The 144179-nt window shown below is 43.2% G+C and overlaps 1 protein-coding gene across 1 annotated transcript; it reads right to left on the reverse strand.

Annotated features, from left to right (window-relative positions):
* Positions 1–22177: 22177 nt before the first annotated feature.
* Positions 22178–119706, reverse strand: LOC116976495 (solute carrier family 46 member 3-like). The gene is made up of 7 exons (XM_033026386.1): positions 119572–119706; positions 98617–99352; positions 95755–95852; positions 74788–74926; positions 57026–57109; positions 53811–53967; positions 22178–22786 (listed from the first exon to the last, which is right to left on the reverse strand). Exons 1-7 carry the CDS (start codon positions 119671–119673, stop codon positions 22714–22716), a joined length of 1389 nt encoding a protein of 462 aa, XP_032882277.1. The 5' UTR covers positions 119674–119706; the 3' UTR covers positions 22178–22713.
* Between the last annotated feature and the right edge of the window lie 24473 nt (positions 119707–144179).

Consider the following 144179-nt stretch of genomic DNA (forward strand, 5'->3'; position numbering starts at 1 on the left):
CGTCCTCTATTCCAGCTTTCTTTTCCACCCACCCCTACAATCAGTTTGAAGAAGGTTTTTGACGCGAAGCGTCACCTATCTATATTTTCCAGAGATGCTGCCTGACCCGCTGAGTTACTCTTCTTTTGCAACCCAGCATCTGCAGTTCCTTGTGTCCAGCTTATAACAAAGATCTGGTTGCTACTGGACGATCTCAATATTTCTTTCATCTTATTTTTTTAATAATATGAATTCTTGAGTTGTTTTATTCAGATTAAAGTCATTATTGTTTTATTACTATGAGTGTCAAAGTAACATTGGCCTCCTGGGTAGTTCCTATCAAATGTAGAGGTGATCATGTTGTAATATCAGAATGTCATAACTATCAGATTTCATTGGAAACTAGTTTCTATCTAATTAGCACAAAAAAAACTCTGGCCTGTGGAATGTACGGTATAAATTTGAAAAGGTTGACAGTGCCTCAGGAGTATGAACTATCCAATATAGTGATTTTAAATGTCTGATGTTATCAATGCTCAAACTAAAGCCAACATTTGAATTAGAGAAGCAATGAAAGCTCAAGGAATAATTGTTTGATTTTGTACTCTTTTGTTTGATAGGACCAATTGTACAATATAAACACAAATCCATGAATCCTTGTTGCACCAAACAGTCATTAACAGACTTATTTAGCACATAATCTTCATTTACAGCAAGACTATACAGCACAGTATAAAGCAAACTGCATCTTTTTACCGGTGCAACAATTTTGGATGCCAGCTTCAAACATAATAATATCTCAGCAGGGGGATTAAGTATCTCAAACCAAATTGGAAATGTAAGGCTCTAAGTGCAGATTCTTACTGATGCACGAGCTGTTTCAAGTCTCAATTTGTATGGGAAATGTGCCATGAAAAAGGTTCAGAGGAACTAATCCAACAGCATGAATTTTTTGAATAGAATTTTATGGGCCCTTTTGACAATTTCATTGCTTGTGTAGATTTTTTCAATGTGATTCCTTTGGCCAGGTTTATTTTTGTGGTTAATCGAGGTGACGAATATTAGTTCCAAGTAATGAATGTTTTCGCAGATTAAGCTCCATGTGTCACCAACAGTTCATGTGACCGATTTCAAGAGAGGGTCTTCCTATATAGCTATTTTGAATTTTATTTTACATCCCTTAGTCTGGTAACATCGGACAATTCATGCTGGCCTGTAGCCAGTTTGTGCAGGGCCATTGCCTTGCAGGAAACAGAAGCTGAAAGCTAGCTTTGATCTGCTGAGAGACCCTTTTCTGCCCAATCCGTTTCTGAGCTGGAAACAAATCTGGACCCATGAGAAAAAGCAGTAGTTAGTTTACTTTAAATTTTTTTCACTACTTCAGATTACACTATAATCTTTGCACCATTCTGCTGTATTACACAGGTCATTCTATTTATTGGTGTATTCATCATTACCTGATTACTCATTGAGCTTCATTTGAGCGAGGAATTTCTTTGCACCCCGGTATGACAATAGATTAATCAGATCTGAATCAAATCAAGTATCTACTCTGACTTGTCAGATCATGAGATGATCAGGACAGAGGAACATGATAGCAAGGTAGCTTTCAAGATCTCCTTTGAAAACATCTAACACTCTGACTGATTCATGCAAATTCCTAACCCATAATCATTCAAAATGCAGCAGCACCATCCAGGAAAGTACAGAGAACATTGATTCTCCATGATGGACCACATCGCCTCCTGTGCTATCCTCACCCATCCATTCAAGGACTTCCTGCAAAACCTTTGCAATCCCCTGCTGATCCCACTTGGGCCTTGTCAACCAACTGAAAACACTAAGTAATCCTCTATCTTGATAAACTGCCCAAGACAAAAATCATTGAGAGGTGATGCTTATCATTTTACTGCTGAAATATAGGCAGAATACAGTAGGCAACTCTAAATGATATATTCCTGGACATTTCATCATAAGCCATCCTATTTTTGATAGACCTGCACAATTCAACATCCTTACTCTGAAAAAATACATCCATTCCACCAACATGTCCAAGTCAAAGAACATCAACTAGCTTAATATCTTCAAGTTTTCTTTTCTGCAGAATTGCTCACCACTGGATCCTGGATATTGCAAGGTAATCCTGGAGGATTAGCAACTCTATATAAGCAAGGTCAGGCTTCTTGAACGTTCCCCACTAACAAATGTCCTGATGATAGTGACTGAGAAAATGTACAGTGATCAACAGCCAGCAGTACCAAAAAGGAGATTAAGAAGGAGGAGTGGTAGGGATCTTGAAGAGCATTAAGGTGGATAAATCCCCAGGACTTGATGGGATTTATCCCAGGTTATTGAAGGAGGCATGAGAGGAAATTGTAGGAGCCTTGACGAAGATCTTTGCATCTTCTCTAGCCACAGGCGAGGTCCCGAAGAACTGGCGAGTAGCTAATGTGGTTCCTTTATTTAAGAAGGAAAGTAGAGAGAATACAGGAAATTACAGGCCAGTGAGTCTCACGTCAGTGGTAGGGAAGTTATTGGATAGGTGTCTTTGGGTAGAATTTACCCATTTGGAAGAGAATGGGTTAATTAGGAACATTCAGCACGACTTTGTACATGGTAGGTCATAACTTGATCATGTTTTTTGAGGAGGTGACAAAGGTGATCGAGGGGGGAAGGATGTTATCTACATGGATTTTAATGAGATGTTTGCTAAATTCCCCATGATCCATGATTGAGGGAGTGCAGCGTAGGTTTATAAGGTTAATTCCCGGGATGGCGGGACTGTCATATGCTGAGAGAATGGAGCAGCTGGGCTTGTACACTCTGGAGTTTAGAAGGATGAGGGGGATCTCATTGAAACATGTAAGATTGTTAAGGGCTTGGACACACTAGAGGCAGGAAACATGTTCCCGATGTTGGGGGAGTCCAGAACCAGGGGCCACAGTTTAAGAATAAGGAGTAAGCCATTTAGAACGGAGATGAGGAAACACTTTTTCTCACAGAGAGTGGTGAGTCTGTGGAATTCTCTGCCTCAGAGGGCGGTGGAGGCAGGTTCTCTGGATGCTTTCAAGAGAGAGCTAGATAGGGCTCTTAAAAATAGCGGAGTCAGGGGATATGGGGAGAAGGCAGGAACGGGGTACTGATTGGGGATGATCAGCCATGATCACATTGAATGGCGGTGCTGGCTCGAAGGGCCAAACGGCCTACTCCTGCACCTATTCTCTATTGTCTATTGTCTATATCCAGAAAATTACAATGCACAAAATTAACAGTGACTTGGTTGTAAGGATTCAGAAGTGATGTACTGATAAAGACAGAGGGATGTGGTGAAAGACAATTTTCAGGCTGGACGTCTGTGACTAGTCAGGTTCTGCAGGAGTCTGTGCCGGGACCGCTACTGTTTGTGATATCAATATAAATGACTTGGATGTAAATGTAGACGGGTTGTTTAGTAGATGTGCAGTTGACACCGAGATTGCTGGGGTCACGCACTGTGAGGAAGGCTGTCATAGTATACAGTGAGGGATAGATCCGCTACAGAAATGGGCGGAGAAATAGTAGATGAAGTTTAGTCCGAGCAAGTGGGAGGTGTTGCACTTTTGGAGATCAAATCTAAAGGGAAAATATGCAATTAATGGCATAACCCTTAAAGCCTTGATGTACAGGGGGATCTTGGGATCCAAGTCCATAACTCTCTGAAAGTGGCAACACAAGTAGATAGAATGATAAAGAAGACATATGGTATGCTTGCTTTCATTCGTTGGGACATTGAATATACAGTGCATTCAGAAAGTATTCAGACCCCTTCACTTTTTCCACAGTTTGTTACGTTACAGCTATATTTTAAAATGGATTCAAAAATATATTTTATCATCAATCTACACACTATACCTCAGAATGAAGAAGCAAAAACAGGTGTTTAGAAATGTTTGCAAAGTAATTAAAAAGAAATAACTGAAATATCACATTTGCATAAGTATTCAGACCCTTTGCTATGACGCTCAAAACTGAGCTTAGGTTCATCCTGTTTCCATTGATTATCCTTGAGATGTTTCTACAACTTGATTGGAGTCCACCAGTGGTAAACTAAATTGATTAGGAAAGGCACACACCTGTCTATATAAGGTCCCACAGTTGACAGTGCATGTCAGAGCAAAACCAAGCCATGAAGACGAAGGAGTTGGCTGTAGACATCTGAGACAGGATTGTGTCGAGACACAGACCTGAGGAATGGTATAAAATAATTTCTGCACCATTGCAGGTCCCAAAGAGCACAGTGGCCTCTGCCATTCTTAAATGGAAGAACTTTGGAACCACCAGGACTCTTCATAAAGCTGGCCACCCAGCCAAACTGAACAATCGGGGGAGTAGGGCCTTGTTCAGGGAGGTGATCAAGAATCCAATGGTCACTCTGACAGAGCTCCAGAGTTCCTCTGTGGAGATAGGAGAACCTTCCAGAAGGACAACTATATCTGCAGCACTCCACCAATCAGACCTTTATGGTAGAGTGGCCAGACGGAAGCCACTCCTCAGTAAAAGGCACATGACAGCCTGCTTGGAGTTTGCCAAAAGGCATGAGAAACAAGATTCTCTGGCCTAATGAAACCAAGATTGAACTCTTTGGCCTGAATGCCAAGCGTCACGTCTGGAGGAAACCAGGCACCGCTCATCACCTGGCCAATACCATACCTACGGTGAAGCATGGTGGTGGCAGCATCATTCTGTAGGGCTGTTTTTCAGCAGCTGGAACTGGGAGACTAGTCAGGATCGAGGGAAAGATGAATGGAGCAAAGTACAGAGAGATCCTTGATGAAAACCTGCTCCAGAGCATTCTGAACCTCAGACTGGGGCGGAGGTTCACCTTCCAACAGGACAACGGCCCTAAGCACACAGCCAAGACAACGCAAGAGTGGCTTTGGGACAAGTCTGTGAATGTCCTTGAGTGGCCCAGCCAGCCTGGACTTGAACCCGATCGAACATCTCTGGAGGGACCTGAAAATAGCTGTGCATCGACGCTCCCCATCCAACCTGACAGAGCTTGAGAGGATCTGCAGAGAAGAATGGGATAAATTACCCAAATACAGGTGTGCCAAGCTTGTAGCATCATACCTAAGAAGACTTGAGGCTGTAATCGCTGCCAAAGGTGCCTCGACAAAGTACTGAGTAAAGAGTCTGAATACATATGTAAATGTGATATTTCAGTTATTTACTTTGAATTACTTTGCAAACATTTCTAAACACCTGTTTTCACTTTTTATTATAGGGTATTGTGTGTAGATTGATGATTAAAATAAAAGAATTTAATCAATTTTAGAATAAGGCTGTAACTTAACAAAATGTGGAAAAAGTGAAGGGGTCTAAATACTTTCTGAATGCAGTCATGAAGTCATAATGATCTTTATAGGACTTTGACTGGGCTGCATTTGAAGTATTGCTTGCAGTTCTGGTTGTCCCATGAGAGGAAGGATGTGGAGTCTGGAAAGGGTGCATAGGAGGTTTACTAGTATGATGACGAGATTAGGGGCTACAGGGGGAGATTGAGCAAACTTCAATTGTTTTCTCTAAAATGCCAGAGGTTTTGGGGAGGCCTGATAGATTTATATAAAAATAGAAGAGCTATAGATATTGTAGACAGTTAGAACCGTTTTCCCAGCATGAAAAAAAATCAACTGCTTTAAGGTGAGATGGGCAAAGTTGGAAACATAGAAACATAGAAAATAGGTGCAGGAGTAGGCCATTCGGCCCTTCGAGCCTGCACCGCCATTCAATATGATCATGGCTGATCATCCAACTCAGTATCCTGTACCTGCTTTCTCTCCATACCCCCTGATTCCTTTAGCCATAAGGGCCACATCTAACTCCCTCTTAAATATAGCTAATGAACTGCCCTCAACTACATTCTGTGGCAGAGAATTCCAGAGATTCACCACTCTCTGTGTAAATGTGCAGGGATGTAATCACCACTCTCTGTGTAAATGTGAAGGAGATGTGCAGGGCAAGATTTTTAAACAGAGGGTGGAGAGTGCCTGGAATGCATTGCTGAGGGTGGTGGTTGGGGCAGATACAAAAGTGGCAATTAAGAGACTATTGAATAAACATATGGATATATGGGGAATGGAGGGATATGAATTATGTGCAGTTAGATAAGAGATCGTCTTGGCATCATGTTTGGCACAGACATTGTGGGCTGAAGGGCCTGTCCTCGTGCTGTCCTATTCTACGTTCTAAGAACATGGTCCATGGATATGTATCGGGCTACAAGAGAGAGAACAATAATTCAGAAATGTATTTTTCATTCCAATGGATTTGACTGGTGCGAATCATTTGACAGCTGTGACTCATGTATATGGAGATTGGCACAGGAAGTGCTACACTGGAGGTGAAAGGATGAGAACTTCAAATGTCTATGTTGGGATCATGGGGAAGTCCAGGGAAAATAGCAGAAGGAGCAGATCCATCCAATCAAGGATTTCCAGCCCGACCTTTGGCAGATCCATAGATCCCACGTTGACCTGTACATCACCACGGGATATGTAGAGTGCAATTAAGTCAATCTCTATCCTCTAAGAAGACTCCATGACACATATTGAGAAAGAGCAGGGAATTTTCTTCAGGGAATATTTCGCTTGGGCAACTTACATCTCAACGGTATGAACATTGACCTCTAACTTCAAGTAACCCTTGCTTTCCCTCCCCCTTCCCAGTTCTCCAAAGAGTCTGACTGTCCTGACTACATTTTATCTCTGTTTGCTTTGTTGTTACCTTCTCCCAGCTAACAATGATCTATTCTACATTTTCCTTGATCTGCATTCCTTTTGTCCTATTTTCACACCTTACACTTCCTTATCTGTGTATCTCCCTCTTCCTTGATATCAGTCTGAAGAAGGTTCTCAACCCAAAATATCACCCAGTCCATCTCTCCAGAGGCTGAACAATTGCACTGCCGACTGGAACCGTGTCACTCCACAGGCCTCCCAGGGGACTACGGAGAAGCCGGGCGGCAAGGCCTGTCTGAGACAAAGGAGCCTCAGCAGCAGCGGCGATGGGAGCCTCAGCGGCAGTGGGAGCCTCGGCGGCAGCAGGAGACTCAGCATAGGTGGCGGTGGGGCCTCGGTGGTAAGGGGAGCCTCAGCAGCATTGCGAGCCTTGGCATTGGTGGGGCCTTAGCGGCAAGGGGAGCCACAGCAGCAATGGGGGCCTCGGCGGCAGTGGTAGCCTCTGTGGCAACCGGAGCTTTGGCGGCAGAGGGGGCCTCGGCGACAGCAGGGACATCGGTGGCTGCTGGAGCCTCGTGATCGACCTGCATTCAGCGATCGATGAGCTTGAGGGAGGGAGGGGATGACAATGGAGAACCCGGCATGGGGGGACCGCCGTGAAGAACAATGCAGGACCCAGCGTTGGGGGATCGCCATGAAGAACAATGGGAATTCGACGTGGGGGGGCCGTAATGAGGGGCAGTGGGAGAATAAAGGGGGGCCCGATGTTGAGGAGAGGGGGTGCACTCTAATTTTAGAATCCTCTGCCCAAGGGATAAGCCTGTGTTAGTTTGTTTCTGGTTGTTCCTTCATTCCGGTTAAGGCGCTGTGCACACGGCAGCCAGCCAACAATCGCTTGTTTTTTACTTTTTCTTTAACTTTTAATTTCATGTTTTTGTGTACCTTGTTGCGTGCTGTGACTGTTGCTAGATCAATTTCCCTCCTGGGATGAATAAAGTTCTATCGTATCATATTGTGTCCTATGCTGCCTGTCCCACTGAGTTACTCCAACATTTTGTGTCTATATTCGGTTTAAACCAGCATCTGCAGTTCCTTCCTACACAGCTTAGTTAGACATCTTGGTTGGTGTGGAAAAATAGCCCAAAGGCCTGTTTCCACGTTGAATAACTCCCTGACTGAATCAATTTGACTTCCATGAAGTCTCTTCTCACCCCCCCCCCCCCCCCCCCCCCCCCCCACCCCCAATTTGAAGAGCTAATCTGAACATTAACTCATTACTGCCTGTTGCAAACTGACAGCTGTGCCACCTTACAAATAAGCCTAGTAATAAAGGTAATCATTGCCTTCAAATAGCATCCTGGGGTTGTGAATGGTGTAAGGTGTAAATGATTACTTCTTTTAAGGTGAAAGTAAATATTCAAACATTTTTCCTTACAACATAAAATGCCATTTGGTCAGTTCAACTATGCTGGTCCAAAGATCACTCCTGTTCTCTATTTACGTCCCTGTAAATTATTCCCTCTCACATGCCCATCAACTCCCTGCCCCCATTCTAGAACAAGGAGAACTGACTGTGGTCAATTCACCAACTGACCAGCACATCTTTGCAATGTGAGGGGAAACCGGAGTACCTGGGAGAAACCCATGCAATTACAGGGAGAATGAGCAAACTCCACAGAGACAGCATCTAAGCTTGGGAGCAAATGACGCTCACTGCAACAGTGTGGCAGCAGCACTATCTGTTGAGCCATCATGCCACCCTCAGTGTCTGTTGATTGAAGGAAGTGATAGTCCACATTCTGAGCATTTTTGTTATTAATGCTGAGGAGTATTTTGTAATTAAATTGTAATTAATTTATTAGCCAAGTATGTAAACATACAAGGAATTTGATTTGCCAACAGTCATACAAAAAAGCAACAAGATGCATAAGCACATAAAAATTAAACATAGACTTAAACAGCCACTACAATGGCGTGTGAGAATCCCCAGGGCACACAGCATAAGCGGAGACCCACAGCCATCAGTTCAATGTCCGGGCCACACACACACTCCTTCACCATGATGTGACCACAGTTGTACCGACCGCTGTCACTCTCTCTGCAGTCCCGGTCCGCCCGAACAGTCAGAAAGCCGTCCACACTCACACTAGACTCTGGGATGTCCTCATAGAGCCATGTTCCCACAAAACACGAGATCACTGCACTCATGGCACTCCCTCCGAGCCCTCACCAGTGCAGGCATCTTGCTTTTTTCGACAACCTCACATTCCCCACTGTGATGGAAGGCAAATAACTTGTACCTTCTTTCCTCCTTTTCCCCCCGCGGTCGGGACAGTCGAAGCTCCTGCAGTTGGAGCTCCCACAGTCGATCCCTAACAAAGGTGGAGATACAATGAAAAAGTTGCATCTCTGCCGAGGAAAGAGATAAAAAAGGTTTCCCCCCATTCCCCCCTCCCTCACCCTCACGTAATACAAAAACCAAAGATACACTAAAAACATACAAGTAAACAGAGGCCAAAACAGGAAATGAAGAAAAAGATGAGACAGGCTGTTGACAAGGCTACCATGTATGGCGCCAGCGCTGACCTGACCACAGTTTACCTGCATTAAGGAAACAGTTGGATGAGGGAAGTATGGCAGAGCACATGAAAGCTCTTGAGACATTATCAGAAGGGTAAAGATGTCAGTGGTATTTATTGAGATCACAGGAGTCTAGATTCAATAGCGACAAGATAATCCTAGGGCAAATCAAACTGCAAAAGAAACAGAACTCTTCAACAGAGTAATACATGGTCAAGGTTATATCCCTTGGTAGTGAATGGAATAAGCCAGTTTGCATGCTCTCCCCTTACAGGTCATCCAGCTGGGAGAGAAGCGTTTTAAATTCAAAGCACACAGATATGATTCATCCCCACTTTCCTACTCAACATCAAAGTTAAAATACATGAATATTTGCTTAATTATCCAACTTTGAATTTTCTTATTAAAGCTATCGTCATTGATCCTATTCAACACCACGGCAGAGGCAGATGGAAAGGCAGCCAATATTTTCAAAGATACACACTATCCTGGCCATTCTCTCTTCTTGCTGTTACCATCGGGAAGAAGGTACAGGAGTCTGAGAACCACTATCTCTAGGTTCAAGAACAGCTTCCTTCCATCAACCATCGTTCTTGAACCTGCACCATAACTCCACAACAGCATCAATCGACCATGGACTTCACAGTACTATGGTCGCTCTACCTACTTTGGTCATTGCACTATCATGGTCTAGTTTGCTTAGAATAACTGATAATTTGTTAATTGCATATTTATTTTTGTTGTAAAGTTGCAGCGTCAGAATTTCATTGTTCTGGTTCATATCTAGTGTATAATACAAATCCACATTCTTGACTCTTGATATTTGTACATCCAAGTAGTCGTGTACCTAACATTTCAGATATTTGTTAACGGAAAAGACAACACATCCAAGAATATGTTTCCATCCATTATATGAAGAGAACTCAAGTCTCCCATCCATTCCAACTTTTTAATTCCTGTCATTGTAACAAGAAATTGCTTTATGCTCCATTGATTTCATTATATTCAATTCAATATCACTCAGCCCACTTTGTTGATGGTGCTTAGATGGCGGGACAGAGATGCAGCTGGTAGAGCTGCTGCCTCACAATATCAGAGACCCGAGTTCGATACTAACCTTGTGCTGTCGGTGTGGAGTTCACACATTTGCCCTGTGACTGTGTGGATTTCAATAGACAATAGACAATAGACAGGTGCAGGACTGAATGGCCTACTCCCGCACCTATTTTCTATGTTTCTATGTTTCTATGAGTAGGCCATTCGGCCCTTCGAGCCAGCACCGCCATTTAATGTGATGATGGCTGATCATCTCCAATCAGTACCCCGTTCCATCCTTCTCCCCATATCCCCTGACTGCTATTTTTAAGAGCCCTATCTAGCTCTCTCTTGAAAGCATCCAGAGAACCTGCCTCCACCGCCCTGTGAGGCAGAGAATTCCACAGACTCACAACTCTCTGTGAGAAAAAGTGTTTCCTCGTCTTGTTCTAAATGGCTTACTCCTTATTCTTAAACTGTGGCCCCTGTTTCTGGACCCCCCCCCCCCCCCCCCCCCCCCCCCCCCCCCCCCCCCCCCCAACATCAGGAACATGTTTCCTGCCTCTAATGTGTCCAAACCCTGAACAATCTTATATGTTTCAATGAGATGCCCTCTCATCCTTCTAAACTCCAGAGTGTACAAGCCCAGCCGCACCATTCTCTCAGCATATGACAGTCCTGCCATCCTGGGAATTAACCTTGTAAACCTACGCTGCACTCCCTAAATAGCAAGAATGTCCTTCCTCAAATTAGGGCACCAAAACTGCACACAAAACTCCAGGTGTGGTCTCACTAGGGCTCTGTACAACTGCAGAAGGACCTCTTTGCTCCTATATTCGACTCCTCTTGTTATAAAGGCCAACATGCCATTCGCTTTCTTCACTGCCTGCTGTACCTGCATGCTTAATTTCATAGACTGATGAACAAGGAACCCCAGATCCCGTTTTTGCTACCAAAGTGGATAACCTCACATTTATCCGCATTAAACCTGATCTGCCATGCATCTGCCCACTCCCCCAACCTGTCCAAGTCACCCTGCATTCTCATAGCATCCTCCTCACAGTTCACACTGCCACCCAGCTTTGTGTCATCTGCATATTTGCTAATGTTACTTTGAATCCCTTCATCCAAATCATTGATGTATATTGTAAATAGCTGCGGTCCCAGCACCGAGCCTTGCAGTACCCCACTAGTCACTGCCTGCCATTCTGAAAGGGACCCGTTAATCCCTACTATTTGCTTGCTGTCTGCCAACCAATTTTTTATCCATGTCAGCACTCTATCCCCAATATCATGTGCCCTAATTTTGCCCACTAATCTCCTATGTGGGACCTTATCAAATGCTTTCTGAAAGTCCAGGTACACTACATCCACTGGCTCTCCATTGTCCATTTTCCTAGTTACATCTTCAAAAAATTCCAGAAGATTAGTCAAGCATGATTTCCCCTTCGTAAATCCATGCTGACTCGGACTGATCTTGTTACTTCTATCCAAATATGCGGCTATCTCATCTTTTATAATTGACTCCAGCATCGTCCCCACCACCGATGTTAGGCTAACTGGTCTATAATTCCCTGTTTTCTCTCTCCTGCCTTTCTTAAAAAGTGGGATAACATTTCCTCCGCATTTCTTCCAGATCCCAAAGACATGTGGGTCTGGATTAGAACAGGTGTCGAGGGAGATATGGGGAGAAGGCAGGAAAATATGATTAGGAGGCTATCAGCCATGATTGAATGGCGGGGTAGACACAATGGGCCGATTGGCCTAATTCTACTCCTATAACGTGAACTTGTGGTTTGCAGGTAATTAGCCTCTGTAAAAATGTTTCCCCTTGCTCTACTTTACTGTTTCCAGATGGATCCGAGAAAGATGGACTTGCTTAGTTCCATTGGTTCGAACCTTTTTTTTTTATTCAAGGGGTGTCAGCTTTGCTGGCTGAACAATCGTCCATCCCTGGCTGAGTTTGAGGTGGAGGTTGTGAGCAGTCTTTTTTGAACCGCTGCAGTCCATGACGTGTGGATATATCCACAATACAGTTCGGGCGAGAATTCCAGGTTTTGACCCAGCAAGAGTGGAGGAATGGCAACCTATTTCCCGGTCAGAATGATGTGTGGCTTGGAGGGCAACTTCCAGCAGGCGTGTTCCCAAGTTTTTGCTGCCTTCCAACTGGTAGAAGTTGTGAGTTTGGAAGGTGCTGAGGCAAACATTAACCAGCAGAGATTGACTCACACTTATTTTGATGGACATTTCATGCATTAAGTATTCAAAGGTCTCTGTGAACAATCTGCAAACACATCTTCAAATCCTATCAATGGCAGCTGTGGAATTCAAATTAATTTGGAACACAAAAAAAACTAGTCGTTAGTTGTGATCACCAAACTGCTGTGTTAACCTATCTGGTTTATTAATGTCATTAAGGAGAAGAAATCTACTGACTATACCTGGTCTGGCTTAAAGGTGATTCTAGACCCATCAATGCTGTTGACATTTAGATGCCTCATTTTGGTCTAGCAATCCACTGATGACAGTGAGGGATACACAATAAATATATCTTACCAGTGATACCCAGAAAGAATCATAGTCATAGATTTATACAGCGTGTAAACAGGCCCTTCAGCACAACTTGCCCATGCTAGTCCCATCTGTCTGCATTTGGTCCATATCTCTCCAAACCTGCCCTATTCACGTACAAGAAACAGTTAGACAGGTACATGGATAGGACAAGTTTTGAGGGATATGGACCAAACATAGACAGGTGGGACTAGTGTAACTGGGACATGCTGGTCACTGTGTGGGCAAGTTGGGCCAAAGGGCCTGTTTCTACACTGTATCTCTTTATGACTGTATGACCTGTCGAACTGTTTCTTAAATGTAGGAATAGTTCCTGCCTGAACTACCTCCTCTGGCAGCTCATTCCATACACCCAGCACCCTTTGTGTGAAAAAGCGACACCTCAGATTCCTATTAAATCTTTTCCCCTTCCTCAAATGTATGTCCTCTGGTCCTCGATTGCCCTACTCTGGACAAGAGACTGTGTGCAGCTACCCGGTCTATTACTCGCACTTTTTCAAGATTTCAAGATTTTCATTTTGTAAATTGAATGTATTTGTAAAGAATACACACATTGATACCAGGACTTTCTTTTCTTCCTCTCTCCAATCGTCCACCAATCAATTTCCAGATAACCAACAGCTTCTCAAAGGGAAATCACATTCCTCCTTGTTCAAAGGTATCAAAGGTATTTTATTGGTCACATTCACATACACCTAGGTGTAGTGAAGTGAAATGCTTCTTGCCATTTTGCAGCACATAAAGAAGGAATACAGACATAACATTAATAAGAGTTTTAAACATAAAGAACATCCCCCCACAATGGTTCCCATTATGAGGGAAGGCACAAAGTCCAGTCCCCAACCCCAGTTCACTCATAGTCGGGCCCATTGAGGCCTCCACAGTTGCCTCTACGGAGGCCCGATGTTCCAGGCCGTTCTCGCCGGGTGATGTTGCTCCGGCGTCGGGAGAGTCCTCTCAGCGGCTTGGGAACCCTGTTATGGCCGCTTCCGTACTGGAGGCCACGGCTTCCAAAGCCAACAAGGCCGCGCCGGTTGGAGCTCCACAACTGGCGATCTCATCTAGAGATCCCAGGCTCCCGGTGTAAAGTCAGCGCCGCCGCCCGCAGCTGGTCACTCCACAGTCCCGCAGCTCCGTGATGTTTTCCTCAGCGATCTTCAGCTCACCGGAGCTCCAGCGCGGCGACCCGGGCAAGGCACCGCCCGCTCCGCGATAGCGCTCCAGCGCTGTGCCGCCGCCGAAGCCGAGGTTCTGGGCGGTCCCCGACAGGAAACGCCGCTCCAGGCCCGCTGGTAGGCCGCGAGGATGGGTCGAAGCTGCAGCCCGGAGAAAAGCTGCCTCTCCGACCAGGTAGGGACCCTGAAAGGTAGTTTCCCCCTTGTTTGGCAAGAGTGCAGTAACATTGCAATTATGTGAAACTTTCAAAATCTCAGCACATCGCAAGTTGCTCTCCAGCTAATGAACTAGTTTCAATGTACAGCCACAGAGTAGATAAAGCAGACATTTTTCTGTGAGAAGAAGATTCTACAAAGAACTGAGATGAAGTATTAAATAATCAAATATATGATTAGGACAGAGAGTATACAGAAAGGATTCAGAAGGACTTTGCCTGGATTGGAAGATTTGGATTAATGAATAAATTGAGTTTATTTTCCCAAGAGCAAAAGATGCTGTAGGTATATAAAATTGTAAATAGCCAGAGTTTTTTTCCCCATGATATATATGTCTAAAGCTAGAGAGAATAGGTTTAAGATGAGAGGGAAGAGGTTTTTCACACAGATGGGCAGCACAATGTCGCAGCAGTAGAGTTGCTGTCTTGCAGCACCAGAGACCCGGGTTCGATCCTGACTACTATGGACGTTATCTGTATGGAGTTTGTACGTTCTCCATGTAATGGCATGGGTTTTCTCCAGGTGTTCCAGTTTCCACTCATACTCCAAAGGCATACAGGCTTGTTGGTTAATTAGCTTCTGTGAATTGTACATTGTCCTTAGTGGGTAGGATTGTGCTTGTGTACGAGGTGATCGCTGGTCAGTGTGGACGGTGGGCCAAAGGGCCTGTTTCCATGCTGTATCTCTAAAGTCTATAGCAAAGTATCTGAATGGACTGCCAGAGGACGTGGTGGAGGCAGGAACAGTAATAACATTTAAGAGGCATCTTGACATTACTTGAATGAGCAAGGCACAGAGGGATATGAAATTAATATAGGTAAGTGGTATTAGTATAGATAGGTATGACAGTCGCCATGGAGAGTGCCAAAGGGCCTGTTTCTGTGCTGTTCAACTCAATTAATCTATATTGACCCAGAAATTCCAGGCAAGTGTGCTAATTAAATGTACCAGCAGCATGCTATTTTTTATTTCTGTGTTAAGCACACTGCTGCAACCCTCAGAAAATGGCTTTGTAGCTTTAGATGGTTTAAGATATGCCAGCACAGGACTGGGGATGGGTTTGAAGTGGTTGGCAACTGGCCAAGGATCAGGATCAGGGACAGAGTTGGCAAGCAATTGAATATGGTAAGTGATGATCAATAGAAGGCTGGAGATCTGATTGATGGCATGAGAGGGAATGCAGAGACAATATCTTTGTTGGCACCAAAAGGTGGCAAAACTTATGTACGGCCTGGGTAAGGTATGCTACATTATTGGGTTGCACGCAAAACAAAGCATTTCACTGAACTTGGGTACAGGTGATAATAAAATATCAGAGTTATTGAATAATTGAATGTCGTCCATAATACGCTGATCTCAGATATTCAGACACAAGTTAAAGTAAAGTAAAGATCAGGGTCGGAGGGAGAGACTATTAACATCTGAGGGAGAGGGTGCTTGAAGGATGATTACATTTCAGTGGCCCCAGAGCAGTAATCTCCTGTGAGGATCCAGTTGTCCCGGAAGTTCTCAATAATGATCGCTCACAGGTGGTGGAGGTTAAATTATGACATCATAAAATACCTGTCAGATTCCCCAATCTCCGTCAAGGAAGGAAATCTGTCATCCTTACCTGTCCTGGCATTGAGGGGAGTGCATAGGCAATTAATGATTGTTGGTAATGTCCACATCCTGTGAAAAGAATACATGAAGAAAAAACTTTCCCCATAGTGTGTTGGGCACAACAACATCCCACGGAAATCCTGTCAGCCACACTGCAGTGAACCGCCCCTGGGAAAGTGCCATTGATTTTCAAGAGAGGTGCAGGACAACTTGAAACCTGTGTTTCCCTCTGGGTATAATCAATTTTAATCACAGAACATAAAAAAGCATTATGCGATCAAATTTCTAGGCCCATCTGTTTGATGAGTGATAATGGTCAGGATCAGCGTTTTTTTTAGACAAACAGGTGCGAGTATGCATATAACAATTCATGTGACAGTGGTTGGTGTACATAAATCTAGTTTTTAACTTTTTAGAGGTCAGTACACCGTACTATCACAAGAAAAAGCCCTAGTCAGGATACATAGAGAATTTACGTGCAAACATTTGTCATAAGGCCTTTTACATCCACATGGTAATTTAGTTTAGTTTAGAGATACAGCTCGGAAACAGGCCCTTTGGCCCACCTAGTCAACACCGACCAGCGATCCCCACACACTTAGACTACCCTATACACACTAGGGACAATTTCCAATTTTACCAAACCAATTAGCCTACAAACCTGTACATCTTTGGAGTGTGGGAGGAAACCAGAGTACCTGGAGAAAATACCCATGCAGGTCACGGGGGGAACTTACAAACTCCATTCAGACAGCACCCACAGTCAGGATCGAACCCAGATCTCTGGCGCTGTAAGGCAGCAACTCTACCGCTGCGCCCCCTTGCCGTGCCGACTGGGTCGGGCAGACAAGAGCTCTAACAATGCAACACTCCCTTAATACTCTGCTCACTGCAATTAGGTTTGAACCCATGAATCCTGGGCAGGAGCACAAAGGAAAGCACAAAACCTCTCGACAAACACTGAAAATAAAGGCAGAACCTGGAACATGCAGCAGCTTATTTGATTCACTGGTTTATTTAGTAAACTATATTTCAATTGATACATTTTTCACCCAGACAACATTTTGAAAACTCATGCTCCATTTAAAATGTCATCAACAGAAAACATTTTATTAAGGACTTTTTTCTTAATTTATTAAGGAATTGCCAGGGGCAACACATTACAGTCCTCAGTCCATCAGTTCATTTAACGCACATTAAGATGAAATGACACCCAATAAATCTACCAACAAAGTATCACAAAATGCAGAATGAGCAGTTTCAGACAGACATTCATCAGAAATCGTTGTCTGGGAGACCAGAAATTACAAACACACTTTTTAATAACTAATTGCTTTGAACAATCAAATACTGTATGTTAGTTATGTTCCTCGCAGGGCTTCTCATTTTGTCAATGGGATTAATTTTCCACTGCAACATACTAGTTAGTTCTCAGCTTGTGTTATGATTTGCAGTGATGCAAAACACCAGCTTGCAGAGTATTGCACCAAACAAACAGGCCACAGATTATGCTCCTCATGAGCCTTCTATCAGTATATTCCTGTCTCCCTTGTGTGTTTATTTGGCTTTCCCATAGGGAAATTGTGCGATTTACCCTAATCATCCACTACAATTAGTGTTTCACATTCTCTCATATTTACCTCATGACGTTAAATAGAATTTATAAATCCTAATCCCCCCTCAAGTGTTAAAGTATTCCCATAGATCCATGTGGAAGAATTTTGAGGATGAGATTTATCCCATGATCTCCCTGGTTTCCTCTCTTCCGAAAGCCATGACTCATACTGGGTGGTGCTGCAGTGCTGCAGAATCTCACCCCAGTGGCCATTCGACACACACACACACACAAGATGAAATAGCCAAATGTCAACAGTCTCTTCAGTCACAGGAAGCAGGGCTTCGGAGCCAACTCCATCTGCATATCACACGTGCACACTGTCCAGGAGGAATGATGAGAAACAGTTGGCCTGACTCCTTTCCCATTCTGAATATACAGAACATTTAGTTTAGTCATACATAGGCTAAAATTACAGTGCAGTCCTGGAGGAGCAACGAGGCAGCTGTCAGATCCAATACACATCATGTGGAAAAACTTCCCAAATTAGTTAAACAATGAGAGGGAACTTTTCTTCTGTAACCTGGGCAATTTTTATTCCTCAAGGTAAACAGAAGATTTGGCAATGTATTTGGTTATAGGTTCACTGACCTTATTGTGTGCTAATTGACCACCATTCTTCCCACCTTGGTGACCACACTAGGTAGGCAGATGCATTGGGTTATTCAAGCAAAATCACCACAGATGTGTATCTGAACTCTAGTTACACAAGAGTATTTTCATTATTCATAATATAGTTGCTGCACAAACCCCTTTATTTCAATTGTACATCTTGCATTAAATGTTGTACCCTTTATCCTTTATCTGTACACTGTAAATGGCTTGATTGTATTCCTGTGTAGTCTTTGAAAGCACCAAGTGGAGGGAATGAACATTTAGCCAGTCATGCACGAATGTTGCCCTGAACAACTTCTTCAGCATTATTGGAGCTCTGGTCATCCTAGCACGAGGAGAATATTCCATCACACTCTGAACTAGTGTTTTATTACTGACATAAAAGCTTTAATACTCATTAGATCTGACAGAACTTAATTTAAATCGCTCACCAAAAGAACATCAGCTCCAAGGCATTGTCTCATACTGTTCCAAAGTGCTAGTTAAGTTTCAATAAGGCTAAAATTGGAATTCACACACCACCGATCACGTATACTTCTCCAAACTGAGTCTAGCTGAAAGTATAACATCCTATACAGATGAAGTCAGATTATTAAGGTCAGTCTCCAATCTGTTGATGGGAAATATGCTCTGGAATTATTTAATACCCCAGTTTACAATCTGATTCAAGTGTGCTGAGTGATAGTGTTGAGCGAAAAAAGCATACTGAACATTACTTTTCCTATCTATAAAATCCAATATTTACTGAAATCCCTGGAGGAAATAATTACGTATTGCAATAAAATTATAAATGAACTTCCAAAGCATTTGAAATTTTAATGAGTTAAGAAAGGATAGCTTCTTCATAATTATCTGTTCCTGGCACATGATTGTTACAGTAATGTAAACCATTTGAACTCAAATATAAAACTAATATAAAATATTCTGCCCTTTGTGCTCTTGTGTTGGTTGCATGCAATATGCTTTATGGTGTGTACAAATCTCACTGACCTCACAGAATACACTTTAAATCTTTGTAGTGGCATCGAAAACAAATCGTGTTTTCATACTTCAGTTTGAGATCGAAACTTGCAATCTCATAAACTCAGGTTACATATTGCAGTATTTTCATATAAATTAGTTTACTGGCTAAGTAAATTACATAAAGAACATAATTTTCACAGATCAACTTCAATATGCTATTTCTGATTTAGATAATAATTGAAACATTATCAACATGTTCGAAAAAGAGAGGATGATGGGACTAAAATATAAAGATGGACACACATTCCATTTGTAGCAAAATACATGTAAAGTTCATTTTTATTTGGAGGAAATGACTAGAATCAAATGAGGCTCTTGGGCAGGGAGTGGAGAGGGATGCAGTATGTGGGGATACTTTTGGGCTCTGTTTGATGAAGAAGTGCCGTATCCTCTGTTCAGGTGGCCATGGCAAAGATAGGTGGGGCAAAGAAACTGGAGCCTTTAAAGCAGTGTGTAAGAAGGAACTGCAGATGCTGGTTTAAACCAAAGAGAGACACAAAAAGCTGGAGGATCTCAGCGGGACATGCAGCAGCTCTGGAGAGAAGGTAATGTTTCGGGTCGAGACCCTTCTTCAGAGCTGCTGCCTGTCCCGCTGAGTTACTCCAGCTTTTTGTGTCCATCTTCCCTTTAAAGCAGTGGAAGGCTTCAGAAGAGTCACAGACTTGGGTCAGAGAAGACCGGAGAAGAGGGTGAAAGAAAAGTGTTGAGATCAAAGGAAGTCAGTCGCTTAGGGCAAGAGCAAACTAAAATGATGGCTTTATAAATGTAATCCAGTTTATGGATCTTGGGAAGATTTAGTGTGCTTTGGTGAGGAATGATGAGGTTGGTGACTACAGAGCGAAGATTCCAAGAAACGATGGTTAGTGACAGTATAGGTTAATGTTCAGTGTAGTTTCTTAAGGGACTGTCCCACTTAGGCGACCTAATCTGCAAGTTTAAAAGAGTGTCTTCGACCTTCAAACTCGCAGCATGGTCGACACGTGGTCCTAGGAGGTCCTATGAGGTAGCTGGAACTCTCCTTCATGCTCGAGGGCAGTTCCCGAATACTCGTGGCCTCAGCTAGGTGGCGGAAAAAATTTCCGCAAGTAAATTTGGTCGGCATGGCTCTTTTCAACTTGTAGTGCAGTGCAGTGGGGTCGCTATTTAGTTACAGGCAGTTGAGGGCAGCCATAGGCAATCTCCTTCGCTGACCGGTCATTTTGATTGGCTCATTGGAGTTTTCAGGACCAAGGAAAACCTACCGGTAGGTTAAATGTCCGCTAAACTTTATTATACTTCTTAAAAGTGTCTCCACTCCACCTCCCCCCTCCCCCCACCTTCTCTCCCCTTTCCCCCCCTTCTCTCCCCTTCTCCCCCCCCTTATCTCCCCTACTCCCCTCTTCTCTTTCCTTCTCTCTCATTCTCTCCCTCCTTCTCCCCCCACTCCCTCCCTTCTCCCCTCCTTCTCTCCTCATCTCTCTCCTTCCCCCCCCCCCTTTCTCCCCCTTCTCTCCCCGTCTCTCTCCATCTCCCACCCCCCCCCTTCTCTCCCACCCCCCCCCCCCATCTCTCCCACCCCCCCCCCCCCCCCATCTCTCCCACCCCCCCCCCCCCTTCTCTCCCCCCCCCCTTCCGCGCTGTCTGAAGGACTTATCTTACACTGTGGCAGCCGTTTACCTTCTTCTTCATCGCGGGTGTGAATTGCAGCCAGCGCTCCCCCACTTTCCCTGGCCCCCACCTTTGCAAAGAGTGTGTGTGTGTGTGCACGCGCGTGCGTTTGTGTGTGTGTGTGTGTGCGCGTGTGTTTGTGTGTGTGTGTGTGTGCGCGTGTGTTTGTGTGTGTGTGTGTGTGTGTGTGTGTGTGTGTGCGCGTGTGATTGTGTGTGTGTGTGTGTGTGTGTGTGTGTGTGTGCGTGTGTGTGTGTGGTCAGTCGATCCAGCTCGCGGTTTCAATGCAGACAGTCGATTCAGCTCGAGGCTTTCCAGGCGAGTGCCCTCGAGCTTGAAGGTTGAAGACACTCTTCTTAACTCATGGATTAGGTCGCTGCAGTGCGACAGCCACTTTAGTAGACTCTTAGAAGGAAGTGTCAGAAGACAGCACTACCCTTTGTTAACATATTTACTTATCACTACAAATGGATTAAGAGAAATGAATGCTGCAAGAATAGAGGGGGAGTGATTAAAGGATCAATAAAAATGGAGATGGTGATGCAGTGCAGGAGTTTCCAATGAAAAGAAACTGAGATGATAGCAAGAGGATTCCAGGCAGACATAAAATCCTAATGACTCGAGAAAAGGTTTGCTTTGTATAGCTATAGTTGCAGACTGTTGGGAAGAGAGATAGGTCCAAGAAAAGGAAAACAGCTCAGTTCATGCAATTCTCTAATATTTAGAGATGAGTAGTCTGGGGCCTCAGCAGAGCACAGATCATCGCAGGCTAGAGGAGAAGGATGGTGAGGTTCAACTGAGGGTACAACAGATTTTCTATTTCAGGATAGCATTAAAAGGAATTTTTTGTGAAGATATTCAGGTGATAAAATGACTTTCTTCAGCTATCAAAGGACCCAGGTAAAAACAGGGAGCTCGACATAAAGGCAGTTTGATTATTCAACACATGCAAGGAATTGTTTATTTTCAGCCATGGATGCAATTAATAAATATCAATAGCTTTATCATTTTTTTTATTTTATTTATTTTATTTTACTTCAGCCCATCGAGTCCGCACCAATCAGCGATCCCCGCACATGAACACTATCCTCCACACATTAGGGACAATTTACACATACACTAAGCCAATTAACCTACATACCTGCACGTCTTTGGAGTGTGGGAGGAAACTGAAGATCTCGGGGAAAACCCACGCAGTCACAGGGAGACCGTACAAACTACGTTCAGACAGCACCCGTAGTCGGGATCGAACCCGGGTCTCTGCCGCTGCAAGCATTATAAGGCAACAACTCTATCGCTGTGCCACCATGGCTGCCCATGGCCACAATGTCAGTAGTGACCAGTTTTTTGTCCTCTTGACTTCATATTGCAACACTAAATTGCTAGTGCATACTGTAATTTATTACAATTAGCTTACTGGCTCATGCAATTGACTTACTTTGGTATGGCAGCTTTTATAGATGGGAGCAGGGATTCAAGATCATTTATCTTTCCGAATTATACATATCCCTATCCCTCTCTCATCCAAGTCACTTCTACATCAAAGATTAGCATCAATTAATTAGTAAATATTTGAAAACAATTTAGGATTTAACTACGCTATCATATTGCCACAATTACCTCCTTATAGAACTTAAAAAATCATGATTAAATACAATTACTTCAGATCCTAAATTAGAATTTGACAGGAATACACAATGGCCTGGATGCAGATAAAGGTATTCCTAAATTGTAATTCAGCAGCAAAAATAAGTCACAACAATCTCCAAAAGGGTTGTGTAGTTGCCAGCTCTTGGCATTTACAGTAGATCAAAGCTGCTGGCACAGACACAAAGGGCTGGAGGTCCCCTCCTGTGGTGTAGGGTTGCATTTTACGATGACCACTGGACCACTGTATGCATCGCAACCTCCAAAGAGGCAGGCATTCCACAGGCATTCTTCATTGTGTTATAGTATGACCATTCTCAGATTCTGTCAAAATATGATTTGACATTGGTATTTCACTAATCCACCTGGGAAGCAAAAGCAAAGAAAGTTTGTCAGAAAATGATCGACATCTATGTAAAGTGGAAGTATACTCCCCTTTGTGGTCTTATGATGATTTAAACACATGTTTTATGGAGAACATACCTTTATTTCACATGATAAATACCTAGTGTGGGTGTAGCAATGACATATTAAGACAGAATATCTCAGGCCTGGTGAATTCTGTGTCAAACAAGGCACAGAGAGAAAAGAGAAGATTGGAATAAGAAATAAGACCACACTACTATAACTCCATGAGAGGAAAAAGACACAGAAAAGTAACATATAACTTCCAAAAATCCTCATTAAAATAGAGCTGTGAAAGAATGAGAGTCAATAGTTATTGCTTGGGACCAGTGGGACTGGTGGCAATGATTAATCATTTTCACTTTGTATAGGGGGTACTTACAGCAATGGCTAGAATAAATATTTCCAGCAGCTTTAGTTTGCATCTATTGTGCAAATTTAACAACTTCACGACAATCAATACAAATAACTGACAAGGCAGAGATGTAATTTTTGTGAAGTAACAGAGCAACGCAACTTGGACTGCAACCTTTGGGTGCTTCATCCCACATCTGCTCTCCATCTGGACCAGCTATACCTCTTACTTGTGAATAATAACAAGTGCTGTCACCTTATTTCAACACCTAATTCTTGCCAATTGCAATTTCTCAAAGATGTACCATCTTGAAGCATTAAATTGCTACACCATTTTGCAAATTATCCTGATATTCCCACATGGAGACGATCCACTCAAGTCACTAATGGCTGGTGGGGTGTCAGATAGTAAGCAGGGTCCAACAGTTTTCTGGTTCCACATACAACCCATCTATCTCTCCAGCTTGCAGAGGTTCACGACCTCCGACCCGCATTCTAGCATCAGTGTATGAGAGTCAGTGAACTTTTGAAAAGGGTAAATTAATGTTACTGTTAAGTCACAGGTCAGTGACTAGCTACAGCTGACGCATGAGAGATGGATTGCAAAACTAGAGAATTGTGCATTCACTGTCCCCAATCTTTATAGCTGAAGCAACCCAATGAGGTTAAAACTTCTTCAGCAAACTACCTTTATATAACAACATAAGGATATAAGTAAGAGAAGCAGGAGTAGGCCATGCAGCCCTCTTTACTGCTTTTATCCCATTCCCTAATATTAGAGCTACCTTGTTTCCCACTCCAGGCAAAGTCAAATCAAGCTGAGCTAATTGTCATATGCACACACACAGCGAGGTACAGGTATAAGGGAAAATCTTGCTTGCAGCAGCATCACCTGTACATAGACTCAGGTGACATATAAAACATAAATTATAATCAAATGCTACAAGACAGTTAAAAGAAAAAGAAAAGGTGCAAAGACAAGGGTGTCACAGTGGCACAGCGGTGGAGTTGCTGCCTTAAGGCACCTGAGACCCGGGTTCGATCCTGACTACGGGTGCTGTCTGTATGGAGTTTGTGCGTTCTCCCCGTGACAGCGTGGGTTTTCTCCGGGTGCTCCGGTTTCCTCCCACATACCAATGTGAAAATTGTAAATTGTCCCTAGTGTGCAGGATAGTGCTAGTGTGCAGGGATCACCGGTTGGCGTGGACTCGGTGGTCCAAGGACCTGTCTCCTCGTTGTAAACTAAACTAAACAAGGCATTATTGCAAAACACAATGAGAAAACAATCCATGGTAATGCAAAATGTGACCCGCAGTGCTCTGTTGCTGAGATTACCAATGGGAAGTTCATTCAGGAACCTGATGATTGAAGTAAAGTTGTTGTTTCTGTACCTCCTGCCTGTTAGTAGCAGCGGGAAGAGGCCATGCATGGCCTGGATGATGCGGTTCATAATGGTAGATGTAGCCTACATGAGGTAAATCTCATGTAGGTGCTTCCGGTGGTGTGGATGACTGGGACCCATGAAGGACCAGGCTGTGTCCACCACTCTCTGCAACCTCTTGCATTCCTGTGCATTGGAATTGCCATTCCATTTTTTCTTCCTCTTCTAAAATTTAAGAAGTCTGGAATATTTAATTCCCAACCACAGTCATTTTGCAACCTTGGGGCTTTGTGCTGGAGATTAGATTGAACCCATTTCAATTTTTGTCATTAATTCACTTTCACCTTCTTTACTATAAATGGTGCATGGATTCTAATAGAACAGAGAACAGTATGCATAGCATAGGAATGGACCCTTTGACCCACAATGCTGGTGCCAAACATGTTGCCAAGTTAAATTGATCTCATCTGCCTGTACATGATCAATAATCCCTCTACTCCCTGCACTTCCGTGTGCCTATCTTAAAACCTCTTAAACACCACTATTGTGTCTGCCAGGCCACTACCCCTGGATGTGCATTGCTGTCCCCCACCAACCTCTGTGTAAAAAACCTGTCCTACATATGTCTAGTAAACTTACCCCCTCTCACCCTATAGTTATGCCCTCCTAGTGTTGGAGATTTCCAACCTGCGAAAAAGGTTCTGACTGTCTCCCCTATCTATGCCTCTCATAATTTTATATACTTTACTAAATCTCCTCTCAACCTCCGACATTTCAGGGAAAACACATCACTTCCTTCACCAGCCATTAAGCAGGCGGGGACAGGGAAATTGGGGGGAGTTCTGTCTAAAAAATTCACACAGTGCAAAGCCAAGGTGATACAAGCACACATCGTGATGAAAAGGAAGGTTGGTGCTGTAATTAAGAAGGCTAAGCGCAGTGTACGATTCGAGCCATCAACGCCATTCACTGTGATCATGGCTGATCATCCACAATCAGTACCCCGTTCCAGCCTTCTCCCCATATGCCTTTACTCCACTATAACCATATAATAACCATATAACAATTACAGCACGGAAACAGGCCATCTCGACCCCTCTAGTCCGTGCCGAACACATAATCTCCCCTAGTCCCATATACCTGCGCTCAGACCATAACCCTCCATTCCTTTCCCATCCATATTAACTATCTTTAAGAGCTCTATCTAACTCTCTTTTGAAAGCAGCCAGAGAATCTGTCTCCACTGCCTTCTGAAGCATAGAATTACACAGATTCACAACTCTCAGGGTGAAAAAGTTTTTCCTCATCTCCGTTCTAAATGGCCTAGCCCTTATTCTTAAAGTGTGGCCACTGGTTCTGCACTCCCCCAACATCGGGAACATGTTTCCTGCCTCTAGCATATCCAATCCCTTAATAATCTTATATGTTTCAATAAGATTCCCTCTAATCCTTCTAAATTCCAGGGTATACAAGCCCAGCCGCTCCATTCTTTCAACATATGGCAGTCCAGCCATCCCTGGAATTAACCTCGTGAACCTGCACTCCACCAATAGCAACAATGTCCTTCCTCAAATTTGGAGATCAAAACTGCACACAATACTCCAGGTGTGGTCTCACCAGGGCACTGTACAACTGCAGAAGGACCTCTTTGCTCCTATACTCAACTCCTCTTGTTATGGCCAACATGCCATTAGCTTACATGCCCGCTGTACCTGCAAGCTTACTTTCAGTGACTGATGTACAAGGACACCCAGAACTCGTTGTACTTCCCCTTTTACTAACTTGACACCCTTCAGATAACAATCTGCCTTCCTGTTCTTGTCACCAAAGTGGTTAACCTCACATTTATCCACATTAAACTGCATCCGCCATGCATCTGCTCACTCACTCAACTTGTCCAAGTCGCCCTGCATCCTCATAGCATCCTCCTCACAGTTCACACTGCCACCCAGCTTTGTGTCATCTGCAAATTTTCTAATATTACTTTTAAACCCTTCAACTAAATCATTGATGTATATTGTAAATAGCTGCGGTCCCAGCACCGAGCCTTGCGGTACCCCACTAGTCACTGCCTGCCATTCTAAAAGGGACCCGTTGATCCCTACTCTTTGTTTTCTGTCTGCCAACCACTTCTCTATCCATGTCAGTACCCTACCCCCAATACAATGTGTTTTGAATTTTGCCCACTAATCTCCCATGTGGGACCTTATCAAAGGTTTTCGGAAAGTCCAGGTACACTACATCCACTGGCTCTCACTTGTCCATTTTCCCTGTTACATCCTCAAAAAACTCCAGAAGATTAGTCAAGCATGATTTTACTTCGGAGTCACGTGAGTGACTACGTGAAGAACCCCGCCAGGACGCATGCGTGTCATATCGCTACACGCATTGCGAAACAGTCAGGCGGGGTGGAACTACGTTCCCCCGCAGCGGCAGTTTAAAAGCCGGAACCTGCAGGTGAGAGTACTCTGCGGTCTTTTTGTGTTTCCCCATACTGATTACAGGTGGGGAGCATGGACAAGTCGAAGAAAGCAATGAGGGCTGCGACAAAGCTGGTGGGGGAGGACCGCGGAGTAGCGGGCAGCCAGCAGCGGCCAGCGGCACTTGAATCACCTATAATGGGATCAGCTGTGCACGATGTCGCCTCCGCACCGGCCAGATCCACTCCGCGGCTGGGCGGTAAGGCAAAACAAAAAAACAACAAAGTCGTGGACTCAGATGAGTCCGACTTTGAGCAGCCGCTGGCGGCCAGCGACCGTGAGCGCTGGAGCCGGATGGAGCGGTGTGTGGAGCATTTGCTCCAACGTGACAGGCTCCGGGAGATGGAGTCGAGTCATTGTGGGCTCTATGTAAAACCCACAGCAACACCTCTTGTAGGGCTGCACAGTGCTTCTCCCTCGGCAGAGGGGAGTACTGGGGGTCAGTACTGGGCTGATCCTGAAGAGGGGTTTGCAGAAGAGAAATCAAGTGTGCAGGGGATGCAGGAACGTGAAAATCTACTGGACATGGTGTCCAACTTCATGCAGCCAGACCAGACCGGCCAAAGCCTGGAGCAAAAACTAGCTGCCAGTATAGATTATATGTCCTTTAACCAGCTACAAGAACAGGCTGCATTGGACACCACGTCAAGACACCTGGCACCGGGCAACTGTATTTCCCTGAATGTTCCTGTAGTAAATACTTGTATATGGAAACATATTGGAATAGGAGTTAGAGGCATGGATATCAAACTCCAAAAGGTATTAAAACTCCTAACAGCGGGGATAACAGCTTTCACCTGCACAGTGGATGAGAAGGACATGTCGCAGGACCAACAGCATCAGAAATAAACAGCATCAGGAAGAGTGCCATCTGACCTACTTTAAACCCGAAATTCGCGGGTCTGTGCAAACCTGGAAATGTAAAACCACCAATACTACTATTTGGAGGTAACCTATCGAAGCAAGTCAAGGAGCTCGATGAGGAAGCAAAAACCCTGGGACTCATAAAAGGGACTTCATCAAAAACCCTGGGACTCATAAAAGGGACTTCATCAAAAACCCTGGGACTCATAAAAGGGACTTCATCAAAAACCCACTACGGCCATAGACAGCACCCTTACGCACCCACCAGTAGAACAAGACTGACTGGTGAAAGCTCGAAGGTCCGGTACACCGAACATGAGTCTTTTTTTAGGCTATGGCCCAGGCCGGCCTTCTTGGAAGATACGCAAACCTCCAACATCAACCAAACCACAAACCCAGACACCGACGCCTCAACATCAACGAAGGATTTACAAAAAGAAGTAAACCTGCCACTGGTAACTATGGAGGTAGGTGGGTCTGGTTCCCTACAAATTGCAGGGAGCATGGAGGTTGGGGGGAGATTACACTCCTTTCTGGATGCATGGAGTATGTTAACTACCGACACTTATATTTTAAGCAGTATCCAGGGATATACCATAGAATTTATACACAAGTACAGCCCTCCAGTTCAACATATACCGAACCGAATGTTCGTACTTTCCGGTAAAGAAAAATCAGAAGCGCATGCTGAACTGGAGCGGCTTTACGCAAAAGGGGTAATTGAAAAATCCCAACACGAACCGCTAGAATTCGGGTCCAATATCTTTACCAAAAACAAAAAAGATATTGGTTGTCGCATCATCATAGATCTGACCAAATTGAATACATTTGTACAATATATTCATTTTAAAATGGAAACCTTTGTTACTGCAAAACAATTGATTTCCAAAGGTTACTTCATGGCTAGCATCGATTTAAAAGATGCTTACTATTCAGTGCCTATACGAGGTGACCACAGATGTTACTTAAAATTCAACTGGATGGGACAGCACTGACAGTATAGAGCGCTGCCAAATGGTTTAACATCAGCCCCAAGGCTGTTCACAAAAATTTTGAAACCAGCCCTAGCGTTTCTACGGAAACAAAAACACACGGTCATGGCATATCTAGATGACATACTTATTGTGGGCAAAACTTTGGAATTGGCCAAACAAACTGTAACAGCCACAAAACAGTTATTTGAAAAACTGGGGTTTATCATCCATCCAGTTAAATCTAAATTAACGCCTTCCACTACTATGGACTATTTGGGGTTCACCATTGACTCAGTTCACATGTCGGTGACTTTGCCAAAGGGAAAGGCTATAGACTTAATAGAGGCTTGCAATAACCTCATTGACATCAGTAAACCGTCCATCAGATTGGTAGCAAAAGTAATTGGCAAAATGGTGGCTGCTTTTCCAGCCACACAATTTGGACCTTTACATTACCAAAATTTACAGAGAGCAAAAATACAAGCACTCAAAATTAATGCTGGTCATTTTGACAGACCAATTAAGCTACCAATCAAAGCTATAATGGAACTAAAATGGTGGATAGATAGCATTCGGCTTTGTTTCAATCCAATCATTATCAGCAACCCTTCTATGGTGCTACAAACTGTGCCAGTGCACTTGGTTGGGGTGCCACCAATTCCATCTCCAGCTGTGGAGGTAGATGGACTGCTCAGGAGGCATCATTATTACTAACACTGGGCATAAACTACCTGGAAATGTTGGGTGCATTCTATGGCCTAAAGTCATATTGTACTGGGTCATATCACCAGCATGTTAGACTACAGATTGACAATACCACCGTGGTAGCATATATCAACCACATGGGTGGAAACAAATCGACATCATGTGACAATCTGGCTAATACAATTTGGCAATGGTGTATCCAGAGAGATATTTTGATATCAGCTACTTACCTACCAGGTAAACTAAATTTAGTGGCAGACACCAGGTCATGCAAATTTAATGAAAACACCGAATGGATGTTGAATAAAAAAGTATTTGCTGATATTACAGCACGGTATGGAACACCAGATATCGATCTATTCGCATCCAGGCTTAATCACCAGTTATCAAACTATGTTTCGTGGGAACCAGACCCTGGGGCAGCGGCGACAGATGCATTTTCGCTGCATTGGGGGAAATTGTTTATTTATGCATTCCCTCCTTTCTGCCTCATCAGTCGGGTATTAAGGGAAATACAGCAAGACTCTGCGTCTGGTATTTTGGTAGTACCCGATTGGCCTACTCAACCATGGTTCCCAGTGATACTGAACATGGTATTAGAACCGTGTATCACCATCCAGAATAGACCAGACTTATTGGTTCATCCCGTAACGAGGGATAGCCACCCATGCCATAACTATATGAATTTATTAATTTGTAGAGTCTAAAAATACCACTACTACAGCTGGGACTGACGGACTGAACAGTGAACATGATTTCGGCGGCCCACAGACAGTCCACCAAAAAACAGTACCTGGTCTATATCAGGAAGTGGGAGATGTAATGTCACAAAAACAGCATCACCTACAGAGAAATGATCATCCCGTCTGTTCTGGAATACCTGGCAGGCCTCCATTATGATGAGGGGCTCAGTTATAGTGCCATCAACTGCGCCAGAAGTGCCTTATCGACTTATCTATGGTAAGGAACAGAGCGTCACTCTGTTGGGACTCACCCACTGGTAACAAAACTTATGAGGGGAATTTTTAATACCAATCCCCCAAGAACCAGGTACTCCCAAATATGGGATGCGAGTATTGTCCTGAAGATGCTCAGGAATTGGTCTCCAGCAACAGCTCTGTCCCTACATAGACTGACATTAAAAACAGTCATGCTAATGGCTTTGGTCACAGCACAAAGGGTACAGTCATTACATAAATTAAAACTGGACAACATGACTTCTTCATCTGAAAATATTACATTTCATATTTATGAATTAGTTAAGCAGAACAGACAGGGATCAGCAGGCCTCAATATAGAATTTAGGTCTTACCCAACAGATGATCGTCTCTGTATAGTAAGACATTTGTCGTTATACATGGAGAACACGAAAATCATCAGAGGCAATGAGAAGGCACTTTTAGTCAGCCATAAGCAACCACACAAAAGAGTGACGGTCCAGGTCATCTCAAGATGGCTGAAACAGGCTCTAAATTTGTTTAAAAAGGAGTCTAAGAGTAAACCTAGCAATTATAGACCTATTAGTTTGACGTCAGTGGTGGGCAAATTAATGGAAAGAATACTTAGAGATAATATATATAAGCATCTGGATAAACAGGGTCTGATTAGGAACAGTCAACATGGATTTGTGCCTGGAAGGTCATGTTTAACTAATCTTCTTGAATTTTTTGAAGATGTTACTCGGGAAATTGATGAGGGTAAAGCAGTGGATGTTGTGTATATGGACTTCAGTAAGGCCTTTGACAAGGTTCCTCATGGAAGGTTGGTTAAGAAGGTTCAATGGTTGGGTATTAATGGTGGAGTAGCAAGATGGATTCAACAGTGGCTGAATGGGAGATGCCAGAGAGTAATGGTGGATGGTTGTTTGTCAGGTTGGAGGCCAGTGACGAGTGGGGTGCCACAGGGATCTGTGTTGGGTCCACTGTTGTTTGTCATGTACATCAATGATCTGGACGATGGTGTGGTAAATTGGATTAGTAAGTATGCAGATGATACCAAGATAGGTGGGGTTGCGGGTAATGAAGAAGAGTTTCAAAGTCTACAGAGAGATTTATGCCAGTTGGAAGAGTGGGCTGAAAGATGGCAGATGGAGTTTAATGCTGATAAGTGTGAGGTGCTACATCTTGGCAGGACAAATCAAAATAGGACGTACATGGTAAATGGTAGGGAATTGAAGAATGTAGGTGAACAGAGGGATCTGGGAATAACTGTGCACAGTTCCATGAAAGTGGAATCTCATGTAGATAGGGTGGTAAAGAAAGCTTTTGGTGTGCTGGCCTTTATAAATCAGAGCATTGAGTATAGAAGTTGGGATGTAATGTTAAAATTGTACAAGGCATTGGTGAGGCCAATTCTGGAGTATGGTGTACAATTTTGGTCGCCTAATTATAGGAAGGATGTCAACAAAATAGAGAGAGTACAGAGGAGATTTACTAGAATGTTGCCTGGGTTTCAGCAACTAAGTTACAGAGAAAGGTTGAACAAGTTAGGGCTTTATTCTTTGGAGCGCAGAAGGTTAAGGGGGGACTTGATAGAGGTTTTTAAAATGATGAGAGGGATAGACAGAGTTGACGTGGAAAAGCTTTTCCCACTGAGAGTAGGGAAGATTCAAACAAGGGGACATGACTTGAGAATTAAGGGACTGAAGTTTAGGGGTAACATGAGGGGGAACTTCTTTACTCAGAGAGTGGTAGCTGTGTGGAATGAGCTTCCAGTGAAGGTGGTGGAGGCAGGTTCGTTTTTATCATTTAAAAATAAATTGGATAGTTATATGGATGGGAAAGGAATGGAGGGTTATGGTCTGAGCGCAGGTATATGGGACTAGGGGAGACTATGTGTTCGGCACGGACTAGAGGGGTCGAGATGGCCTGTTTCCGTGCTGTAATTGTTATATTGTTAATACAGGCTGGGGTGGATACTAATATTTTTAAATCTCATTCCACCAGGGCTGCAGCTACATCGGCAGCTATGCAGTTGGATGTACCAATGGACCAAATCCTCAAGACAGCAGGATGGTCAAGGGAAAAAACATTCCAACTATTTTATCATAAACCAGTCATTAAACCTGGAAGGTACACAAAATTGCTGGGGAAACTCAGCGGGTGCAGCAGCATCTATGGAGCGAAGGAAATAGGCGACGTTTCGGGCCGAAACCCTTCTTCAGACCTGGAACGTTTGCAGAAACAATTTTAAGTTCTGTAATTTAATTTACCCCATAAATAGGGGCTATAATTTTGTGTTAATAAATTTCATGGATTTCAATGTCGGATTCATGTCAAAAATATGTTGACACAATTCTTCCTACAGTCATTAAGGCAGATGTGATGCATGGACTCGTTTCCACGGCATGAAATCACAGAGCTTTGAAATCTTCACGTAGTCACTCACGTGACTCCGAAGTAAAATAGTAAGATTAAACGAGAACTTACCAGTTCGAAGTTTGATCGTTATTTTATGAGGAGTACGTTGAGGGAATACGTGCCCTCCGCTCCCACCCATGATCATATACTCAACTGGTATTTCTTCTCTAATCTTACTATGTTTAAGTCATTACAGTTATTTGTGATTTCACACCGCTGCTTTGAAGAATGACACGCATGCGTCCTGGCGGGGTTCTTCACGTATTCCCTCAACGTACTCCTCATAAAATAACGATCAAACTTCGAACTGGTAAGTTCTCGTTTAATCTTACCATTTCCCCTTCGTAAATCCATGCTGACTCGGACCGATCCTGTTAATGGTATCCAAATGTGCTGCTATTTCATCTTTTATAATTGACTCCAGCATCTTCCCCACCACCGATGTCAAGCTAACTGGTCTATAATTCCCCGTCTACATTTACCCTTCCTATTCCTTTCATGATCTTTTACACCTCCATAAGATCATCCCTCATCCTCCTGCACTCCAATGAATAAAGTTCTAGCCTGCTCAACCTATCCCTATAGCTGAGGCCCAAGAATCCTGGCAACATCCTCCTAAATCATCTCTGTACCCTTTTCAACTAAACAGCATCTTTCATATAATAAGTTGACACAATGTCAGGCATCTGCAACTCCCTTCCTGAAGTAGTGTTGCAGGAAGAAACTCTCACCACTTTTAAACAATCTATGAATGTGTAAAACCATAGTCTCCAGGAGTAAGAACCTGGTGTTGAAAGGTGTTCCGGGATCGTTTATGACCGGAACAGACACAAAAGGCCGAATGCTCTCTTTCTGTGCAATACGTTTTCCACGATTCAAAAACGTGTGTAAACCAATTCAATATCCAACCAGTATCCAAACCAGTTTCACCAAGATGCAGGCTAGAACGTCACAGGAGACACTTCTTCCCTGTGGCTGTCAACATGTACAACTCCTCCCCCTTCTGTCATTGGGTAGACTGAGACTGACCCCACCCCCCCCACCTCCACCTCCCCATCAATATTTAAACATCCCCAATCCTTTCCACTTGTCACTTTAATTTCATGTTTCATGTATTTTATGTTTTTATGACTGTTGGCAGATCAATTTCCCTCCTGGGATAGTCTATAGTATCGTTTCGTATCGTAACAGCAGATTACATTGAATATAATTCTGCTTTTCATTTTTAGTAAGGGCCTTAAATGTTGAGATATTTGTTATAGGTAATGTGCTACAAATGTATAGTTCTGACCGGGCTATTTTGGGAGCACATATGACCCTCACTGATCAAGGAGTTCAAATCTAGGCAAAGACTGAAACGCATAGTTACAATGGTCCCCTCACAAATCTCAGGGAACTCATTGAAGTTATCAGAACTGTACTGCTTCCACTGATATTTTGATAATCTATAATTGGAAACAGCCTTCTTCATACCATAATGCTGTCTGTGTGACTCTGCTGAACACAAACTGGCAACATTACAACATTGAACACACCTCAAAGACATTTTAATGGCTAGGAAAAACTTACGGGCACCCTGAGGTTTTGAGGGCAATAAATAAATGTAGGCCTACATTACCTTACTAACCCAATACTTACTTCACACAAAGCAACAAGAGAAACAGGTAAAATGGAAAATAGAATTCCTTTCAAGAAGTATGATTAGGAAGTAAAGGAAGACTGTTGCTGATAATCTGGAACACATTTCTACAAACGATAATTATTAGTTTTGAATGCGAGTTCACTAGATTTATTATTCAATGCAATTACGGCAAAATGAAGAGAATAGACAGTTTGATTCAGTAAAGGGCATGTCCCACTTAGGCTATTTTTTAGACGACTTCAGGCGACTAGACTGTCACCACATGGTCGCCGGGGTGTTGCCTGTATGGTCGTGAGTAGTGTCCTCAGTCGCCCAATGAATCGTAGAGTCTTTCCGGTCGCCGCTGGATGTTCAACATGTTGCGACAGTGTGTTTGACGCCAAGAAGCGTAGCTTGACTTCTCCTGACGTATGTGCTGTCGTAGTTGTCGCCAGGTTAACATAGGTTGTCGCCAGATTAACATAGGTTGTCGCCAGATTAACGTAGGTTGTCGCCAGGTGACGTAAATTGTCGCCGGTGCTGACTTCGTTTTTTTATGTTGTTAAAGTAATGATTCTTTTTCAAATTTTATGTGAAAGGGGGGTCCAGTCGCTGGTTTTTCAGCGACCTGCTACAACTATGACAGTCGCGGCAGTCACCAAAAAATAGTCTAAGTGGGACAGGCCCTTTATGGATTGACTGTGACAGGATAGGTTAATGAAACTATTTTTCTTTCTGTTGCCACAAAACCAGCCATTTAAATCTGGCATGAGAATTTTGCCTTAGAATTGGTATAAGAGTTTCATTCACGACGTGAATAACTTTATTATGCATACAAACGCCATCCAATTGTTTTATTTCTCAAATACAAGTTTTGTAAAAGCATCGAGGTATATGGAAGATTAAGTGGGGCATGATTCACAGGCAGTCACAGAATCATAAAGAGGCCCTATGCCATCCATCAACCCATCGATTTATCCCAATATGATGTTAATCTCATTTTTTTATTCTCCCTATACTCTCCTTACCTAAACCTTCACCCTGCCAGATTCTACCACTCACCTACACAGTAGGGTAATTTACATTAGATATTTAACTACAAACTTGCACATCTCTAGAGGGTGAGGAGAATCCAGAACACCAGGTGAGAGCGACACAGTCACAGGGAGAACATGCAAACACCCCACAGAGAACACTGGAGGTCAGGATCAAACTCTAGTCAATAGCTGGGAAGGAGCAGCTCTACTACCTGCACCACTGGACCACCCTAACTTTGCTGTGTCCGTGGTGCAGTGTCTGTCCACCCACTAACAACCAGTACCATTGAAGGGAACAAAATGCTGCAGAAGTAAATAATTTTGACCACAAGCCATGCTCCTTCCATAAACAACACTTAAGTGCAGAGAAGATATGTACTCCCCATGCTACCAATACATGAATCAAGGTGTCAACTAAATAGAAAGGCATGACCCCTTCACTATTGCATGTTGTTGTACCTGAATCTGAAAAATTGTTTCTGAGTAGTCAACGCAACATATTGGAAGAAAATGCAATGTCAACGAAAAACTACAACTGCAGTACTGAAAATGAGAAAGATAAGTCATAGATTGAGGACCCCCGAGGATCCGAGGGACAGTGGATTGTGCACTGTGTATGAGTAGCTTTTGTTGTTGGGTTTTGTGGTTTTGTCAGATTGTATTAGATTTATAAAGAGACATTAATGGATTACATGATTGGGCAGGGTAGTAGCAAAAAAGATTCTCTCATCTAGGCAAATGTGGAGTCGTGAGAATCGATGTTTGTAGGATCCATATCCCACTGATTCAATTTCTGTAGATCTGTCACTGGTAAGAGTCAGTGTTTGATTCTGTATCACGGTGAGAGTCATTGTGTGGGAGACCCATACCGCACTAATTGTCAAGGGCTATGGGGCTGTTCCCCAGTGAAAATCAATGTATGCAATCCATCTCCCAGTGAGAGTCAGTGTTTTTGTGACTCATGCTATCCAAGGGGAATGGATGCATATCATTCTATGGGCACTTGGAACTGTGTGGTTCTGATGTTCTCTTATCCCACAAGAAGAATGGATGTGTATCTTTGTATAGGTTCATGGGGATTTGTGATTCCAACGCTCTCTTCATATTCCCTAAACTGAGTTTCACCCCAGTTATTATAGGATCACAGGGAGGCAGTAATATTCCCAGCAGAATATAACACCCCCATATTGATCAAAGTCCCACTGAACAAAGGATCAAGTTGGGGATTTGTTGTATACATTGTATCTGTGAGTTACAGCAATGGAGATCGAGCAAGAGTGGAGATAGAGGTTAGCATTGCGTTCAAAGTTCCACTCACTGATCTGAGAAGGAGAAGATCAAGGAGTCATAGAAATGATGCAAGAAAGTTAGAAATAATGCAAGGCAAAGGGAAAAGGGAGCAAGCAGATTAAAGAATAAATGAGTGCGTAGATCCAAGTTGTTATGCTCCAGCCCATCCCACATCGGCAATGTCTTTTCCAATAATATCTCTCCATCCACTCAAATGTTAATGTATAATTAGTGAATCTTGAAACTTCACAACACATTACAGCCAAGTGCCACTTCTCAAAGAGGGAATAATTTTCATGCTGTCATTGTTGTGGTTAATTACACATTTTGTGATTTTCAAATTTACCTGCTCTCAGAAATTTGTCTCTATCCTGTCTGCTGCATGATGGCGTTTAATCCATGATTTTAACTAAAGGGTTCTGAACAGATCCAACCTCGGTGAAGGCCAGCATCAAGCAAGGCAACAACATCACATCACCACTGCCTCCCTCCAGCATTCCCGTCATTTTCAACAAGTTTCCAAGAACAGAGTATCTAAATTAAAGGGCAAAGGGAACTGTTGAATTTCATTGAATTCACCCCAAGAAAGAAGATCAATCCAGCCTCAGTCTTGCAGTACACAATGCTTGTGTATGTGGGTACTGAGAGGACTCACTCCAAATCAGCATCAAGCTACTCACTGAAGCATCTGGGAAAATATTCTTTGTCCTAAATGTTTTCAAAGAATATCCTGGATCAACCTGCACCACCGCACAGTCCTACTCCAGTCAACGAAGATCGATAATAAGATCTAGAATATGCGCACCACCTCCTACATCTTGGATGCCACCTCTTTGCAAAGGCAGACATTGAGGATGAAATTCGCTGTTGTGATCGCAGTGCCAGCACAGCCTTTGGTCATCTGAAGAAAACAGTGGTTTGATTTGGAGATCATGATCTGAAATCTAGCACAAAGCTTATGATCTTTTGGGCAGGAGCGATCTTGTTTGCTTCTGAGATGAGGAATACCTTCAGTAGGTACCTCAAAGCACTGGAGAGATACCATCAGCACTTTCTCCATGGACTGTTCCATATTGACTGGCATCATGGGCAAGCCAACATCAGCATGTTTTTGACTTTTACCAGGCCACCGTCAAGGCAAGCGAGCTTCCTCAGGCCACATGACTCCCATGCCCAATAATGAATTTGGTCAACAGGAACTCTCGTTCAAACTACACCACATTAAGAGGTTACCAAAAGGACAGAGTAATATTCCTAAAGTTTCCATGAAACAGAGTATAACACCCCAACCAACTTAGTATGGCACAATGGTGCAGGTGATCAAGCCTCACAAGACTAGATACCTGGGTTCAATCCAGACCTTGGTTGTTGGCTGAATGGAGTTCAAAGGTTCCCTGTTAACATGTGGGTTTCCTCCAGTATTCCAGTTTCCTTCCACTTCCCAAACAGTTGGTTAATTGGTCATGCTAAACTGCCTGTGCTGTGTTGGTGAGTGGTAGGATCTGGGTTGAGCTAAAGAGAATGGGGATAAGAAAAATATATAGGTTCAGTGGAAATGCATGGTTGATTGTTGGCATGGATTTGATGGACTGAAGGGCCTCTTTCCATGCTGGACATTCTGACTCTAACCAATGACTGTTTACAATGAGAAAAGATCATCCAAGGCTGACCGTGAGAAACTTGAGTCTCTTCATTTGGAGTACAGGACAGAGGAGCCATGCTACCTCCCACACTACCCACCCACCTGTCCCATCAAGCATTTTCTGCCCCAACTGTGGCTGTGTCTGCATGGCCCACATTGGCCTCATCCACCACCTTGGAACACACAGAACTGAAATGGAAGCAAGTCATCCTCACTGCTGAGGAGGGGCCAAACAAGAAGTTACACAACAGTTTCACTTTGACCTTTTTTTATTACTGCTCCGTGGAATTAAAGGCATTTCTTCTGTCGGCTTCGAAAACAATTTAAGATTTATTGCCAGTTTAAAAGGGAGGTGCTACTAAGGCCAAAGCTAGAAAATGTTAGCTTTTTTAATTGCCTTTTAATTTGGAACATGAAAGCCAACAATACTGCACCCCAGTGAACAATAAATTTCATATTGCTTGACAACGCCAAGTCTTCTGCACTTCACATAATTTCTTTCATATTCAGGCAGTGTACCATATTGTCCTGCACACTGAAATACAGGCTGCTTTGGTATGAACAGTAATAACTCTCCTTAATCACATTTAACCACAAAAACTATAAGCCACTCATTAAGCCTAGTGATAGTTCTTTGCGACCATGTTTGTATGTGTCAGTTGGATTCCTGTCATATTTTGTCCACAATGTACTCCTGGGATGTATTCCCATGCTGGGGACAAGACCTATTTCCTCCTTTTCTGAAAATAATTCTATACATTGACTTTGGTATTATTGAGATGTATTCGCCATTTGTTTCTGCTGGTAAATTGATATAGATTCATAGAGTCATAGAGTGATACAAAGTGGAAACAAGCCCTTTGGCCCAACTTGCCCACACCGACCAACATGTCCCAGCTACATTAGTCCTACCTGCCTACATTTAGTCCATATCCCTCCAACTTGTCCTATCCATGTATCTGTCTAACTGTTTCTTAAACATTGGGATAGTCACCGCCTCAACTACATCCTCTGGCAGCTTGTTCCATACACCCACCACTCTTTGTGTGAAAAAGTTTCCCCTCAGATTCCTTCAACTTGAACCAACTGTATGTCCCCTGGTCCTTGACTCCCTACTCTGGGCAGCAGTTTCTGTGCATCTACACAATTTATTCCTCTCATGATTTTATACATTACTAGACAAAGTGGGACCCGTTGGGTCCCAGCATCACACGGGAGGGCTGGTCACCAACGCAATATTCCACCCCTCCACCAATTCCAATATTGCTCGCCAGTGGGGGGGGGGGCTTTCTGTTGCGCTAGTATGGGTGTTGCGGGCCGAAGGTACTGGTTTACAGAGGGCTAGTACAGACACAGTGGGCCGAATGGATTCTTGGGCTGGCATCCAACTGTTGCAACGATTTTAAAAGCCAAGCCAAGGCAAACAATTTGGCTGCAGCCACCCGACATCCAAAATTCATTTTGTGAACACAAACTTGTTTAAAAAGTTGAGGCAAACAATTGGGCTGCAGCCACCCGACAACCAAAATTCATTTTGTGAACACAAACCTTTAAAAAAGGCGAGGCAAGCAATTGGGCTGCAGCCACCCGACAACCAAAATTCATTTTGTGAACACAAACTTGTTAAAAAGGAGAGGCAAACAATTCGGCTGCAGACACCTGACAACCAAAATTCATTTTGTGAACACAAACTTGTTAAAAAGGAGAGGCAAACAATTGGGCTGCAGCCACCCGAAAACCAAAATTAATTTTGTGAACACAAACTTGTTAAAAAGGCAAGGCAAACAATTGGGCTGCAGCCACCCGACAACCAAAGTTCATTTTGTGAACACAAACTTGTTAAAAAAAAGGCGAGGCAAGCAATGGGGCTGCAGCCACCCAACAACCAAAATTCATTTTGTGAACAAACTTCTTAAAAAGGTGAGGCAAACAATTGGGCTGCAGCCATTTTAGAGCCGCATCGAGGGGACTCACCGTGGAGGAGACGTGCGTTCGGCGGGGGCAGCAGAGAGAATGGGGAATTTTTTAGAAACATTAATATCTCTCTGATTTTTCATCGATGGGAAAAATCCTCCGGTCCCGGAAGGCGGAGGGGGGCTCTGAGCGAGGTGGCCAAAATTGACGGCCGTAGGTGGCGGCGTTCTGTCGGAAATCGCAGCACAGTGGACCAAAAGCGGTCAAGATCAGAGTTTTAGTAATATAGATATAAGATCAAACTACATATGTCTTTCTTTCAGAATTAGGTCCAGTAACAGACTCACTGGAGTGTTAAAGGAAGCTTATGGAAATTTATCCATCTGCCCCAGCTTCTAAGCACATCCTCATAGAATCATAGAATCATAGAAAGTAGGTGCGAGAGTAGACCACCAGGTCCGTCGAGCCCGCACCGCCATTCACTCATGGCTGAACACTAAACAGACACACTTACCCACAAACAGTAGACACAAGACACAGAACACAAGACACTACCCTCCCCTCTATACCGCTATCACCCCTCTCCACCCCAAGAACCGCGTGATCTCCTGGGGGAGGCAAAAAACCGGATAAAAACCCAGGTCCAATTCGGGAAAAAAATCCGGGAAATTCCTCTCCGACCCCAATCCAGGCGATCGACACTTGTCCAGGAGATCACTCAGGTCTACTATACTAACCATACCTAGGTCCATATCCCTGCCCTCTCCCCGTAGCCCCTTATCCCCTTGGCAGCTAAAAAACCATCTATTTTTGACTTAAATATATTTAACGTTTCTGCTTCCACTGCTCCCTGGGGCAGTGAATTCCACAAACTAACCACCCTCTGGGTGAAGAAGTTCTTCCTCATCTCAGTTTTAAAAGAGCCCCCCCTCACTCTGCAACTATGTCCCCTAGTTCTAGCCTCCCCGATCATTGGGAACATCCTCGGTGCATCCACCCGATCAAGGCCCCTCACGATCTTATACGTTTCAATGAGATCGCCTCTCATTCTTCTAAACTCCAAAGAGTAGAGTCCCAGCTTACTTAACCTTTCCTCATATGTCAATCCCCTCATTGCAGGAATTAATCCTCCTGGGCCTATTATCTCACAAGGCCCCTCATTGGGGCAAATCAAAATCCTCTGCTTTTGCAATGCCCTCGCAAGGCTTTCACAACACCTCCCTATTACCTACAATGTTGTAACAAGAAAAATGAGAATGCCATAAACAGAGCAATGGAGGGAATGGACTGGCAATGTTTTGTGATGAGACCCTTATTCAGAAAGGGAATTGAAATTACAGATAAAACAAAGAGAATATTACTAATTGGGTAAGGCCTAATTAATCAAAGTGATTACAGTACCATCTGGTTAACAGGCTAATGAGGAGAGAAAGAAAACAAAGCACCTTGTAAAAGCTGTGAAGTGCAATTCAGAGCTGTTGCCAACACCTGAAACCAAACAACAATGCTGCAATTCACTAGTAGATCTGACGTAGTTGCAAGAAACTGCAGATGTTGGTTCACAAAAAAAGACACAAAGTGCTGGAGTAACTCAGCGGGTCAGGCAGCAACTTGGAGAACATGGATGGGTGACATTTCAGGTCAGGAACCTTCTACAGACTGAGTGTGGTGGGGGAAAGTGAAGGCTGCAGGTGAGAACGGGCAGGATATCCAAGTGAATTTGAGGCTAGGGTAGGGTAAAAGTTAGCGGTAAACTTAATGAGATCAACAAGTTTGGCACGGGTGCAGGAGGCAGCCCTAATTCAGTCGTCAATGCAGCAGAGGAAAAGTAGTCTAACATGCTGTGCTCTGGCTTAAAGCAATAATCTCTGCTGGTGTTTCCCATTGGGAATCAGGCATATACAGCAATGATGCAGCAATGATGCTGAAAACTGCCCTCATTATTTTTTATTGATTACTTTCCCTGTTATTCAATTTTCTAGTGTTCTTCATTCGGGTGATGGTGCTAAACATGGCACTTGCAATAAAAGCGAATGAGTTTCCAGGCAAACACAGACTATCTCTGTCTTCTGCAAAACATGGAACATGGGATGGTTTTGCTCTTCTAACGTTGAGGTCAAGATAACTTGTTTGTTGTGTAGGACAAACAGCCTATTATTAGGGAGGTGGTTCAGCAGTAGTGCACTCATTTCTGAACCAAACATCTCTTGGTCAAAACACACTGATGGATTTGTACATCTGATCTGATCTGGTCTTCAGTGCCATACTGAGGAGATGTTGCATGGCCGGAGGTGCCAGCTTTTCCTTGAAAAATGAAAAGACATCTTGTCTTCCCTCCTCAGACTTGACTTAATTGTCTCATCCAAAAACTAATTTACAAACTATTGCCTAATTACTTCAGTTTGTGTGTTGCATTGTTAGAGATGAAACTTTGCATGTTTTATTATAGTGCATTCCGCTCTCTGAAATTACTCAGACTGATCTGAACAGCTAAAGGTTGAATGAACCCAAAATTGTAGATTGATCTTTCTTTAATAGGGATGAAAAAAATTAATCCAGGTAAGGTTTTTTTTTTAAATTAAAAAAGCTTATTTTCAATAAAGCAAGCCAGAAAAGGAAAATAAAAGAATCAGTTCAGTAATGAGATTGTGTAACAACTTTTGGCTAGGACACCACTTTCCTAGTTGAATGAACAATGTGAGGCCTATAAAAAAAAAACTGCTAGCTGAATGGGCAGGCAGATGGCAGGTAAAATGTAACACAGAGAATTATGAAGTAATAAAGAAAGAATAAAAATGCAACATAATATATGGTGCAATCATAAAAGGTGCAGAAACAAATGGATCAGGTTGTATTCGAGTGCACTCTTTGCCAACAGCAGGCCTTGTCAATAGGGTGGCTTACGAGATGCTGAGATTCCTAAACAGATACGTGGAGTAGAACAGCCAGGAGTTGCGGTTAGGCACCAACATGTAGTTCTGCCTCCAGCTCTGGTCACCATACTCCAGGAAGGTATGTGAAAGTTTTAGAGAGGGTACCAGAAAAGATTTATGGGAATTGTTCCATGAATGAGGAATTTCAGCAAAATGGTTAAACTGGGGAACCTGAGATTGCAGCGACATTTGGACAAGGACCTGAGATTTAACATTTCAGGTAAAATATACCAGGGAAAAGTGAGGAAAATTGGTCCGACATGGAGTCTGGTCATGACTGAAAGTCTGCGTTTATAGGAGAGATGGTGATAAAATCAATGAGTGTTTGAAAGGGAACCTGATTGGCACGTGGCAGAATTATTTGCAGGGTTATGGGAAAAGATGAGGGGAATGGGAGTGACAAGCAGCAGAATAGACTTGATGAGCTGAATGGCTGAATCCTCTGAATCTTTGTGATGTTGGTAGGAATACAGACAGGTAATTAAGCAGATATCTCAGCTAAGGGACAGTGCCTCTGACCATATGGCACACCTTCAGAATTCCACTGAAGCCTGGAATTTTGATCTCAAGTCTTTGTTGTGGGGTTTGCACATGGATTTATTTGGGGATTAGAAACAAGAGTGCTAACTGCTGAACTGCAGCTGACACCTGCCGTGTTCAATTTCTCTACAATACTTTACACAATGCTTTGTCTTCCCTCAGCAAGCATGAAATGTTGGGATATATTATCAGTGATATGATTGTTCCAGTGGTCACTACTGAGCTACATGTCTCAGTGGCAGCTTTACAAGGTTTGTTTTCCTCTTTCTTCATGCCCGCCTTATGCCCTGAAGGTGGCAACTCCTTTCTGGAGCACATTTTAAAGGGATATCGGCAGTACCCCCATTATGTGCATGGTTTACCAGCGAGAACCAGTTCAAGTACAGATGATATTATGTCTGATCCTGATCCTAGTCTCACCCAACTTGGAGGTCAATTACTGCTCCCTCTCAGCCCTGGTAAAAGCCAATTAACTTTACCTAGGAAAAGCACTCAGCTGAGATCTCGTTGTGTTGAAGCTGCACACTGCTTAAACCTGAATTAGAATGAACTATTTAAACCGGGGCACCCAGGGAAGAATGTGTTAAGTGTAATTGGGTGAACAGGATGCAATATAGTCAAAATGGTAAAAGCACCAAGTTATAAAACAGCATTGTCAAAAGAATCACAACAATAACATAATTTTAAAATCTTTGTTGCATAGCCTGAAAAATCAGTAATTAGGTATTGCTGATGGAGCGATACCAATTTCAAATTTCACGCACATTTATGCTACATTAGCATTTCAGTTGTCACTATTCATTTTGCATACAGTACTCTTCCCTGAGTTTGTATCATTGCCCTAAACATATAAGTAAGGAATACAGATATTGGAGCTAGGGTAGCCTTTTCTATTTAACCAAATGGATGGAAGGCTAAGGTGGTGTTACAAATAGAATCAAAACATTACATTAAGATCACAAATGCGTGAGGATTTTAATACCAAGAGTTCAGTCCAGAATAATCACAACTGTCAAATTTTGGTTAATAACAAGTCGGTGAAATACCACTACAACAAAGGAAATGCTGCTGGTGATTCATGAATTTATGTCTTTTCAATCAGCAACCCGTGTAGATAAAGATATATCTCATAATTCATTCACAGCCAACCCCAGCATCGCCCACCCAATTTTAAATGGCCACTGCTGTTATTGAATGGAACAGTGTTCAGTTGAACAGCTCTATAGGACTTCAGTTAAGCTACATTTCGAGTATTGAGTGTAGTTCTGGTCGCCCCATTACAGGAAAGATGTGGAGGCTTTGGAGAGGGTGCAGAGGAGGTTTACCAGAATGCTGCCTCGGATAAAGGGTTTCAGCTACAGGATTGGATATACTTGGATTGTTTTGTCTAGAATGTCGGAGGTTGAGGGGAGATTTGATCAAAGTATATAAAATTATGAGAGGCATAGGTAACATAAATAATTAGAACCTTTCTCCCCTAGGTTGGAAATGTTCAATGCTAGAGGGCATAGCTATAAGGTGAGAGCGGAAAAGTTTAATGGGGATGTGCAGGGCACGATTTTGTACACAGAGAGTGTTGAGTAACTGGGATGTAGTGCCATGGTTGAGGCATATATTATTGTGGTGTTTAAGAGCCTTTGGATAGGCACATGGAAGTGCAGGGAATAGAGGGATATGCAGACGAGATCAGTTTAACTTAGCAGCATGTTCAACAAACATTGTGGACTGATGGGCTGGATCCTATGCTCCTGTGCTGTATTGTTCTATTGTTATTTAGTGCTACCCTCATACTCTTGACCACAAAGTGCTATCTCCAGCAAATAACTAGGAGAAATTCTAACACGTTTGGTATTGTGGAGACACAAGAAACTGCAGATGCTGGAAGTTTAAACAAAAGATAAAGTGCTGAAGGAACTCAGTGCATCTGGCGGCATCGATAGAGGGAATGGACAGCCAACATTTCGGGGAGGCCGTGGAAAGAGGGTGAAGTATTGAAATTGGAGATTTCAATGCTCATAGCATCAGATTGTAAGATATCCAAGTGGAATATGAGGCGTGTTCAATTTGTGTGTGGCCTCACTCTGGCAATGAAGGAAGACATGAAAAATGAGATCAAAATGGGAATGGGAAAGGGAATTAAAATGCATCGCAAAGAGAAGCTCCATCAAGCCTTGGCGGACAGAGTGCAAGTGTGAAGCAAAACCATTGCCTAATCTATGCTTGGTCTCGCCGATTGGAAAAGGTGCATGTGAACCCCTCTACCTAATGTGGAAGGAATGCTGGAGTTCCTCGATGGAAGTGAGAGAGCAAGTGAAGGGACCAGTGTTGCATCTTCTGCGGTTGCTGGCAGAAGTGCATGGGAAGGGGGCGGTTTGGGTAGGAAAGGATGAGTGAACCAAGGAGTCGCTGAGCGAGTGGTCTCTAAGGAAAGCCAAAAGGGGTGCAGATGGGAAGACAAGACTGGTGGTGGGTTCACGTAAGTGTGGCGGAAATGTCAGAGAATGGTGTGTTGGATGCGGAGGCTGGTGGGATGAAAGGTGAGGATCAGCGGAACCTTGTTCTGTCTGTGGTGGAAACGGGAGCAGACTGGAAGGTATAGGAGACATGGATGAAGACTGTATCCACAACAGCAGAGGGAAACCATAATTACTAAAGGAAGAGGACATTTTGGATTTCCTAGAATGAAAAACATCTTCTTGGGAGCAGATGTGGCGGAGACAGAGAAATTGAGAATAAGAAATGACGTTCTTGCAAGAGCCAGGCTGGAAGGAACCTTTGATCTTTTAAACCAAACTTTGCCACATTGGACCATATAGAATGTCATCCTGTTATTAGGCGTTCCTCTCTGGTTTAGTGGGTTCAGGTGTGTCCAATGTGAGAAGTAGAGACTCTTCCATAAAACGGAGCAGAAGGCACCTGACAGAGCAGGCAGCCGGGTGGTTAGTGAGGTGGTTTGCTCCTTCCACTACATAGACTGGGGCTCTGCGCTCTTTGTCCACGTTGAGTAGTTTGTGTTTCGTCTGTAGTGGAGGGGAGTGAGAGCAGAACTGTGGGTTTGTGAGTTTGGTGCCAGGTCTGGGGCATCGCCTCAGCGCAGAGGGAGAAGAGGGAAGAGACTGGAGACCTAAGACTTTTGCCTCCATCACAGTGAGGAGATGCTGGGTGGACTCACTGTGGTGGATGTTAATATGTGTTTATTGTTGCTTTTTATTGTATTGTATTGTATGTATGACTGCTTCAATTTCGTTCAGACTTCGGTCTGAATGACAATAAAGGCTATCTAATCTAATCTAATCTAATCTAAATCTTCAAACACCTTCTTCCAAAATTAACCAAATACATGCTGGCATATTGAAAGCATCTTATCATTGATGTTTATGTGGGATTTATTATAAAGTTTTGGTTAGGCTGCATTTGGAATATTGTGCACAGTTCTGATTGCCCCATTATAGGAACGATATGGAGACTTTGGAGAGGGTGCAGAGGAGGTTTACCAGAATGATGCCTGGATTAGGGTTTTTTTCCATGTCGCCTCCCCCGTGGCCTAACAGCAAGGAACGGCGGGGCCTTTCCCGGAGACGTGCCTGGGGCTTCAGCGGCGGGCGCAGCGTGGACTCTCGGTGTGGAGCGGGCGAGCCCTCGCTGGAGCTCGCCGGAGGGGTGCGCTCCGTTTCGCTGGCCCGAAGCAGCCGGCAGTCTGAAGTCGCGGTCTGCAGAGCTCAAACTGGCGCGGCGTCCGCAGCCTGGGATCCCTCGTGGGGGACCCGGGGGGAAGAAGAAGCTCCGAATGCCGGCCCGCGGCCTACTTCTATCGCGGGCGTGGCATGGACTTACCATCACCCCTGGAGGGGAGCTCCGACCGCCGGCCCTGCGGTCTGCGGTGCTTCTGGCTGCGGCGCGGCGGGGACTTTAAATCTTCGACCGCCGGCCTGCGGCCTACACCAACCTAAAGCCGCGGTCTCCGGTGGGGAAGAGCCGACTCTGGACTTACCTGGACTTTTACCTCCCTGCACATCTGGACGCCCGCAGCGATGGCTGCGGAGGGTTGAGGTCCCGACCACAGGGGAAAATGGAGGAGGACTGGCCAATTTTGTGCCTTCCACCACAGTGATGAATGCTGTGGTGGATGTTTGTGTTACATTTTTATTGTGTGTTCTTTATCATTGTACCGCTGCTGGCAAATTCATTTCACTTATGTACAATGTGACGAATAAAACCGTATTGTATTGTATTGTATTGTATTAGCTACAGGGAGATGATTGACAGACATGGATTGTTTTCCCTGGAACGGGGTTGCAGGTAGACCTGATAGAACTATATAAAAATTTGAGAGGCATAAATAAAGTAGATAGTCAGAATATTTTTCTCGGGATGGAATATATCAAATACTAGAGGGCATAGGCGAGAGCAGCAAAGTTTAAAAGAGATGTACGGGGCAGGTTTTTTCACACAGAGGGTGATGAATGCCTGGAACTTGCCGCAGGGGTTGGTGGTTGAAGCAAGGGTCAAAGTGACGCTGACCACTGCTAAAGTTAGTTGCCCAACTTTATTTAAGGAAATCTAAATAAAACATGTTGAATGATTATTCTCACTTGGATTAAGACTGTTGATATTTAATCTTTAGTAGTTTTTTTTATCTTTCATAATATCAAATATATCATCACTATAAACCATAATTAAATTCCAACCCTTTCTTTTCAGATACTAAGCAATTTTATTTTTAGAATAATTACCCATGGTAAATGGAAAGAATGGGTTTGATGAGTGAAGTGTTCTTTTTTTCATCCCATTCTTATCTTCGATGCACTCCCACACACTTACACCAGCAGCACGCATCATCAAAACCGCCCAACCAAAAACAATCCAAACGTTCGGATTTACAAATTAATCTGACAACTCTATATCTCATTAGTTAGTTAGTCGCACAGATCACAGGGCCAATTAATTTCATTATACAAATAAAAAATGAGTGCTACTATTTGCAAAAAGTTAATTAATCTTGAGAGAAATGACAAGCCATAGGCAAAAGTATAAGAAAATTAAACTGTGAAATATTGCTCCTTCGTAGTCTAATGAAAATGTCCAGGATCTTGCAATACAAGTTATTTTTCAACCAATTGTTCACGCAGATGAGATCTCAATAGCCTCAAATGCATGGAAATCATTATGTTTTTAATATTCATTTGTGGGAGAAAGGCTGCCTTTAGTTCAATGCAAACTGCTGTTTAAAGTTCAAGGGAGAAAAATGAGGCAAGTAGATACGGTACAATGCATGAAGAAAAAACAATCATTCAATTTTCATAACTGAAAAGATGATAGAACAGGAATGCATTTTTTATTTGTTCGAGAGGAAATGTTGGAAAGGGAAAGCACACACCATGAAATTATAGGATACTTTCAAACAAGAGAGGCTTCTTTTTGCAGCAATACATAGAAGTACCTACTAGAGAAGGAGCGGTGCTGGACCTCCTGTTAGGAAATGAGACGGGTCAGGTGGCAGAGGTATGCGTTGGGGAACAGTTCGGGACCAGTGATCACAATACCATTAGTTTCAATATAATTATGGAGAGGGTCAGAACCGGACCTAGGGTTGTGATTTTTGATTGGAGAAAGGCTAACTTTGAGGAGATGCGAAAGGAGTAAATTGGAACATTTTGTTTTATGGGAAAGATGTGGAAGAGAAATGGAGTACATTTAAAGGTGAAATTTTAAGAGTACAGAATCTTTATGTCCCTGTTCGATTGAAAGGAAATAGTAAAAATCGGAAAGAGCCATGGTTTTCAAGGGAAATTGGACACTTGGTTCGGAAAAAGAGGGAGATCTACAATAATTATAGGCAGCATGGAGTAAATGAGGTGCTTGAGGAGTATAAAGAATGTAAAAAGAATCTTAAGAAAGAAATTAGAAAAGCTAAAAGAAGATATGAGGATGCTTTGGCAAGTAAGGTGAAAGTAAACCCAAAGGGTTTCTACAGCTATATTAATAGCAAAAGGATAACGAGGGATAAAATTAGTCCATTAGAGAGTCAGAGTGGACAGCTATCTGCAGAGCCAAAAGAGATGGGGGAGATATTGAACAATTTATTTTCTTCGGTATTCACCAAGGAGAAGGATATTGAATTATGTGAGGTAAGGGAAACAAGTAGAGTAGCTATGGAAACTATGAGATTCAAAGAAGAGGAAGTGTTGACACTTTTGAGAAATATAAAAGTGGATAAGTCTCCAGGTCCGGACAGGATATTCCCTAGGACATTGAGGGAAGTTAGTGTAGAAATAGCAGGGGCTATGACAGAAATATTTCAAATGTCATTAGAAACGGGAATAGTGCCGGAGGATTGGCGTACTGCGCATGTTGTTCCATTGTTTAAAAAGGGGTCTAAGAGTAAACCTAGCAATTATTGTCAAGTCAAACTGAAATGAAATAACAGGTGCAGAGAAATGCTACAATTGAAATCACGAGACAGTGATTAAAGTGGGCGGAACCCCAGCCTGCCGAGTTCTGCCCGGGGGTCAAAAGGGCACAGAGCACCAGAAGCCAGTGAAGGAGAGACAAGAAACTTACGAGCAGAGAACTTGAACAGTAAATCAAAAAGACTGTCCAAAAAGACTGCCGCGAGAGCCAGAAAAGGCAAGCAGGACTGATTTTCTACAGACCCGATTGGCAGCCGGTAAGGACTGAACTCTAAATGGACTGAGTCGAAGACTGCAGCCCCAGAGACTCTGTTTAACCATTTAAAAGCTGAGAAACTTGTCTGGCTAACGTGTTGATATTGGTGGTGTTTGTTAACCAAGATGACAGGGTGATGATAATGTTTGTTGCCTATGTAAAGTGCATATGTTAAAGACCAAAACTGTTAAAGACCAAAACTGTTAAAGACCAAAGCTGTTAAAGACCAAAACTGTTAAAGACCAAAACTGTTAAAGACCAAAACTGTTAAAGACCAAAACTGATAAAGACCAAAAATGGTAAAGACTAAAACTGCTAAGGACTAATCTGCCAAAATAAAAGAAGGAGAAAATAAAAAAAAGGTGGAAAAGAAGTGTTTGGTCTGAGTGAATCCAGTTCATCATTTCGGGGTAGATAAATCAAATCCCTTTCAAGCGGGGAAACTGCAAAAACATTAGAAGACTTGACAATTATAGACCTGTTAGTTTGACGTCAGTGGTGGGCAAATTAATGGAAAGGATACTTAGAGATAATATATATAAGCATCTGGATAAACAGGGTCTGATTAGGAACAGTCAACATGGATTTGTGCCTGGAAGGTCATGTTTGACTAATCTTCTTGAATTTTTTGAAGAGGTTACTCGGGAAATTGATGAGGGTAAAGCAGTGGATGTTGTATATATGGACTTCAGTAAGGCCTTTGACAAGGTTTCTCATGGAAGGTTGGTTAAGAAGGTTCAATGGTTGGGTATTAATGGTGGAGTAGCAAGATGGATTCAACAGTGGCTGAATGAGAGATGCCAGAGAGTAATGGTGGATGGTTGGTTGTCAGGTTGGAGGCCAGTGACTAGTGGGGTGCCACAGGGATCTGTGTTGGGTCCACTGTTGTTTGTCATGTACATCAATGATCTGGATGATGGTGTGGTAAATTGGATTAGTAAGTATGCAGATGATACTAAGATAGGTGGGGTTGTGGATAATGAAGTAGATTTTCAAAGTCTACAGAGAGATTTATGCCAGTTGGAAGAGTGGGCTGAAAGATGGCAGATGGAGTTTAATGCTGATAAGTGTGAGGTGCTACATCTTGGCAGGACAAATCAAAATAGGACGTACATAATAAATGGTAGGGAATTGAAGAATGCAGGTGAACAGAGGGATCTGGGAATAACTGTGCACAGTTCCCTGAAAGTGGAATCTCATGTAGATAGGGTGGTAAAGAAAGATTTTGGTGTGCTGGCCTTTATAAATCAGAGCATTGAGTATAGAAGTTGGGATGTAATGTTAAAATTGTACAAGGCATTGGTGAGGCCAATTCTGGAGTATGGGGTACAATTTTGGTCGCCTAATTATTAGAAGGATGTCAACAAAATAGAGAGAGTACAGAGGAGATTTACTAGAATGTTGCCTGGGTTTCAGCAACTAAGTTACAGAGAAAGGTTGAACAAGTTAGGGCTTTATTCTTTGGAGCGCAGAAGGTTAAGGGGGGACTTGATAGAGGTCTTTAAAATGATGAGAGGGATAGACCGAGTTGACGTGGATAAGCTTTTCCCACTGAGAGTAGGGAAGATTCAAACAAGGGGACATGACTTGAGAATTAAGGGACAGAAGTTTAGGGGTAACATGAGGGGGAACTTCTTTACTCAGAGAGTGGTGGCTGTGTGGAATGAGCTTCCAGTGAAGGTGGTGGAGGCAGGTTCGTTTTTATCATTTAAAAATAAATTGGATAGTTATATGGACGGGAAAGGAATGGAGGGTTATGGTCTGAGCGCAGGCATATGGGACTAGGGGAGAATACGTGTTCGGCACGGACTAGAAGGGTCGAGATGGCCTGTTTCCGTGCTGTAATTGTTATATGGTTATATGGTTATATGGTTAAGATCCATTTTGGCTCAAGCTTCATAGATAGCTACTGTCTATGCAGAAAAGGTTGGAAATGCATAGACAGGAAACTAAAGTTACAGGACGCATCTAGAATCAATTATAGATAATCAACCAAGCAAGCAACATGCAGACACAAGAGACTGCAAATGCTGGAATCTTGAGCAAAAAACAAACTCCTGGAGGAACTCAGCTTGTCAGGCAGCACCTGAAAAGGAAATGGACAGACAATGTTTCAGGTTGGGTCCCGACTGAAAACATCATCTGCCCATTTCCTGCACAGATAATGCCAGACCCATTGAGTTCCTGCAGAAGTTTGTTGTTTGCTCAAACATAAAACATAATGGAGATGTAAAACAAAGATAATGAATTGTAAGAGTGAAAGAAGAAAAAAAATGCAGGGTACTCAAAAGGCAAGTAACAGGATTTGTAAACACAAACACGGATGACATCGATTTTGAGCTGGGTTAGGAGAAATTAGAGAGAAGATAAATCTTTCATGAAGGATGAAAGAAAAGTGTAGCTGATAAATTAGTAATTCGTATCTGTGTTCACAGAGATAGAGGAACATAATAGGTACAGGGTACATGAGAATAGAATGGCACTGCACAAATCAGAGGAGCAGGTAAATGTGGTTTACGGGCCTTCAGTATAACATTAAATGTGGACAAACGTACAGGTCACTTTAAGGTCAATATTACTCTTGGTAGAATCATTAATTATTAAGGATAGCCTGCATGGATTTGCAAAAGACATGCCATGAGTAATAGCATTCTTTCATCAAGGAAAATGGGATTGAGAAAGGAAATATGATGGATGCTACGAAATTAGAACTGATGCTGTTACTAAAATGAAGGTAGAGGGTATTAACGGGAAATATTGAATGGACCATGACAATAGGTGCAGGAGTAGGCCATTTTGCCCCATTGAGCCAGCACCACCATTCACTGTGATCATGGCTGATCATCCACAATCAGTACCCCGTTCCTGCCTTCTCCCCATATCCCTTGACTCCGCTATCTTTAAGAACTCTATCTAACTCTCTCTTGAAAGCATCCAGAGAATCGGCCTCCACTGCGTTCCACAGATTCACAACTCTCTGGGTGAAAATGATTTTCCTCATCTCCGTTCTAAATGGCCTACCCCTTATTCTTAAACTGTGGCCCCTGGTTCTGCACTCCCTCAAACATCGGGAACACGTTTCCTGCCTCTAGCGTGTCCAATCCCTTAATAATCTTATATGTTTCAATAAGATACCCTCTCATCCTTCTATTATTTATTGTCCATTATTTCACACACAAACATGGACACATACATAAGGAGGCCAAAAATAACGAGCCACTTACTGTACAAGGATCAATAGGATCACTTGGAAGCCTGCCATCACAATGAAGCTAAATCCAGGCAAAGTTGAGAGTGTTTGAGGATAAAGTGTATCAAATGCAGTTGCTCCAATTATAACACAGATTGTTTCGAGAGAAGCCAAACAAGAAAACATCGCACCTATTCATAAAAGAAAATAACTATGGTGACCAATATTAGATCACAATCAAAACTACCAGACAAACCCAGTTGCAGCTAAAATATCACAAATCTCTAACCTGTTTTACATTACTATTTGACCACCTAGCCCAATAAGTCCCATCCCCTTGTTTATTTCCTTGTAGCCTAGTTCCTCTCACTTGCCTGTCAACTTGCCCTGCAATGTGTCTTGCCACCCACCTACACTAGAGGCAGTTTACCGTGGCCAATTAATCTACCAGCAGGTGTTTGGGATGTGGGAGAAACCCAGAGGAAGTCATACATCCACTGGGAAAACATGCAAACCCCACACAGACAGTGCCCGACATTGGGACCGAACCTGGGTAAATACACTGAATCTGGGTTATTGAAGCTGAAAAACAGTAGCTCCGCTACACCACAGCCACTGCTACAGACCAAATGCACAAATATATTTGGAAGTTATAGGTAGAACAGAAGAATTGGAATACAAAATATTGACAAAAAAGAGACATTTTCTTTAACTTAACTTTTGATATCTAAATGATCATTGACCTATTTTTCAAGCCAAACAGCCTCAGCCTAAAAGGGAGCAAGGCTCCAGAGGAGTGGTGATTTTGGAGCAGCCATTTTGAGAGGGGCTGTTGTGAGATTGAAGTGCTGTTGGTAGATCCTGCTGCTAAAGTACAATATCAGAGTAACCAAATGAGGCAGCGGTAAGAATAAGAGCACTTGGCAGCACCATGGAGAATAGGGTGTGAAAGAGGTGATTGGTTCAGGAGTCAGACAGCAATGGGGAGGAAGCTGTTCATAAGACCGGATATCTGAGTTTAAGCTCCAGTATATCAATTTTGGCACACACATGGTGGACCAAAGGACCTGTTCCTGTGCTGTTCTGTTCCATGAAACCAGAGTACCTGGGAAAAACTAACTGTGGTCCCAGGGGGGAAATGTAAAGTTGACACAGAAAGCACTCAAGGTCAGGATTAAGCCCAGGTATCTGGCTCAGTTAGGCCGCAACTCTACCAGCTGCACCACAGTGGTGTCCACTTTCTCTTTTGTTTCAGATTTCTAGCATCTGCTGCTGTTTTCTTTCTTTTTTAAATGGATTAGATGCAGGAAATCAGAATATAAAGTAAAATTGCTGAAAAAATCTATGGAGAGAGAAATAGCATTGCAGCATAACAAATTTCCAGTTCGAAACCAAAGGCCTGTTTCTCTCTCCACAGCTGCAGCTGACCAGCTGAGTGTTTCAAGCAATTTTGCCCTTATTTTAGTGTCTGTTTCTAGTTTGGTGAAAAATAGTCCGTTAAATCTTTGGATAGAGTAACAAAACATCTTAGGATCTTTTCTTCATGAATTAGCAAACTCCCTAGAAAACAACCAACTTTTATGCTTTCCAGTTAAGTGCATTATTCCAAATAAATATATAGAACTGATGACTGGAAATCAAAGTGAAGCATCACTAACTCTCCATACAACTGACTAAGATACTGAGTATTTCCAGCATTTCCTGTTTTCATTTCAGAATGAAGCTCATCCCACTTTCACGACCTAATTCACGACCTTTGCCGAGATTGCCCTTGACTCATACTCGCAGCATGGTCGCCACAAGGTCGTAGGTAGGTCGTAGCAGGTTGTGATGCTAGTCGTAGGTACTCGTGACATCAAGTAGGTCGCCGTGTTTTTTCTAACCTGATAAAAAATGTCCACGAGTTAAAAAAAAGGTCGGCATGGAAAAAATCGATACTTTTTAGGTCGTAGGTAGGTCGTAGTAGGTCGTAATGCTGGTCGTAGGTTGTCGTAGGTGGTCGGAGGCAGTCGAAGGTAAGAGCTCCGGGGTGAAAAAAAGGTTGTTTAAACAGCAGAACGTCACCTCTGTCACTCCTAGGCATGTTCATTCATAGCTGGAGAGTTTTTTGGAGAGGAGTCTTGTGTTTTAGAGATGGCACCAAAAAGGCAACAGCGCAGGGGGAGGGCACAACACTAAAAACAAACGGCCATGCAGGTGTTGCCCACCCAAGAGGAGGAGTGGCAGGAGGTGATGCCACAGGAGGTGATAGTGCAGGAGGAGGTAGCCCTGCATGAGAGACCCCTGGAGGAGGAGACCAGGGTGGTAGTATATGTCCCCACCACCACCCCATCCTTCACTGCCTCATTTGAAGGCACCAAGCAGCCCTTTCTCCTGTGTCTGACACAGCATCAGAGGCAGATGCCCCATTAGTGGTGAGGGAGGGCTGGAGGAAGGTTGTGCCCTACACCTTCACCAGGCAGCAGGAGGGGGACCTTGAGGAATGGTTCCAGCAGAATGCCATCCTGTACGAAAAGGAAAATGAGGGGTACAGGGACAGGGACCAGAATGGCATGCTTGCCATCCACTGCCCCACATGTGTGCTTAAAGTTCCATCTTTTAGCAAAGCCCAGTGCCACTCTCTTCCAGTCATCTGGTGTACTGGGACAGTCCATCACATCATCTCCATTCACCCATTGAGACCTCTTCTTGTGCTTCCTCGTCACCCTTGCTCTTCCCCTTCTGCCTTTCTTAAAAGGCTGTTGAAGCAAAAGGGCTACTGCAAACAGCAGTAATACATACATGGTCGAAGCCAGTCTTCAACATAGTCGAAGGAGGTCGAAGGATGTCTTCTTCATTGTCGTGGGAGGTCTTCAACATAGTCGTAGGAGGCCGTAGATTTTTTTTAAAGTCGTTTAAAGTCGGCAGAGGTCACGGATTAGGTTGTGAAAGTGGGTTAGGGGCTTTACAGCATCTACAATTTTTGAAATGGTTTTACTTTATTTGTGTGCTCATAACAAGAGTGAGCAAACATGCCTGCAGTACCATTTATTCCTAGCATAACAGAAAGTAATCATCCATGTCTTTGTTAGAGTTGCTTTATAAGATTTATAAGAAAATATTGACCACTCGTCCAATTTTTAGTGTTATAATATTAAAGGAGTCAGATTAAGTTCACATTTCAAAACATTTGTAATGAAAGCAAATCAAATTGAATTATAATAAAATCATTAAACGTAATTATTTTGTAAGCAAAATTGCAATATTGACCTTGTTCATTTTGTTCCACAATACGTGATGCCACAGAATGAAGTACTGGTCCGGAGAATCCAGAGAGACTATTCATTATGGCACCTGAAAGATTAATATTTCAAAAACACAATCAATGTATTTTGTTCATTAAGAAATGCAGATTAATTTTGCTTCTTCCTATGCAGATGACTAGAGGAGGGTTGAGCAGTTTGAAATGTTAAAATATTGCATTTATATCACACTTTTAGACTTCATTTCTGCATTGCTGCAGTATTATGCACATACTTTTCAGTCAAAATTTCTGAAAGTGTAAAACATGAATCTGCGACAATACTGCACATTTAACATATGCCATTGAGGACTATATGTGACCTGTATGCTCTACTGTACAATAATGAAATGCAGCAGCCAACTTGTATGCAGCTAGATACGTTAATAGATTAACCAAATGATGTATTTTGTTGATACTGAAAGACAAATATTATCCAGGACATCATAGAAAAGTTTCCTGTTCTCCCTCCGTTTTGGCCTGGGGATCTTTTATGCAAAAGGCTCACAGTTGAATATTTCAATCAAAAGACAGATTTCCTGCTCAAAAGCACTCACTCAATATTGCACTGAAACGCTAAATCATCCTAAATTGTACAATGTTCCCTGATGGGGATTTGAACTGAGCTGTTTCTGATTCAAGAGGATTACCAAGGTAAGGCTCCTGTAAACTATCTAATCCAACTCTCACTTTGGGGTTCTTACCTATTGAAAGGGATTAACTGTAATCTATGTCATGGTTTTGATATTTTATAAGATTCCAAGAACGGCACAATGTTCGAACAACAATTTGATCTGTTTACAATCAAGATGGCAAGCAAGCCATCATTGCAGGTATCAGTTTGTTTACTTAGAGTCATACAATGTGGAAACAGGCCCTTCGGCCCAACTTGCCCACGCCGACCATCATGCCCCATCTACTCTAGTCCCACCTTCCCACACTTGCCACATAACCCTCTAAACCTGTCCTATCCGTGTACCTGTCCAAATGTCCCTTAAATGTTTTGACAGCACCTGCCTCAACTACCTCCCCCGCCAGCTGGTTCCATAGAACTTCTTTGTGTAAAATAAGTTACCACTCGGCTTCCTATTGTATCCTTTCCCCCTCGCTTTAAACCTATGTCCTCTGGTTCTCGACTCCTCTACTCTGGGCAAAAGACTCTGCATTTACCTGATCTATTCCTCTCATGATTTTGTACACCTTTATAAGTTCAGCCCTCATCCTCCTGCGCTCCAAGGAATAGAGTCCTAGCTGCCCAACTTTTCCCTGTCACTTAAGCCTTCGAGTCAGGGCAACATCCTTGTAAATCTTCTCTACACTCTTTCCCCCTAAAGTGGCCTCTACCGTATTGGAGGCCTTCAGACTATCTTTAATCGGACGTCACTGGACTTTATCTTGCACTCAACACTATTCCCCTCATCCTCTATCTGTAAACTGTGGACGGCTTGATCGTAATCATATATAGTCGTTCCACTGACTGGATAATACGCCACGAAAAAGCTTTTCACTGTACCTCGGTGCACGTGACAATAAACTGAACTAAACCAATGAATTATACAACTATAACATGACCACCCAACTTCAATATTCAATGCTCTGACTGATGAGGGCCAATGTGCGAAAAAAACTTTTTGACCACCCTATCTACAGAAGACGCCACTTTCAAGAAACCATGTAACTGCACATCACCTAGCACCACGCATGGATTATTCATTTGGCTCCAAAAGGACCCACTCTTTCCCTGGTGACTCCAAAAGAACTAAAATGAAAGAGCCATTTCTCCATTTTCACAAGAGTCCAGGGATTTCACCAGGGGGTTATCCAAGTGAAACCCTAAATACTGGAAATACTTGAGAAAGTCAGGCAGCGGGTGTGGAGAAAGAAATAGAGGTAACTAGACTAAGTGGAACCCATTGGGGCCCATGTTCACACGGGAGGGCTGGTCCCCCAATGCAATATTCCACCTCTCCACCAATTCCAATATCAGTGGCCAGTAGGGGGGGGGGGGGGGGGGGGGGGGAGCTTTCTTGAGTGCTAGTATGGGTGTTGTGGGCTGAAGGCACTTGTTTCCAGATGGCTAGTATGGACATTGTAGGCCAAATGGATTCTTGGGGTGGCAGCTCAGTCACTCAAGCCTGATGTGCTGGCAGCTCACTCATGGCTGGTGGGCTGGCAGTTGACTCATGGCTATTCCTTGAAATTCAATTTCAAGCAGGGTGCAAGGCCACCAAATTCAAATGCAGTTTCCTACCATTTCAAGCAGGGTGCAAGGCCACCAAATTCAAGTGCAGTTTCTTACCACTTCAACCAGGGTGCAAGGCCACCGAATTCAAATGCAGTTTCCGACCACTTCAAGCAGGGTGCAGGGCCACCGAATTCGAGTGCAGTTTCATACCACTTCAAGCAGGGTGCAAGGCCACCGAATTCAAGTGCAGTTTCATACCACTTCAAGTAGGGTGCAAGGCCACCAAATTCAAGTGATTTCATACCATTTCAAGCAGGGTGGAAGGCCACAAAATTCAAATGCAGTTTCATGCCATTTCATGCAGGGTGCAAGGCCACCAAATTCAAATTCAGTTTCATACCATTTCAAGCAGGGTGCAAGGCCACCACATTCAAATGCAGTTTCATACCATTTCAAGCAGGGTGAAACCACCATAAAACCACCATAAACCACAAAACACCACATAAACACCACACTCACAGTTCAGTAGACATTCAGTGTGTTCCGTTGATTCACAGCTCAGACAAAGTCGTGACCTCTCTCTCCCACATCTTGCAGAGACTGAGCCACACCCACACTTCCGGATTTTATAATCCCTCCCCCTCCAAGGGGCATGGCCTTCATGGCGTTATTGACAGGAGAGAGATTCTCAACATTTTTTAAACACTAATAACACTTATATTTTTCATTGATGGGAAGAATCCTCTGCACCTGATAAGCGGAGGGGGACTGAGTAAGATGGCCAAAAATCACAGCCGTAAGTGGTATATTTATCTAAAATCAACATACAGTGCAAACAGGAAGGTGTCATGTTTAGACTTTTAATAATTTGCTGTGCTTTATTTCAAACCAACCACATTTTCAAACCACATTAAGGGCACTCAAGGTCAGTAAAACCACACTCACAGTTTAGTAGACATGTGTTCAATGTTATTCACAGCTCAGACTGAGAGACGTGACCCTCTAGCTCCCCCATCTTGCAGAGACTGACTGAGGCACTCAACACTTACGGGTTTTATAGTCCCTCCGGAAGGGCGTGGCCTTCAGGAGAGAGAATCTCAACATTTTTTAAACACCAATAACTCTTTTATTTTTCATTGATGGGAAAAATCCTCTTGTCCTGCACAGTGGAGGGGAACTCCGAGTAAGATGGCCAAAAATCACAGCCATAAGTGGCAGCGTTCTTTCTAAAATCAATATACAGAACAACAGAAAGTGGTCAAGATCATGCTTTTAGTAATATAGATGTTTCTGGCTGATGACTTTTCATAGACAGTCCTCTTTCACAATGTTGATTAAATTAAATTAGTTGGTTAAATAGGTCATAGGCTGTGCAATATTATATTATCTAATACTTTACAGAAAAGATTTATGTTTTAACTGCACAACTGCGCCTCAGCCTAAATTCAGCGTCCCCACACTGTTAATCCAGGACAAGTTATTGTTATTATTCAGTGATGTGAGCTGGATATTGCTGCCAAGGCCAGCATTTATTATTCACTTGCATTGAACTTAGTTTGAGTGACTTGCTAAGACCTATTTTGAAGGGCAGTTAAATGCCAAGCAACTTGTTCTTTGCTTGAAGCCACAAACATCAGACTGGGTAAATGGAGGCAGATTCCCTTCTCCAAAGGTCATTAGTAAACCGATTGGATTTAGCAAACATTCCATGCTTTTCATGAACAACATAACATAAATTGCTACAACTTTTATTTCAGATTCCTTACATTCCCAGATACCGGGCAAGAAGATTGTCCTATTAACTGGAGGAAGCATGACTAATAAGAGTAATGCACAATTGTAAGCATGAGAGAACATCTACGAGGACAAAATTTATACCATCCAGTGTTTCGCAGCAATCTTAAGTGCATATCCTGCTGATCTAGGTGTAAAATGCTTGAAAGTAATTGCTTTTAACGGTCGATAGAGGAGAGACTGGTCATCTGCTCTAAAGTAATGTCAGATTTACATCAAGAATTTTTAGTTCATTAAGCACATGTCCCTGCATGACAATTCAAGTGTCTGCAACAAATTGGTGAAGCAAAAAGTCCATGCTACTCTGGCTGTACACTGCAGTGTAATCTTTTATTTTAAGGTTCCCCAGACAGGAATGGTGATTTACAAAAATTGCACATCGATAAGATTAGTCCTTCAGTTCATTTCAGGAAATACAATCACCATTTCCATATCATTTCTTCCATGTTCTGAAGGGGAGTCAAATATAAGCACCGTACCACATCTCTGAAAACCACAATCATTTTATTGGTTACCCAAGGAAATTATTCATAGATATTTCCTAGCCGCGATGCTTTATAACTTCATTCTTGGCCTCTATCAGCATACCTTAATGGTGTAACATTACATCTATCACTTGATCAGGTATCTGTCGATTTGCCTTCCCTGACTTTTAACTACTTCAAGTTAATTAAATGCATGAGATCAGGCTCTTAATGCATGTATTACAATACGAAGCTTAAATCGAAATAGGTTAATTATTAGGTTCTGACATATCCCACAGCGCACCATCCAGAACATTAGTGAACAATCAGCATTGCAGACGTAAATTGGATTTAACCAAGATAAATGCAGTATCAGTCTTCAGTTTCAACATCAAGTCCTCTTGGCACAGAATCTATTCCATGCAAAGCTACAGTAAGGAATTACACCTTTTGAAATCCCGGCATGCATCCCATTCTGGCTTTTAACACATTGTTGGTTTTACTTACGAATCTCTGTCTGTGTGTTGTCAGTTGCTGAATTCCCTCACTAAATCTCTCTCCCTTTCCTAAATGTAGGACTCTCCTACCCTTCTTTGACAAAGCTTTCAGTGAGTGACTCCAATATTGGCCTTACATCACCAGGGTTCGATCTTGACTACGGGTGCTGTCTGTACGGAGTTTGTAATTCTTCCCGAGGGCTCCAGTTTCCTCCCGCACTCCAAATACGTACAGGTTTGCACATTTATTTGCTTCGGTAAAGATTGTAACTTGTCCCTAGTGTGTAGTATAGTGCTAGTATATAGTGATCGCTGGTCGATGCGGACTCAGTGGGCTGAAGGGCCTGTTCCCATGCTGCATCTCTAAACTAAACTACATTTCCTTGCATGCTTTGGTATCAAATTGTGTTTGATAATATTCTTGTAAAGTATATATGAATGGTTCACTATGTTAAAGATTCTATAGTGGTGCATGTTGCTTGTTTTCAGAATATCTGCCCCAGATGGGATCCCTCCTAGATTGTTGAGGAAACAGTCGAGACCATAACCACAGATGTAGTTCTTGAAGATCAAAATTAAACAAAAAGACACAAAGCTGGGAATTATAATCCAGTAAAGCTCAAAGTTTACAATGGGTATATGTGGAGTATTATTATGCATATTCTCATCAGTGTTCATTTAAGGAGCGAGTGCCTGGTACTGTTTGTGGATTGAATGTTGACCATGACACCAAAATGCCCTGACCTTCTTCCAAAAGGAGAAAGGGCTTTTTCATGTCCACCAAAACGAGTAAACTGAACCGGGACCCTAATCACCTTCTCTGCAGCACTCCCTTAGTACCTCAGTGAAAGGTTAGCCAACAACATACGCTGAACGCAAAGACCCACAGGCTACCATTCAGCTGTACCAACATTGGACCATGGCTCAAATGAAGACATTTCTAGTTGCAAAAAATGAGTCATGGAATCAAGTGTCTTTGGGATGTGGGTGGAAACCGGAGGACTGAGAGGAAATCCATACATTTACAGGGAGACCCTGGAAACTACACACAGCCAGCATCTGAGGATAAGCTTGACCTGAGTCTCTGGTTCTGTAAATTAGTAGCCCTTGACGAATGATCCAGCCAGTCATCCACTGCTGTTCTCTATACCCCAGCTTCCCCATGCTGTTCAGGTTGCCACACTTACATATGGTAGCCTCCCACTGATAAGCTGAAGGATTGGCTGTCACAAATGTCCTGTGAGGAGATATCATCTGCAAGCAGCAGCTAGACCTCAATGACAGATCTAGTCTTCACAAAGAGGTGGTCAAAAGCATTCAAGCCTGCGATGAACAGATTTTGAGCCTACACAGAATTGAGAGTCATGAGAAATAAGTGGGTAGGTGGAGCAGAAACCAAGTTCAAATCAACCATATCATATTCAACATTGGAGCAGGCTCTTTGAACCCTATGGCCTTCTTTTCTGGGCCTTTACTCACAGGAGTTTAGAAGGATGAGGGGGTCCTCATTGAAGCTTACCAAATAGTGAAAGGTTTGGATAGAGTGAATGTGGAGAGGATGTTACCATTTGTGGGAAAGTCTTGGATCAGAAGCCATGGTTCAGAATAAAAGGACGTTCCTTTAAAAAGGAGAACAGGAGAAATTTCTTTATTCAGAGTGTGGTGCATCTGTGGAATTCATTGCCACAGGCAGCTGTGGAGGCCATGTCAAAAGATATTTTTAAGGTGGAGATTGACAGATTTGTACACCTAGACCAAGTAGAGATAGCAAATTTAGATCCTGGAAATCTCCATTGGTAAACCAGGAAGGCCATTTACAGGATTTATGCAGGATTTCTAAACTTGAGCTGCCAACAGTTCTGCCAAAGACTGCAAGAAATTGTGGATGCAGCTCAGTCCATCGCAGAAACCAGCCTGCTACTTGTCAACTCCACCTACACCTCACATTGCCCCAGGAAAGTAGCTAAGATAATCAACAAACTATCAACACCTAATAATATTCTCCACCTCTCTCCCATCTGCAGAAGATACAAAAGCTTAAAAGCATGTGTCTCCAGATTCAGTAACGGCTTCTTTCCTACTGTTATTAGGCTACACAATGGTCCTCCAGTAAACTTAGTAGCTCTCTTGTTCCCAATCTCTAAACCCACCTCATTGTAGTTCCAGCACTTTTTTTACATGTACTTTCTCTTTAACTGCAATACTGTAGCGCTGTGATGTTATATTCCGCACTCTAGTATTTGTATTTTTGCACTCTCTGTTGTACTTGTGTATGGCTAGATTGTACACATGCACCATATGATTTGACTGGATAGCATGCAAACAACATTTTTCACTGTAACTTGGTACACATGGCAAAAATAAACCAATACCATTACCAATTATTTTGCAACAATTCATTCATTTCATGATCACCATTACTGACACTAACCATTTTATTCCAGGATAGCTTTGTTATTTTTAATCCATTAAATTCATGTACAGTGTGGGAGATTCAGTATTAGTAATGCTGATCTTCTGGATACTAATCTGTAACTGGTTAATGTAGCAATGAGTGCAGTAGCTGTGGAGTGTGGAATTTCATGAATGTGGGAGATTTCAATTAGAGTATTTAATTATTCAATTTAACTGTTGAGTTCTATTGGACCATTTGTTTTTATTTCTGGTGTAAACAAGTGGTATAAAGCATCTTTGGTATAAAGTGGTACACAACTAGTGCTTAGATTGTGAGACTGATTAGGTAATGAGCTAGAACTGGTGAAGTGAAGTCAGCCGAGATAGTGTGAGGCCAGGGAATTTAAATCTGTAGTTTCGCTAAATTGCAGTTTGTTTTCATACAGTGCCCATTGAGAGCATTGCTACAGGATGTGATCTCTGCTTAAGGGGTTGTGGTGAAGTTATATATTTAAATAATTTAGTTTATTAAAGGAAGGTATGGCGGGGAATGTGTTGCAGCTGTTGTATGTGGGAGCTGATGAAGACCATTGTGATCCATGATAATCTCATCTGCATTAAATGTATTCCATCCCCTATTCTGTCATAGATGAGGTCCTCATACATGGCTCATCGGTTCCCAACAGCTCCACTCTTGCTCTCCTCCCCCCCCCCTCCCCCAGTCACAACAGGGATAGTCCCCCAAGTCCCCAATATTCACCCCATCAGCCGTCACATACACTTGATAATCCTCCAACATTTTCGCCACCTCCAACACTCTCAGTCTGAAGAAGGGTCTTGACCCAAAACGTCACCTATTCCTTTTCTCCAGAGATACTGCGTGACCCACGTGTTGTCGAGAATCAATCGATACCCACCCTATTTACCTTATATCAGATTTAAATCGGAATTGTTACTTTTTTGCATATTTTCATTCATTTATTCTATATCTCTCTACATCATCGTCTATATCCCTCATTTCCCTTTTCCGTGACTTTCAGTCTGAAGAAGGGTCTCGACATGAAACGTCACCCATTCCTTCTCTCCAGAGATGCTGCCTGTCCCACTGAGTTACTCCAGCATTTTGAGTCTATCTTCAGTTTAAACCAGCATCTGCAGTTCCTTCCTACCAGTGATGGAAATGGGTTTTAGGAACTAGAGGTACGCTAAGGTCCATGAGGCTGAGGTTGGGAAGGATGGGGGAGGGAAGTGTTTTTTATGTGCAGTCATACCCATGTAAGAGTGCAAGAATGCATAACTTGTTTATTGTCTATTTTTAATACAGTTTATTGTGTATTATATGTCATAGCTGTTTTCTTGCATCTCTCTCTATCTCTCTTTCTGTGTTGGCTCTAACCATCGTCTGCTTCGGTGAGGGAAGCAGGTTGGTGATTGGTCACAACGCCCCTTGGAGACTGTGTCTGAATGGCCACCGAGTGACCAACACATTATGTGATTGGACACAATGCCCTTGGAGACAGCGGCTGATTGGACGGGAGGAGACCGATTTGTTGATTGGACGGGAATTTTAAGGGAAGTTGGTCGGTGATTAGACACAACCCCCTTAGAGACAGCGGTTGATTGGTCACCAAATAATCTGGCACAAAAAATTGACAAATAGGAAAACAAAAAAAATCAGAATTCTGATTTAAATCTGATATAAGGTACATAGGGTGGGTATCGATTGATTCTAGACAACAGATTAAAAAAAATAATCTAACCCCATTAATTCACTCAAGGTGTATTATGATGTGTTCTACAGTATGAAGAGTACAGCAAAACTTGCACTTCCAGAGTGGTCTATCGTGTTGTTTCTTCAGCGGACCACGGATTAATTTTAAAAGCAAAACATAAAGTGCTGGAGAACTCAGCAGGTCAGGCTGGATCTATGGAGGGTCCGAAGAAGGGTATCGACCCAAAATGTCACCTATTCATTCTCTCCAGAGATGCTGCCTGTCCCGCTGAGTTACTCTAGCATTTTGTGTCTATCTATGGAGGGAATGGCTAGGCGACGTTTAGGGTCGGGTCCCTTCCTCGGGCATTTTTTAAGCGGTTGGGAAAGATCGAAAATTTCACGTATTTATATATGTTGTTAAGAATATAACTAGTCGCGTGGGAGAAAATTCCATGAACCATTATTGCCACATACATACCCAAAGTAGAAATGTAGAAAGTTACAGTGTAAAAAGTAGATATTACGAGCTTTGCAGTCTCCTTGTACCAATCAAACGCCAAATTCAAAATTCTATATTTTGAAAATGGGCAAAGCAAAAAGTAGCATGTTCTCTAGAAAGATTTATCCTAAAATAACTGATCGGAAGGGTGTGATTTTCAGTCAGGACGTCTGTATCATTCAGTCTGTGAGGTCCGTATCATTCAGTCTCACGGTCCCGAGCCCTTCTCTATTACCCCTCTACTTAAAAACAAAGTGTCAATATCTATTCAAGGTCTACTAATCCACCCGTAGCTTCAGTTGCACATATAGCTGAAGAGATTTGGCGCTCGGGCAACGCTATGAATTTATATGAATTTTAAAATCCTATACGTTTAAATCGTTCAAAAGCTGCAACCACAACGTGGTAAATAACACTAAATAAAACTGAAGCAAATAAAGGCAAACAGAAGAACTAAACTTGAAGGAGATAGAGAAAACACCATGCAGATTTTTTAATTTTTTATCACATAACATCCCTAAATGACGGGTACAAATTAATAAACAACGTGGGTGGACAAAAATGCTGGAGAAACTCAGTGGTTGAGATGCTGCCTCACCCGCTGAGTTTCTCCAGCATTTTTGTCTACCTTCGATTGTTCCAGCATTTGCAGTTCCTTCTTAAAATAAAGTGGGTGAATGACTATACCTGCACACCAGGAAGAAGCCTGTGCTCGCAGTCCGGAGCCCTTAATGACAGTAAGTTTTAAGAAATACTCCCGTGAATTTTATTCAAAGGAACGCTGCGTCATTAATACTTGGTCAAAACACAATTACATTTACTGAGAAATGTGGATCGATGTATTGATGACGCATTGTATAACTACGTGTTAACTACTGGTTGTTAACAAGTGCTAACAGTGGTAGTTAACAAATCGTTTTCGTCTCAAGGGCAGTGCAGCGGTGACTCGTAACAATTATCCATGATCGTTTTTCTTTTAAATCCGTATTTAAGATCTCTCCCTTCTACTACAGAAATTGGACATAAACTGGAAACTGAAAAGTAGGGGAACGCTGTCCCCCTGCGTATCCCCCCCTCCCCCATTTCCATCACTGCTTCCTACACAATATACACGTTTTGTTCTTGAGATGCTGCTTGACCAGCTGTGTTCTTCCAGCATTTTTGCTTTCTAATTCAGATTCCAGCATTTGTAGTCCCTTTTGTCTTTATATTAGAATGTTGAGAAATTCAGAAGGGAACTGGCTATTTTAGATTTATGAAGGGATGAATTGATGATCTGATAGAATCATTATCATCTTGTGATAGATATTTACATAAAGATTGCAAGTGACTTATTTAAATCTGAAACTAGAGTCATAAATCTAAATAAAGCGAACTGGAAGTGTGAGGCATCGATTATATATCGTGAATAGGGAAGCTACATTAAAGGCAAAGTTAACATTTTGTAGAAATGCATAATTTATCACACGGCGGAAATGCATATGGTGAAGAAGGCTGTCAAAGGGCACAGCAGGATGTGGGTCAGTTATGGGCAGGGAAACAGTGGAATTTAATCTGGGCAAAGGTGAAGTGTTAAACTCTCGGAGGTCAAATGTAAGAGGAAAATATACAGTTAGTGGCAGGACCTTTAACAACATTGTTGCACAGAAGGATCTTGGGGTCCAAATCTATAGATGCCTGAAAATGGCAATACAAGTAGATAATGTGATAAAGGAGGCATATGATATGCCTGCCTTAATTGGTTGCAGCATTGTGTATAAGAATCATGACATTACATTGGAGCTTCCTAATGTATGTGGTACTGTTTGCCCCATTACAGGGAGGATGTCCAGATTTTGGGGACAGTGTGGAAGATGTTTACCAGGACAGTGGCTGAACAAGAATGTATTAGCCACAGTACAGGGTGGATAAACTTGGATTGTTTTCTCTGCAGCGTCGGAGACCGAGGGGAGATCTAATAGAAGTATAACAAATTATAAGAGGCATAAATAGAGAGCAAGTCTTAAAGTAAGAAAGACTTGTGGCGCAAGTTTTTTTCAAAGTGGTAGGTGTTGGAATATGTGGGTGGTTGAAGTAGATATGATGGTGATGTTTAAGAAGCTTTTAGATGTGAATATGCAAGGAATGGATAGATATGGATCATGTGCAGGCATAATGGATTAGCTTAATTTGGCACCATGTTCGACACTGACATTGTGGATTAAAGAGCCTGTCCCTGATATATACTGTTCTATGTTCCATATCTCTTTACTGTCATGTTTTATTTGCTACAAAGTCATACAATGATGGTTAACAGGAGAAGTTTGAAATAGCATTGCATCAAAGAAACAGACTTTTTGAGGATGTAATAACTGCAACAAACCTCTTTTATGAGGATGTAACAACCAGAATAAATAAGACAGAAGCAGTGGATATGGTGAAATTGGACTTTCAGAAAGTCTTCAATAAAATGCCAACAAAATATTAGTAGACAAAATAGTACATGCATTGGGGTAATTGACATATGGGTTAATTTAAAAAAAACATAGTGCTGGAGTAACTTAGCAGGTCAGGCAACATCTCTGGAGGACATGGACAGACAATGCTTCTGGCTGGGACCCTTCCTCAGTGTTTGTATGATTAATGATGGTTAGCAGACAGTAAATGGAGAATAGGAATAACCCAGTCTTTTTTTTTACTTGAGGGGCTGTGACCAAAGGGGTACCCTGAATCTGTTCATAATATTTATCAATTTTTTGGATGGGGGGAAATGTGTAATATATTCACAGTGCTGATAAAACAAAGATGCGTGGCTTGCGAGTTGTGCAAAGGATGCAAGGAGGCTTTGAGTGACATGGCCAGGCTGAGATCAGGTGGGGACAAGGCAGGTGAAATATAACATGGAAAAATACAAGGTCCTTCCTGTTAGAAAGAAATTGAAAATCAGAGCTTTGTAAATAATGAAAGATTGAATTGTATTGATGATGTTCAAGAGGAGTTGGTGTCCTTGTACTTGAAAGGTACACTATACAAAAGGTATGTAGGCCATTGTTGAAAGATGATTTGAGTAAAAAAGACGTATTTCTGCCATTATACAGCTCCTGGAATATTATGGATATGTCTGATGCCGCTAACAAAAGGAAAGGTATACTTGTAGTAACAAGAGCACAATAAAGGTTCATCAGATTGGTTCCTGAGATGCAGATGGTTAGCCATTGAGTAGACCTCAGCAGACAGCGTCTGTGCCTTCCTGAGAGGTGAAACATACAAATCTTTCATGGAGTTTGCAGCGTAGATGTGGGTACTTACTCCCAGAGTATTGTGTCCAGAACCAGAAGTTAGAGTCTCAAAATAAGAGGGCAACTATTCATGATTAGGTTATATAGTTTATAGGGTCATGGGAACAGGCCCTTCAGCTCAATTAGTCAAGCCAACAAGATGCCCTATCTAAGCTAGTCCCATTTACCTGTGGTTTCCCTCTAGACCTTTCCTAACCATATACCTGTCCAAATGTATTTTAAATGTTGTCCAAATGTTTTTTTTATTGAACCTGTCTCAACTACTCCCTCTGGAATCTCGTTCCATATACCCACCACTCTGTGTGGATCTCAGCTTTCTATTAAATCTTTCCATTCTCATTCTAATTTTATGCACTCTAGGTCTTGATTCCCCGTCCCTGGGAAAAACAGTGTGTCTGTCTATTCCCCTCATGATTTGAAATGTGTCTATAAGATCTCCCCTCAGCCACCTACACCCCAAGGAACAAAGTCATAGCCTGTCAAATCTCTTCTTAAAGCCCAGCCCATTGAGTACTGGCAACATCCCCATAATTCTTCTCTGCACTCTTTCCAGCTTAATGGCATATTGCATCTCAATACATAATGTGTCTCAACATGGCCACCACCAAAAGCTGCTCCGCTAGTGCCTGCCTTCCTTTTATATACGAGATGAGAAGAAGATGACGAGACTGTGATGAGAAGTAATATCTTCAGCCATGGGCTGATGAATGTTTGGAAATTTCCTCCTGTAAGAATGGAGGCTCCGTTGTGGAGTATAGTCAACAGAAAGAGCAATAGCCTCTTGAATATTCAGGGAATAATGGGACATGGGTTTCATGTACAAAAATGGTGCTGAGGTCAAATTTCATCCAATATCCTCTTGAATGATGAAACAAGTGTGAGAGACCAAATGATCTTCTCCGGCTCAGATTATATTCTTATCCAGAGTGCTATTTCATCCAAACTTTAGGTGGTTTTGAATGGCGGAGAGGTGCAATCAATTGTGAAGAAGGGGGACAAATAATGTAATGAAATGAACCTAATAGAATGAGAATAGAAATGTCAGGTTGGGTTTGTACAGGGTCTTTAACTAAGCTAATTGTGATGGAAAATTGCAGACAGAAGTTGGATGCTTGATGGCAAGTGAACCAGGAACAGTTACCACTCTGTAGTTTATTAATAGAAGGAGAACCACAACTAGGATGGAAAACAATTACTCACAGTTAACCTGCATCAATAAAGTGCAATAGTAAGGTCCAGAACAAATCTGAAGTGGAAACTAATATTTAGAGTTCAAAGAAGTAAGGAAACAAGGTTTGCTTGAAATTATTTTTGTAAGAGTAAACTAATCAGGAAGCTGTAGCTGTGGCTAATTGTGAATATATACCTAAAGGTTTTCCAGTTTGTACAAACGATTCATTTGTTTCTAAAATTTCCTCCAATATTAAATAATTCTAAATATTTTTGTAAATGGAGGAAAAGTTGCAAATTGCTGAAATGTTTGTATGTATTGGGGAAATATCTGATTCGAACCCAAATAGGCCAGATCTAGGGTCGCTCTATCTACAGCAGCTGCCTACAACTACTGCCTACAGTGGGGGCAAAGTGAGAACTGGAGCAAACAAGTCTCCTACCTGCCCTCCCCTCCACCCAAACTTGCAATATGCCTGGCCCGAAAGAAGTGAAACTGCAGCTGCCCTGGAGACTTAACTCATAAAAATACATAACCGCTCATTCACTGACTGATTGCATGTTAATGCAATAACAAGACAAGCAAACAAGGGGAAGGAAAGCAACACAGGAGTGGAGAATGGAGGACGACAATTTCTACCTTTTCTCCTGTACGTCTCAAAACAATTCTACGAACCTCTGGACTCGTAAGATTCCTCTTGAGATTCCAGTGCACAGGTAGCCATATGGTATCTTGGTGCAGAGTACATTGCACTTATTGATTTACCCTCACAGTAGAGTAAGCAACATGTCAATATTTGTGTGTAGGAAGGTTCTCAACTTGAAACATCACCCATTCCTTCTCTCCAGGGTTGCTGCCTGTCCCGCAGAGTTACTCTATCATTTTATGTCTATCTTGTGTCAATATCAGTACTATTTCCACTTTTCCTTGCAACCTCAACGGCAAACCAAACTTTTCATCCTTTACGCATATTTAGTAAGTCAAATCTTTTCCGTGTCAAATCGCAGTATTCCCACTCCAGCAAACGTTCAAACCTTGTGGTTGCTCCACAAGAGGTCCAGTGCAATGATGCATTACAGAACCATGCTTGCTTTGCACCATGTGCCTGCTGCCTTAGCTGGCTTCAACTAGAATGCCAATAGGGAACCATAATTTCCCTTTATATACTCCAACTGGGGAAATTATAAATAAAATATGCCATAAACCACTCTAGCCTATTAAAATTGTTAGCATTGGGTACCAGCTATTTGGGTCCCATAGACCAATAACCCATAGAAGGCCTACATAAAGTTGCTCCATGTTTTCGGAGTGAACCCAAGAGTCGGGTGTCATCCTCAGAGGAATGGATAAAATGAAAAATAAAACAACCATAGGAGAAAATTGCTCTGTATTCAGAGGCCCAGACAACCCGTAGAATTCCAAATGGAACAAACAAGTGATATTATTGAGTCAATTTTCCTTTTTTTAGTCTCCCTTACTTAAGCATGATTACTTTACTGCTGACCTGATTTGTATACCTCAAATAGCAAGCACCCCATGCCAGCGATAATTACTAGGTTATCTCCTCCTTTACTGGTCCAGTGGCAATCACAACTATTTACCCTTTCTGTAATTTGATTGATGATTGTAGTGATTGATTTCTCTCCCCTTCCTTCATTCCTCATTCCCTAGATTATTGCTGTGCACATCCACATACATAGCACCCTTCCTGTTTGAAATGGTCAAGTTTGGTCCTCAATGTGCCTTGAATGCCCAGTTAACAGCCGTCATTCTTCATAATATAATGGACTGTACCTCGAAGGCAACATTCCAGAGTGAAGCTTGGTGAGAAGTGTCTCTGTTTGTCTGTAGTCATGACATTTTCTTCACGACTGCCTTCTATTCTCAGGAAGTGCAACAGTGTAATTTTTACTTCTCCCATGTAGTATTTTTACTTCACCAGTTAATTTCACACTCCAATGCATGCTTAAAAGCATCCCAAGCTATTTCTTATGGGAATCAATTTTGAACTGTGTAACAGAATTAAATTGTTAGTATCTCATGCAGTTCACCAAGATCATTGTCGAGGAACTATACTGAGAAAACATCGTCCTTAAGCATTCCTACAGCCATTCAACTGTTGATTTGTTTTTAATTAACAGAGCCTTCGTTTCTCAGTTGCTCGGAAGAGGTAATTTACCAGATACTTCAGGTCAGCACAGGCATTCAATGAGCTCTCACAACGTAGGTTCAATTCTGACCTGCAATGAGTTAGCACATTCTTCCTGTGACCACATGGGCTTCCTCTGCGTGCTCTGGTTTCCTCCCACATCCAAAAGATGTGGGTTGGTAGGTTAATTGGCCACTGAAATGTTCCCCTAATGCATAGATGTGTGATGGAATCTGAGGGGAATGTGGGGAGAATGAAGAATGGGACTAATGTAGGATTAATGTAAATGCATGCTTAATGGTCAATGTGAACTCAGTGGGCCTAAGGACCTGTTTTCATACTAATGCCTGTATGAAAATGAGAATCCTTTTTCTTCTTTCAAACTGGCATTCTTTTAGCTATTGCATTTTGCAAATGCATATTGACAGTCTGTTTGACCGAATATTATTCCAGAGCACTGCATCCAAGAATAATCCTCTCCTGTGGGTCAATTAAGGTTAATCTGCACTGATAAATGAATTAAATTTGAAGCAACCATGAGACAATTATTTCTTTCTTTCTTTCCCCTGTCAGAATTCCTCATTAGCTGGAGAATGTTACACAAGAAGCTAAACTTCAATTTATTCTTTGAAGCAAGTTCTCCCACCCCAGTTTCCAGTTACTGGAACAGACAGGCAAAGCCACCTTATCAATTAAATGGGGTGGGTCAGACACTAACATTTCCCATGGTCCACAAATGTTGCATCTTACCCAGGGATTGAACAAAGGAAAACTGCAGCATTCAAAAGCTTTTCTTTTTAATGCATGCCACTACATCAATAGCTAACACCTATTTGGTCTTCAATTTGCAGTGTCAAACTGGGGCTTTAACTTTTTTTTTTAAATCACATACGTAGAATAAGCTATTCCCCATTGTCCAACTATTTCTTTCACAGTGCTAAACCCTTCACTGCTGAATAAATCAAATTGCTGTTTGCTAATAGGGTTAAGGTTCAGACACGCTAAATGAATAATGGAAACATTTCCATTTTTATTTTTGTGTGCTTCTCAAGTGAAGTGTAGGATGACTAATACTACTCAATGGATCATCAAGGGGATCATCTCAATAAATAGACAACTAGCCTTGAATATGTGTTGGCATATATTTCCACTTGCATGTCAGATGCACATATACATTTAGACAAGTTTAGATAGCGGTGTTTCAGGTTCTGATGATGGATATTTCAAATTGCAATTTGAAATGATAATATACAAACAGATACATTTATGATAATCGTTGCTGGTTAAGAGCAAGCATAATTTATGAAATTACATATCCTAATCTGAATATAGCAATAAGGGATTTGGAATGGCATGAAAATTGTCTGCAATTAATTAAACTCCTTTGCCCATTACTTAAATTTTTTTTTTTAAACTAAATAACAGACAGATCTCCTATGTAAATGAGGGCTTGATGGTCAGCATGAACTGAAGGCACTGAATCTGTGCTGTATTTCTCTGTGACACTCTATAAATAGATACAAATGCTCAGACAAACACATTGCATAACATAATTTCCAGACCCTCTTTCTGAATAGTTGACTTACTCAGGAATGCCATCCAGGTGTTGGTGGAAAAGGCCAGCAGACTGAAAGACATCACTTTCACCAAAACCCCCAGTTTGGCCAGAGTCATTTCTTCAATGCATCGTAACATCATTGGAAAGAGTCCAATCAAAACAGCTCCCTATAGAGGAATAGTGTCATGAGTAGTGCTGATTTTTCAAAGCCTAATACACTTTAAAAAAATAAAGTAAGCATGGCATTTAAACCAAATTGAAAATATCACTATCCAAAAAATGGACCCCTTCTCATTGCATTTAAATTTTATCCATAATGCACAATACATCATAGAAACATAGAAAATAGGTGCAGGAGGAAGCCATTCGCACCTTCGAGCCAGCACCGCCATTCATTGTGATCATGGCTGATCGTCCACAATCAATAATGCGGGCCTGCCTTCTCCCCATATCCCTTGATTCCACTAGCCCCAAGAGCTCTATCTAACTCTCTCTTAAATCCATCGTGATTTGGCCTCCACTGCCTTCTGCGGGGCAGGGAATTCCACAAATTCACAACTCTCTGGGTGAAAAGGTTTTTTCTCACCTCAGTCTTAAATGGCCTCCCCTTTATTCTAAGACTGTGGCCCCTGGTTCTGGACTCGCCCAACATTGGGAACATTTTTCCTGCATCTAGCTTGCCCACTCCTTTTATAATTTTATATGTTTCTATAAGATTCCCCCTCATCCTTCTAAACTCCAGTGAATACAAGCCTAGTCTTTTCAATCTTTCTTCATATAACAGTCCCGCCATCCCAGGGATCAATCTCATAAACCTATGCTGCACTGCCTCAATCACAAGGATGAACAGTTGGGAGCTGGTGACCAGGCGGTGATAATTATATGAGAATTTGTAGCCATTTGAACTGCAGCCAAACTAGAGACTTCACTCAGGAGTGGGTCGCAGCTCCCCAGCCGATGGGACCTGTTCCTGCTTCTTTGAAGGAGGCGCCGCCCACCCCAGTGAGTGAGCAAACGCGGAGCCAACCCGTTATATGAGTGGGAGCATTTTCTCAGTCAGACTTTGTCGACTGTTGGGGGTGGGGGATCAGGGAGAGAGAGAGAGAGAGAGAGCTGGCGATGCCGCACAGACAGAACAGTTTAATAACGACCCATTAAAATCGGCCCTTCGGCCACTCGGCAACCTGGGTTGATCTGATCTGACAGCCCTCTCGCTAGCTCGCTGTGTGCCCGATCCTAATGCACACCCTCCACAAAAACGTTGGGCTTCGGGTAACACCTGCACAAAGAGCCTCCGCTAACAAGTGCTGGTGAACTGTGCTGGTCAACGTGCACTGGGCGAGATGGCTGGGGGAAACGCACCGCAACCACTGCAAACTTGGAACAGCACAGACCCCCCACTTAATCTAGCGAATACTAAAGGGCAGGCATTTCGCAGTTAAATGAATTATATCGGATTGGCGGCTCCTTGAGATAGATATATATATCTCAAACGCTGGTTTATTTTTCTGTTCACTGATAAAACTGTGACAGCAATAAAATGTCAATCTGGCAGAATTTCATTCATTTTCCTTTATGAATGCTGCATGTGGATTTCATATGCACACAGCGATAACTGACCAATTTGCCTACTTCAATTAAAATGATAAAAGACACTTCTGAACAATGTCACAAAAATAATGCCCTTCATCTAGGCCAGGGTGAACAAGGGGAAGTTTCTTTCCCTGAAGGATATTAATGACAAGCTATTATTAGCTTTTTGTTCCAATTTTATTTAATTATTATTTGCAAGACACCATGTGGCGTTCATACTCATTTTCCAGATCAATGTCTCAGACTTGTAGCTACAACAACAGTAACTTAACTACTGTCCTATTGTACTGACTGAAGCTGAAACACTCAAGAAAAAGTCCTACTAATAAAAAATCAATTTGTTCATACAATTGTCTGGAATATATTCTAAATGCTCAAACTTTCTTCGGTAAGCCAGAGATCTCCAACTAATAACACCGTTTAATATTTCATCAAGAATGAGAAGATTTCCAATGTAATTCCATTTTATACTGTGAAATCAATCGAACCCTAACCCAGAGGCAAGTATGAGCATCAAGTTTGTACATATCCTCAAACACATCACTGTAACCTGCCAAAGCTCCTGCCACTGTATCCATCAGAAACTCTTGGCATCGGTCATGAAACTGATTATCCATCTGATTGCCATCCTGTACTTCAATCAATTAGTGCAAACTTAACTCGATTAAAAGCTTCACTAAACTTTTATAACTTATGGGCAGGGCCTCAGATGGAGTAATGTGTCCAGTTCTTGGCATCATACTCTAGGAAAGCAGTACTAGGAAGAGTCTACAGAAGAGCTTTACATAAATTATACGAGAGAAGCAGTTCAGTTCCATAGAACTATACTGTAAGTAGTCATAAAGCCATGTAGCACAGAAGTAGTCGTATGGCCCACCGAGTCCATATTGACCATCAACCCCCATCCATACATATCTTATTCTGTTCTCCCCACACTCCTATCAACCACCATTCATCTATGCACTTAGAGCAATTTACTATGGCCAATTAACCTAGTCAACTGCATATCATTGAGGCTTTGTAGGAAACCCACGTGATTACGAGAAGAACGTGCGAACTCCACTCAGACAGCACCAGAGGTCAAGATTGAACCCAGATCACTGGAGCTGTGGGACAACAGCACTACCAGCTGTGCTTCGGTGTTGCCAAATAATTAAGGATCAAAGAGAGCTGAGTGGAGATTTAATATCATTTAAGGGCTTTGAGGGCAGATAGGAAAAACTGGTTGCACCAGCAGGTTGGACAATAACCAAAGTCATTAAAGCAAAATAGCAAAAGAATCAGGAGTATTGTGTTTTGAAAAGTGCAGAGCAAGTTTTAATCAAGAATTCACTCCCTCAAAGGACAATGAAAGTGGGTAGAATCGCAACTGTATAAAGAGAACTATCACACACTTTAAAGAAAACTGTCTGAAATGCTAAGTGTAAAGAAAAGGGATGTGTGATTAATTGGAGAGTACATTCAAAGAGGTGATACATGTATAATAGATTTAATAGTCACCTTCTGTGCTGTAAAAATCACAGAAGAATCTATTATAACCTCCAGGAAAGCCATTATCTGGAGAATGAATCAAGGCTCAGCCTACTTGTTGAGTGGGTTCACCTTCCTCATCATCCAGTGACACTCCTCCATTGTCCAGCTTCCCAGAGCTAGTTCCACATGAGATTAGTTTAGTTTAGTTTACAGATACAGTGCAGGAACAGGCCCTTCGGCCCACTGAGCCAGCACTAACCATCAATCACCTATATACTAGCTTTAACCTATACACTAGCGATTATTTACAGAAGCCTATTAATCTACAACCCCCCCCCCCTGCATGTCTTTGGAGCGTAGGAGGAAACCGGAGCGCCCGGAGAAAACCCATGTGACTTGGATAAGCTGGGTGAATGGGCAAATGCATGCCAGATGCAGTATAATGTGGATAAATGTGAGGTTATCCACTTTGGCGGCAAAAACAGGAAAGTGGACTATTACCTGAATGGTGGCCGATTAGGAAAAGGGGAGTTGCAACGAGACCTGGGTGTCATGGTACACCAGTCATTGAAAGTAGGCATGCAGGTGCAGCAGGCAGTGAAGAAAGCGAATGGTATGTTAGCATTCATAGCAAAAGGATTTGAGTATAGGAGCAGGGAGGTTCTACAGCAGTTGTACAGGGTCTTGGTGAGACCACACCTGGAGTATTGCGTACAGTTTTGGTCTCCAAATCTGAGGAAGGACATTCTTGCCATGGAGGGAGTACAGAGAAGGTTCACCAGACTGATTCCTGGGATGTCAGGACTTTCATATGAAGAAAGACTGGATAGACTCGGATTGTACTCGCTATAATTTAGAAGATTGAGGGGGGATCTTATAGAAACTTACAAAATTCTTAAGGGGTTGGACAGGCTAGATGCAGGAAGATTGTTCCCGATGTTGGGGAAGTCCAGAACAAGGGGTCACAGTTTAAGGATAAGGGGGAAATCTTTTAGGACTGAGATGAGAAAAACAATTTTTCTCAATTTTTACACAGAGAGTGGTGAATCTCTGGAAATCTCTGCCACAGAATATAGTTGAGGCCAGAATATAGTTTTCGGCACGGACTAGAGGGGTCGAGATGGCCTGTTTCCGTGCTGTACTTGTTATATGGTTATATAGTTCATTGGCTACATTTAAGAGGGAGTTAGATGTGGCCCTTGTGGCTAAAGGGATCGGGGGTATGGTGAGAAAGCAGGTACAGGATACTGAGTTGGATGGTCAGCCATGATCATATTGAATGGCGGTGCAGGCTCGAAGGGCCGAATGGCCTACTCCTGCACCTATTTTCCATGTTCCTATGTTTCTATGTGGTTACAAGGAGAACTTAAAAACTCCATACAGACAGCACCTGTAGTTAGGATCGAACCCGCTGCAAATGCTCCAAATCTGAAACAGAAACAGAAAATGCACTCAGAAGTTCAGGCAGCATCTGTGGAGAGAGAAACAGAGTCAATGATTTAGGTAAATGACTCTTCATCAGGACTACATCTTTCAATATTTTTGTAACATCGTATTATGTCTAGACTTTCTTGACTTTTCATCACATCAAAGAATCATGGAGTCATAGAGTCATAGAGTGATACAGTGTGGAAACAGGCTCTTCGGCCCAACTTGCCCACACCGGCCAACATGTCCTAGCTACATTAGTCCCACCTGCTTGCGTTTGATCCATATCCCTTCAAACCTGTCCTATCCACGTACCTGTCTTTTTAAAAAATGTTGGGATAGTCCCTGCCTCAACTACCTCCTCTGGCAGCTTGTTCCATACACCCACCACCCTTTGAGTGAAAAAAGTACCCCTCAGATTCTTATTAAATCTTTCCCCCTTCACCTTAAACCTATGCCCTCTGGTCCTCTATTCATCTACTCTGGGAAAGAGACTCTGTGCATCTACTCAATCTATTCCTCTCATGATTTTATACGCAATTAAAACATTTCTATAAAACTAGGACGAACAGTTTTGAAACTTGAGAGGAAAAGTAGAATCTTTAGAAATATTTTTCTCCCCCCCCCCCACTCAACCCTTTAAACCTCTATAAAAGTCATAATGTCTCCATGCAACTTAGTCCTTACTTCCAATTTGTTCTTTATCAATATGCTATTAAACTTTGACATACTATATACCCTTTAAAAATTAGGCAGATTAATGACTGGAACATTAGATTTTCAATCAATCGTTGAGCTGGCTGGAATCGATGAATTCACTTGCTCTGCTACTTTCTCATCAGAACGCAGGACACAGCAATTGTTAATCTATCGATAATTATTCATTCATAGTATCATGATCCTTACTTTTTTTTTTAAACTGCTGGTTCAACATATTTTAATTGCAAAGATCAGGTTAACACAACTCTTCTGCTCAAAAAGAAAAACCACTAGATTAGTGTCACAACACAAGTTCAGAGGGACACATTGCTGCCTGTACCTGTTCTATGGCAAAGCTATCCAGTCAGTCCTCTCTTTCCCCAAAGCCACATTTTTGTTTTCTTTCAAGTATTTACCGCTTTCCTTTCAAGCATTACCTTACCGATGGCAACAATTTGCTATGTAAAGTTCTGCTGCTTCCTATCATAGAGAGTCATAGAGTGATACAGAGTGGAAACAGGCCCTTCATCCCAACTTGCCCACACCGGCCAACAATGGCCCAGCTAGACTAGTCCCACTTGCCTGCACTTGGTCCATATCCCTCCAAACCTTCCTATCCATGTACCTGCCTAACTGTTTCTTAAACGATGGGGACAGTCCCAGCCTCAACTACCTCCTCTGGCAGCTTGTTCCACCACCCTTTGTGTGAAAAAGTTACCCCTCAGATTCCTATTAAATCTTTTCCCCTTCACCATGAACCTACAGTATGTTCTCTGGTCCTCGATTCCCCTACTCTGGGCAAGAGACTCTGTGCATCTACCCGATCTATTCCTCTCATGATTTTGTACACCTCTATAAGATCACCCCTCATCCTCCTGCGCTCCATAGAATAGAGACCCAGCTTACTCATCCTCATAAATCTTTTCTGAACCCTTTCAAGCTTGACAATATCTTTCCTATAACATGGTGCCCAGAACTGAACACAATATTCTAAATGCAGTCTCACCAATGTCTGATACAACTGCAACATGACCTCTGACTGATGAAGGCCAATGTGCCAAAAGCCTTTTTGACCACCTTATCCACCTGCGACTCGACCTTCAAGGAGTCATGCACCTGTACTCCTAGATCCCTCTGCTTTACAACACTACCCAGAGGCCTACCATTTACTGTGTGTCGGTCCTGCCCTTGTTCGACGTCCCAAAATGCAACACCTCACACTTCTCTGTATTAAATTCCATCAACCATTCCTCCACCCACCTGGCCAATCGATCCAGATCCCGCTGCAATGTTTCACAACATATTCACTATCTGCAAAACGATTCACTTTTGTATCCTGTCACAGTTTCCAATTCACTAATATCTTTGAGCAAAGGGAATCTGCCATCCTTATCCACTCCAACACACAAATCCAAGCCCGCCAATGTGCCAACTTCTCAAGTCAGGGGCCAATTAGCAATAAATACTGGCATTGCCTGCATCCCATGGACAAACCTGCAAGTATCAAGAACTTCTTATTTACCCGAAGCCTTCCGGTGGAATCGGGAAAAGCCAGTTCCACGCAACTGGACAAAAGACACGTGGAGTGACAATGGCCACATAATAACAAACACCCTTCTTTTTTTGGATTCGATGGAAAATATTTTTATGGGCAGATCTCATAAATTCTGCTGTTTTTTGTAAATCACAAAGAACAAGGCCACAACCCATCTGCCTGTACTATCTTAGTTTAGTTTAGTTTAATTTAGAGGCATAGTACAGAAACAGGCCCTTCGACGCATTGAGTCCGCACCGACCAGCGATCACATTAACACTATCTGACACTAGGGACATTTTTTTAACATTTACACCAAGCCAATTAATCTACAAACCTGTACGTCTTTGGAGAACTTGTGGAAGCCCACAATATACCTGGGAAGCATGCAAACTCAATAAAGACAGCATCCGAGGTCAGGATTGAACCAAGGTCTCTGGCACTGTGAGGCAGCGGTTTACCAGCTGTGACATTACGATATCCACCCAGCAAATCTGAAACCCTTTAGCTCTAGAAGCATTCCTATACATCTCACTCAAAGCCCAGTCACCATCTTTAAAGTGGGGTGCCCAAGACTATCTGTAATATTCCAAATGCGTAGTATAAAGTTTGGACTAACATCACAACATTTGGGTTAAGTGTGTGGTCGGCCAATGGTTGGCTGCTGGGAGTAAGGGAGAAGGCAAGTGACGTCAGACAAGTGTAACAGGCTTGCAGGGATGGGACAAGCTTACACAATGAGGAGATGAGAGAGGGAACAAAAAACACAGCTGATAAATAAATACGGGGGGGGCTGTTCAAACTGAGGCACCAGCACCAAGCTGGTATCAGTTGGGTGACGGGGTGGTGGGGATTCCTTTTCAGTTGCACAGAAGCAGGCTCATCAAGCATATTGAACGACAGGTTCTCCTATTGCGACCTCTGGCCAAGCAGATGGGACTGAACTCACTGCTCTGAGAACCAGCAATGAGTATGTGCCCATGCATCTAGTCTTCCATTAATAAATGCTAAATTGCCCACCTTTGCTGTAGAAGAAAATGTTTCAATGCATTGAGATATGCAAAGGAATAAAATAAGAAGAACTTAACTTAAAGGAATGTGTAACGTCAATGAATAAAGTGAAAAGAACAGACGAAACATAAGGAGCACATCTTTCTATGCTGTCTCTCTCTCTCTCTCTCTCTCTCACTCTCTCTCTCACTCTCTCTCTCACTCTCTCTCTCTCTCTCTCGCCATCTCCACCACGATTTCGCGATTTTCATTCACACTTTATTCTTCATGGAAAATGGATTGTGCAGTGCAGGAAAATGTCCTTATATGCAATCTACTTTCTGGGCTGACAATCCTCCATTAATAAAAACTTCAAACATCCCGTGTTTTTCTTTGGAAAATATTTATCCAGTCACAGAAAAAAGTGCAGCCAGACCCTCAAGCTCGTGCACAACTCAAAGCAAAATGGAGCATTTCACAAAATAACCCTTATTTCTCTGTTTTAAATAAACTTACCGTTGTTTGTTTTAAATTGTTGTGCAACCTGCAATGTTTACCAGGCTGTGTCAGTTCCCTGGCATTCCTGACGTTCAGCTGAACATGCGTACACCTGAACGCCTGAAAGAATTCCTGCTGCAGCAAACATGCCTCAGGAATCTAATTGGAAACGTGGACTATGAGTGGGAGTTTATTATTTTTGGATTAAACTTGACTAACTAGAGCTTGATATTCCAAACCAATTTGTGGACATTTCCTTTCCTTCTTTCCCCCCCCCCCGCCACATTTAATTCCACTGATGTTTGCAGATCATGGAGGCCCTAAAAAGGGTGGCTTCCTCCACAGGATGGAGCAATTCCACCCAGCTCTCGGGGTTGCTCCAGTGAGATACACAGAATGATAAATTAATAAACTGGGAAGCCTGCAGATCTTGGTCATTTAAGAAACTAATGCGGCTCTAAAGGAAACAAAGGTGAGCAAAGCTGTGGGTGAAGTGGAAGGGGAATGTTTTCATTTAGTTTTCTGAAACTGGTGCTTTTGCCATTCCTGAAGTATAGCATGGTTGGTCAACATCGGTCACACCATCCTCGCGTGTTCCTGCTTCCTGAAACTGGAATGTCTAACTATGAGATGTTGTAGGAACCATGAGATCTTCTCCTTATTGAAACCCAAATCTGAGGAGTTCAAATACGGTGTCCCCGGCCTGTACAGAAAATCTAGGCATGACCTTTGCAAAGCCATCAGGTACACCAAGAGACAATTCCAAATCCAGTTGGAGTCCCAGACCAAGCATATAGAAGCCCATCGATTTTGGCAAGACTCGCATGTTAGAATGGACTACAAAGTGAAATTGGGCAGAATCTCAGTCCCTCACTGATGAGATCAATGCATTCCCTGCTCATTTTCAACAGAAGGATGGTGGAATTGCATTATCCACTCTGACAGCCTTGCGTACACTTGTATCCATGGTCATTGTCGCAGATGTCTGATCAGCCTTCCTGACAGTGAATGCGTGGAAAGTGGCTGGCCTGGGTGAAGTCTCCAGCTATGTACTCAGAAATAGCAAGAACCAGCAGGCAGGAGCAGTCACAGGCATCTTTGAACTCTCACCACTCCAATCTGAGGTTGTCACCTGGTTTAAGAAGACCACTATTACCCAGGTCCAAAGAAAAGAAGGCAACATACTCAATGACTAGCATCCGGAGGCTCTGACATCCACTGTCTATGTCTACGCCGCATCTGCACCCAGGATGAGGTGTTCTAAACCAGGGCATCGGAGATTACCTCATTCTTTAGAGCCTGTCCCACTTTTACGAGGTAATTCACAAATTCTCCCGCGTTTTCCCCTGATTCAAACTTGCAGAATGCTCGTAACGAGTCCGTAGGAGGTCGTAGGAGTTCGTAGATATATCGTAGCGGCTCGTTATGCTAGCCGTAGGTACTCATGGCATCAGGTAAGTCGGGACGTTTTTTCCAGCCGGATAAAAAATGTCCACGAGTAAAAAAATGGTCGGGATGAAAGAATTAAGTCGTGAAAGTGGGACAGGCCCTTTTAGGGAACGGGGGTTCCCCTCTTCAACTATAGATTGTGTGCAGTTTTGGTCCCCTAATTTGAGGAAGGACATTCTTGCTATTGAGAGAGTGAAGCGTAGGTTCACGAGGTTAATTCCCGGGATGGCGGGACTGTCATATGCTGAGAGAATGGAGCATCTGGGCTTGTACACTCTGGAGTTTAGAAGGATGAGAGGATATCTTATTGAAACATATAAGATTAATAAGGGTTTGGACACGCTAGAGGCAGGAAACATGTTCCCGATGTTGGGGGAGTCCAGAACCAGGGGCCACAGTTTAAGAATAAGGGGTAAGCCATTTAGAATGGAGACGAGGAAACACTTTTTCACACAGAGTGTTGTGAGTCTGTGGAATTCTCTGCCTCAGAGGGCTGTGGACGCCAGTTCTCTGGATACTTTCAAGAAAGAGCTAGATAGGATTCTTAAAGATAGCGGACTCAGGGGATATGGGGAGAAGGCAGGAACGGGGTACTGATTGGGGATGATCAGCCATGATCACATTGAATGGCGGTGCTGGCTTGAAGGGCTGAATGGCCTACTCCTGCACCTATTGTCTATTGAGGCTCTCACCAGGGTCTCACCAGAGTTATATCCTGTAGCTCCGCTCTCACTCCCCATCTCCTCCAATCGTAACAAGGACAGAGTCCCCTTTGTCCTCACCTTCCACCTTTCACATACAACAAATAATCCTCCGACATTTTTGCCACCTCCAGCGGGATCCCACCTCTCCCCTTTCAGCTTTCCACAGAGACCGCTCCCTCCATAACTCCTTGGTCAATTCGGCCCTTCCCAACCAGAACCACCCCCTCCCCTGGTACTTTCCCTTGCAACCACAGGAAATTCTTCAATTGTCACTTTACCTCCCCCCTCGACTCCATCCAAGGTCCCAAGCAGTCTTTCCAGGTGAGGCAGAGGTTCACCTGCACCTCCTCCAACCTCATCTATTGCATCCGCTGCTCTAGGTGTCAACTTTTCTACATCGGTGAGACCAGGCTTGGCGATCGCTTCGCCCAACACCTCCGCACAGTTCGCATTAACCAACCTGATCTCCCGGTGGCTCAGCACTTCAACTCCCCCTCCCAATCCGATTCTGACCTTTCTGTCCTGGGCCTCCTCCATGGCCAGACTGAGTCCCACTGCAAATCGGAGGAGCAGCACCTCGTATTTCGCTTGGGTAGTTTACACCCCAGCGGTATGAACATTGACTTCTCCAATTTCAGATAGGCTCCCTGCCCTCCAAATGACATATTGACACTTCACACTGCTGCAGGGAGGCGGCCCACACAATCAGAAAGTACTCACGACCTGGTCATTCCCTCTTCTCCCACAACCTTCGGGCAGGAGATACAAAAGCTTGGAATCATGCACCACCCTATTCAAGAACAGCTTTTCCCCCATTGTTATCAGCCTCGTAGAGGGACCTGTCCATACACTAAAGATGTATTCCCATCCACCTCATTGTGGACCTTGGACTTTTTTAACTGCGCTTCCTCTGAAAATTAAATGCAATATTCTGCACTCTGTCTCTTGTTCTCTTTTGTACTACCTGCTGCACTGACATATGGTATAATTTGTCTGGAAAGTATGCAGAATAAGTTTTTTCACTGCACCTCAACATGTGACAATAATAAAAATTACCAGTACCTACATCTGGATGTACTGAGGACAACAAGCCCATATGCAAAGGGAAGGTGTTCAAAAGGGAACTGCAGATGCTGGAATATCGAAGGTACACAAAATTGCTGGGGAAACTCAGCGGGTGCAGCAGCATCTATGGAGCGAAGGAAATAGGCGACGTTTCGGGCCGAACCCCTTCTTCAGACTGATGGGGGGTGGGAGAAAGAAGGAAAAGGGGAGGAGGGGGAGGAGCCCGAGGGCGGGCGGATGGGAGGGTGGGAGGAGACAGCTAGAGGGTTAAGGAAGGGGAGGAGACAGCAAGGGCTAGCGAAATTGGGAGAATTCAATGTTAATGCCATACGGACGCAAGGTCCCAGACGGAATATGAGGTGCTGTTCCTCCAATTTCCGCTGTTGCGAACTCTGGCAATGGAGGAGACCCAGGACAGAGAGGTCGGATTGGGAATGGGAGGGGGAGTTGAAGTGCTGAGCCACCGGGAGTTCAGGTAGGTTATTGCGGACTGAGCGGAGGTGTTCGGCGAAACGATCGCCCAACCTACGCTTGGTCTCCCCGATGTAAATCAGCTGACATCTAGAGCAGCGGATGCAGTAGATGAGGTTGCAAAGGGAAGGTGACAGTTTGAGAAGGGGCACCACTAAATTTGCACAAAGACTGGTATAAGCTGTAAGGTGAGGCTACTGGAACCATCCACATCCCAAAAGCAAAGAAAACAAACGCATCTCCTCTGCTTCAAGTATAAACATGATATTGTACAGAAGGAAATCAACAACGCATGATTCCTGCACGCTAGAGCATTTTGGTACACCACTGTTCATTTACAATTCATTTTAAAATTATTTTCTTTAAAGGGATGCCGCAATTTCATAAAGCTTGAAATCATTCAGATTTTCACCAAATCTTGACCTCACATTCATTGCTGGGTTGCAATGGTTTGTGACAACATTATGATTGCTCTTTCTTCCTCCATTATCAAAATACTTTGTGTCTAACAAGGATCACATCTGAGCGCACGCTAGAAACAGAAAACTAACCTCATGTGCAACATGATCACACCAATGTGGGTATCTGCACGGTGTTCAGATTTGACACCCAAATCAAAAATATATCACATTAATAGAACTCAGCAGGTCATGCAGCATCTGTGGTGGCAAAAGGTGCAAGTCAAGAAATAGGAAAGCTCGCCAGCATATCGCATCACAAAAGGATTGAAAAAGCGGCTAGTTCCAACACCTGCTCCCCCTAACCTGGTACCCATCCCCTTCTGACTCCATCTGACACCGACTAGCCTCTGTTCCAACCCATCCCCATCCTGGTTCCATCTGCCCATTATCCCAATCCTACCACTCATCACTTACCATCCTCTAACCCACCTCCTTTGTACCATTATATACTGGCTATCTGTCCTATTCCCTTTCAATCCTGATCCATGTTCACTTGCACCTTCTGCCTCCACAGATGCTGCTTGGCCTGAAAAGTTCCTCCAGCACTCTTTTCTTTTAGTTCTGGAATTCCATCATCTGCAGTCTCTTTTGGCAGACATAGAACCCCCATCTTTGATCTTGTGACCCACAGATGTTCACCCTTGCCTCATACAGGATTAGTCTGACGAAAGATTCTTAATAATATGATCAACCAATTTTACAAGGAACTGAGGCAGAACCAGCAAGAGTTAAATGCATTATTACACTTTACATTTCATTTCCTCCACACACACCATCCGAGGGGGAAAGTAAGAATTCTAACTGACAACACTTCACTCAGTGGGGTAATTTTAGAACAGAAGCTCAGCTGATGAAAGTTAACCAGGGGCATCAGGAAATATTTCTTAAAAATCTAAGTTAGATTGGTGTGGAAAAAGCTTAAACCATGTACAGTGGACTATTTCACAACATTCTTCACTGCAAGAATGTGATTACTGAGATCCCTGTGCTTTCCTCTCTTCTGCATCCATTACATCTGCTGCAGTTCCCTTCATGTTATCTTCTTTACTCCAGAGAAAGGACATTAAACACTACCATAATTCAAACGCTTTCCAGCTGAGCTGCGAAGCCATCCATTTTATTCTGTGGGTAATTTCCTAAGACAGCATATGTAGATATATTATAACCAAACAATATGTGCTATTCCTCCCTTATCTCAGGCTCATTCTGCAGATAGCTTCCGTGGAACTAGTGGTGCAGGTTTGAGGTACTTTTATCTAAATCAAAAGATGAAAGGCTCTGGAAACACTCCAGGGATTTCAGAAGAGGTTAATAATATAGTGCAATGCTCAGGAGTGCTGGGCGGTCAGAGGTGCCATCATCCAGACAAGATATTAAACGGCCTGCTCTCTCAGGTTGACCTATGCAATGTCATGTCATTATCTAGGGACGAACACGTGAATCCTCCCGGAGTCCTGGCAGATATTTATTTGCCAGCCAGCAGGTCTTCTGGGCATTTGTCACGTCTCTAATTGTTGACTTTGCTTTGTGTAAACTGACTCCTGGGTTTATTCAAACTGCTGGAAATACCACACTTGAAAGGGAATTTAATTGACTGTAAAGCATGTTGGGATGTCCATAGATTGCGCAAGTTACTGCAATGCATGAATGTTACGCTCTTGATAATAAGTGGGTTTCTGTACCACACTTTTGCCAATTTTCTTGCCCTTTTCTCCCAATCACAATCATTTTAATTACTGCTGTGACAATTCCATGGGTGCAGTAGCCCATTGCTATCCTACCCACCATCCATTCATCCTGGAAGACTGGACAATGAGCACTAACCGGTCTCCTGACGATGAAAGGAAAGCAACAATTGTTGGGAAAGTTAACTAATCATGGAAGCACTGGATTTTCTTCAAGCTGAGATACTTCGCCAGTCTGACCTGTCCAGGTCTGCATGCTCTGATCAGCTTTCTGCAGATGTCCCTCAAATCCATTAGGAGAGGAAGTAAATATTGCCTAATATTAGACGCAACTTGGAAGAATACATGGATCCAACCATCACCCACCCATCTCACAATATGTTAACAGATAGCATTTAGAGATCAACATATCACTGGAATCATCAAAGCATAGAAGGTCACAGACCAATGCAAGTAAATGGGATTAATGTAGGTAGGCACACTGAGCAACAATCAATCAATCAATCAATCAATCAGTTTTATTCGTCACATTGCACATATAGTGCAAGTGAAATGAATTTTGTGTCCAACATGGGCACAATGGGTTAAAGGGCCCAATTCAGTGCTGTATAACTCTACCTTGTTTTCCCACCTTTGGTGACACTGGTCCCTACATATGTCGACTGAAGCCATGGTAGGGGATAACATCGACCACAATTGCAAATTGGACCGTCTGACCACTACAGCTTAACTATATTCAGAGTTTTCTGACAAATGATTAGGGGAATGAAAAAAGAAACACAAGATTCAACAGCAGGTCTTGCAGAACACCTATTCTAATCATACATCAGGTTTGTATCTTTCTATGTCTTGCCTATTTAAGTGCCTGTCTAAGTGTCTGTACAACATTGCGATAATATCTAATTCCACCACCTCCTCTGACAATGAATTCCAGATGTTAACCACTCTGAGCAAAAAATCTTGCCCCTCAGATTCCTTTAAAGCTAGCTATTTTAGTCCAGATTTATTTAATTGATTAAATTCAACAGCTGCCATAATAGGATTCGAATTCATGTAATTGAGTCAATTGCAAGTCTTTGGGCATTTAATCAAAATACAACTGCATTTACAAGAACGGGTTAACTGCTTTTCCACTATTCACATCATCTGTGAAAGGCAGTGTGAGATATCTAATAAGCATCCTTCAGAACATGCTCTCCTCTCTCCCTCTATTCAGATCATAGCGACTTGCTCCATCCCCTCCGTTCATTCAGAGTAAATCCTTTTACATGCACAAATTACCATTAGTACTTTGTAGCAAGGGACCTGACAAAGTGTTAACATGACAGCAGTTTGCTGCAACCTCTCTTTTTTCCATGAAAATACACAAAATCAGCCTTACTGCTGAATATTTATAGCAGCTAAAATAAGATCTGCTTGAATATCCTTATCTTTACCAGATTATGCATGCACATTACCTTGGGATCTATCGCAGAGCAACTTGAGATAACATGCACACTACTTTAATAGTTTGTACACTTGGATAAATAAAATAGGGTGAAGGCATTTTCATTTGATTTGCATAAACTAAATGCAATTGCTGGTCTCCACCTCACTCCAGAACCTCAGCTATAAAAGAATAACAAAGGACCAAGATGATTCACTTGCTTGCTCATACACAACGGCACAAGATGCTGCATCAGAGTGCCCAGTACCATCTAAACACAACCCGCAATGAGTCTGAGCTTGATCATCCAAATCAGAATGCAAGTTGTTATATTATAGTCCAAATATAATCAATTCAATGGAGAATTCTTACATCAGAAAAACACATTGTTCTTTTATCTAAAACAAATTGTTCTTCTAAGCCTCCTGAAAAGAGCAGAAATACTGTATCAATGCAGTAACATCACAAATAGAAATACATGAAGATAAATATAGATTGGTTCACTTGTTTCCCAAATCTTTCTCAAAACTAGGCATTGTTAGAATTAAATAAATAAGAAATTCATGTCTGTCAGGACAGCAAAGTGATACATATTTGACTTATTGTGAACTTTATCCAAATGGGGATTAATTTATCTAAGGACAATATTTACTGAAGCAATTCATAAAAATTGGTGATTCTCTATTCCTTTCATAGATTGTTCAGTATAGAACTGAAAGATTGAAGTGATATTGAATCTCAAAGTTAGTCCATTAGCCTCTGGAGAACTCAACGACCAAGTTATCCAAAATAGTTAGGGCAATGCAAGTGGGTTTTTTCTGGCCAACTACAACATTAATAATGGGGAAATCTCTACAATAGTGTTAGTTTAAAGAGGGCTCTCCAACTGTTAAAATAGCTATACTTAACTAACTTAACTTGAACCTTCTGTTGAATGTTATGGACATAGTGCACGGACATGTGGTACAGAGTACCAGATCGCTATTTTGTTCATCATCCCGGGGGCGATTACATTTTTACCTTTCAGGCATGTTCCCATGAAAGATGATCCCAGATGGAATTCATTATTCAAAAGTGCTGTGCCAATATTCAAACACATTGTTGCAATCAAGAAATGAATAACCTGCCCCACCAGGGATCATCGTTTGACTGGAAAACAATATTGGCCCAAAGTAAAAAACAAAACAAGATGTCAATATCGAGGCGATGAAAAATTAACTTCATGGTAGATTTTTCCATTATGTGATTTAACAATGCAAAGAAGGACATATTTTGAAGAGCAGGTTACATTGGAGGCTATTTCATTCTTTTACTCAACTATTAATCTACCAGTAACATATCAATCCAACGTATTGACCAAATGCAGGCAAATAGGACTAGCTTGGATAGACAGGCAGCAAATCATCTCCCTGAGTTACTCCAGCATTTTGTGTCTATCTTCAGTGTAAACCAGCATCTGCAGTTCCTTCCTACACAGCTTAGTTAGACATCTTGGTTGGTGTGGAAAAATAGCCCAAAGGCCTGTTTCCACGTTGAATAACTCCCTGACTGAATCAATTTGACTTCCATGAAGTCTCTTCTCACACTGGCACATTCAAGTGATATAGCTGACTAGTACATAAAATGAAGGTGCCAGTGAGCAATGTGACAAGAAACACAAAACCATTGTTTAGAATTATCTAAGAATTAGTACAATCTTGATGGAGAGTGGAAATCCATCACCTCTGTCATTGTTAAAATTGGATATTTGCACCTGAAGGGAAATTATTGCCACATACTGTAAACTCCAATCGCTGGAAAACATTTCTTAATTAGACCAAGATATACACGATGTAAAGAAAACAGGTGCTGGGGATTTTCAGCATCTGCAGTCTTTTTTTTGCTTTTCAGACTGTACACATTTGAATAAGAATTGAACTGTATCAGGATAACTGATTACAAACAAATACCAAAATGATCCATTAAACAATGACACCAAATGCTGCATTAAAAGTTGTGAAACCTCATGGTCATAGATATCCACTATGTCTTGCTTTCCAAGTTGGATTTCATTACCCATGACCAGTAATGACTGAGGGGAGCATATGAAATCCAGCAATCTTAAACAGCATTTTGTTAATTCTGTGTTGGTAACTATCTTATTAAATTGATCCATTAATGTGGGGAAACAGAAAATATTTTTCAGTTACCCATTGGAACTCAAATAAGTAAGATCTGGGCTTGGTAAAGTACCAAAGCATTGATCAATTCCTTACTGGGTCAACGAGGGGAAAGTATTCCAAAGATGAAAGAGATAGCTCAACGTGATTCAAAGACTGATGGCCCAGATAGTATTCTAGGAATAGTTTATTGGCCTGTCCACTGCTCATGGGTGGCCACAAACAGTTTCAGATCCCACCAAGACCAATCATCTAATTGCAATATCAACACATTCCCATCAGCCCATGGTAACCTCTCACTCACTTGTTTATTAACCATCTATCTGTGTCTGCCATAGAAATACTCAATGTTTCATTTCCATTGCCTTTTGAGAAAGAAAGTTCCAAAGACTCTCAGCCCTCAATGGAAAGTTTTTGCTTCATTTCTTTACCCCTTATATTAAACAGGGACTTCTTGTTCCACAGTCTCCAATAAGGGAAAGTATTCTCTTTATATCAACCCCACAAGATCTTTTCTGTTTCAATCAAGTCACTCCACCATCTTCTAAACTCCATCAGAACAAGAGTAGTCTGTCCAAACTTCTCTCATAAGGCAATCCAATCATTCAATGTAGCTTTTTATGCCTTCAATGTGTCTTTCTATTAGTTACATTGAACACTCCTTGCTCCAATCTACCCTGGTACCATTCTCCAACACTTTGTCTGCTGCATCGTTGACTGCCTCCTGCATCTATGTAGAACTGGATGATTTAATCAACTTCACTACCAACTTCCATCCTGCCTTCACATTCACTGAGAACAAAGTTGACACCTCCCTCCTCTTCCTTGAATTCTCTGACTCCATCACAGGAGACAGACTATCAACTGACATTTACTAGAAGCCCACTGAGTCTCAGAGTAACCTAGACTATATGTCCACCCACCTTGCCTCTTGGAAAGTATTGGAAGGAACTGCGGATGCTGGTTTAAACTTAAAGTAGACATAAAATGCCGGGGTAACTCAACAGGACATGCACCATCACTGGAGAGAAGGAATGGGTGACGTTTCGGATCGAGACCCTTCTTCAGATTGTGTCTCGACCCGAATGGAGTCGGGATGGGATGGAGAGAGAGGGAATGCAAGTACTTCGTAACCCCTAACTGCTAACAATGGCCTGTTTCCTTTATCATCATTACTTTTTTCCATATCTTTCATTCATTTGTTCTATATCTCTTTACTTCATCATCTGTATCTCTCATTTCTCTTTTCCCTGACACTAGCCTGAAGAAGGGTCTCAACTCCCCTCCAGTTTGCCTATCACCCCCACCGTTCTACAGAAGATGCCATCTCTATCACGCTGCACACAGTACTCACTCATCTGGAAAACAAAAATACCTACACCAGAATCCTGTACATCGACTTCAGCTCAGCGTTTAACACCATCTTCCCACAGAGACTTGGGGAGAAACTAACCCTGCTGGGCCTCAACACCACCCTGTGTCACTGGATCTTGGACTTTCTGACAGAGAGACCACAGTCAGTCTGTGTTGGCAAGAACACCTCAGGCTCGATCACGTTAGCACCAGCTCCCCTCAAGGCTGTGTGCTCAGCCCGCTGTTGTTCACATTGCTCACACATGACTGTGCTGCCAGATTCAGCGACAATAAGATCATAAAATTCGCGGATGACAGTGGTGGGACTCATCAGCGGAGATGACGAATCAATGTACAGGGAGGAAGTAAAACAACTAGTGGACTGGTGCGGCAACAACAATTTAGCATTAAATGTCGACAAAACAAAGGAGATGATTGTCGACTTCAGGAGGGCGCAGCCAAAACACACACCCCTCAACATCAGTGGCACAACAGTGGAGAGAGTGGAGAGCATAAAGTTCCTCGGTGTGCAAATTACAGACAGTCTCACCTGGTCCAGGAACAACACTGGGATTGTCAAACGGGCCCATCAGCGATTGCACTTCCTGAGGAAACTCAAACAGGCCTCACTCCCCACCAACATCCTCAGGACTTTTTACAGGGGCACGGTGGAGTCTGTACTCAAGTACTGCATAAACACGTGGTACTCCAACTGCAACTGCTCAGACAGGAAGGCTCTACAGAGAGTAGTGAGGGGAGCAGAGAGGATCATTGGCATCTCCCTACCCTCGGTACAAGAACTGTTCCAGAGCCGCTGTCTGAAAAAAGTTCTGAGAATAGCTAAGGACAAACTGCACCCCCTACACACACACCTGGATCTACAGCCATCAGGCAAGAGATACCGTAACATCAAAGCCCAGACTACCAGACTGTTAAACAGCTTCCTCCCACAGGCTGTGAGGCTGCTAAACAGTCACTCTGTACACAGTCACCTGATTCTGCAGCTTTGCACTGACATTTTAATAACTCTGGCACTGGCCAGTCCAAATCAGCTGCCCTGGACATTTTAATGATGGGTTTTACTGTATTTTAATGTTGCTGTTTTACCTGCTTTTAACTATTTATACAGTTTCATCAGGGACTGGATTGTTTTTACTGTTATTATGTGTAAAATGTTTTAAGTTTCATTGTGCGATGCTCCGGTATTCCCTGGGAAACGTCTTCCCATTTTGCACTGTACAACTGTTGCTTTGCAAGATGACAATAAAGGTTGATTGATTGATTGATTGATTGTCAACCATTTAATAATCTGTTCCAAGCCAAATTGCAAGATTTTAACCTAAATTGGATTGTTAACCATTGTCACTTTTTAAAATAAAACTTTGGGTACCATCGGCAAGTAAGCCGCATATTTTGATATGGAATCTTAAGAGAATGAAAAGCTTCTCAATTATATCCGTGTTCTGTGCATAATTAGGTTGCACTTCCAAATGTATTTAAACCAGAAGAAAAGAAAGACAAAAGAAGCAAGTCTCCTGCATTTGATTGCTGTCAGATACTCAATAGGAATGCTTGTGTGTGAAATCATCCAATGAAGTCAGAATTGGACTCTGCTACGATTCACTCTCATGTTACACGAAGCACCTTGAAGACAAGAAAGAACATAACAAGGAATGGGGATGGCAGCGGCATGGGGGGGATGGTGAACAAGTTCATCTTTAAATAATCAACAAGAAACAACAAAGCTAAATCTAAAAATCCAAGCATCAATGCTTTGGAATGCAAGGGCACATGAAACTATGCTTGAGTTACATTCTTCATGCAAGATTTGACAAGACAGAAACATGTAGGATTTACAGCACAAAAAATAGCCTATTCGCTCAATGAGATTATTTTGATGTTCTCCCCTCATGTAAAATACACTCATAAATCTAAACTGGCAATGAGAGTGTCCAACAAAACATGCAAGAGAGGTATGTGGCCTTTGCAGACCTGCCCAATACTTACACAAAGAAACATCTTAATTCCATTATACACGCCAAACAGTTCAGGTGAAAAATGTTGTGGTGGGTAGCTCAGAAATAAAATCAGAATAGACTGCTCACCTGTAAAATAAAAGTAATAAAACAAATGAGCACACAGAAATAGCAGGACATTTCATCTTTCTTTAGAACCAATTGTCCATGTGTGGGCAGGGCAATATTTTGAAAGGAATAAGAAACAAAGAGAACAAACAGATTCACAATGAAGGAAGTTCTTGGTAACATTAGACTTGAAATCTTTTAAGAACCATGAATGCCATAGTGGGAAACAAAGCAGCAACAATTACCTTTCTCATCAAATTAGACAATAGACAATAGGTGCCGGAGTAGACCATTCGGCCCTTCGAGCCAGCACCGCCATTCAATGTGATCATGGCTGATCATCCCCAATCAGTCCCCGTTCTTGCCTTCACCTCATATCCCCTGACTCCACTATCAATAAGAGCCCTATCTAGCTCTCTCTTGAACGTGTCCAGAGAACCGCCCTCCACCGCCCTATGAGGCAGAGAATTCCAAAGACTCACAACTCTCTGTGAGAAAAAGTGTTTCCTCGTCTCCGTTCTAAATGGCTTACCCCTTATTCTTAAACTGTGGCCCCTGGTTCTGGACTCCCCCAACATCGGGAACATGTTTCCTGCTTTGAGCGTGTCCAAACCCTTAATAATCTTATATGTTTCAATAAGACTCCCTCTCATCCTTCTAAACTCCAGAGTATACAAGCCCAGCCGCTCCATTCTCTCAGCTTATGACAGTCCCGCCATCCTGGGAATTAACCTTGTAAACCTATGCTGCATTTCCTCAATAGCAAGAATGTCCTTCCCCAAATTAGGGGACCAAAACTGCACACAATACTCCAGGTGTGGTCTCACTAGGGCCCAATACAACTGCAGAAGGACCTCTTTGCTCCAATACTCAACTCCTCTTGTTATAAAGGCCAACATGTCATTCGCTTTCTCCACTGCCTGCTGTACCTGCATGCTTACTTTCATTGACTGATGAACAAGGGCCCCCAGATCCCGATGTACTTTCCTTTTTCCGCAACTTGACACCATTTAGATAGTACTCTGCCTTCATATAACATCATAAATTGCATGATATAACAATAATTTTCCTTTGATTAGTGGTGTAACAAATTTCTCTGACATCATTAAACATGAGTGGCCATTCCAGGCTTGGCCATATCTACTTCAGCACAGTGGCACAGCAGTTAGTGCCATTGCCTCACAACAATTGGGGCTCAATCGAGAACTCCAGTGCTGTCTTTGTAGATCTACCACCACAACGGTTGACCATGCAAGTGTCCCATGTTCTGATCATGTGCTAGTAACTAATTAACCCTTGCTGTAATTAAGGTACAAAAGTCCCGAAGTGGAGTTTAGTTTAGACATACAGCGTGGAAACAGGCCCTTCAGTCCACCAAGTCCATGCCGACCAGTGATCACCTGTTCACTAGTTCTATCCTACACACAAGGGATAATTTACAGAAGCCAAATAACCTATAAACCTGCATGTCTTTGCAATGTGGGATGAAACCGGGCCACCCGGAGAAAACCAACATGTTCACAGGGAGAACATACAAACTACATACAAATAGCATCCATGGTCAGGATCGAACCAGGGTCTCCGACACTGTAAGGCATCAACTCTACTATTGTGCCACTGAGCCAAGCCTGGGGAACAGGGGAAGTTGACCAAGCAATGCAAGATGCAATTTAACTCAGACCAGTGCAAACACAAAGATGTTCAGCAGATGCAATTTAACTCAGACCAGTGTAAGGTGTTTCACTTTAGTTACACAAACCAGACCAGGAGTTATATATTAAATGGCAGGGCTGTGGAGAGTGTTGTAGAACAGAGAGACCTGCAAATGTGTATGCAATTCTAGTTGCTCAGCTGTAGGAAGGATGTCATTAAGCTGGAAAGAGTTTAGAAAAAAAATTACAAAGATGTTACTGGGATTGGAGGGCTTGAGATGATGAGACACTAAATAAGCTGCGATTTTCCCCCCAAGAGTATAGGAGGCTAAATGGTGACCTTTAAAACTATATAAAATCATAAGGGCCATGGATAATATGAAAAGTCAACAGGGGAAAGATATAAAAAGCACCCAAAGGGCCACTTTTCCACGTAGAAGTTGCTGCATATATGGAATGCAGCTGGAGCAAATGTAGAGGCAGGTACAATACAATGTTTAAAGACAATTAGACACAGGTACGTGGTCAGGAACGGATTAGAGGCACACGGGCTAAATGCAGGCAAATGCAACTAGGTCAGGTGGACAAGTTGGTCAGCATGGACAAATTGGGCTGAATTGCATGTTTCTGTGCTGTGTAACTCTATGCACATACTGCTAGGTCTGTCTGTTGTACACTACTCCTAAACTGGAGAGAAACTATGGGAATATGACTGATGGTATTGCTTTGATGGAACTGCATAGGATCAAATGGGCAGAATGGCATCCCTCGATTTCTTAATATGTAAATAAATAACATAATGCCAAATTATGCTTAATCTACAATTCTCTCACAAACATGCTGAGCTTCCTTGATATCTTTAACTTACCAACTTTACCACAAATCTACCCAATGCAGTCCATGCACATTAGAAGCAGAACAGAAGTCAACATTCATGTTTGGATTAACAAAAAATTAAGTCAGATAGGGAAACAAACTAATTAAAAAAACACGTGAGATAAACAAAAAATAAAATCAGCTACATTCTTAAGGATGAATAATATTGTGTCGGAAGACACATGAAATGACCCACAAAACCAGATTCATACTCCAGGACGCTAGATTGCTTCTTACAAAAAGAAATTGCAACTTACCAGCACTGCAAACATATATCAAGAAGATGCAAAGGAAAATGAGATACAGCTTCAATCGATCTTTCCCCTCTCGTGCCTTCGAGAAGGTTTGCCATGTTCTTGAGGCGTATAATAACAAGGCTCTTTTTCGGATGCCATCTGTGCCTGCCAGAGGTGTTTCTTCAGACAAATGGGTGCATTCAGCAGGATGTTTGGATTCCTGCAGCCACAGCAGTATGTAGCAAATAGACAGTAATTGGCAACCGCAATAAACACCAAAAACATGGGTAAAGGTAAAATTCTGAAGCAGCCATCCACTCAATAGAAATCCAACAGTTCCCCCAATATAAATCATTGCCTGCACGATGGCAATACGCTTAGTTCGATTCTCAGCAGTAGTAACATCAGCCATATAACTGAAGACACTGAGAGAAACAGCAGCATAATTCCCAAAGATTCCAATAAAAAACGCAGAAAAAATGCACCAGTAGACAGACATTTCTTTAACCTGCACCATCACTATTAAAATAGCCCCGCCAATTAATGCACCGACGCAGGGCAATATCATGCCAAGCTTCCGACCCGCTTGATCAGACCAAGCGCCAAGCAAGATTGATGTGGGTATGGACAAGCAGGTAAGGGTGATCACGTAGAGTAGCTGAACATAGGAAGCTATGCTTTGGATCACCAGTGACTCCTGTGGATGGTATGAGAGGTTGCTGCACACATCCTCTTTGTTATATCGTTCTTCACAAATCTGGAAAACAAAATCACCTCAATTATTCAACATCATGATGGGGTTGTTAAACAAAACTTAATTTTATGAAAGATAGAGAAAATGCTGGAGTAACTCAGCGGGTCAGGCAACATCTCTGGAGAAAAGAAATAGGTGACGGTTTGGGTTGAGACCCTTCTTCAGACCCTCTCTGTCTGAAGAAGGGTCTCAACCCGAAATGTCACCTATTCCTTTTCTCGAGAGATGTTGCCTGACCTGTTGAGTTACTCTAGCATTTTATGTCTATCTTCGGTGTAAACCAGCATCTGCAGTTCCTTCCAACACACTTAGTTTTATGGAACCGCAAAATGATAGAATCACAGAATTGTTGTAGTATAAAGGCCATTCAGCCCTTCTGGTTTATGGCAGCTTCTAGTGGAGCAATCCTATCAGTTCTATTTCCAGATTTTTTCTCGTCAATGAGGGAGTGCGATAAAGGTACACCAGACATCCCTGGGATGGTGGAACTGCTGTGTGGGGAGAGATTGAGTCAACTATACTTGCATTCACTGGGGCACAACAATAGGCGATCCAAAAGAAACTTACCAAACTGACTGTTTTAAGAAACTGACTGCGCTAGAGAAACTGAATGCGAGGAGGATGTTTCCCTTAGCTGAGTTGCCTAGAATAGGGGTCATGGTTTCAGGTCACAGGCCAAGAAATTAAGGATTGAGAGGAGGAAAAATCTCTTCACCCAGAGGGTTGCAAAGCTGTGGCATTTGCTACCACAAGGGGTTTACAGAGGCCAAGTCACTGGATAAGAAAAGGGCAGACAGATTCCTAAAACAGAAGGCATTGGGGCAAATGGGATGAATGTAGGAATATAGTATTAAGAAAGGTGAAAATCATGACAGCTATTGAATGAATGGCAGAGCAAATCTGCATTTTGATGTTGACATCAGTTTAACTTTATAGTAATAATAATACATTTTATTTATGGGCGCCTTTCAAGAGTCTCAAGGACACCTTACAAAATTTAGCAAATAGAGTAAAAACATGTAAGCGGAATGAAATAAATAGTAAAGACATCACCAGTACACAAATTAAAGACAGAATTCAATCCAAAGACAAAAATCAAAAACACAATATGAAGAGAGAGCAGCGGCAGCTAAAGCGCGCCAGCGTACACTCTCCCTTCCGGCAGCCATCTTGGACACAGAATAAAATAATCATTTACACACAAAAAAAACATCCCCCCACAATGGTTACCACTGTGGGGGAAGGCACAATGTCCAGTCCCCATCCCCAGTTCTCCCATAGTCAGGCCTATTGAGGCCTCCACAGTTGCCTCTACGGAGGCCTGATGTTCCTGGCCGTTCTCGCCGGGTGGTGTTGCTCCGGCGTCGGGAGAGTTCTCACAGCGGCTGGGACGGCTGGAACTGCCGATTCCCTACCGGAGTCCGTGGCATTCCGAAGCCGACAGGGCCGCGTCGGTTGGTGCTCCGAGGCTCCCGATGTTAAAGTCGGTGCCGCCGCCCGCGGCTGGCCGCTCCACAGTCCTGCAGCTCGATGGTGTTGATCACGGCGGTCTCAGCATACCGGAGCTCCAGCGCGGCGACCCAGCGCGGCGACCCAGGCAAGGCATCGCCCGCTCCGCTCCACGATAGCGCTCCAGCTCTGTGCCGCCACCGAAGCTGAAGGTGCTGGGCGGTCCCCGCCAGGAAAACGCCGCTCCACTCCCGCTGGTAGGCTGCAAGGACGGGTAGACGGTGCAGCCCGGGAAAAAAGCTGCCTCACCGACCAGGTAGGGACCTAGAAAATAGTTTCCCCCTTCCCCCCCCCACATAAAAAAGTCAAATTCCCCAACAAACATAGGACAAAATTCACTAAAAACTAATAAAAAAAGTGAATTGAACAGACAGCTGCTGATTAGCAGCCGTTCCCCAGGATGGCTCCTCCTCCTGATGAAGTGAAACCTCTCATCACCATAACCCTTTGTGTGAATCTTTTCTGCATCCTCTCCAGCACTTTCACATCCTCCAAAATCAGGTGAGCATAAAGAAATTTAATTTGTGGATTTCCAGAATGGAAAATAATAAAAACAAAGAAAAAACAGGCTATTTATCTGCATAATGTAATTTTTGCTGAACAAGTAATGGGTCAATAAAAGTGTGTTATCTCCATTCAATGCAACAGCAATTATGAGGCTTTTCAAAGCACTAAATCATCAGGTGCAAGAATAGAACAATTCTCATTATTTTGTTTCAAAAAATTACATTTTTTAATTGCTTTTCACAACAGGTTCTGTGAATAAAACAGTATTTCTGTGAGATGCGCTTTACAGATCTTTTTTTGATCTTTACTTTGCATTCATCCAAGGCCGTACATCATAAGGTTTAGGAGCAATAGTACAGCATTCCGCCCCGCCATTCAACAAGCAGATGGTTAATCTTTTATCTCAGCCCCACTTTCCTGCACTCGTCCCATATCCCCTCTTTCCTTTAATATCCCTGGTTCCGAATTGAGTGTGCATAGTCCTCTTGGATAGGGAGGTCCAAAGGTTCACTACCCTCAGGGTGAAGGTATCTCTTCTCCAGAATAGTCAACCTATTATAATGATGGTGTGACCATTGTCTATAGACAGCACACCTCATAGACACATCACCTCCAAGGCTTCCCTGTCAAATACCAGATGAATTTTGCATATTTCAATTAGATCACCGTAACTCAAATAAGCATAAGCGCTGTGTGCTTATTTCCTCTTCAAACATTAAATCTGGCATTTTAGTCATCAATGTGGTTAGCCTCCATAGCACTCAGGTTGAGGAACACATCTTACAAATATTCAAGTGTGCTCTCAACAGAAGGTGATGCCTACATGGAACAAGCTGCCAGATGATGTGATTGAGGCATCTACAATTATGACATTAAACAAAAATTAGATACATGGATAGGGAAGGTTTGAAGGGATATGGGCCAGGCATATATAAGAACAAGCTCAGTTCACCAGCCTAGTCAGCATGGATGAGTTGGACTGAAGGGCCTATTTTTGTTCTTTATAGATAGACAATTCTGTGATTCAATTGCTATTTTCTTTTCTAATTGCTTGCAGTTCATGCCTGCTAACTTTCAGAGATTAGTGCACAAGGACATCCAGTTCCCTCTAAATGCCAACACCTTCTGATTTCTCATAATAAAAAAACAATATTCCATTTCCCTATTTGAGTCACCAAGGTGGATGAGCTCACGTATCTCCTTGTCACATTCCATCTCTCAAGTCCTCATCCACCAGACATCATCCCCCTGAAACTTCCCTGCCTCCTCATCAGAACTTAGCTTTGTATCAGACTTGTAGCACACAATTTCCATCCCAAATTAATAATAAGTGGATTGATAATAGTCGTGGCCCCAGCATCAATCCCCACAGCACCCCATTAGTCATAGCTTCATGACCAGAACAGATTCCTCCCCCTATCCCATCTATTAAGCAAAACTCAACCCACACCACTATACTATTTCAATTCAATATATTTTCTCATGATTGTTCTGAATTACTGCAATTTGCTTTGCCCGTAACGATCTTTCAGATTATAAATAGTATCACTAGAAATGGGGCTGTGGGTACTTTCAGGAATTACAAATTAATGTTCACATTCCACCCATACCTTTCATTCTTTTCTCACCAGAGGTTACTTCAGTTCATGTTTTTGCTCATCCTCATGGACACCAGCTCCCCATACCAGCAGATTTCCATCCTTGCATTGAAACCAAAGAAAGGTTTCTGTAATGAGCCCAATTAAACTTGTTTAGTATTTGATTTAAACTGCTGAGATGTCTCATGCTTCCTGGAGACCTCATGGAAAGCGAATAAAGCCTCTCTGACCTTAATGAATAAATTGCTTCACATTTTCAACAAGTGAAAAATCGAACTGATGTATACATATTTTTTTCTTTTAGAGAGACACATGGAAGTGCAGGGAATAGGAATCTGTCCGTAATACAAAGAGCATCTGTGTTTTAAGGAATATCGGTCTCAAAGTAATCAAGCAGCCTTAAATTGCCCCCAGATTTGTCTTTTTTGTGTGAATAGTAATTAATTACTTAGAATATTTAAAAGGGAGACATCCATTAAAAACAAACTAAACTTCTATAACTGACTGGGTAATTTGGGGAATTCATATTAAATCTGATCCGTTTTCATTCCATTGTGTGTAGCTGTTTGCCCTGTGGATCTCCAAATATGACTGGATGTTGAAGTTTAGTCTTCCACCTAAATTAGTTTAAAGGCTGCAATACTGATTGTGCACGCATAAGTCATGGATGAGACATAGCAAGTGGCTGAATGACTCGAGCCACTAAATATCCTACTCTGCCCTTGAGCTGGTATCAGAGCAACGAAAAAGGCCATTTGGACGATCAAATTCATACTGGTACTCACTCCGCAAGAGCAATTCAGTTGGTCCCGTCCTTCCATCTTCTCCCCAAAGCTTTGATGTTTTTTAATCCTCAGCTATTTACCCAGCTCCCTTTCAAACATTACAATTGAATCTGTCTCCTCTGCTACTTCTGGATGTGTATTCCAGATCCTAACCACGCACACAAATTCATTGCCACAGACGGCTGTGGAGGCTGTCATTGGGTATTTTTAAAACAGAGATTGGCAGGTTCTTGATTAGTAAGGATCTCAAGTTACGGTGAGAAGGAGGGTGAGAGGGAAACATAGATCAGCCATAATTGAATGGCGTAGTAGACTCGATGAGCCAAAATGACTATTTCCGCTCCTATGTCATAGATTAATACAGTGTGGAAACAGGCCCTTCGGCCCAAATCACCCACACCGGCCAACAATGTCTCAGCTACCCTAGTCCCACTTGCCTGTGCTTGGTCCATAACCCTCCAAACCTGTCCTATCCATGTACTTGTCCAACTGCTTCTTAAACAATGGGATAGTCCTAGCCTCAACTATCTCCTCTGGCAGCTTGTTCCATACACCCACAACCCTCTGTGTGAAAAAGTTACCTCTCAGATTCCTTTTAAATCGTTTCCCCTTCACCTTTATCCTCTGGTCCTCAATTTCCCTACTCTGGGTAAAAGACTGTGCATCTATCCGATCTATTCCTCTCATGATTTTGTATACCTCTATAAGATTTCCCCTCATCCTCCTGCACTCCATGGAATAGAGACCCAGCCTACTCAACCTCTCCCTATAGCTCACACCCTCTAGTCCTGGCAACATCCTCATAAATCTTTTCTGAACCCTTTCAAGATTGACAATATCTTTCCTATAACATGGTGCCCAGATCTGAACACAATATTCTAAATGCGGTCTCACCGTCTTATACAACTGCAACATGATCTCCCAACTTCTATATTCAATACTCTGACTGATGAAGGCCAAAGTGCCAAAAGCCTTTTTGACCAACTTATCTACCTGCGACTCGACCTTCATAGAATCATGCACTTGCACTCCTAGATCTCGCTGCTCTACAACACTACCCAGAGGCCTACCATTTATTGTGTAGGTCCTGCTTTTGTTCGACGTCCCAAAATGCAACACCTCACACTTCTCTATATTAAATTCCATCAACCAATCCTCCGCCCACCTGGCCAATCGATCCAGATCCTGCTGCAATCGTTGACAACCATCTTCACTATCTGCAAAACCACTAACTTTTGTATCATCAGCAAACTTGCTAATCTTGCCCTGTATGTTCTCATCCAAACATTGATGTAGATAACAAACAGTAACGGGCCCAGCACCGAACCCTGTGGCACACCACTAGTTACAGACCTCCAGTCTGAGAAGCAACCTTCCACCACCTTCCAACTGCTTCCTTCTATGGTGCCAATTTGATATCCATTCAGCTATCTCTCCACGGATCCCATGAGATCTAACCTTCCAGAGCAGCCTACCATGTGGCACCTTGGCGAATGCCTTACTAAAGTCCATGTACACAACATCGACAGCTCTGCCCTCATCAACCTTTTTGGTCACGTCTTCAAATAAATCAATCGATCAATCACGACCTCACATGTACAAAACCATGCTGACCATCCCTAATCAACCCTTGCCCATCCAAATGCCTGTATATACTATCCCTCAGAATACTCTCCAGTAACTTACCAACTACAGATGTTAAGCTCACCGGCCTATAGTTCCCAGCATTTTCCCTGCAGCTCTTCTTGAAAAGAGGCACAACATTTGCCACCCTCCAATCCTCTGGCACGTCTCCTGTAAGGACGATTCATAAATTTCAACCAGGGCTCCTGCAATTCCCTCTCTAGTTTCCCCCAATGTCCTCGGATATGTCAGATCAGGCCCTGGAGATTTGTCTACGTTCAAACACCACAGTACCTTCAGTACTTCGTTGATGGTAACACTGACTGCTCTCATGACACTTCCAGCGACTGCTCCAATTTTCTCCGTCTTACTTTCTTTCTCCTCGGTAAATACACAGAAATACTCACCGAGGACCTTGCCCATCTCCTGTGGCTCCACACAGAGGTGACCGCTTTTATTCCTGAGAGGTCCCACTCTCTCTCAAGTTACCCTTTTCTCCCTAATGTATTTATAAAATCTTTTGGGATTGTCTTTTATGCTACCCGCCAGAACTATCTCCTGGCCCCTTTTTGCACTTCTGATCTCCTTTTTTTATTTTGCTCCTTAGTTCCCACATCTCCTCCAGGGATGCGCTTGATCCCAGCTGTCTATACATTTTAATCCTTAACCAATGCCTCTATATCCCTCGTCAGGCAAGCTTCCTTACATTTGCCTGCTTTGCCCTTCACTCTAACGGGGATGTACATATACTGAGCTCTCCTCAGAACACTTTTAAAAACATCCCACTTGGCCGATGTTCCTTTCCCCTCAAATAACTTGCTCCAGTCAACTTGAGCGAGACCTTCTCTCATACCCTCAAAGATGGCCTTACCCCAGTTGAGCATTTCAGCACGTGGACCCTCTCCATCCCGATCCATCATTATCTTAAACCTAATCGAACTGTGGTCACTGGTCCCAAAAGACTCCTCCACACACACTTCATTAACTTGCCCTTCCCAATTTCCCAATACTAGATCCAGCGTTGCCCTCTCACGTGTGGGGGCTGCCACACACTGCTTAAGAAAACTCTCCTGAACACCTTTGAAGAATTGCACCCCATCTAAACCCTTCACGCTATGATTTTCTCAGTCTAGATTGGGAAAGTTGAAATCCTCTACTACAACAACCTTAGTAGACCTGCAGCTGTCTGCAATCTCCCGGCACATTTACTTTTCTAATTCCCATTGACTATTTGGGGGTCTGTAGTACACCCCCAACAAGGTGATCATCCCTTTCTTGTTCCTCAGCTCCACCCATATAGCCTCACTAGACAAAGCGTCCGTAATATCACCTCTGAACACAGCCGTAACATCCTCCTCAACCAACAATGCAACTCCCCATCCTCTTTTGTCCTCACCCCTGCCTCTCCTGAAGCTCCTGTACCCCGGAAAATTGAGCTGCCAGTCCTGCCCCTCCCTTAACCAGGTTTCAGTCATTGCTACAACGTCCCAGTCGCTCGTACCTATCCACGCCCGAAACTCATCTGCCTTACCCGTCAAGCCCCTTGCATTAAAATACATGCAGTTTAAATCAACTCTCCTTCCTCGCTCTCCGGCTTTTTGCCTATTTTGTCCATTAACCTTTCCCACACCACCCTCCATACCAACTTCTAGCCTCTCCTGTGCCTCTGTCCTGCACGAGGTCCCACCCCCCTGCCAATCTAGTTTGAACCCTCCCATGTAGCATTTGCAAACCTTTCCACTAGGATATTTGTCCCCCTCCAGTTTAGGGGGGGACAAACCCTCCCGTCCCTTTTATATAGATCACCCCTGCCCCAGAAGCGATCCCAATGATCCAGAAATCTGAATCCCTGCCCCGTGCACCAACTCCTCATCCACACATTCATATCCTCTATCTTCCTATTCTTATCTTCACTAGCACGAAGTACTGGAAGCAATCCTGAGTTCACTACCCTGCAGGTCCTGCTTTTCAGTCTTCTGCCCAATTCCATAAAATCTTATTGCAGAACCTCCTTCCTCTTCCGACCTATATCATTCGTGCCAACATGCACAACAACCTCTGTCTGCTCCCCCTCATTCTTGAGGATGTCGTGCAGCCGCTCCGAGATGTCCTGGACCCTGGCACCAGGGAGGCAACACACCAGCCTGGAGTCTCGCCTGCTGCTGCAGAATCTCCGAACCACACCTCTGACGATGGCGTCTTCCACCACTATGGCTCTGCCTGACGTCACTCTTCCCCGTTGAGCCTCAGCACCAGGGTTGGAATCACAGCCCTGGCTACCACTCAATCTCGTCATCGTCCGCTTCCAAGAGGGTGTACCTGTTTTCAGTAGGTACAGCCACCGGGGTCTCCCGCACTACACGTTTACTCCTCTTTCTCACAGTCACCCACCTTCGCTCTTCCTGTATCCTTGGTGTGACAACCTCACCATAGGTCCTGTCCAGAAAATTCTTGTTTTCCCTGATGGCCCTGAGGTCATTCAACTGCTGCTCCAGTTCCCCAACATGTTTATTCAGGAGCTGCACCTGGACACAATTTCCGCAGGTGTGGTTTCCAGCAGTGTCCCTGACTTCCCACATCCTGCAGGAAACACACTGCACCAACTTGCCTGCCATTTCTTCAGTGGGCAAAAATCACAAATCACAAATCACGATCAAGTGTAGCCTCCTTGCCTCAGCCTCCTCGCCGAAGACTCTCGAGCCAAAGACTCACACTTTACTCACCAAGGCACTTCACCTCACCAAGGCCGCTCCGCTACAACTGCACTTGTTTTTAATCTCTTACATAATTAACTACTTTAGGGCTAATTAGTAAATTACCTGAACCTGGGTCTTGGCGCTCTTTTTAAACTGTATTTCCCTGTCACTCACCTTCTTTCTCATGGACTTTCAAACCAATAGTCTCTTCTCTCTGCTTCTGCTTGTTGCTTCTCCGAGCTCCACATAAGGAGCTTATGAATTTATGAACGGTTATGATAAAGGAACTGCAGTGGAAGTATGGACTTTCAAATAGTCTTCACTAAAGTACAACGTAGAGGATGGTTTGTACTAAAGTGAGCAAGTATGAATCAAAGAGTGATGCCACAGGAGAGGGTTGGGGTCCATAGGGTAATTGCCTTAAAGCAAACTTGTCCAATTGGGTTGCCGTAGTGGCCACAGGTTGGCTCAGAAATATCACCTTATCTGCGGCTGAAAAGTAACTTGTTTTCATTCTTTCCTGTCCTAATGAAAGGTTCCAGACTAAAATGGTAACTGTCTCACTTTCCATGGATGCTGCCTGACCTACTGGGTATTTCCATTCATTATAATTGCCTTCATGTTGAGCATATGGCTGGGTTTCGGAGGGTGGCACTCTTAACTAAAAGTCAGAATGTCATGTCTTCAGATTTCTCTTGCATCTGAGGTTGATCTAAGCACAAAAGACAAGTGTCACTATACTACGGTGTTGAAGGGCTACTCAGGAAGTGTTGCACTGTCAAAGGGGCCATCTTTTGGTTGAGACTTTTTTAATTTATTTTATTTTTTTAATTATTTATTTCGAACAGAATAAAAGAATAAAAAGCAGACAAAAAAACAAAACAAGAATATTTATAAAGTGTCATAAACAATATCTATAAATAAATGAAATCGTATGTGTCCGAAAAGGAGCAGGAAGAAGCCAAAGCTTATTAATTCCCACCCCTTATTCAACTGCTTGTAATTATCTTATACAAATTTAGCAGCTATATGTACACCATATGTACACCAGCCACTATATGTACACCAAATTATTTACATTTATACACTAATCAAATATTTACAAAGCCACACAAAAAAGAAAAAAAGAAAAAGAAAAGAAAAAACCCTTATACTACACAGTATCTTAGTCACATATACAACCCATCACTCTATAATCACCCTTCCCAATACAATCAGTATAACAAATATCCCACTCACAATCACCTATCCTCATCCCAATATCCTTTTAAACAAGTGTTTTTGTACATCTTTTTAAACTGAATTATGCTTGTGCTAAGTTTTATCTCCTGTTCCAGACCATTCCACAAATTCACACCACAGATTGCTATGCACATACTTTTAAGAGTTGTTCTGACATTGAGTTTCTTTTAATTATGTTCCCCTCTCAAATTATACTTTAAAACAAAGAATAAAAGATCGCCTTGACCTGAGTTGAAAAAAATCCAGTGTCCTGGTCAACATTTCACCCTGAACCTATGTTTCTGGTCACTACAAGTGAAAGTCTGCCATTTGCAAATTAGCCTCTTTCTTTCCTATATTAAAAACAATAACTGTTCTTCACACTACATCACCAACTTTGTGACACCCTGAAAGTGAAGTCATGCGTTTCGGGAAATTAAACCAACTCAGGACGTAAACAGTGAATGGCAGGGCGCGGAGGAGTGTTGGACAATAGGGAGACCCAGGAGTACAAGTACATAGTACCCTTAAAATGACAGTACGGATAAACTGGGTGGTGAAGATATTGTATGGCATGCTACCTTCAATGGTCAGGGCATTGGGTCCAAGAGTTAGGACATCCTGTTTCAGTTGTACAAAATATTGGTGAGACTGCAAATGAACTATTGGACTATCTCATTGCCTAGTTATAGGAAGGGTGTGAATAACCTAGAGAGGGTGCAGAAAAAGATTCACAAAGATGTTCCCAGCACTGGAAGACGAGTTATAAGAAGAGACTGGAGCAAAGGAGGCTGGGCGGTGACCTTATAAAGATTTATAAGGGACATACTTAGGGTAGATAATCACAGTTTATATTTACAAAGTAGGAGTGTCTAAAACTGGAGGGCATAAGTTTAAGATGAGAGAGGATCTCATCCTAAACTTATGTCCTCTAGTTCTTGATTCCCCAATCCTGTGAAAAGACTATCTATATTCACCGCACCTGTGTCCCTCATGATTTTATACACAGTTACAAGATCGCCCTTCATTCTCCTGTGCTCCAAGGAATAAATTCCCAACTGCCAAACTCCACCTACTGTATGACCTCTCCCTATAACTCAGTTCCTCAGTCATGCCAACAATCACCTAATTTTCTCTGCACCCCTCACAGCTTAATTTCATCTTTCTGATAGCAGGCTCACCTCAACTAAACACAAAACTCCAAGTGCAGCATCACCAACATCTTGTACAACAGTGACATAACATTACAACATCCTCAGTGCCTTTCACTAATGAAGGCAAGTCTGCCTATAACCACCTACACCACCCTGTCCAGCTGTGGTAGCACATTCAAGTAATCAGGCACTTATACGTCATGGTGTCTCTATTCTAACCCACTCCCCAGGGCCCTACCATTCACCATGAAAGTCCTACCCTGGTTTGTTTTCCCAAAATGCAGTACCTCGTATTTTTCTGAATTAAACACCATTTGCCATTCCTCGGCTCACCTACCCAGGTAATCAAATTCCCACTGTAATTCTTGACAATCTTCGTCACTGTGTACGATACCACCTATTTGAATGTAATTTGCAAATTTACTAACCCTTCCTTGTATGTTATCATTCAAATTGTTGATATTGAAGACGAATAACAATGCACCCAGTACCAACCTCTGAGGCACACCACTAGTCAAGCAAGGTATTACACAAGCTAGATTATGAGTTTGTAAACCTAGCGGTCTCCACACCTTTGGACCCAATTCCAGAAAGATAAAAGGATAACCTTAAAGCATTATAGAAAGCTCGTGGCTGCCAATAAAACAATAAATGGAGCAAATAGAAACAGCGATGGAACATGACAAAAAGGAAATCTTTTAGTGGTTGTCCTTGGAAATAGAAATATATTCAATACAATCAAACAGTAATTAATGAAGGAATTTTTGTTAAAAGAGTCATAGAGTCACACAGCATGGAAATCGGCCCTTCGGCCCAACTTCGGCCCATCCAGGACAAGGGGTCACAGCTTAAGGATAGAGGGAAAATCCTTTAGGACCGAGATGAGAAAAACTTTTTTCACACAGAGAGTGGTGAATCTCTGGAACTCTCTGCCACAGAAGGTAGTTGAGGCCAGTTCATTGGCTATATTTAAGAGGGAGTTAGATGTGGCCCTTGTGGCTAAAGGGATCAGGGGGTATGGAGAGAAGGCAGGTACAGGATACGGAGTTGGATGATCAGCCATGATCATATTGAATGGCGGTGCAGGCTCGAAGGGCCGAATGGCCTACTCCTGCACCGAGTTTCTATGTTTCGATGTTTCCAAGCCTGTGCCAACCTAGATGCCCCAACTAAGCCAGTCCAATGTGCCTGCATTCGGCCTCTACCACTCTAAACCTGTCCTACCCATGTACCTGTCCATGCCTCTTTTAAATGCTGTGTAGTTCCTGCTTCAACACCCTCCCCTGGCAGCTCATTCCATATATCCACCATATATCTGAGTGAGTTAGGATGTTTGAGGACCTCAAGTTTACTTCATTGTGTTTGTGAATTATTCAACAGCCAACAGCTAATAGTTCTGTGATGGCTTTGAATTTTTAATCAAACGTTACCAAAGCAATTAGCTAGAAGTGGGCTTGACTGATGGACCCTCACAGGTCCTAACATGCTCTTATCCTAAGGTCACTAAGATGATTAAAAAACACATGCACACAGAATGTTTTCTCTTTTTATAGTAGATATATAAGAGTAGGCAGGTTTTACTCTATTGCTAGCTAGGCCATAGATTGAGTACAGCCCCCACTATACCGGAACAACATGTCTGCACTTTGAAGACATGGATAGGAAAGGTTTAAAGGGATGCAAGTCAAACGCAGGCAACTGGGACTAACATAGGTTGGCACCTTAGCTAACCTGGAAGAAGGGCTTCCTTCTGTGTTGTATAACTATACGACTCTGCAACACTGGAGCTGAGGAGATTTATGAAGATTTTTGATGGGATTGGAAAATTGTAGCTAAACTAGGGCTGTAATTGTTGGAAAGGCTAAGGGGAGACTTAGTGGCATTATGAATGGTCTACTTACCTCTGAAGAAGAGCTTAAAATAAGCAGGCACTAATTTGAAAAAGAATCAACAGCCAAAAGAAAATGCTTGAAAAAAAAGTGGAATGAGGCAGAAATAACATTTTCTCAGTGCTGACAAAGTGCCATCAACCTGAAATGTTCAAAGTGTATAAGTAGGATCTGCAGATGCTGGTTTAAACTGAAGATAGACACAAAAAGCTGGAGTAACTCAGTGGGAGAAGCAGCGGGACAGGCTGAAGAAGGGTCTCGACCCGAAAACGCCACCCATTCCTTCTCTCCAGAAGGTGGCAGGTGTAATGTTCTCTGTAAGGCCTATTGTGAGTAGCACAGAGAATTCACGTCCGTCATCGTGTAAGATAAGTTTAATCTGCAATGACTGAAACTTCCAGAAGGTCACTTGACCTCAGTCACGAAGCACAGGTACATTTACCAGCTTCTGCTTTTGGCCTCAAGGGGCACTGGCATTTACATCAGATATTACATTACATATACATCACAAATTCCATTCTAATATATTCAATGATAGGACATTACAAATACATCACATCTCCCCCTTCACTTTAATTACATCACATCTCCCCCTAACTTTAATTACATCACATCTCCCCCTAATATCCACATAAGGAGTTACACTAGACTCAATTAAGAGTGCTGCTGTTTTTTCACTTTAACCTCAAACTCTAGAAACTCTTAACAAAGGGCCTGTCTCGTTGCCTTTTGCTGTGACTGGGAGACTGGCTCCTGCATCGTGTCTTCTGGCAACTTGCCCCTTCTGGGAGACTATTTCTGGCTTCTGGGAGACTGACTCCTCTGTCCAGGTTTCTCACCTCTGGGAGACTGGCTACAGGTGGTCTATCCACAGCTACTCAGGGGCCTATCCACAGCTACTCAGGGGTCTATCCACGGTTACACAGGGGTCTATCCACGGTTATAGGGCTCTATCCTGGGCTACAGGGCTCTATCCTGGACTAAATCTCTGCCTGGTCTCGTAGACTTGCTCCATCTAGGAGGCGGACTCCCCCTTCAAACAAAAAAACATAGTCAATACTAAACAGCCAATACAAACTATTTTTGTTCTTTCAATTTCTTTTGTATATAAAAAAGGATTTATTGAAACTGTTGAATTACAAAAAACAGACACAAAACTAAGTTTGGCTTCGCTGAGAGAAAAAAAAAACTGCGGCAATCTTTTGTACAGATGAAATATTGACTAGGAATATAGTCACCCAAGATATGAGAGTAAAAGTCTGTACATTCACTGACATTTCGTTTTCCCCAGCCCTAGTTAACTTCACTGACTTCTCCAAGGTAAGAAAACACAATTCTGCATTAATATTATGCCCTCAACTGTATGAAAACATGCACATTCAACACTACATGCTTTACTTATTCTTCTGGATAAGGATGCTTGTAAAAAAAGTCATCAAAGTGTACAGCACAAGGGGAAAAATAAATTGCAGCGTTTCTTCTCTGTGAAATTCAGAATATATATTACAGACCAAAAAGTAGCACTGGGTGCTGGCAAACCAGGGTTCAAACGTAGTTTTGTTTTATTACAACGTGTATTACACTACCAACCGATCAATTAGGACTACAAGTTATGGTTCGATTCGTGATATAGTTTAAAACAACTGCTTGAACCGAACATGGCGGCGGCCATTACTCCCTCTGGGAGAAGCCTCGGGTCATCACGGAAGGCTACCTTCTCTCCGTCTCCCGGTGCAGCGCATGTTGCTGTCTCCACAGCCCGCCTGGCTGCTGCTAGGCCCCGCTGTTCCGCCTGTCGAGACCGTGTCCCGCTGCTCGGCTCGTCGTTGGCTCCACGGCTCGTCTCTGCTGCTGGTCCCGCTGCTCGGCTCGTCGAGACTGTGCCCCGCTGTAGGGGGCTTTTAGACCTGCTGGGTGAGTTCGGCCGCCACCGTGCTGCCCCGGACCACCACCCAAGCCCAAAGATTGGAGCCAGCGGCCGCGCGGCCATTACGGCCGCCGGAAAAAAAAGTGACAGAGTCGGGAAACTGCAAAGGAGATGGGAAAGAAGCAGTAAAAGAAAAAGAAAACTTCCAGAAGGTCACTTGACCTCAGTCACGAGGCACAGGTACATTTGCCAGCTTCTGCTTTTGGCCTCAAGGGGCACTGGCATTTACATTAGATATTACATTACATATACGTCACAAATTCCATTCTAATACATTCAATGATGGTACATTACAAATACATCACAGCAGGGATCTGGAACTCTGCCTGAAAAGGAAGCAAAAGGTGAAACATCCATCACATTTATTCTAACAACTGAAAGAACCATGACCTAGGGAGTTGCTGACCAAGTGCTCAATAGTGGAACCCATAAGCCCGAGTCATAAATCTCCTTTCCTCCTACTTCGTGAAAGCCATTAACCTAGAACTGTCCCTTAGGTCTGACAGATCATTAGATTGGGGATAGGGTTATGTTTTGTTGTTTTGAAGTCCGTGTATAAAATAAAGAATTCTGCAGGATGGACGACTGGTTTCACTGCGGGATCTAGTGTAATGTGGAAATCGTAGACATCAAAGCAACCAATGTTGTCATCAAAGGAATCAGGATACATTGCCATGAGATCATCTGTGTTTCTGATTGGAAATTGCTCAGTTTTCATCAATTTGGTGAGAAGATGATGAAGTGTCATTGATCTCACAGTGTAGAGATACTCTATGACGTTTAAGTCCTGATAGGCATGCAGTCCCAGAATTGCTGATCAAACAGAGCATTGAAGAGGCACCATTATCCCACACTTACTCTTGAAGAAATAGCTTCTTGATTAGCTGGACCCAAGGTGTTCACCAAATAAATCAGCATCACTCACAAAGAAGGTACAGTTAGCTTGCCATGTGTGTAAGTGATCAAAATCATTGCTAGCCGCCTTATTTTTCTGCCTCCAGAACCAGTTAGGATTGTTTTGTTCTGCTGTAGAACATCTTGACTTGGCATCCCTCTCTTGTCCACTTTGTCAGGATTCATCTGTCTGAAGATGTGGCGAGGCAAGATGTTGCTCTGTGCGCTGGTGTCAAACTTGCATCTCAGGTTAATCTTTGTGTTGGAAGGAACGGCAGATGCTGTTTTACACCGAAGACAGACACAAACAGCTGGAGTAACTCAGCGGGACAGGCAGCATCTCTGGATAGAAGGAATGGGTGACGTTTCTGGTCGAGACCCTTCTTCAGTCTGAGCATCAGGAAGAGGGAGTTGCAGAGATTAGGGAAGTGTAAGAGATCAAAAGCGATAAAGATCAAGGAAGATGTATAATAGATCCTTGTTAGCTCGGGGAAGATGGCAACAAAGCAAACAGAGATACAATGTTATCAGGGGGGCCGTCAGACTGGTCGGATAACTGGGATGAGGGAGGGATGGAGAAAGAGGGAAAGCAAGGATTACTTGGTGTTTAAATCCTTGTGTTGTTCTTCTGAATGCAGACATAAAAACATAGAAAATAGGTGCAGGAGTAGGCCATTCGGCCCTTCGAGCCTGCACCGCCATTCAATATGAGCATGGCTGATCATCCAACTCAGTATCCTGTACCTGCCTTCTCTCCATACCCCCTGATCCCTTTAGCCACAAGGGCCACTTTTGACATTTGTGAAGATCGCTTCATGATGATACTTATCATCCAAGTTATGAATTTGAATGGCCCCAACATTGAGCACAAGGAACAGCTCATCATGTTGTTCTTGTGAGTGCACATTCTATTCCTTTTCTTTTGGTTTGCTGTGGTTTGTGTCCACTCCGCAGACTGACTGCCATTGGTTCTACTTTCAGAACTTCCTACAAAGGATTCCAAAGGCTGGGCAGTTGGTTTTATCACTGAACCCTCATTGGTTTTATCACTGAGCCCATGTGATCTGCCGCAATTCCTGCACATTTGCTATTTAGTTTTGGTTGGTGTTTGAGACATCTTCTCAGATCTTGAATATTTCGCTCTGTACTGTGTATAGGCCTTCACTGCATCTACTTTCCTGTCTGTAAGAGTCTTTAGAGACATTTTTGCCTATTTGTAGCTTCATGCCCTTGTGCTATGTCAATGGTATCTGGAGGGTCAATTGCTCATCCCTACTGATGAGAAACTTCTAGACATCTTTGTGGATTGTGCCCCATATGAATTGGTCCAGCAACCTGTCATTCACCTGTTGTGTATCTCTGAAATTACATTTCCAGGCACATTATTCAAGTTTGGTAGGTAGTCATCCACAAATTCATCATTAGCTTGAGTTAGCCCTCGAAAAGTGTAGCGATGTATGCGATGATGGATCTTCGATTCGAGGTATTTTCCAAACTTAGCGAAGAGAACTTTTGCCTTCGCTCTATACTACTCTTGCTGAAATGTCCAACAGTTGTGCAACTCTAGTCCATTCTGTCCTGTCCAGAGAAGCAGGTAGCTAGCTTTCTCTCTCACTGTCATTCTTTAATACACTGTTGAACATCAGGCCATGTTTTTGTCTAAATACAAGATGCATGATACAATATACAAATAATGTATTAGCCAAGTATGTAAGAGCATACAAGGAACTTGATTTGCTATACAGTCATATCAAATAAGCATCAAGCCACACAACTACATAAAAATTAACATAAACTTAAAGTATTATCTTCTTCCCTTCTTTTCTGCTGCGGTCGGGGCAGTCAAACCATCCGCAGTTGGGGCAATCGATGCTCCCGCAGCCAGCAATCTATGCTCCTGCGTCGGGGAGATCGAAGGTCCCGCGATCGGGGCGGTCAAAGCTCCTGCGGTTGGAGCTCCCGAAGTCGATCCCTGACAAAGGGACCACCAGCTCCAGGATGTTAGGCCGCCGTGCGGACGGAGATATGATAGGGAAAAAGTCGCATCTCCGTCGAGGAAAGTGATTTTAAAAGTTTCCCCCACCCCTCACCTCCCACATAATACAAAACTAAAGATACAATAAACCATACATTAACAGCAAACTAAAAACAACAAAAGAAGAAAACGACGAAACTTACTGTTGGTGAGGTTGCCATTGTGCGGCGGCACCCGAGAATCTGGTGATAGCACTCATTATATTAGCTGCCTCCCAGTCTATTAGCGCTCTAGAATGGGCGTGTTTATTGCAGCCATGTCTGTTGCGATGCGCACAGCTTTGCCGTTCCAAATGTACGTAACCAGCAAAGAACAGATTCAATTATATATATATATATATATATACACACACACACACGTTTAAGTCTATAGTATGTTTGCTCACTTGTTTTCACAGGCATCTAGCAACAAAACAGATGCGGGTGTCCGCCCTCCCATGGTACGAAGCTTTTGCATTTTTCAGCTTGAAATTGTGCAATCTGGTGCATACTGTAGAGTCTTTTAACTTACAATACAATTCAATTTATTGTCATTTGGACCCCTTGAGGTCCAAACGAAATGCCGTTTCTGCAGCCATACATTACAAACAAATAGACCCAAGACACAACATATTTTACATAAACATCCATCACATTGCTGTGATGGAAGGCCAAAAAAACTTTTCTCTCCACTGCACTCTCCCCCCCCATGTCAAAGTCAAAGCCCCCGGCGGGCGATGGCGAATTGTCCCGTGGCCATTTAAGCCACGCCGGGTGATGCAAGGTCGCACACCGGGTCTTGGTGTTAGAGCCCCCGGCGCGCGCTCGCAGAGACCCGCAGCCATTCCAAGCCGCGCGGGGCGGTGATGTAAGGCCCCGCTCCAGGAGCTCTTCAACCCCGCAACTCGGGCGGGAGAAGTCGCCGTTGCGGGAGCCCTGAAAAGCGGTCTCCCTCCAGGGACCCGCGGGCTCCCGGTGTTACCGTCCGCCAACCCGCAGTTGCAGCCACCGAATCTCCGGGGGTCGGGCCGCAGCAGCGTCCACCACAGCTCCACCCGCTCTGGACTCGGCCAGCTCCGCGACGGTGAGGTGAGTAGTCGGCACCATAGCTCCCGGTTTTCCTGTTGGAGGCCGCTCCTCGTTGCAGCCCCAACGACAACGGAGACCCGACAAAGAAAAGGTCGGGTCTCCCGTGCAGGGAGAGATTTAAAAGTTACCCCCAACCCCCCCCACACCACCCCCCCCCCCCCCCCCCACACACATACCCCAACAAAAATAACAAAAACTACATTAAAACATAGACATAAAATAATAAAAACGCAGACGGACTGCAGAGGCCGCTGCAGACGAGAGTCGCGCCGCCTACCGGATCAACTTACACTTGAATGTAATATTTGTGCTTTAAATTGGATTAGCTATGAATAAGGTTAGGCTAAATTACATTCCTAATTACATTCCACAGTAGATCCAGGCTCTGATCAACAGGTGCAGCACATGAATGATCTGAGTGTATTCATGTATGGAAATCAGATTGTAATCAAGCACTTGGCCCATGTTGACTAACCTGGGTCTCACTGCACACCTGGTACTACTCCTGACCCTGACTCCAGTTGCATCCTTCTCTCATTCCTAACCCTGATTCCAGCCTTACACCTGGCCCCCTATTCTACTCTGATCATAGTTGCTAACCTGCTTAGGTTCCCAGTGCTGAACACTCCCATTGTCCCAGCTTTGACAGCATACCTAGTACTATTCCAGACCTTGACTCTGGATGCACACTTGGCCTTGCTCCTAAACCCTCTGCATTGACAATATATCTGGCCCACATATAAAGCCCCATATCTGACTCCCTGGACTTAACCTATTACGTTCAAGTCCACAGGTGCTTATCTAATGCAGTAATCTTTCATGGGACACTTCTGTGTAGTTATTCCCAGAGTCCTGCGCATGCTTATTCTTCTTGCAGGATCTCGACTGGAAACGTTAACCATCATTCTGCCTCCGCAGATGCTGCCTGACCCGCTGAGTTCCTCCAGCAAATTGATTTTTGCTCAGTGCTTATTCCTCAGAAATATTCAGGCAAAAGAACAGATTTTGCTGGTTAAAACTACCATTTGCGGAACTGTTGCAAACTTGCTCCTATTCTACAAATTTGACTCCACTTTAATAAAAAAAACCTAACTGTCAGGCACTGCCAGGAAGAATATTTAAACCTACGTAGTTACAAGCCACGCCTAACCACCTAATAACCGGGGGACTTTAGGGGAAGTAGTTATGATTCTCGGTTTGCAGATGGCTGTCACTGGAGGAATAATGTGTTAGTTAAACTGGCAAATATTTCCAACAAAGAATAAGACTGACCTAACTCCAGCACACGGACCAAAAGAGCGGCAGCTTCTGACTCACCTTAACCAACACTAACTGTTGCATAGCGAATGTGTTGAGAAAGGTCGCCATCAGGTACAGAAACATCACGGGTTCCACTGTGATGATGGTCCTCAGATTCATTCCAACGCTTTAAAGTGTCCAAAGAGGGCGAAGGCAAGGTGGGTGTTGGAAGCCACCTGCAGCCAGTCCCTGCATCGGGCCACGGGTAAATGGAGCTGGGGGTGGGACAGGTGAGTGATAGGACACAGGTGAGTGATAGGGGACAGGTGACTGATAGGACACAGGTGAGTGATAGGGTGTTCAAATAGTGAGTGATAGGGGACGGGGTGACCCACTGTCCGGCCCGGGATGGACCGTCATCCGCTGCCCGGAGCACCAATAGCAAAGTTCACGGCACTTTTGCTGACAACTTCACAGCCTTAACTTCCCTGAATGCATGGAGGAGGTTTTACTCTGCGGGGTGTACGTAATGCCTAGCACCAGTGCATTTGCGAGTCATATACTTCCTCTTAGTTCGAAAAGGTTCCACGTATATGAGGGAACTCAGTAGTGCCTTTCTTTTCTCGTTACCCCGAGTCAGAATTCAGGAACCTGTGCATATGTGTAACAGCGGCGAAAGTCCAATGTCAGTTTTAGTACTGACATTAATGTTAGTTGAAAATTAATCCCTTTTGAATGCACACACTCCCTGTGAAAGGCGTTACTATCTGCCTTATCACTCCTTTCATCACCGTGTAATAGTGTGTGTAGACAGAATTTGCGAACGTCTCTGTATGAAATGTTTAGGGAGAAAATGTAGATGCTTGTTTAAACCGAAGACAGACATAAAAGGCTGGAGTAACTCAGCGAGACAGGCAGCATCACTGGAGAAAAGGAAGAGGTGACGTTTCGGGTCGAGACCCTGCTTCAGACTGAGATTCAGGGAAAAGAGGAAAGGGGGATACAGGTTCCCCTGCATCCGCAGGAGATACAACACCTGCTCTCTCGACTCTGTCCAGGGATCCTGACCGTCCTTTCAGGTGAGGCAGTTTTCCACATGGAAGGGAAGGCTGCTGGAAGTGGGTGGAGGCGTTGAGCAGGCAGACCAGTATAAACCACAACCACGTATGCAAACTTCAGAATACATTTTAGTTGTTTTCCCTGTCCACCCAGTTGTGCCACTCCTTGTCTGGTTAATTATTTGTCCCCTGTGTTGGTATTCCTCTCTGCTCCATCACCTATCATACTTGTATTATTAAAAGGAAGTGGGCCAAACAATGGCAGATGGAATTTATCTCTGATAAGTGTAAGATGATGCATTTTGATAAGTCAAACTACGGCAGGACTTACACTGGCAAGGCTCCGGGGAGTGTTGTAGACCAGAGAGACCTGAATGTATAGACACACCGTTCTCTGATAATGGTGACTCGGGTAGACATGGTGGCAGTGCCGGATTAATGTATAAACTAAACAAGCTATAGCTTAGGGCCCCCACTTTCTAGGGGGTCCCCCGAAAAAATTGATGGGCCTCGAGGTCTAGGGGGGCCTCCGGCCAAGGCAGAACACCTACCGTTCAACTCTGGGCGGCCCCCCTCTCTATCTCTCTCTCTCTCCATCTCCCCCCGCTATCCGTGTCCGGGCCGCCGGGCTCCGCTCGCTCCTCATCCGCCGGCACGGCAGGCCGCTTTGCACATGCGCACAACCACGGCCAGCACATCATCGGCCGCCCTGCGCATGCGCACTGCAACGGCAACTGGTCGGCGCTGGGCACTTTCTCCCTCGCTTTGAATTGTGGGAGATTTGGCCGCCATGGCTGTCCGGTCGTTGGGGGCCTCACAAGTGGAACAGCTTAGGGCCTCTCTTCATCTAAATCCGGCACTGCAGGGTGGTGAAGTAGGCATCTGGCACACTTCCTTTCACCAGTAAGAGTATGAGTACAGGAACTGGGATGGCATGCTACATCTGTTCAAATGTTGATAGAAACATAGAAATTAGGTGCAGGAGTAGGCCATTCGGCCCTTCGAGCCTGCACCGCCATTCAATATGATCATGGCTGATCATCCAACTCAGTATCCCGTACCTGCCTTCTCTCCATACCCTCTGATCCCCTTAGCCACAAGGGCCACATCTAACTCCCTCTTAAATATAGCCAATGAACTGGCCTCGACTACCCTCTGTGGCAGAGAGTTCCAGAGGTTCACCACTCTCTGTGTGAAAAAAGTTCTTCTCATCTCGGTTTTAAAGGATTTCCCCCTTATCCTTAAGCTGTGACCCCTTGTCCTGGACTTCCCCAACATCGGGAGCAATCTTCCTGCATCTAGCCTGTCCAACCCCTTAAGAATTTTGTAAGTTTCTATAAGATCCCCTCTCAATCTCCTAAATTCTAGAGCGTATAAACCAAGTCTATCCAGTCTTTCTTCATAAAACAGTCCTGACATCCCAGGAATCAGTCTGGTGAACCTTCTCTGCACTCCCTCTATGGCAATAATGTCCTTCCTCAGAGGGAGTGCAGAGAAGGTTCACCAGACTGATTCCTGGGATGTCAGGACTGTCTTATGAAGAAAGACTGGATAGACTTGATGAGATTACATTAGGAATATTGTGCACTTTTCTGGCTGCTTTGTAAAGGAATTATATCATTAGCTGGAAAGGTTGCAGAAAAAATGACCAGGATGTTACCAGAACTCGAGGGATTGATTTATAAGGAGTGGCTGAGTAAACTGGGACTTTAGAGTGTAAACGGGTAAGGGGTGACCTTACAGAGGTATACAAAATCATTAGTGGCATAGATAAAGTGAATGGTCACATCTGAGACTCTGTCCCCTCTTCCGTCTGAGGCGCCCAGTGACGACGAGACGGAGCTTTCCTCTGATGCTATGGAGGAGGATGCGGACATGGATGTCTCGGACGAATATTAGCCCTCCTCCGGTCCCCCTCCTCCCACCCAACTCTGCGTGGGATTGGGTTTATTTTCTTTATTGTTTTTTTGTTTTGGGACGTCAGGAGCCCTCCCTTGAGGGGGGGGTTCTGTCACAGTCTGCCCTCTCCTCATTCTCATCCACTTCACCTCCCAGTACTTTTCCACCGGTCCCTCCTTCTCCTCGCCTGCCTGCCTGCCACTCCCCTCTCATCAGCCCAACTCTCCTCACCTGTTACACTCAGTTGCCTCTGATCACCAATTAACCCGGTATATAGACTCTCCTCACCGTTCACACAGTGCCAGATTGTTCTCAGCATTCATGCAAGACTCTCCAGCGATTTCCCGACTTCCTGCCTGGCTTCGACTCTCCTTTTGTCTGTCCCTCGCTGGTTTGTTTGCATCGTGTGTTGGATCTCCTGGTTACCGGACCTTCCGCTACCCCGACTACGTCTCCTGCCTGCCCCTCTTCGGAACACTCGCTCAATCCTGAGCCTCTGTGTGAGTACGGTGTACCCATTCCTGTGTTACTACTCTGTGTTACAGTATCATAATAACGTTTGTTACCAACTATACCTGCCTGATTCTGTGCTGCTATTGGGTCCAAGCTATACCTGTTACAGTCTGTCATTCCACCAAATGTAATTTTGAAATGAACATGTGCCTACAGTATATTTATAATAAGACATATAACTTTTCTTCCATGCTTTGGAGAAAGAAATGGGGCTAAAGACTGAATATTGTTTTAATGTTTCTAGGAACCAGGGAAACAATGCTGCCCACTTTTAATATTGTGTTCAACTAAAGGAGCCATCATTCCATAGTGTCAGGGACCAGTTTCAATCCAGTCCTCAAATACAGTCTGCGTGGACTGTGTGTGTTCTCCCTGTGACCAATTGCAGTTTGTTCAGGTGCTCTGGTTTCTTCTCACATCCTGAAGAAGTGTAGGTTGGTAGGTTAATTGACCACTGTAAATAGCCCTGAGTGTATAGGTGAGTAATACAATTTTGGGGGTGTTTGGGGGGAATTTTAGGGAGAATCAAAAATGGGATTAATGTAAGATGAATGAAAATGGGTAGTTGATGGATAGTGCCCATTTCCTTGCTGTTTATTTCTATAATTGTATTACTGGAATTCTCTCCATGAATGTCTATCTTCTACCTTATTTTTCCCCTTGGGTGTAGTTGTACTTCTCCCACCAGGAAGGATAAGGGCAGTGGAAGCATGGGAACACAATTTCTTTCAGGCTGCCCTCCGAGGTACAAATTTGACTTAAAAATGTATCACCAGTCCTTCATCATAGTTGGGCCTAAATCCTGAAACTGTCCCCTTAATATTGTGCAAACGTGTTAAACTGGAAGACTCCAGTGGTTCAATAATGCTCACCATTACATTCGCAGGGGCAAATCTTCTTCTTGTGTATGGCGTGCACAGCCTAAAGTTGTAGGTCAACTTGTTCTATTTGATCTAATTATTTGTGCACATCGGGTTGATTGCATTAGTCGAAACAGGGTGGACCACATGAAGGTTGCAATCTCCAAATAAGGATTGGCAATAAATGCAGGCATAGCAGTGACAGTCAGACCCTGAAAATGTATTTTATAAATACAATCTGCACTTCTTTCTACAATCAGTTCCTTGATCTTGTTGACATTGAGAGCAAGGTTGCTATCCTGTTACAATTCAATGTGATTATCAATCTCCCTCATATACTCTGACTCATTACCCATAATTTATCCAACAACGGTGGTATCATCAGTGAATTTACACAGTCATGTCCATAGAGTGAGTAGAACAGGGGGTTTAGAGTCATAGAGTCAAAGAGCGATACAAAGTGGTAACAGGCCCTTCGGCTCAAGTCGCCCACACCGGCCAACAATGTCCTAACTACACTAGTGCCACTTGCCTGCGCTTGGTCCATATCCCTCCAAACCTGTCCTACCCATGTACCTGTCTAATTATTTCTTAAATGATGGGATAGTCCCAGCCCCAACTACCTCCTCTGGCAGCTTGTTCCATAGATCCACCACGCTTTGTGTGAAAAAGTTGCCCCTCGGATTCCTATTAAATCTTTTCTCCTTCACCTTGAACTTGTGTTCTCTGGTCCACGATTCCCCTAATCTGGGCAAACGACTGTGCACCTACCCAATCTATTCCTCTCATGATTTTGCATACCTCTATAAGCTCTCCCCTCATCCTCCTGCGCTCCATGGAATAGAGACCCAGACTACTCAACCTCTCCCTATAGCTCACACCCGCTAGTCCTGGCAACATCCTCGTAAATTTTTTCTGAACCCTTTCAAGCTTGACAATATCTTTCCTATAACATGGTGCCCAGAACTGAACACAATATTCTAAATGCGGTCTCACCAACATCTTACACAACTGCAACATGACCTCCCAATTTCTATACTCAATACTCTTGACTGATGAAGGCTAATGTGCCAAAAGCCCTTTTGACCACCTTATCCACCTGCGCTCGACTTTCAATGAACCTTGCTACTAGATCCCCCTGCTCTACAACATTACCAAGAGGCCTACCATTTACTGTGTAGGTCCTGCCCTTGTTCGACGTCCCAAAAAGCAACACCTCACACTTCTCTGTATTAAATTGCATCAACCAACCTGGCCAATCGATCCAGATCCTGCTGCAATCTTTCATCACCATATTCACTATCTGCAAAACCACTAAGTTTTGGATCACTTAGCACACATCCTTGAAGTTCTCCTTTGCTGATGGTTATCGAGGAGGAACTGTTTTTGCCTATTCATACTGATTGTGGTCTGCTGATGAAGAAGTTAAGGATCCAGTTGCACAGGGATGAGCAAAGACCCAGTTCCATGAATGTAATATATGTGAAGTATGGAGGGGATGATGCTGTTGAATTCTGATCTGTAGTCAATAAACAACAGCCTGACATATGTGTTCTTATCATCCAAGTGGTCCAGTGCAAAGTGGGGAGAGAGCAAGATCGCATCCCCGTTGATATATTGTGATAGTGGGGAATTTATAGTTGATCTAGGGTTCTTGCTAAAGTAGGAGGAGTTGAAGTGCCCCATAACCAACCACTTGATCACCATGATTGGTAGTGCCACCAGTCTGTAGTCATTGAGGCATGTCACATAGAAACATAGAAAATAGGTGCAGGAGTAGGCCATTCGGCCCTTCGAGCCTGCACCGCCATTCAATATGATCATGGCTGATCATCCAACTCAGTATCCTGTACCTGCCTTCTCTCCATACCCCCTGATCCCTTTTGCCACAAGGGCCACATCTAACTCCCTCTTAAATATAGCCAATGAACTGGCCTCACCTTACTCTTCTTAGGCACCAGTATTATTGATGCCCATTCATGGCAAATGGGAAACCTCAGACCTTTGTAATGAGGGTTTGAAGATGTCCACACAAGCTCCAGTCAGTTCTTCCATACAGGTTTTAAGAACATGGCCAGGTGCACCATCAGGTCCAGACATTTTCTGAGGGTTCATCCTCCTGAAGGATCTTCTGACATCGGCCTCTGTGACTGTGTTTATGATGTTCACTGGGAGTTATGGGGGCCTGAGAAGGCACATTGGTCTTATACCTCTCGAGGTGTGCATAGAACTCATTGAGCTCATCGGGAGTGATGTCTAGCTCTCGTCTGAGCTGCCACTTGGTTTTGCCTTGTAGGAAGTTACGGTGTGCAAGCCCAGCCACGGCTGCCAAATGTCTGTCTCATCCTGCAATTTGGAGCAAAAGTGTCTCTTCACATTTCTGATGGCTTTATCGAGGATGTACCTGGATGTCCTACATGAACCTGCATCGCCAGACTTGAATGACCAAGATCTGTTCCACTGTTGATGGTAAACGTCCTGGTTCATCCAGGATTTCTGGTTAGGGAACACATGGATGGTGTTGGTGAAAACACTTTCCTCCACACATTTCCTTATGAAGTCGGTAACAATCGTGATGTATTCATTCAGGTCTGTTGCTGAGCCCTTGAATATCTCCCAATCTACTAACTCCAAGCAGTCATGGAGTTTTTCCTGTACCTTCCTTAACTTGGTCTGTGCATCAATGGGACTGTGAGAATAAAATGGGTTTAGGTTCGATGGCACCTTAGGGTCGTTGCGGTTCAGTGGGATGAAGATCCTATTTCTGTGATGCAATGATGGTATGACTTTAGGTTCCGTCAGTTGCTTAGTGGATGAATTCTTGATGTGGTGTGGATCTGAACTATGGAACCTACAGGGCCATACATAAGTTCATAAATTATAGGAGCAGAATTGGGCCATTCTGCACATCAAGTCTACTCCACCATCCAATCATGGCTGATCTATCTTTCCCTCTGAACCCCATTCTCCTGCCTTCTCCCCATAACCTCTGACACCCGTACAAATCAAGAATCTGTCAATCTGCCTTAAAAATATAAATTGACGGCCTCCACAGCAGTCTATGGCAATAAATTCTACAGATTCACCACCCTCTGACTAAAGAAATTCTCCTCATCTCCTCTCCAACCATGCGTCCTTTTATTCTGAGGCTTTGGCTTCTGGTCCAAGACTTTCCCCCTAGTGGAAACATCCTCTCCACATCCACTCTATCCAGGCCTTGCACTATTTGGTAAGTTTCAATGAGGCCCCTCCTCATCCGTCTAAACTCAACCTGTGATGTGTTGATTTCTCTGATCGTTAGCTGGAATGGTGCTAGGATTTACTGTAGGAATCCTCACCTCTGGGCAGGGAAGGGGACAAATCAGTCCATGAAAAATCAGCCACAGTTCACTTTCTTAAATTGCTTTTAAATGATCTCTTCTGGGAATGTTCAACTTCAGCTGGGCAGCAGACAGATGGTGATGAATTGCATGTGCATCTGATTCCATCTTCTTTCCATTTAGTCACTGGAGAGCTCTCACTGAAGATCAAAATGTGTCACCTTTGTGGATCATAAGCAGACTGAGTGGTGACACCGTCCATGGTGAATTAGCCTGCCAGCACACATTTTTTAAGTCTGGTGTAGGACCTCAATAAAGCACTTGCATTACCTATATGAAATACACAGCAAATAATTGTTCAGTGATTGAAAATCAAAAAACTGCAGATACTGCAGAGTTCTGAAATAAAATTAAAATGCCAGAAAGACTCCGCAAATCAAGCAATGTCTCTTTTAAAGGGCGTTTGGACAGCTAAATGGATAAGAAAGGTGAGGGGAATATGGGTCAAACACGAGCAAATGAGACTTGTGTAGATGTGCATCTTTGTCATCATGGACGAGGTGGGCCAAAGGTCTGTTTCCACACTCTGTGATTCGTGGCGACACAACAGCGCACTGGTGGAGTTGCTGCCTTACAGAGACAGTGACCCGGATTTGATTCTGACCGGGGGTGCTGGCTGTACAGATTTGTCTGTTCTCCCCATGACTTGTGTGGGTTTTCTCCGGGTGCTCCGGTTTCCACCCACACTCCAAAGATGCACAGGTTTGTAGGTTAATTGACTTGGCATAATTGTAAATCATCTCTAGCATGTAGGATAGTGTTAGATTGTGGGGATCACTGCTCAGGGGGACTTTGTGGGCCAAAGGGCCTGTTTCCGCTTCATGAAAGAAAAACAGAGTTAATGTTTCAGGTTCAAAGAAACTGCAACATACAACATTGATCAGTAGGTAAAATTGGGCTGTCTGGGATAGCAATAGATAGCAATCGCAGTGGTGATGGCCAGGTGAATTAAAAGGAATGGCCACTTGGATCAGGGAGTGATCTATTGGCCCCGTCCCAATAAGACTTTGTAGTGGGAAGCAAGTGCAGTCTTGATTAAAGCTGTTTTCAAAGTATTTTAATTAGTTTCTGGGAGCGTGCATCAAATCTTTGAAATAAATCTCATATTATCTCCATCATATTCATGAATGAACATCATATTCATGAATGAATATGATCATCTTCTAATTTGATTTGACCAGTGCACCATAAATTACTTTTATAGATGGTGACACATCTTACCAGCAATTCCAATTTCTGTGCTATTTTGGAGTATTTTCATCGACTTACCTTTAAAGAGTGGTGTCATTGGAAAATGTAACCCATAATAGATAAGTTTTTGTTAGGCAGGGATATTTTGGGTTATGGAACCAAAGCAGGCAAATGGCTTTCAGATAGAGATCAGCATTAATCTAATTGACTGGTGGACCAGGCTTGGGGGATTGAATGCCTGTTTCTGCCTTGCTATGAATGAGGAAAATTGATTGCAGGCGTGAATACCATCCTGATGGCTGAAAGATTATACAGGTAGCACAAAGTGGACATTGTCCTGACAGGAGGAGTCAAGGAGAGATCTGCGACAAGGCACTTACTGCCCATAAATCATCAGGTGAAACATAAAGATTAATGAAATTTTAAAAACAACTGATGGGAAAACAACATTACTTGAGAATAGCTGGTGCAAAAGCCATTAAGATTCATCGGTTCTGTAGGAATCATCTATCACGTTCAGTGCTTATAAGGAGATTTTTTTTAAACAATTCTGGGATAAAGCATTCAGCTGCTGAATATGATACTGAATATAAAAACTCATGTGACCTTGGTGACAATAGTGAGAAGCTTTCTCTGTTCTGCAGAAATATCCCTGAATTCAGAGTAACAATGAGATTTTCTCCTAATGCCACCATACATTATGCTAAAATACAATGGGGGTGGGCAGGGGGTGGGAAAGAAAGTACAATTCACAGATCATTTAAGCAGGTCTGGAGAATGTATGCCATAATTAACCTACTCACTCGGGACCTACTAATTGCATGCTGCTTGCCAGCTGCTGCATCCTTTGGCAAGGGTCTAACATTGTGTGTGACCAACGTCAGTTTAGACTTTTAGACTTTGGAGGTACAGCGCGGAAACTGCCCCTTCAGCCCACCGAGCCCGCTCTGATCAGCAATCACCCAGTACACTAGCATTACCCTACACACTAGGGACAATTTACAATTTTACCAAAGCCAATTAACCTACAAACCTGTACATATTTGGATTATAGGAGGAAACTGGAGCACCCGGAGAAAACCCACATAGGTCACGGAGAGAGCATACAAACTCCGAAAGCACCTGTAGTCAAGATCGAACCCAGATCTCTGGTGCTGTAAAGCAACAACTCTACCGCTGCATAAAGTTAAAGATAACAAAAACTGAAAATGCTGGAAACACTCAGGATGTCAGATGGCATCTGTGGAAAGGGAATAGAAATATTTCAGTTCCAAGACTACTTTGTCGACTTAATTAAATTAAAAATTAAATTTCTTTATTTATATAGCACATTTTTAGTCAACTTGCATTGACCCCAAAGTGCTTCACATAATTACATTCACACACACAGGCAAAGATGGGTGAAGTGTCTTGCCCAAGGACACACACAGGCAAAGGTGGGTGAAGTGTCTTGCCCAAGGACACAACGACAGTATGCACTCCAAGCGGGATTCGAACCAGCTACCTTCCGGTTGCCAGCCGAACACTTAGCCCATTGTGCCATCTGTCATCCTCATTAGTGTAGAATGATCTGTTGAATGCGGAGGCTGGTGGGGTAGGACGTGAGGACCACGGGTACCCTATCCTTATTCAGTCCAGAAGAGGAGCTGAGGGCAGAGGGATGTGAGACGGATGAGATGCAGTCAAGGGCTCTCTTAACAATGACTAAGGGGAAGCAGCTGTTGAGAAAAAATGAAGACAATTCAGATGCTCCTGAAGGTGACAATCACGGAGATATCACAGAGTTATACAGCATCAAAACAGGTCCTTAAGCCGACTCATCCATGCCAACCATATTGCCTAACCCACCCAGGCCCACTTGCCTGCATCTGCCTATTACCCTACAAACCTTTTCTAACCATATATCTGTCCAAGTGTCTTTAAACTGTCATAATTTTACCATCAGGCAGCTCAGGTACCCGCAACCTTCTACTTTATGTGATAAAGCTGCTCCTCAGGTTCGTTTTAAATCTTCTCCTTTTCCCCTCTTCACCTTAAACCTATGCCCCGTAGTTTTAGAGTCCCCTATTCTAGTTGTTCACATTATCCATGTTCCCCCCTCATGATATTTTAAACTATAAGGTCAAGGGCAGAATGATACTAATTGGCACTGGAATGCACTGCTTGGATTTAAGTAGAGGTAAATTCAATTGTGAGGGCACTGAATGACTATATGAATGGAAAGAGTGACCTATTTTGCAGGGTTTGGTGAAAGGGCCTTTGACTACATCTCAGCATTTAACTTCCAAACTTCATTCCAAACTTGTTACCAAGCACAGAGAACTGCATCTCCCTGCAACTGGATCATTACTTCTTCCTGGATGGAACACAATCAGTACAAATTAGCAACAACACTTCTTCCTCAATAGCCATCAGCACAGAAGCACTTCAAGGTTGTGTGCTCAGCCCCCTGCTCGACTCACTCTAAACCCATGACTGTGTGGCCGGACACAGTTCCAACTCCATCTTTATATTCGCTGATGACACCTCCATAGTCGGACGAGTTACAGATTATGATGAGTCAGAGTATAGGAGGGAGATAGATCGGCTGATTGAATGGTTCTAGAATAAGAACCTTGCTCTCAACATCAGTAAATGAAGGAACTGATTGTTAACTTTAGAAGAGGAGAGCCAAGTATTCACAAATGTGATTGTCTTGGACCCAGCACATTGTTGCAATCATTAAATAACAATCAATACCTCTACTTCATTAGAAGATTGAGGAGATTCAGTATGTCAATGAATTCTCTCTTGAACTTCTACATGTTTATAGTAGAGAGCATATTGACTGGTTGCATCACAGCCTGTTTTGGCAACTTGAATGCCCAGGAATAAAGGAGATCACAAAGAGTGGTGAACACTGCCTGGTCCACAACAGGTACTGATCTCCCCACCATTGTAGGGATCTACAAGAGGCGCTGTCTCAAAAAGGCAGCCAGCATTATCAAGGACCCGCACCACCCTGGCTCTATTCAAGGATCCCAGCAGTTCTTCCAGGTGAGACAGAGGTTAGTGTGCACCTCCTCTAAACTCATCTGCTGCATCTGGTGATCCCAATGTGGCCTCCTGGACATCAGCGAGACCAAGCATACCCGCAGTGACCATTTTGTTGAACACTTGCGCTTGGTTCACCAAGGCCTACTGGATCTCCTGGTTCCTAACCATTTTAACTCCCCTTTGAATTCCCACTCTAATCATCTTGTCCTGAGCCTCCTCCATGGCCAGGGTGAGGCCACATGCAAACTTGCAGAACATCACGTCATATTCCGCTTAGGTAGCTTACATTCCAACAATATGAACATTGAATTCTACAATTCTAGGTAACCTCCAACAACTCCCCTCCCCTTTGCCCTGCTCTGACTCACACCAATTTATCCACCTCCCGCTCTATATTCCTTTGTCTAGCTTCACAATTTGCAACACTTCAATCCCTCTATCTCACACATTCAACTTAAATCTCTGGCGTTGTTCCCACCATCTGTCTATCAAAAGGTCCCTTTGCCTGTGTCCATCTATTACTGGCCTCACTTTGTCTGCCTCTCCTCTCCACCAGCTATCTCCTCCCCTCCCCTATCCCCTCACAATTAGCCTGAAGAAGAAACGTCCTGATTTGAAACGTCACCTATCTGTGTTCTCCAGAGATGAGGCCTGACCCATTGAGTTACTACAGTATTTTGTATCGTTTTAGATGCTAATTTCAGTCTGTGGTGTTGTGGTTAATTAAATGTGCAGAATAATTGTATAAGAGCCAGGAAGACATGATGCAGCTCTGTAATACGTTGATTACCTGCAGTTGGAGTATTGCATGTAGTTCTGGGTGCCACATTACAATATGATGTGGAGGCTTTGGAGAATATGCAGAAGAGGATTACCAAAATGTCTGGATTAGTGAGTGTTAGCTATGAGAAGAGTTTAGATGAACTTGGATTGATTTCTCTTAAATGCCAGAGATTATAGGGAGACCTGATAGAAGTATGGATAATTTATAGAACGAGCTGCCAGCGGAGGTAGTTGAGGCTGGGATTATCCCAAGTTAGACAGGTACATGGATGGGACAGGTTTGTAGGGATATGGACCAAACACAGACAGGTGAGACTAGTGTAGCTGGAACATGTTGGTCTGTGTGGGTAAGTTGGGCTGAAGGGCCTGTTTCCACATTGTATCACTCTATGACTATATGCCTCTATCACCAGAGGCATAGATCAGGTAGACAGTCAGAACTTTTTTCTCTGGGTCGAAATGCCAAAGACTAGAGGGCATTGCTTTAAGGTGAGCTAATTTTAAAGTTGACTAGACCAAGTGCAGATCTATTGGGTCTGCTCCACCAACGCACCCGTTCCCTACCCGTAGCCCCCAGGGGAGGCGTGCTCCTCAACTCAAGCCATTCCCGAACGTAAGATTCCAGCACTCCCCTTGCCTCCCTCAGCAGCACTCTAAAAAAAATTCCAATTGCACTTGTCCTGCATGTTGCAATAGCAATTCGCCCTCACCCTGCTAGTCAGGTAAGTTAGTGATGTTTAAGAGCCTTTTAGATAGGCGGATTGATATGCAGGGAATGGAGGGGTGTGAATCATGTGCAGACAGATGAAGTTTTAGTTTTAGTTTAGTTTAGAGATACAGCGCAGAAACAGGCCCTACAGCCCACCGGATCTGTGCCGACCAGTGATCCCTGCCTTCACCCACTAGGGACAATTTTTACATTTACCAAGCCAATTAACCTACATACCTGTATGTCTTTGGAGTGTGGGAGGAAACCGAAGACCTCGGAGAAAACCTACGCAGGTCACGGGGAGAACGTACAAACTCCGTACAGACAGCACCCGTAGTCGGAATCGAACCCGGGTCTCCAGTGCTGCATTCGCTGTAAGGCAGCAACTCCTCCGCTGCACCACCGTGCTGCCTTATCTCTGTCTTGTCTTGTGGGCTGATAATAATAATAATAATAAATTTTATTTAATGGGCGCCTTTCAGACATCTCAAGGACGCCTTGCATAGTAATCGGAATAACATATAATCGGAATATAACAAGTAATAAAGACGTCACAGAGACACAAATTAAAAACAGAATTCAATCCAAAAACAGAAAATCAAAAACACAGTGTGAATAGAGAGCAGCGGCAGCCAAAGCGCGCCAGCGTCCACTCTCCCTCCACGGCAGCCATCTTGGACACAGACCTACAGGACTACATATTAGACAAAAAAAATCATCCCCCCACAATGGATACCACTGTGGGGGAAGGCACAATGTCCAGTCCCCACCCCATGTTCACCCCAAAGTCAGGCCTATTGAGGCCACCGCAATTGCCTCTACGGAGGCCCGATGTCCCTGGCCGTTCTCACCGGGTGGTCTTGCCCCAGCGTCGGGTGAGTCCTTTCGGCGGCTGGGCCACCTGGAACGGCCGCTTCCTGGTTGGAGCCCGCGGCTGCCGAAGCCGACAAGGCCGCGCCGGTTTGGAGCTCCCAGGCTCCCGATGAAAAAGTCGGCGCCGCCTCTCCGCACTGCCGCCTCTCCGCACTGCCGCCTCTCCGCACTGCCACCTCGCCGGACTGCCGCCTCTCCGCTCCGCAGACCCGCAGCCCGGAGATGTTGCTCTCGGCGGTCCAGCGTGTCGCTCCAGCGCGGCGACCCAGGCAAGGCATCGCCCGCTCCACTCCGCTCCGCTCCAGCGCTTCAACGCTGTGCCGCCGACGAGGCCGAGGTGCTGGGCGGTCCCCGCCAGGAAACGGCGCTCCAAGCCCGCTGGTAGGCCACGAGGACGGGTCGACGGGCAGCCCAGAGAAAAGGCTGCCACACCGACCAGGTAAGGACCTAGAAATAAAGTGTACACCTACCCCCCACATTAAAAAGACCATATCCCCTACAAACAAAAAACAGGACTCACTAAAAACTATTTTAAAAAAACGGATTTAAAACGCACGGCTGCTGGCTAGCAGCCGTTCACCAAGATGGCTCCTCCTCCAAGGGCTGATGGACCTGTTCCTGTGCTGTACTGTTCTATGGACTATGTTTAATATGAAATGCAAATACATGGCATGGAAAAATGGAATTTGAAGAGCATATGTTGGCAGGTTTTGTTGAGAAGGATGCCTTAACCATGTAAGCTAAGCAGTTTATAACCATTCTTGTAAGATTAGATTATCTGCTTAGTAATCATTGCAAGTGAAGTATTGCAACAATTTACGGAGTGTTGCCTTGTGTTAGCCTTGTGTTAGTTTTGATGGCAGCAGCTGCTGTTAGAGCTTGCTGGCCTTCAGTGTCAAGGCAGTGTCACTGGCATTCACAATGAAAGATTAACAATAGAGATATGGCTGGTTTATTAAGAAATAATGTACCATTCATTGTAGGAAATGCCTTTAAGGTTTTGTATGTTATCAATTGATAATAATAATTCCTCCTATTCTTCTTCCCATCTTTATTCCTCTGGGATAAGTTGCCATGCAAAATCTGTTATTTCTGAAGGGGGATATTTTACATTTAAAACGGAGAATGGAGCAATGGCTTTGATTAGATATACACTTGTGGTTCACTGTCATTGCTTCTCAGCCCTTAGTACGATCAAGGAATCACATGTAACAAAATTAATGTATCACCAGGTTGGACATTTATGAAGAGCCAGGATTTAAGGGAGAGCACAAATTTGATACACGTTACTTTTCTATGCATTCATTCTGATGGTACTTTCCATTTGTAATGTTACTTAGTTTAGTTTAGTTTCAAGTTACAGGGTGGAAACAGGCCCTTTGGCCCACCGAGTCTGTGCCAACCAGAGATCCCTGCCCATTAACACTATCCGACACACAATAGGGACAATTTAAAATGTTACCAAAGCCAATTAATCTACAAACCTGTACGTGTTTGGAGTGTGGGAGGAAGCCAGAGCTCCCGGGGATAAACCATGCAGGTCACAGGGAGAATATACAAAACCCGTACAGCCACGTACCTGTAGTTAGGATTGAACCCCGGTCTCTGGCGCTGTGAGGCAGTAACTCTACCGCTGTGCCACCATGCAACCCAAGTTACTGCTTGGGTCTATCCCTTTTCTTGTATCTATGTTGTATCTCAAACCTTGAAAAGTAAATTATTGTGAGCCTGTGTAACATATTTGTATCTGACCTTTGGTCATATCAGAATAGAAATGTTATTTTTGAGGTCTGTGTTGCCAAGCCAAATAGTGTTTCCATTGGTTATTGAATTGCTAGTTGATCATCGCATCAGATCATGGTGATTCTATGTGTGCTAGCCCTAACAAATCTAATAACATTTATTACAATCAGTCTACTCTTTTAAGTTCTCAACTGTCCGACCATCTTCTGCACTCTGTTTATGTTCCCATTTGTACTATCTGGTGTAGTATAATTTGCCTGGATATGGCATAATACAAAGTTTGTTCACTGTATCTCAGTACACGTGACAATAATAAATCAATATCAATACCAAATGTACAAATGACAGCAGATTTTGCGTTAATGTACAGAAAAATCAATTCAATAACAGCAAAAGGGTAACAAGGGAGAAAATAGTTCTTCTTAAGACTCAACATCGTTATCCATGCATTGAGCTCAGAAGATGGGCCAGGTATTAAATGAATACTTCTCATCTTTATTTACTGAGGAGAACACCATGGAAGCAAAATAATTTAGAAATTATTGATGTGATGTGTTGGACCATGTCCAAGTTACAGAAGAGTAGGTGATAGCAGTCTTAAAGTATATTAAGGTGGATAATTACCTAGGCCATTACTTAGTAAATCATTGGATATTGTGGGAAGCTGGGAAGTTATAGTGGACAATGAGAAGTCCATCCAAGTTTACAAAAGGTTTTAGTTCAACTAGGGAAGTGGGAAAAGGAAAGAGAGACGGAATTTAATGTGGACAAATGTGAGGTGATGCATTGTGAGAAGTCAAAGAAGAGCAGGATTTATATAGTAAATGGTCAGGCCCTGGAGACAGTTGTAGAGCAGAGAGATTTGGGATACAGCTACATGGTTCCCTGAAAGTGATGATACAAATAGATAGGGTGATGAAGAAAGTATTTGGCACACTTGTGTTTATCAGTAAGGGTACTGAGTACAGGAATTGGGACATTATGTTGCAGCATGTACAAGGCATTGTTGAGGCCAGAACTAGTACATGAAGAAACACATTTGGAAGAAAACAAAAGATTGAACTTGCAATGAGTTACTATCTATCTGAAAGAGTTTCACTGTGCATGTAATCCTTCAATGCTTTGGTTTCTTCTAAATCTGTTTCATCTGTGACAATCATCCTTCATTCTTCATAATTTTTCCTCCTGTTTGACGACTGAATATTTCATATCCGTGACCTCCAGTTAGTCAACGTTCACAGAATGTTCTTTCCATTAGCCTCCATTGATATTTTGTGGAGCATTATCCACATGAGTCAGCAACTATTTATTTGACTTCCAGCATGGAAAGACAGGTGTCGCACAATAAACCAGTAAGGAGTTCAGTCAAAAAACACTGTTTGAGTGTGCAAAACCATCCACAGGTTAGAGGTCCCTTTGATACCAGTGCAAAACTAAAGTTGAAATGCAAATGCAGAGTCGGACCCCACCTGACTCTAAAGAGAAATGAAACTTCTCATGACATTAATTTCCTTGGGCTACAGATTGATATCACATGGAGAACATTTCCAGTGCAGTTTCACATGTGTGTGTTGTTAGATTTTTCCTTTAGTTCCTTGCAGGGATTCTTTGTTTACATCAGTAGAAGAGTGGGCTTGGCCCTGGTTTACTACTCTCAGTCACCCCTCAAATCATAGACTATTAAAGCAATCTGGCAGGCTGAAATGGTTCTCAGTTGGTGCTGAGACACACTGCAGAGTAACATTTTCATTTCAATGCCCAGAAAAGTGAAGATATTTATTTCAGGCTGTGAGCATAAAGATTTTTGTTTTTATAAGATTCTATTTACATTCATTGTTTGTGATATCACAGTCAGTATGAATTTGAGAACCACAAATACCCAAGATCTGCAACCCACCCTCTCAGTAGTTCCCCATGGCCTACAGGATTATTGAACAGTAACTCTCTTCCACTGCTCCATGTTATTGTCCAATGTTATAGACTGGAGAAAACTCAAGTGCAAAAGGCTTTTGTAGAGGCATGGTAACCCAGGATGTGACCTTTGACCACAAGCTGTTTGTAAGACAATTGTTGAACTGCCCATGTCAGACTTAAATGCTTCTCAAATGCTGTCCTGTAACAATGCATTATTATCGGCACGTGCCCTTTGAAACCATATAAAGTGCCGCATGTGTAATTGTACCATTAGCTCTATCTTGTTGTTGCTACCTTTCTCACAGTGCTCGTCGACCGCTTCTGCACACGCAGGAGTTTCTTCCAGCCCTTTGGCCGACCTCTTACTGTCGAGGAAATAGCTTTGACAGAGCAATTAGTGGAGTTGAAGACAGATGATTTACAACCACAATACCATTGCACCATCAGGTTGTCATGGGACAACTCGCATGACAGAAAATATCGGAGTGAAATTTAGTGGCAAGCTTCCATTAGTAAAGATATGATTGGTTCAGCAATAGACTGAGCGTGAACTGCCTCAAGGTATAAATATGGAAAATTACTACAATTCCAGGACAGAAATGCACACTGGGTATACAAGCTACAGAGAGAAATATATATTAGCAATTTGGTTCTTTTTAATCTATTTTGTTTACATAGTCAGTTCTTAAATAACATCACCGCTGTCACATTTCAGTATATTCTGCGTCTTGTTAGCAGTAATCATCGTAAAACAGCAGTTATCTGATTTTCATCCACATCATATATCGGGTTGTAATTGGAACAGAAGAGGCCACATATAATAGGCCGCCAGTTCCATGATCAATCCCTTCACTGGCACCCTGTAGTTCCAGCATGTACCAACCTCAAGACCGACTGTAACTCACCAAGCCTTCTTTATCCACACTTCCCACCGTTTCTATTGGGAAAATGAATGCACAAGGTACATGAGAACAGCAAAATCCACTAGTTCCTCTCCTTCTTGATATGGATACTAAAATATCATCCTGTGAGAACTTTCCCCACAAAGGTCACAGTGGATCAAGAAAGAACACATCCTCTCTGAAATGTCATGGCACAGAAGAAGGCTATTTACCCCATCAGGTCCATGTTGCCTCCCAGAAGCAATCTCATTGATCCCAATCCTCCTTTCCTTATTTCTCTGTAGCCCTTCAACTTGTTTTCCCTCAGTAGTCCACTAACCCATCCTCCCTTGATTCATTTTGCCTCTTACCAAAGTGCAACAGTACTTTTTTACATTCATTTTTGGGATTGCAGCAACATATATTGCCCATTGTTAAATGCCCTTGAGAAGGTTTTGATGAGCCACCTTCTTGAGCTCTTGCAATTTTTCTGATGAAGGAACGCACACAGTGCTATATCTAGGATTTTGACTGGGGGACAGTGCATAATACATGGCTCAGATACTAGAGCCATTGTCTCGTAGCTCCACCTATCAGACTTCATTCCCGACCTCTGTTGCTAACTGGGTGGAGTTTGCATGTTCTCACTGTGACTACCTGAGTTTCTTACAAGTGTCCTTGCTTCCTCACACATGGTCAGAATAAAACGGGGCCAGTGTAGGATTGGTGTACGTGAGTACTTGATGCACACTCAGTGGGTTGAATGGCATGTTTTTGTGTTGTGTGGCTCTATATTTCCAAGTCAGGATGGTGTGTAACTCAGAGAGGGACCTGTGTGGTGGTGTTCCAATGCATTTGCTGCCCGCTAGCTTCTGAGGGTCGGAGGCTATGGGCTTGGGACATGTTCTTGCCATGGGATATATGAAGTTGGTCCTTTTGCATTTTTTGGTTAGTGGTGACCCTCCCAGTATTATAAAGGTGAGAGACTAGTCATATTGGATTATCCTGCTTTGCAAGAATGGGTTATATCCGGATTATTTTCCTCACTATCAGGTACATTCCTGTGTGGTACTGCACAGGAACACCTTGATGAGTGAGACAGTCAATTCTGCAGCATAGTCGTCGGTACCACAACTGGGTATTTATCTGGTCCCGCAACCTTTATTGTATCCTGTGACCGCAGTTGATTCTTGGCATCATGCGGAATGAAATGACAGGAAAATTGCTTCTGTGATGAAGTGATGTGTTGTGTGTTCTGGCTGAATATGGCAGTGAATGCTTTAACCATGCCTTCAGCACCAGTCCCCATCATTACGTACAGGGACGACCTCGAATCCTCTTCCTCTCATTAGCTGTTTAATTGTCCACCACCATTTACTACAGTGGTTGACTACAAGGATCTCAGCTGGTCTATTGTCTGTGAGATCACACAGCTCTGTCCATTGCAATCTGTTTTTGTTGATAAGCGGAGAAGTAATCTTATACTGACGTTTCACTGGGCTGCCGCCTTATTGTTTTTAGGCATGCCTGGTGCCCTCCAGACAGGTCCCCCTGCACACTTTGTTGAACCAAGGCCAATTAGCTCACAACACATTTTTTGGGAGGAGGGAGCAAATCAGAGCACTTCTCCGGCACCCTCCCAGTTGCAGGGAGGGATTGCAGAGCCCGCACAACCAGCACCCGAGGTCACGATCGAACACAGGGCCACGGAGCAGTGAGGCAACAGTGAGGCAGCAGTGAGGCAGCAGTGAGGCAGCAGCACTGCCAGGGTAACCATTGCATTCTTGGACAATTAGGGTTGGACAATAATTTTCTTCTATTTATTTCTTGATGGGGTTTGGGCATTGCAAATATTTATCCCCACCCCTAAGTGAGCTGATAGAGATGTGGCACCTACTTAAAACATGGCGGCCTTTCTGGTGAAGATGTTTCCAACGTGTTTTTTAAGATATGACAGCCACATCCTGTATTTTGATTTCTGAAACCGAACTCCCAGCATTTTCACATCACAAAATAACAAAAATGTCTGCATGCATAAGCCACACTGTGCTGAACACTTTTGTCATTATTAAAGCATAGCCGAAGCCAAGTATAAAATAATAAATGGTATTGGTAAAGCTGGGTATGAACGTGTCGGACAAGGCAGTTAGTGATGGATGTGATTTGTACCAAGTAGCTGCAGCACTAAAAAATAAATCAAATTACTGTCAGTTCCTTGCTTGTATTGCCACTGCTTCTATTAAATCCACAGTGACATTTTCAGCCAATCTCTCTGCCACAGCCTGCTGTGCTGGTCATTGAAACATAGATTTGCAGATGTGCTTGACCTGTACAGATCTCAGCATGGGGATGTTTTACAATGGGTCAGGAGGCAGTATTATAAGGGTGCCCAATCAGTTTGGACTTCATCACTCATGTCTGAGTACCAAAGATGACCTAAATTTGTGGAACCAACACACTGTTCTGTACTTGATGGCTACATGATCTTACATTTCCAGTGATATTTTTCTACTCTCATTCCCTTCCCATGGGCTGGTGCCTGTTGTTGCCTTAACATGAAGGATCCATGTTTCCTTCCTGTATAGTGGCCACAGCCCACACAATTGTTTGACTGCTTACTCGGGTGTTGGGCATTGATTGAGGTGGAAGTCTTTTAATTCCTTTCAGAGGTGGGATATGCAGAATGATCATGGCACCAAATGACTCATCCCACATCCTTCCACCCATTGTAGTTTGGTTAATCCGACAGTGCACAAACATTGAAATGTCTATGTGGAGTTTGCACGTTTCCTTCCGAATCTCAAAACGATGTCGGTTGACAACTAATTTGGCCACTGTGAATTGCCTCCCATGAGTAGGTGAGAGGTGGAATGTTGAAGGAGTAGATGGGAACGTGGAAATTAATATAGGCTCAGTGTAAGTGATTGGTTGATGGACGGCATGGTGAATCGAAGGGCCTTTTTCTATCTTCGATCTCTCTATGACTCCATGACTGGATAGGACATTAGAAGGGCCAAAGGGGCCACAAAACAGCTTTGGCATGTCAGATTAAAGAAAATCGCAAAACTTTTTATATCTACATTAAAAAGAAGGGGTAACCAGGGAGAAAGTAGGGCTGCTCAAGGATAAAGAAAGGCATTTGTGCTTGGTCTGAGGATGTAGGGGTACTAAACAAGTACTTTGCATCTGTTTTCACCAAGTAGAAGGACATGGAGGACATTGAGATCAGTACGGAGAACACAAATATGCAAGGGGAGATTGAGATTAAGAAGGAGTAGGCGTCGGGGCGCTTGAAGAACATTAAGGTGGAAAAAGTCCCAGGATTTGACGGGATCAATCCCAGTTTATTGAGAGAGGCAAGAGAGGAAATTACAGGAGCCTTGACAAAGATCTTTGTGTCTTCTCTAGCCACAGGCAAGGTCCCAGAAGACTGGAGAGTAGCTAATGTTGTTCCTTTATTTAAGAAGTGAATCTAGGGAATTATAGGCTGGTGGTAGGGAAGCTATTGGAGAGGATTCTTCAGGATAGGATTAATTTGGATTCGGAAGAGAATGGGTTACTTATGGACTATCAGCAAGGCTTTGTACATGGCAGGTCGGGTCTTACAATCTTGATGAAATATTTTGAGGAAGTGATGAAGGTGATCGATGAGGGCAGTGGACATTGTCTACATGCATTTTAGTAAGGCATTTGATGAAGTCTCCTATGGAAGGCTAATCCAGAAGATTAAGATGCATGGGATTAACAATGGCGATTGTATGGATTCAAAACTGGCTTACTGATAAAAGGCAGAGGGTTGTGGTGGAAAGGCAATATTTAGGCTGAAGGTCTGTACCCAGTGGAGTTCTGTAGGGATCTATGCTGAAACCTCTGATGTCAGTGATATATATAAATGACTTGGACGTAATCGTAGTCATAGATTTTTTTTAGTTTAGTTTAGATCAGCGATACATCGCGGAAACACGCCCTTCGGCTCACTGAGTCTGCACCAACCAGCGGTCCCTGCACATTGACACCACCCAACTCGCACCAGGAACAATTTTTTTACATTTATTCCAAGCCAATTAACCTACAACCTGTACATCTTTGGAATGTGGGAGGAAACCGAGTTGCCAGCCCACCAAGCCTGAGTGACTGAGCTGCCAGCCCAAGAATCCATTCTCGGAGAAATCCATGCGGTTATGGGGAGAACGTACAAACTCCGTACTGACAAGCACCCGTAGTCAGGATCCCTGGCGCTGTAAAGCAGTAGCTCTACCATTATAAGTGTAGATAGGACAGACTGTCAGAATCTTTTCCCCAGGGTGGAAATGTCCAACACCAGCTGTAGCTATAAGATAAGTGGGGAAAGCTTAATGGAGGATGTGTGGGGCACATTTTTCTACTTAGGAGGTGAATGCCTGGAAGATGTTGTCAGGGTAGGTAGTTGAGGCTGACATGGTAGTGGCATTTATAAGACTTTTGGATAGACATGTGGATATGTAAGGAATGGAGAGTTATGGATTATGTGCAGGCAGACATGAATTTGGCTTGGCATCATGTTCAGCCAAAACATTGTGTGCTGAAGGGGCATTTCTTATGCTGTATTGCTGTATGTTGTACGTTGTATGTTCTATTCAGTGCAACTTAAATGGCAAATATATAGTGTTAGTGAAACCAACATCTGTGTACCTCTTCTAATGTTAAGTTGTGTGTGCATGACCGTGAATTCTTTTATCTAAAGAATTATGTAAATAAATCACCTGGAATCCAATGTCTCCCTCCTTAGCAGCGTGATTTAAACTAGTGCCAAGTCAGTGGTCAAAATATCCATGCTGAGCATGACGCCTACCCGTGCTAATCGTATTTGCCTGAGTTTGGCTCAAATCCCTCTAAAGCTTTCCTATCCATGTACAAGTTCAAATGTTTTTTAAAACATTGTAATTGGATGACATACCGCTTCCTTATACCCACCCCCCTCTGTGCGATACATTTCACCCTCAATCTTGTTTAAATCTTTCCTTCTCACCTTAAATGAGACTAGGTTTAGACTAGCCTATCCTAGGAAGATAACTGTGACTATCTGTCCTATGTATACCCTTCATAATTTTATGTGAGGGCTGGTCCCCCAACGCAATATTCCACATCTCCACCAATTCCAATATTGTGGGGGGGGGGGCTTTCTGGAGCACTAGTATGGGTGTTGTGGGCCAAAGGGTCAGGTTTCCACAAGGCTATTAAGGACATTGTGGGCCGAATGGATTCTTGGGCTGGCAGCTCAGTCACTCAGGCTTGGTGGGCTGGCAACTCAGTCACTCAGGGCTGGTGGGCTGGCAGCTCATTTACCCAGGGCTGGTGGGCTGGCAGCTCAGTCACTGAGGGCTGGTGGGCTGGCAGCTCAGTCACTCAGGCTTGGTGGGCTGGCAACTCAGTCACTCAGGGCTGGTGGGCTGGCAGTTCACTCATGGCTATTCCTTGAAATTCCATTTCTAGCAGAGTGCAGGCCAGCAAATTCAATTTCATAGCATTTCTAGCAGAGTGCAGGCCAGCAAATTCAATTTCATAGCATTTCAAGCAGAGTGCAGGCCAGCAAATTCAATTTCATAGCATTTCAAGCAGAGTGCAGGCCACCAAATTCAGTTTCAATAGACAATAGACATTAGGTGCAGGAGTAGGCCATTCGGCCCTTCGAGCCAGCACCGCCATTCAATGTGATCATGGCTGATCATCCCCAATCAGTACCCCGTTCCTGCCTTCTCCCCATATCCCTTGACTCTGCTATCTTAAGAGCCCTATCTAGCTCTCTCTTGAAAGTATCCAGAGAACCGGCCTCCACAGCCCTCTGGGGCAGAGAATGCCACAGACTC

This window comes from Amblyraja radiata, chromosome 8, assembly GCF_010909765.2.
Source record: "Amblyraja radiata isolate CabotCenter1 chromosome 8, sAmbRad1.1.pri, whole genome shotgun sequence".
NCBI lineage: Eukaryota > Metazoa > Chordata > Chondrichthyes > Rajiformes > Rajidae > Amblyraja > Amblyraja radiata.

Coding starts and splice junctions, on each gene's coding strand:
- LOC116976495 (XM_033026386.1), bottom strand. CDS start 119,673: ATGAATCTGAGGACCATCATCACAGTGGAACCCGTGATGTTTCTGTAC. Junction 74,927..95,754: donor GAATTAAGATGTTTCTTTGT/GTAAGTATTGGG, acceptor ATTCCTCTATAG/GGAGCTGTTTTGATTGGACT. Junction 53,968..57,025: donor TGTGGAACAAAATGAACAAG/GTCAATATTGCA, acceptor TTTTATGAATAG/GTGCGATGTTTTCTTGTTTG.